The sequence below is a fragment of the Oncorhynchus gorbuscha genome, linkage group LG14 (assembly GCF_021184085.1).
Source record: "Oncorhynchus gorbuscha isolate QuinsamMale2020 ecotype Even-year linkage group LG14, OgorEven_v1.0, whole genome shotgun sequence".
NCBI classification, from domain to species: Eukaryota; Metazoa; Chordata; class Actinopteri; order Salmoniformes; family Salmonidae; genus Oncorhynchus; species Oncorhynchus gorbuscha.
In genome coordinates, this window is record NC_060186.1 from 32,422,558 (window position 1) to 32,549,932 (window position 127,375).

The 127,375-nt window shown below is 43.6% G+C and overlaps 4 protein-coding genes across 11 annotated transcripts; 2 read left to right on the forward strand and 2 right to left on the reverse strand.

Annotated features, from left to right (window-relative positions):
• Positions 1-4,028: 4,028 nt before the first annotated feature.
• LOC123994799 (ATP-binding cassette sub-family F member 3-like) lies at positions 4,029-19,461 on the reverse strand. Its single transcript, XM_046297796.1, has 21 exons — positions 19,350-19,461; positions 14,867-15,014; positions 14,637-14,713; positions 14,337-14,392; positions 14,111-14,208; positions 12,827-12,949; positions 12,021-12,287; positions 11,794-11,874; positions 10,208-10,267; positions 10,073-10,129; positions 9,804-9,826; positions 9,475-9,530; positions 8,640-8,840; positions 8,190-8,266; positions 7,887-7,931; positions 7,662-7,794; positions 7,172-7,260; positions 6,971-7,062; positions 6,247-6,379; positions 5,504-5,591; positions 4,029-5,334 (listed from the first exon to the last, which is right to left on the reverse strand). Exons 1-21 carry the CDS (start codon positions 19,435-19,437, stop codon positions 5,176-5,178), a joined length of 2,151 nt encoding a protein of 716 aa, XP_046153752.1. The 5' UTR covers positions 19,438-19,461; the 3' UTR covers positions 4,029-5,175.
• Positions 19,462-24,721: 5,260 nt separating this feature from the next.
• Positions 24,722-103,623, forward strand: LOC123994798 (DISP complex protein LRCH3-like). Of its 6 annotated transcripts, none has more exons than XM_046297790.1 (22): positions 24,722-25,098; positions 52,358-52,502; positions 56,098-56,224; positions 56,411-56,516; positions 58,465-58,601; positions 58,793-58,902; positions 60,158-60,251; positions 65,331-65,451; positions 66,448-66,605; positions 68,679-68,755; positions 75,780-75,819; positions 76,067-76,225; positions 76,527-76,574; positions 78,768-78,821; positions 80,335-80,415; positions 83,413-83,466; positions 85,524-85,560; positions 85,843-85,956; positions 88,892-88,992; positions 89,294-89,431; positions 89,765-89,842; positions 90,414-91,256. In XM_046297790.1, the coding sequence occupies exons 1-22, from the start codon at positions 24,855-24,857 to the stop codon at positions 90,759-90,761; spliced, it is 2,571 nt and encodes an 856-aa protein (XP_046153746.1). In that variant the 5' UTR covers positions 24,722-24,854; the 3' UTR covers positions 90,762-91,256. The 6 variants fall into 6 exon arrangements, with proteins under 6 accessions (XP_046153746.1, XP_046153749.1, XP_046153748.1 ...); XM_046297795.1 differs by lacking the exon at positions 90,414-91,256 and adding an exon at positions 103,429-103,623 and having other exon boundaries at positions 24,725-25,098; XM_046297794.1 differs by lacking the exon at positions 90,414-91,256 and adding an exon at positions 96,929-98,544 and having other exon boundaries at positions 24,726-25,098.
• On the reverse strand, positions 100,632-114,568 carry iqcg (IQ motif containing G). 3 transcript variants are annotated; one of them, XM_046297798.1, is made up of 10 exons: positions 114,302-114,566; positions 113,993-114,140; positions 113,627-113,829; positions 113,192-113,320; positions 108,153-108,234; positions 107,732-107,893; positions 106,893-106,967; positions 105,092-105,223; positions 103,635-103,736; positions 100,632-103,475 (listed from the first exon to the last, which is right to left on the reverse strand). In XM_046297798.1, exons 2-10 carry the CDS (start codon positions 114,119-114,121, stop codon positions 103,374-103,376), a joined length of 1,116 nt encoding a protein of 371 aa, XP_046153754.1. In that variant the 5' UTR covers positions 114,122-114,140; positions 114,302-114,566; the 3' UTR covers positions 100,632-103,373. The 3 variants fall into 3 exon arrangements, with proteins under 3 accessions (XP_046153754.1, XP_046153755.1, XP_046153753.1); XM_046297799.1 differs by having other exon boundaries at positions 106,893-106,961; positions 113,993-114,568; XM_046297797.1 differs by having other exon boundaries at positions 113,993-114,566.
• LOC123994802 (60S ribosomal protein L35a-like) lies at positions 114,547-119,077 on the forward strand. Its single transcript, XM_046297800.1, has 5 exons — positions 114,547-114,644; positions 115,164-115,203; positions 115,515-115,667; positions 117,903-118,047; positions 119,012-119,077. Exons 1-5 carry the CDS (start codon positions 114,551-114,553, stop codon positions 119,033-119,035), a joined length of 456 nt encoding a protein of 151 aa, XP_046153756.1. The 5' UTR covers positions 114,547-114,550; the 3' UTR covers positions 119,036-119,077.
• The last annotated feature ends 8,298 nt before the right edge of the window (positions 119,078-127,375 follow it).

Below are 127,375 nucleotides of genomic sequence, written 5' to 3' on the forward strand. Positions count from 1 at the left end.
GAAACTGTTACACTCAACTGAACGACTTGATTAGTTTAGTGTCAGCTAGCTACATAGCTGTCTTTGCTGTCTTCGTATCATCGTATCATCGTATCCAAGATAATTGTGTTGTTTAGGTTTAGAGTGTGTAGTCTTAGAGTGATTATCTTAATTTACCGAGGTTAGCTAGCCAGCTATTTGTCGTCCTTAACGTAGGTGACTCTGCTAGCTAGCCAACAGCTAGCCAACGCTAGCCAACGTCTTCTGTATAGAACTCAACTACCCGGTCGCATTCACAGGTTGTATCACATTTTCACTTCATTTTCATTACAGTACAACGGTTTGATTTGTTTGATCGTAGCTAGCTACTTAGCTAGCTACATAGCCGTCTTTGTATCAAAGATAATTGTGTAGTCTAGAGCGATTTTCTAGGTTCGCTAGCCATCTATTGTCGTTCTTTTAACGCAACGTAACGTAAACAACACTGCTAGCTAGCCTGCTAGCTAGCCTGCTAGCCCCCGAATAGCAACACTGCAGAAACTATTACACTCAACGGAACGACTTGATTAGTGTAGTGTCAACAACGCACCCACTGCCAGCTGGCCTACTTCAGCAGTACTGTATCATTTTAATCATTTTAGTCAATAAGATTCTTGCTACGTAGCTTAACTTTCTGAACATTCGAGACGTGTAGTCCACTTGTCATTCCAATCTCCTTTGCATTAGCGTAGCCTCTTCTGTAGCCTGTCAACTATGTGTCGGTTTATCCCTGTTCTCTCCTCTCTGCACAGACCATACAAACGCTCCTCACCGCGTGGCCGCGGCCACCCTACTCTGGTGGTCCCAGCGCGCACGACCCACGTGGAGTTCCAGGTCTCCGGTAGCCTCTGGAACTGCCAATCTGCGGTCAACAAGGCAGAGTTCATCTCAGCCCATGCCTCCCTCCAGTCCCTCGACTTCTTGGCCCTGACGGAAACATGGATCACCACAGACAACACTGCTACTCCTACTGCTCTCTCTTCGTCCGCCCACGTGTTCTCGCACACCCCGAGAGCGTCTGGTCAGCGGGGTGGTGGCACCGGGATCCTCATCTCTCCCAAGTGGTCATTCTCTCTTTCTCCCCTTACCCATCTGTCTATCGCCTCCTTTGAATTCCATGCTGTCACAGTCACTAGCCCTTTCAAGCTTAACATCCTTATCATTTATCGCCCTCCAGGTTCCCTCGGAGAGTTCATCAATGAGCTTGATGCCTTGATAAGCTCCTTTCCTGAGGACGGCTCACCTCTCACAGTTCTGGGCGACTTTAACCTCCCCACGTCTACCTTTGACTCTTTCCTCTCTGCCTCCTTCTTTCCACTCCTCTCCTCTTTTGACCTCACCCTCTCACCTTCCCCCCTACTCACAAGGCAGGCAATACGCTCGACCTCATCTTTACTAGATGCTGTTCTTCCACTAACCTCATTGCAACTCCCCTCCAAGTCTCCGACCACTGCCTTGTATCCTTTTCCCTCTCGCTCTCATCCAACACCTCCCACACTGCCCCTACTCGGATGGTATCGCGCCGTCCCAACCTTCGCTCTCTCTCCCCGCTACTCTCTCCTCTTCCATCCTATCATCTCTTCCCTCCGCTCAAACCTTCTCCCACCTATCTCCTGATTCTGCCTCCTCAACCCTCCTCTCCTCCCTCTCTGCATCCCTTGACTCTCTATGTCCCCTATCCTCCAGGCCGGCTCGGTCCTCCCCTCCCGCTCCGTGGCTCGATGACTCATTGCGAGCTCACAGAACAGGGCTCCGGGCAGCCGAGCGGAAATGGAGGAAAACTCGCCTCCCTGCGGACCTGGCATCCTTTCACTCCCTCCTCTCTACATTTTCCTCCTCTGTCTCTGCTGCTAAAGCCACTTTCTACCACGCTAAATTCCAAGCTTCTGCCTCTAACCCTAGGAAGCTCTTTGCCACCTTCTCCTCCCTCCTGAATCCTCCGCCCCCTCCCCCCCTCCTCCCTCTGCAGATGACTTCGTCAACCATTTTGAAAAGAAGGTCGACGACATCCGATCCTCGTTTGCTAAGTCAAACGACACCGCTGGTTCTGCTCACACTGCCCTACCCTATGCTCTGACCTCTTTCTCCCTCTCTCTCCAGATGAAATCTCGCGTCTTGTGACGGCCGGCCGCCCAACAACCTGCCCGCTTGACCCTATCCCCTCCTCTCTTCTCCAGACCATTTCCGGAGACCTTCTCCCTTACCTCACCTCGCTCATCAACTCATCCCTGACCGTTGGCTACGTCCCTTCCGTCTTCAAGAGAGCGAGAGTTGCACCCCTTCTGAAAAAACCTACACTCGATCCCTCCGATGTCAACAATTACAGACCAGTATCCCTTCTTTCTTTTCTCTCCAAAACTCTTGAACGTGCCGTCCTTGGCCAGCTCTCCCGCTATCTCTCTCTGAATGACCTTCTTGATCCAAATCAGTCAGGTTTCAAGACTAGTCATTCAACTGAGACTGCTCTCCTCTGTATCACGGAGGCGCTCCGCACTGCTAAAGCTAACTCTCTCTCCTCTGCTCTCATCCTTCTAGATCTATCGGCTGCCTTCGATACTGTGAACCATCAGATCCTCCTCTCCACCCTCTCCGAGTTGGGCATCTCCGGCGCGGCCCACGCTTGGATTGCGTCCTACCTGACAGGTCGCTCCTACCAGGTGGCGTGGCGAGAATCTGTCTCCTCACCACGCGCTCTCACCACTGGTGTCCCCAGGGCTCTGTTCTTGGCCCTCTCCTATTCTCGCTATACACCAAGTCACTTGGCTCTGTCATAACCTCACATGGTCTCTCTTATCATTGCTATGCAGACGACACACAATTAATCTTCTCCTTTCCCCCTTCTGATGACCAGGTGGCGAATCGCATCTCTGCATGTCTGGCAGACATATCAGTGTGGATGACGGATCACCACCTCAAGCTGAACCTCGGCAAGACGGAGCTGCTCTTCCTCCCGGGAAGGACTGCCCGTTCCATGATCTCGCCATCACGGTTGACAACTCCACTGTGTCCTCCTCCCAGAGCGCCAAGAACCTTGGTGTGATCCTGGACAACACCCTGTCGTTCTCAACTAACATCAAGGCGGTGGCCCGTTCCTGTAGGTTCATGCTCTACAACATCCGCAGAGTACGACCCTGCCTCACACAGGAAGCGGCGCAGGTCCTAATCCAGGCACTTGTCATCTCCCGTCTGGATTACTGCAACTCGCTGTTGGCTGGGCTCCCTGCCTGTGCCATTAAACCCCTTCAACTCATCCAGAACGCCGCAGCCCGTCTGGTGTTCAACCTTCCCAAGTTCTCTCACGTCACCCCGCTCCTCCGTTCTCTCCACTGGCTTCCAGTTGAAGCTCGCATCCGCTACAAGACCATGGTGCTTGCCTACGGAGCTGTGAGGGGAACGGCACCTCAGTACCTCCAGGCTCTGATCAGGCCCTACACCCAAACAAGGGCACTGCGTTCATCCACCTCTGGCCTGCTCGCCTCCCTACCACTGAGGAAGTACAGCTCCCGCTCAGCCCAGTCAAAACTGTTCGCTGCCCTGGCCCCCCAATGGTGGAACAAACTCCCTCACGACGCCAGGACAGCGGAGTCAATCACCACCTTCCGGAGACACCTGAAACCCCACCTCTTTAAGGAATACCTAGGATAGGTTAAGTAATCCCTCTCACCCCACCCCCCCTAAGTTTTAGATGCACTATTGTTAAGTGACTGTCCCACTGGATGTCATAAGGTGAATGCACCAATTTGTAAGTCGCTCTGGATAAGAGCGTCTGCTAAATGACTTAAATGTAATGTAATGTAAAAATCAAATCACCATATACACACGCACAGTCCACTCCTTTATGAACTCAACCTGTGAATGATTAAGCATCCATTTACAATTTTCACAAAACATTTCTATTATTTGAGTGTTTTCTGTCGCTTGTATATGGACTCTATCCATAGATCTTCTCTAGATTGTTATGAAACGGGGTCCACTTTGTCAAAATAATAGTCACGAACATCAGACCTGGCGAATGGATGATTAAAGCTTTTTATTTAGCATGGTGTTATGATTGAATCGTTCTTTAAACAGCTATTTATAAGTTAGTGATATAACGTTGAAGCAGAAGGAATTTTGTTTTTTATTCTGATAATTGTCTTTAAGATGTGTGTGTATATATATAATATAATACCCCTCTTTACTTGGAGATACTGCTGTTTCTTCCCAAGAGAGCTGGAGCCAGCTGCTGCTGTTGTACAAGTTGTTGTTGTGCTGGTGGGTTCCCATGCTAACACATATGGATGTTTCCAGGATCGTGTTCATTAGGGAACGCAACAGAAAACATTTGGAACAGAAAAGGAGCGTTTCTTATTGAACAAGTCCACGTAGTCCCTCCGTTTCAGACTGTTTTCTTCTGTTTGGTGCCCAGTGAACACGACCAGGGGTGTCTGAAATGACGCGATGGTGCACTTTTGGCTTGTTCCCAAAATACTGCACTATGTAGGGAACAGGGTGCCATTTCAGCTCAGCACCAGGTTCCACTGATTAAGAGATGATCCCTCTCCATCACGAGCACACATGTTCAGGAGAAACATCATCCCATATCACTTGAAATATATCCTCTCTCGCACTCAATCACACACATTTTCAACATGGATGAAGAAATGGAGACATTCATCCCTTCACTGATATTAATGAGAGCTAAAAGGATGTAGCGTTATTCCAAGATGGCTGCCCACATGGGGTTAACAGTTAGAGGGTACAGCACCCCCACCTTCACAGGATGGAATATCCTCCTTGATGTTAAGTGAACCAAACCAGCTCCAACTATTATGATCAGAAAGGTTTAGTGGTGAGGCCGGAGCAGTTTCAGAGTACACACACAATCGATATTCGACAGATTTTGTACCCTCCATGTACCCTAAAACGTGTCTGCTTCAGGACAATAGACAAGAGTACGCCACTTTGAACTGTCGGGCCGAACTAAATCACAAACAAAACAAAAACGGTAGTGTGGGGGAGCAGAGAGGATGCCGGGACAGTTAAACTCAGTTCTCTCCCCGGGGATGATGATTGGCAGTCAGGGAGTGAAGAGTGGGGGTGGGGGGCTTTAGGTTATTGAAGTCAATTGGCAACTTGGCATGCCTGTCATAGTTGGCGTAATGGGTGAGTTACCACTCACAGGTAGCCCTCTTTGCGGAACTGTTCTTGCAAGATATCCCGGTACTCGTCGAAGCCCCCCTCCACTCGCCGCACGTTCCCGTGCTCACAGACCCACAGCTCTCTGCACACGAGCCGGATCAGACGCTCGTCGTGAGAGACAAGGACCACTCCACCCTGAGGAGAGGATAGAGTTGTTAAGGGTATGAACGCACATTAAAACTGTTCAAGAGCTATCATTTCCATTGATTGATAGCTAGAGGCCAAAGTGAGCTTATAAAGAAAAGCCATCCATGATTTACTCAACTGATAAAGGACATTTTCTCTTCCAGATTAACAAGCTTACTTTGAATTTGTTGAGCGCTTTCGCTAGAGCCTCGATCGTTTCCATGTCCAGGTGATTGGTTGGCTCGTCAAGGATATAGAAGTTGGGGCTGAGAGAGAAAGAGAAAAAGTGAGTAAGAGATACAACTGTAGCTACAAGCAGCAATGAAACGGGGGGCTGTTGCTGGCTTATGAGCAGGCTGAAAGAGATTAACGCATTGAAGCATTATACATGTACTATATGCAAGTGTTCACAAAATATAATAGTACATTATTTATAGCGCCATGCAGTGGCTGTTTGACGTAGCAATTATTCCCTTGCAGATTTGTAGGGACGAACAAACACTGTAGTCGCCAAATCTCTAGACTTAGTGTGAAGATTTGTAAAATCGTTTTATCATTAGCATAAATGCTAGCTGTTTGAGGTTCACAACTGAATTGCATGCTGCTTCCATTTTTTAAATATATATCAACACCTGTTTTTAAATACACCTTCCGACTAGTGTCGGTCAAAACCCTTAATCAGTTATAAGGTGATAGAGCGAAGATAAGAACCGACCAGAGTCCGTTTAACATCTGAAGGATAGAGAAATGTAACCCAGCGGGCTAAGCTGGTCACAATGCCATTATTAAACGTCATGGTGTGGAGGCTATACACTGCTCGTACAAGGACGTTTTTCCAACTTAACTAAAACCAGTTTACTACTACAATATGACAATCCTGTGTACAATTTTGCGGCCATGGAGTGTAATAAAAGGCATTACCAAGGCATTGTCATCTGAGCGAAGGCAACCCGGCTCTTCTGCCCTCCTGACAAACTGGCCACAGGCCGAGTTGCCAGCTCCCCTGTTATTCCATAGCCACCCAGCTGGTGTCTGTACTCCTCCTCGTTACGACCTGGGAGGGACAAAAAGGGTTACAGATGACAAAGACTGCAGGCTATAGATGGGTTGGTTGTTAAGCAACATGGGCCAAAACAGACAGGGTTGGCTTAGACGGTTGCCAGAATGTAAATTATAATTAGTCCCCGACGTTTATTGAAAACCTAAATAGCACTTGTCTCAAATACATCTTTACAGTTCTTGGTTAGCTAGCTAGCGAATCTTAGCCACATCAGCATCAGTTAAAACACCTCAAAACAAGACATGGTATCAAGAACAAGATAAAACTAGCTGAAACGATTCACCAACGATTCCTCACATGGCAGCTTTCTTGTCATTGTTGCTAGCCACCTGGTCATCCAGAATCACAACACACTGCCTTTTCCCCCATTGAAGCGAGCTCATTGTTTTCGTGACGTTGTCATCTAACTCGCCATAGGGATTCGTAACAACCACTTGGGTCGTGTTCATTAGTGCACGCAACGGGTATTGGGCCAAGTCCAGGTAGTGCTGTTCCAATCAGTTTTCTTTGCATTTGGTGCCTAATGAACACAGCCCAGGGTTTGATAATGATCAGTATTGATATGTTTTGGTGGTGGGTGGTCACCTGGGAATTTGTTGAGTAGCAGCTCAATTGAACACACGTTGAGGTCCAGTTGATCCACGTGGTGCTGACTGAAATAACCGATCTTCAGGTTCCTGAGCGAGAAAGGGAAATAAAGCTGTCGTTTACTTCCCTGCACGCACACCCACCGAGACACACACTAGCAGCAGAGGAACATGGCTAACGTCAAGCATAGAACCTCACCGATGGGCGTGTCTGATGCCGTTGACAGGTGTTAACTCTCCCATCAGTAGTTTGAGCATGGTGGATTTACCCGCCCCGTTCTCACCCACCTGAGAGAGAAGAGAGAGGAGAGAGGAGAGAGAAAGAGAGAGAGAGAGAGACTGTAGGTACTACTTTAGCAGTTGGAAGGTTGCACAGAGCGTTTGTCTGTGGAAGTGTTTCACAGGTTTAAAGTACAATATTAATGGAGGCACAATATATCAGTGACAATGTGGGGGCGAAGATATGTTCTTACAAGCCTTATGAACATAGAACCGTTGTTGCACTTCCTATCTGTGCTAGGACATTTAAAAAGGGCCATAAAATGAAAAAAATATCTGAATCAGTTGAAATCGCAAAGAAAATATTGGCATCAGCCCAGAATGATCACATCGGTGCATCCCTAACTATTAGCAGTGCATGTGATTTAGAACTAGTCATCAGGATTGAGAGCAGTGTGATTAATACGTACGATGCAGATGCGAGACTCCAGGTCTGCAGACACAGACAGCTGTGTGAAGAGGCGCTGGTCAGTGTTATAGTAGAACTCCACCTCATCCAACTGGAGCACCGGGGGAGACAGCTTCTCAAAGTTATCAGGGAACCTGTGGACAGACGCACGTACGCACGTTAGCGCTCAGATTAATATGAGAATTGAAACCTGACTTCATTCGGGACAAGAGGAGCGGTCTCTTACTTTAAGGTGACTTCGGTTTCCTTCTCCAGAGGTTTGAGTTCAGGCCTGCAGGAGACAAGAGAAGAGCAGCGGGGGAATGGACGACGGATGACAATAGACATTCTTTACACTGACCATTCATTCCCCTGTGCACCTGTTCTGTTTGCACAGGCAAACAAACACACAGAGGTCATCATGCATGTGCAAGACGGAAGTTATCCTTTACAATGAATTGGACTTTCAGGCTGTAATTCCCAAGGGAGCCCTACATGAGAGAAAGCAGGGTGGGGTGCGTGTAACATTTTGAAATAGATGGTTACTCACAGTTTTTCTAAGAGCTTCAGTTTGCTCTGCACCTGTGCCGCTCTGTTGGCGTTGTATCTGAACCGGTCGATAAACACCTGGCACACAGAGGGAGGGGATCAATCCACGATTATAATGTATAGTAATAAGATACTATAATATATCATCTAGTATTTAGCAGGATGTTGATACGTTTGGCATTTCAAGATCATATAAAATAAACATACTAATCAGCAAAGACAAATGCTTAGAGAGTGCATTGTTATTACACTTGCCATAGGCTTTTTAGTTTATGTGCATACCTCAATGTGAGAGAAAATGTGTGTGTGCAGGACAGTGTGTGTGTGTGTGTGTGTGTGTGTGTGTGTGTGTGTGTGTGTGTGTGTGTGTGTGTGTGTGTGTGTGTGTGTGTGTGTGTGTGTGTGTGTGTGTGTGTGTGTGTGTGTGTGTGTGTGTGTGTGTGCTCCTCACCTGGATGTGCTCTCTGTACTGAAACTGGGCCTCGTACTCCCTCTGCTGGTTCTTCAGACGGTCCTCTTTGGTCTTGACAAAGTTCTCGTAGTCGCCGCGGTAACTCTCCAGCCGCTGCGAGTGCAGGTGGATGATGTCAGTCACCACGGCGTTGAGGAAGTTCCGGTCGTGGGACACCACCAGGATGGTGGTCTGCCAGGTCTGTGGGGGGCAGAGGAGTTAAACGGGCCATATGGAAGTTGAACATGTTGCTCTTGATTTAGTTATGTCACAATTATCTCTCCTTCTACCCAAAGTGTGCATTCATTCACTTCCATTCAGTGATTTGGATGGAAATAAGTGGTAGAAGAAATATGGTGGTAACTCCAGCTAGCCCATGCCTTCATTAATCCAATGTCTTTTGACTTGTAGAAGTACTAAATGAGTGCAGACTTCAGGAGAAGGGAAATATTATTGGGACACAACCTTAAAGTCACATTTTGGCGTGAGTGTTGTTCGCAATTTCCTAACTTGTGATACAACACAATCCATTTGAGGCTAACCATGTATGCTTGGCTCATGAGCGTGAGCAGGTGTGTCCCTTGCCAATGTAGAGGACCCCTTTTGTCTCAAGGACACCCAGAGGCAAAATTTGAATTACCCAGCACGTTCTGGAAATTAAAACAATTTAACGTATGCTCCTATTTTCTACCCTTCTCCCTGAAATGTACATTCATTCACGCCCCTTGACCTGGACTCTGGTAAGGAATATGGTAGAAAGTCCCTATTGTCCACACTTGCCTGTGCTTTCACCAATCGGGGATTGAATTTGATTCGGTAAGCAGGAGTAACCTACCTGCAGGTAATTCTCCAGCCAAAGAATGGCTCGGACATCCAACATGTTGGTGGGCTCTGAGAAACAAACAGACAGACCAACAGTCAGTCAGAGGGCTCTGAGAAACAAACAGACAGACCAACAGTCAGTCAGAGGGCTCTGAGAAACAAACACACAGACCAACAGTCAGTCAGAGGGCTCTGAGAAACAAACACACAGACCAACAGTCAGTCAGAGGGCTCTGAGAAACAAACACACAGACCAACAGTCAGTCAGAGGGCCTTTGCGCTGACTGCTGGACACCATTGAACTGATCAAACAAAAATACTTCATGTGGTTTAATCACTCACCATCAAGTAACAAAAGATCAGGCCTAAAAAGAGACAATACAAATATACACATTACTTAGAGACTTGAAGCTAGCTTTAGAATATTTAGCAGAGCCACATTTATGTCTTGATAATCTGTCTATGGAATTGATGGTCTATAATACATTGAGATTCAGGAAATAGCTCATTGGAGATTTATAAATGTACAGAAATATTCTAATATAATCTCTGTCCTTGTATTTTAATTGGGAAGACTGTCCTCAGGATAAAAGCGACAAGCAGAGACTCACTTGGCGAAGAGCGCTCTAGCCAGAGCTAATCTCATTCGCCACCCTCCAGAAAACTCCCTGTGAAGAGAACACAGAGAGAGATCAGTTAATCGTACATACAGACACACACACAGGCACACACACACAGCAACTTACTTGGTTGTCAGCGTTTGCATTTTGGGAGAAAAACCTAAACCACATAGGATGATTGAAGCACTGTATAAAAGAGAGGAAAAGAGAGGGGGGAGGAGAGAAACAGAAAACAATTATCAAACCAGAACATGCATCTGTTGTCATCTGTTGTACAGTATACACACAGATATGACATTATGTACATATCTAAATACACTGCTAATGTAAGGTACACACAGATATGACATTATGTACATATCTAAATACACTGCTAATGTAAGGTACACACAGATATGACATTATGTACATACCTAAATACACTGCTAATGTAAGGTACACACAGATATGACATTATGTACATATCTAAATACACTGCTAATGTATGACATTATGTACTGCTAATGTACACACAGATATGACATTATGTACATATCTAAATACACTGATAATGTAAGGTACACACAGATATGACATTATGTACATACCTAAATACACTGCTAATGTAAGGTACACACAGATATGACATGTACATAACTAAATACACTGCTAATGTAAGGTACACACAGATATGACATGTACATATCTAAATACACTGCTAATGTAAGGTACACACAGATATGACATTATGTACATACCTAAATACACTGCTAATGTAAGGTACACACAGATATGACATGTACATATCTAAATACACTGCTAATGTAAGGTACACACAGATATAACATGTACATATCTAAATACACTGCTAATGTAAGGTACACACAGATATGACATTATGTACATATCTAAATACACTGCTAATGTAAGGTACACACAGATATGACATGTACATATCTAAATACACTGCTAATGTAAGGTACACACAGATATGACATTATGTACATACCTAAATACACTGCTAATGTAAGGTACACACAGATATGACATGTACATATCTAAATACACTACTAATGTAAGGTACACACAGATATAACATTATGTACATATCTAAATACACTGCTAATGTAAGGTACACACAGATATAACATGTACATATCTAAATACACTGCTAATGTAAGGTACACACAGATATGACATTATGTACATATCTAAATACACTGCTAATGTAAGGTACACACAGATATGACATGTACATATCTAAATACACTGCTAATGTAAGGTACACACAGATATAACATGTACATATCTAAATACACTGCTAATGTAAGGTACACACAGATATGACATGAACATAACTAAATACACTGCTAATGTAAGGTACACACAGATATGACATTATGTACATATCTAAATACACTGCTAATGTAAGGTACACACAGATATGACATTATGTACATATCTAAATACACTGCTAATGTAAGGAACACACAGATATGACATTATGTACATATCTAAATACACTGCTAATGTAAGGAACACAGATATGACATGTACATACCTAAATACACTGCTAATGTAAGGAACACACAGATATGACATTATGTACATACCTAAATACACTGCTAATGTAAGGAACACAGATATGACATGTACATACCTAAATACACTGCTAATGTAAGGAACACACAGATATGACATTATGTACAGACATGTTTAGTGTGGCTCTTTACCGGGCAGGTGCCTTATCTGCTTCAATCTCCTCCAGTTTAGCATAGATCTCCGACAGTCGAACAGTCTCCATTCCTTCAGCACTAACATGGAATAGAATAAACTGCAGGTTTAGTGACTGTTGCAGTTTCAAACCCAAAAGTGTAAAAATCCTGCAAAAACATTTAAATCTGCCAAGGCTGCCAGTATTGACTCCTTCCAATGTAAGGAGTAAGTAAGACTGACGTACGTTCCGTTGGCTATGCGCGCATTCAGCAGGCGTTCCTCCGTCAGGAGCCCCTCCCGGACCGTGTCGCTCTCAAGCACGCTCTGCAGCGCCCCTGTGTCGTCACCAGCGACCTCCTGCTCCACGTGCAGGATCGTGATGTGGGCGGGGACGCGCAGGCTGCGGCTCGCCAGCATCTTCAGTAGCGTGGTCTTCCCAAGGCCGTTGCGGCCAATCAGGCCGTAGCGGCGACCTGTCGACAGCGACAGCTCCGCCCCCTGCAGCAAGGACCTGGAAAATCAGAGAGAGACAATTTGCTTGCATATTGCTTTACGGTTCACACTTAAATGTCTCTGTCTCTCTCCTACTCCCTTTGTCGCTCTCACGCTGTCTGGTATCAAATAAGAAATAACAATAAAAGGGTAATTACACAGGAATAACCTATGATTTACTCATTTAGTTGTTTGCCATTCATTTAAACAAGCACTCCTTCGCACCATTTGATATCAGGTAGTTGTGTTGAAATTCTTTAAAGTAATTTGCAGAAAGTAACTATCATAACCACATCAACTCATTTGAAATAGCAGGTAAATACTGGTGGAAACGGTGTCTAGCTAACACAGCATTGAATGATGCTGATTAGAATGAACCACCTGCTCCAGTGCTGGATATAGTAGGAGAATGAGTGGGTATGGCTTCATCCCAAATGGAACTGTATTCCCTATATAGCGCAGTACTTTGGACCAGATCCCTATTGGCCCTGGTCAAAAGTACTGCACTTAATAGAGACATGGTGCCATTTGGGACTCAGCTTAAGAGTGAACCCTCACCGCTCGCCAAACGACACGTCAAAGTTCTCGATGCGGATGTCGTAGGTGCGATTCTTCCCGGACAAGTCGACGCGACTGTCCTTTTTGCTACTAGCCTGGCTGGCTGATGCCTCCTCCAGTACCCTGAGACAAACAGCGGTAGGCAGAGCGGACGAGGACAGAGTGAGACAGACACAGAGGGAGAAATAGACAGAGGGAACCAGAAGGAGACAAATTAGATAGAAGTAGAGAGAATGAGTACAGGAAGGAAGACAGTAGGAGAGAGGAATGGAAGACAGGCAGAGGTGAAACATCAGTCCAAATCATATCACTCTGACACGGTAAACGAACTTCATCATACATCTGTGAATAGAAATCTGTATTTTTGCTGTCACAATACCAAACCAAGGATCAGTGGTGTAAAGTACTGAAGAAAACATACTTTTAAGTACTACTTAAGTTATTTTTGGGGGGGTATTTTGTACTACCAGTAAATGGTTTGGACACCTACTCATTGCAGGGTTTTTCTTTATTTGTACTATTTTCTAAATTCTAGAATAACATCAAAACTATGAAATAACACATAAGGAATCATGTAGTAACCCATTTTTCTTTTAAAGAAATCTAAATATATTTTATGTTTGAAATTCTTCAAAGTAACCACCCTTTGCCTTGATTACAGCTTTGCACACTCTTGGCATTCTCTCAACCAGCTTCATGAGGTAGTCACCTGGAATCTATTTCAATTAACAGGTGTGCCTTGTTAAAAGTGAATTTGTGGAATTTCTTTCCTTCTTAATGCATTTGAGCAAATTAGTTGTGTTGTGACAAGGTAGGGGTGGTATACAGAAGGTAGCCCTATTTGGTAAAAGACCACGTCCATATTATGGCAAGAACAGCTCAAATAAGCAAAGAGACACGACAGTCCATCAATAAGACACGAAGGTCAGTCAATACGGAACAATTCAAGAACTTTGAACATTTCTTCAAGTACTGTCGCAAAAACCATCAAGCGGTATGATGAAACTGTCTCTCATGAGGACCACCACAGGAAAGGAAGAGTTACCTCTGCTGTAGAGGATAAGTTAATTAGAGTTATCAGCCTCACAAATTGCAGCCCAAATAAATGCTTCACAGAGTTCAAGTAGCATTTTATGGGGTGGTTTTCAATTTTACTTGATTCATTTTCAATTAACGTATCTTTACTTTTACTCAAGTATGACAATTGGGTACTTTTTCCACCACTGCCAATGATAAACTGTTTGCATGGTCTTCAGGTGTAGATGAAAAGCATATGAAACTCACAGTGGACTAGTTGTTTTTTGCGAATCCCGTTCATTCCGCCTCCCTTGTTTTTGCTTCAGCTTGGCTTCGGCCTTCTCTAGCTTCCTCGCGTCCACCGTCTGAGGTGGTGTGTGGAAGAAAAAGTGGATGAAGTTGACAGGAGAAAAACATAGGTCCAAGTCAGGCCTGTAGCTTAGACAAAGAACATAATACACAAGAAGATACGATGCAACAAAAAATACTTTACTGTATTCTGGCCCCTCTTCATCATCCAGATCCCTTGGACATCGTTAGTGACAGATACTGAGACAAGAAAGACAGAAGGAGTGGAATGAGACGAAACAATAAGTCAGGGAGGATATTAAAAGACATGGGAGAGGTGGTAGGAAGGGTAGAGAAAATAGGAAGAAAGGCTAAAAACAGTAGATAGAAAATTACAGGCTACCAGAATGAATATCAAACGTATACATCTCTACATATACAAATCTGTATACTGGACCGTAAAGCTGACAACAAAGAGCAAGACCTAAGTCCCCTGCAGACTTACCACACTCTGCAGATATCTGAGACAACTGCACCGGAGTGTCGAGCAGCACTTGCTTTGAAGCGGCATGGCCGTTACTCCTGATGGAGAAGACAGGGGTATATTTTTGATGAATCAGCAAGCGAATTACATAAATTATTAGCCTTTGGTGTGTGGCAGTTAGTTAATGTTTGTGTTGGATGCTGGTTGTGAAAGAGGTGGGTGTTAAGGTTTTGTGTGTTTGTTGCACTTACAGTTTAAGAGTGTTGAACATCTGCTGACAGATGTCCCGGATGTCATCCTCGTTTTTACAGTCAGCCGATGACCCCTGCAGCAGCCCACCAATCGCATCATACACCTCCTCTCCATCCTCAAACTCCGCCCCTCCACAGTCCAACACACCTATCACACAGGATAGAAATATAGCTTAGAAATGTCCATTTCCAGTTGCAGGTGGTTCTACAGAAACCATAGAAAATTCAGGAAGATATTCAATTCATGTTTTTGCGGAGTGGGTATCCCTTGAAGTATCAAAAAATATATACAAACATTATTTGATGAAAAGTGTATTTTGGGACTGAGTGCAATAAGCCCACACAAACAGATTCACTACACGGAACAACAAAAATCTAAACAAAGCTTGTTCTGAAGTGTCTATCCTATATCTGAGAGATAGAAGATCAGGAAACACTATATTTTTTTATTTCAACAAGTATTTGTCACTAAACAGTCTCCTTGTATACAGTATTTCCATAAATTGTTTTCAGCTGGTTCCAGGTGACCTCCAGACGAGTCTTGTGAGGCCTGTTGGAGTCCTAGAGTAAAACACAGTTTCACTTTTGCACAGATGGGTCATATTAGTGTGTTGCCCAAACTGTGGACGTTTCAGACAGAAGTTCCCAGATTGGCTGTACCGACTTTAGACGCGTCCCAAGACGCTTGAGTTAGTGAGTGTCATATTTTGTGATTAAACCTAATTTTGGGACATCTCATGGACTGACAGACACCTCTCTAGCGCTGTCATCTTTCACTGCAGATGCAGAAGTGCGACATAGGCAGATGCAGTGGATTGAGACGCATCCATTGCAAAAACAGATGCACTACATGACCAAAAGTATGTGGACACTTGCTAATCGAACATCTCATTCCAAAATCATGGGCATTAATACAGAGTTAGTCCGCCCCCTTGCTGCTATAACAGCCTTTACTTTTCTGGGAAGGCTTTCCACTAGATGTTGGGAACATTGCTGTGAGGACTTGCTTCCATTCAGATACAAGAGCATCAGTGAGGTCGGGAACTGATGTTGGGCAATTAGGCGTTCCAATTCATCCCAAAGGTGTTCAATGAGGTGGAACTATGAACAGCTCCAGACCATTATTCCCCCTCCAACAAACTTTACAGTTGGCACTCTGCATTGGGGCAGGTAGCATTGTCCTGGAATTCGCCAAAAAACAAGATTCATCCGTTGGTCTGCCACATGTTGAAGCATGATTCATCACACCGATTTGGCCACCTTTCCCCCCCCCAACTACACAATGTCTTGCGGGAGGAACCTCGGGTCTTACCTTGCTTGAAAATAGAAACAGAGGCAATTATTTTATAGACTTCATAGGATGTGCATGAGTTTCCAGTTTGGGAATACATACAATTTATCCTACCATTTCTACCTATCTGCGTGCCAGTTATGATTTTCATTGCGTATTTTCGTGGAACAGTTATTCAAATGTCTTTGTTTCTCAAAATCATTATCACATGGTTAATCATAAAAATCTTAATTAAAATTATATAAAAATCAAAGTAAACATTCAACTAACTGCAGGAGCACCAGCCTCTGCCATATGGACACTGTTAAACCGTGATCATTGGATGCTAAATATCTTAAATGAGCGCATGGAACTCGGAGACGGACAATGCAACCATTGGCCTATAACGTCCATTGTCAACTAAGTTAAAATACATAAAGCCGACAAATAAATAAGGTTGAAAATAAAAGGATGAAAATTTAATTTCTTTCAATCATATTCAAGTGCAACATTGTATCAAATCAATCAACTGGATCAGGCCTGAAACAGTCTCTTTCAACTAGCCTAATTCCGCCCCCAGAGTTTTCTGTGCAAGGGAAAGGTGATTTAGAATGTTTTCACTGGATATATGGGATAATCAGCAATGTTCACGCTAAACTGCGCACCTCCTCCGGGACTGCTGTGCAACAGAAATGCCAGGCCACGCAGACTCAAGACTGAACTTCACTGAGTTCGCCCCATTAATTTGCACTATGTGTATAATTCTATTGGTGGGGTAGCCCGTGAGCAGCCTTTCCATCACCCGAGAGTGAATGCACTTTTCAGATCAGTTCAGAGCGCAGAGTCGCATGTGCACATTTGTTGACATTCTTTGCTAGTTACCGAGTTATTAGTCCAGTAAGTAATAAGTATAGGTCAGCAATCAAATCAAATTGTATTTGACCCATGCGTAAATAGCCCACCCAACTATCTCATCCCCATATTGTTATTTATTTTTTTGCTCCTTTGCACCGGTATTTCTACTTGCACATTCATCTTCTGCACATCTATCACTCCAGTATTTAATTGCTAAATTGTAATTATTTCACCACTATGGCCTATTTATTGCCTTACCTCCCTAATCTTACTACATTTGCACACACTGTATATAGATGTTGTATTGTGTTATTGACTGTAAGTTTGTTTATCCCAGGTGTAACTTTGTTCTTTGTGTCGCACTGCTTTGCTTTATCTTGGCCAGGTCGCAGTTGTAAATGAGAACTTGTTCTCAACTGGCCTACCTGTTTAAATAAATAAAATCTAAATAAAATTGTCCCGAGCACAAGGTGCACCTGTGTAATGATCATGTTGTTTAATCAGCTTCTTGATTTGCCACATGTGTCAAAAGGATAGATTATCTTGGCAAAGGAGAAATGCTCATTTACAGGGACGTAAACAAAAAAGAAACACTGACCAGACAAGTAGATGCGCAATGGATTATGGTCATTGTAGGAAATGATGCACTATGTAGAATATTGGCCTGTTGGAAAGTTCAACTCCCTACTACGGTGCACAGTTTGGCTGGATCTGATTTCTCAAGAGAAACCGTGCAATTTGCACATTGAAATCACAGAAAAAAAACATTAACGAAATGGAATTCAAATAATTGAACCAACATTGGTCAATTCGTTATTTAAAAAAAAAAACTAAAAATAACCGGAATTTAGGGTATTCACTCAGCACTAATTGTTGTGCAAATCTCTCTTCACTCACAATCCTCCTCCATGCCACTTACCTTCTGATTTTGTCTCTGTATTCTATCTAGCAAAGTGACATAACATAGAATTGAAAAACCAGACACTGCGATGATTGGCCGTCCTCCATCTTTTTTAGTTTTGCTTGCCCAGAACAAATAACAGGCGGGAAACGGTTTCATGAATTGAAGATTTTCAAGCAAGCATTCTCTCCTCACCTGATTGGTTAAAGGCAGCAGTGGCAGCGTGCAATTTGCATAAAGTAGAGCAGAGCTTAAGGCCTTCATCACACCGACATTGAGGTTGTTTATTTAACTTTTGTTTATGATCTACTTCACTTGCTTTGGTAATGTGAACATATGTTTCCTGTTGATAAAAGGATATGTAGAAGGATGAGCCGGTTAAGGATCGATTCAGACAAGGTGGTAGATTGTACGACAAGCGACAGGTTTATTCAGAGTAAAGATATCTGGTACACGTATATACGGCCCCCTCTGTTAGCTCATCAGAGACTAGCAAAAAGGGCACCTTGCTAACAGTGAGTACAAGCTTCATATACACAACAGAAAGTAGGTTGATGTTTTACTATGAAAATACGTTGTGTTGTCTCAGTTATAACAATGCAATAGCAGTAATGTCACCTACATAATAATTAGCAGTCCTCTACATTCCCATGCTAATAAAGCCCTTGAATTGATAGCGCAAAATGGTCACGCAGCATCATCTAGATGTGTGTACGACAAAAGTTGAACATTCACCTTCTGCGACCATTTATGTCAAGCAGTTAATTTGAACGCTCTGCAACGCTTCAAGGCAAACTCAGCGTGCCATTGGAAATGAATGCACTTCCGGTGTACCAAAATGCAATCCCTGTCGGTGTGATCGAGGCGTAACTTTTTTTATAGCGCTTGGCTAGTAAGGGTTCTCGCCGCACACCTTCCCACAATCCCCAGCACCCCCAAAATGAATACGGGAGGATCTTCGTCTGACATTCGGAAGTAGTGAAAACTCTATGTAAGCCGGATTCATACCCAAAACCCAAACATAGATAACATTACGCGTTCCCTTCCTTGAGCCCACCCCACTCTTTGTTCATGTTTAGGTTGATGTTGTGTGACTTTGGGTCCTTAAAGCGCTATATAACTAATTCCCATGTACTACTACATGCCGGTAAATCCACACAGAAGCAGCTAATTGGCTAGTAATTCAAAGCAATAAATGAGCTAGTCTAGCTCACCCGGTTATAGTTCGTTGTTCAACCGGGCCGATAAGATAACTAATGGCATGTTACTTGTTAGCTACAAGCTAACGTTAGCTAGTCTCCCCTAACTTGGCTTGACTGAGCGTCAACGCTGTGGGACGGCTATGCTAGCTAACGTTACTTCACGTGGAGAAGAAGCCATCCGCCACTCATCTAGCCTCTGGCATTTTAAAGTGTACGAGATCCACACACCCTCTCCATTCATTTACAGTCTCTTACCCGTGATATATTCGAACACTTCGGTGTCAATTTCGGGAAACTCGCTCTTCAGAATATCCACGTATGTCGCCATGATACACCGGCTCATCCACAAGAACAGCGCATGTGCCCACAATATGCGACAAGGTATGTCCTCAAACTATGCATTATGGGTATTGTAGTATTTTCTGTGTGATATTTTGCTTCCATTTTTATCTCTCTTGTGTATTCACATTACATTCCCCCAAATAATAGTTGTTGTTTTGGGCTGTTATTGCATCCCACGATTAAATCGGGGAAGGGACTGTGGGATCATTATTTGTTTTAAATGATGTAATATGCCAGGGAGATATGTATACTGTAGTTAAGAAGTATGTTGTGTAGTAAGCTGTTAGTATCCCATGTGCCTCACCTTAATCATTTGGTCCCTTTCCCCCTCATAACTTAGCCTACTATTTGCCTGTAGCCTGTTTTAGAGAAATGTCATCATCAAATATTGTAAGAGCTTTCATTGTCTGCTTATACCCCTTTATTTAATATATGGTTCTAACTTAGTGTACAGGGAGAACACTGTAAGAACGGCTCATGTTCTGAATTCTGTTGCTGTACATTTCAAAAGTGCTAAACAAATAGTTTTTTTGACTATGTCCATCTTAGCTTGCTCATTAATGTTTTAATCGAAATTACGGATTGCCTCTTATCTGCTCATCTTTCCCTTATGGCATAGTTTGTAGATCTCAATTGTCAGTAGAAATCACATTTATTTAAGCTAGTCAGCTATGTTTTTTTTACAGGCAGTAAATGAGGCACTAAATGAGGCTGAATTAACTGTTTCTCTGCCAGACAAGGCTCTGCTGATAGACCGGTGTAGTGGTGATAAGGAATCACTCCATGGTGCTGAAAAGAAAGCTCTGCTATTGGGACAGAGCCGCTCTGACAGCTGGTGCTTAAAGTTTATGAGGAAGATATGAGTCTCCAGCTTCAGTGATTTTTTGCAGTTCATTCCAGTCATTGGCAGCAGAGAACTGGAAGGAAAGGTGGCCAAAGGAGGAATTGGCTTTGGGGGTGACCAGGGAAATATACCTGCTGGAGCGCGTGCTACAGGTTGGGTGCTGTGGTGACCAGTGAGCTGACATAAGGTGGGGCTTTACCTAGCAAAGACTTATAGGTTACCTTGAGCCAGTGGGTTTGGTGATGAATATGAAACAAGGGCCAGCCAATGAGAGCATACAGGTCGCAGTGGTGGGTAGTATATGGGGCTTTGGTGACAAAACAGATGGCACTGTGATAGACTGCATCCAATTTGCTGTGTAGATTGTTGGAGGCTATTTTGTAAATGACATTGCCGAAGTCAAGGATCGGTAGAATAGTCAGTTTTACGAGGATATGTTTGGCAGCATGAGTGAAGGATGCTTTGTTGCGAAAGAGGAAGCCGATTCTAGATTTAATTTTGAATTGGAGATGCACAATTGGTGGCTGACTAAATACTTTTTTTGCCCCACTGTACGTAAGGTGCCTCAGTCGAGCAGTGAATTTCAAACACAGATTCCACCACCAAGACCAGGGAGGTTTTCCAATGCCTTGCAAAGAAGGGCACCTATTGGTAGATGGGTAAAAATAAAACAAGCAGACATTAATAACTTCACCATGTTCAAAAGGATATCAATTACACTGTGGATGGTGTAGCCTAGCCGTTAAAAGCATTGGGCCAGTAACAAAATTCCCTAGCCAAGGTGGAAAAATCTGGCGTTCTGCTCTTGAGAAAGGCAGTTAAGCCCCAAAAACAACTGTTTCCCGGGTGAAACAACTGCTTCCCTGCCAAAACATGAACGTTTTGGCAGAAGACACATTTCGGTTGAATGCATTCAGTTGTGCAACTGACTAGGTATTCCCTTCCCTTTCCCAATAAACCCAGTCCCTACAAACATACAGGCGTCCTTCCTAACTCAGTTGACGGTGAGGAAGGAAACCGCTCAGGGATTTCACCATGAGGTGACTTTAAAACAGGCTGTGATAGGAGAAAACTGAGGATGGATCAACAACACTGTTCGTTACTCCACAATACTAACCTAATTGGACAGTGAAAAGAAGGAAGCTCATACAGAATAAAAATATTCCAAAACATACATCACATTTGCAACAGGGCACTAAATTAATACTGCAAAAAATGTGGCAAAGCAATTCACCCCCCCCCCCCCCTGAATACAACGTGTTATGTTTGGGGAAAATTCAATACAACACATTACTTTGTACCACTCTCCATATTTTCAAGCATAGTGGTGGCTGCATCATGTTATGGGTATGCTTGTAATCATTAAGGACTCGGGAGTTTATCAGGAAAAAAATTAAACGGAATGGTGCTAAGCACAGGCAAAATCCTAGAGGAAAATCTTTTTGTCTGCGTTCCACCAGACACTGGGAGGAATTCACCTTTCAGCAGGACGATAACCTAAAACACAAGGCCTAATCTAATAAATAATCCACTGGAGTTGCTTACCAAAAAGAATGATCCTGAGTGACAGAGTTACAGTTTTGACAGATTTACTGGAAAATCTATGGCAACTCCTGAAAATGGTTGTCCAGCAATGATCAACTGCACATTTGACAGAACTTGAAGAATTTAAGAAGAAGAATTGGCAAATATTGCACAATCCAGGTGTGGAGAAACACAGCTGTAATCGCAACTAACGGTTCTTTTACAAAGTATTGACTTGGGTGTGAATAATTATGTAAAAGAGATATTTCTGTATTTCATTTTCAATACATTTCAAAAAATGTCTAAACATGTTTTCACTTTTTTTTATTATGGGTATTGTATGTTGATGGGTGAGGAAAAACATATATTGAATCAATTTTGAATTCAGGCTGTAACACACAAAAATGTGGAATAAGTCAAGACATATGAATTAATACTTTCTGAAGGCACTGTATGTGGCATCTATGGACAAAGGTCTCTGAACACAATCATTTCCAGACTTGTACCTAAAACAACATGGCCGCTACCGACCAATACAAATTCATATGGGCATGGTCTGCCACATACATTTACATTTACATTTAAGTCATTTAGCAGACGCTCTTATCCAGAGCGACTTACAAATTGGTGCATTCACCTTATGATATAGATACATAACATTTGGTACATGTTACAAACACTGTCAAGACTCAACATATCCAAGAATGGTAAGAGGGCGCCGGAGAAGAAGGCAGACGTTTTACTTGACCCCAACCGATTGTGTTTTGTTTGTGTTTATTTGCGTTGTTTGTGACTTATTTTGTAGATAATGTTGCGGCTACCGTTTCTTATGACCGAAAAATAACTTCAGGACATCAGAACTGTGATTACTCACCACGGACTGGCAGAATCCTTTTTTTTCCTTTAATGAGTCTGACGAGGCCAATGTGAACGATATACTGACTAAACACCTCCCTCTGCAACTGGATCCTGGACTTCCTGATGGGCTGTCCCCAAGTGGTAAGGGTAGGTAACAACACATCCGCCACGTTGATCGTCAACACAGGGGCCCCTCGGGTGCGTGCTCAGTCCCCTCCTGTACTTCCTGTTCACTCATGACAGGCACGACTCCAACACCATCATTAAGTTTGCAGATGACACAACAGTGGTAAGCCTGACCACTGGCAACATTGAGACAGCCTATAGGGAGGAGGTCAGGGACCTGGCCGTGTGGTGCCAGGACAACAACATCTCCCGAAAACGTGAAAAAGACAAAGGAGATGATTGTGGACTACAGGAAAAAGATGACCGAGCACGCCCCCATTCTCATTGACGGGGCTGCATTGGATCAGGTTGAGAGCTTCAAGTTCCTTGGTGTCCACATCACCAACAAACTAACATGGTCCAAGCACACCAAGACAGTCGTGAAGAGGGTACGACAAAACCTATTCCCCATCAGGAGACTGAAAAGATTTGGCATGGGTCCTCAGATTCTCAAAAGGTTCTACAGCTGCACCATCGAGAGCATGGTTGCATCACTGCCTGGTATGGCAACTGCTCGGCGTCTGACCGCAAGGCACTACAGAGGGTAGTGCGAACGGCCCAGTACATCACTGGGGCCAAGCTTCCTGCCATCCAGGACCTCTATAACAGGTGGTGTCAGAGGAAGGCCCTAAAATTGTCCAACTCCAGCCACCCTAGTCATAGACTGTTCTCTCTGCTACAGCACGGCAAGCAGTACCGGAGCGCCGAGTCTAGGTCCAGGAGGCTCCTAAAACAGCTTCTAGCCCCCAAGCCATAAGATTCCTGAACACCTAATGAAATGGCTACCCGGGCTATTTGCATTGAGCCACCCCCCTTCTCTCTTTTACACTGCCTGTTGTTATCATCTATGCATAGTCACTTTAATAACTCTACCGACATGTACATATTACCTCAACTAACCGGTGCCCCCGCACATTGACACTGTACTGGTGTCCCCCTGTATATAGTCTCACTATTGTTATTTTACTGCTGCTCTTTAATTACTTGTTACTTTCACTCTTATCTGTATTTTTTTTAAACTGCATTGTTGGTTAGGAGTGTGTAAGTAAGCAATTCACAGTAAGGTCTACACCTGTTGTATTCGGCACATGTGACTATTACGATTTGATTTGAACATTCATATCAAACCCCAAACGGTGGTGCTATAACGGGCACATATAAATATCTCTTGATCTGTTTGACTCAAGAGTGTTGAAATTTGGCTAACATGCTCACAATGAAATTGGGGAGGGGACTGTGGATCTATCCTGGTCCGTTAGTAGGTTAGTCACACGCAACATCTCAGACGGCACTGGCGAAAACTTTGGTGAAGTATGCGTTTTGCCATGGCGATCTGGCATCTACAAAATTACCCTGATTGGCAGGAGCTATACTAGTTAACTGATATGTAATACACCCAATATTTCAATTGGGACAATTTGTTTGTATTATTCTTCAATTTTATTTGATCTAGTTACCTTTGGGATTAAAAAAGTTTAAACCAATCAAGCTGTTTTCAATAGTGGTCAGGCAGACACACTTGCATTCTTGGGCAATAGTATCATTATAGGACACTACCTAAGTACTATTGTTGGGGTTCTCAAACGTTTCCTTTCTGAGACCCAGTTCGTTCGTTTTATATTATGGTTCTTCTGTTTCATCTCTGCTTTTTCAGGGACCCCTGTAATCGACTTCCTGGGGCTCCTATGCCCCCTATTGAGGACCACTATCTGTCGTTTTTAGGCTTTAAAATGCCTAATGATTGTGACAAGGTTCAAAGTAACAAAATGATTTTGAGAAGAAAATCAAAAACAGCCAGGAACGTCACACCAGCAGATGGATGACGTCATTCGTATCTCGTTGCTTTGAAAGTATGTACCGCTCCGGTGGGGAAATCTTTCTTCTTTATCATCACTGCGCATGACGAACTCCCAAACTAGCCTCTCCCTTCCTCAACGCTTTCAGTCTGCCCTCACATTATGCGCCTGCGTACTACTATCTAGGGGCTCCAGAATAGGGAGAATCGGTGGGAGTTAGCAAGCTGTGTAATGGCGGCCTCGGTGTTGCTGTCTGCGGAGAACACCGGACTTACTTTTGCGGTCGGCAATTCTGGAACTGTAGGGGCTCCCGGGAATGGAGTAGGGGTACCGGTTCCTGTACCTTGGAATCGGTCACTGGACAGGGCATTATACGAAGCCTCGGCAACTGGTTGCCTCAACCTCAGCGGCAGGAAACTGAAGGAGTTCCCGAGGAGCGCCGCAAACCACGACCTCACAGACACAACTCGGGCCGGTGAGTGGGGATCGAGACTCGCGCAGCAGAATAGATGGAACTTGTCTTTAAAATGTTGATAATACAATTACATGGAACAACTCCAAAAAGACACATCGACGGTGGGTGGGTATCTAGCCAGCCAGCCAGCCACCGGCTCGAAAAATAAACTTGTTTTGACTTGGAGTACCAAGTTAGCCTGCTAGCTAACGCCAGGACACTGCCTGGCCAACAACATTAGCAAGCGAGCTAAGGTTAGCCAGCTAGCCAGCGTCCAGACATTTCCAGAGACAGTAGACACGGGTGTGACTGAACGAGAATTACGGTTTGGCTACTAGCAAACTAACTAGCTAATTTAGTTACAGTTAACTATTTGCTTTGGGAAGTGAGCAAATTATCGCTCAACTAGCGCCATGTTAAATAAGTTAGCTATATGGCAATGTTCCTGTTTATTTGTAGCGTTAGCTAACGTATGAGGTTATAGTTAACTGACTTGCTTGAACGCAACGCTTATTTGACTGGTGGCTTGTTGACGCTATCTAGCTACGCCCAACTTTCGTCAGTTCATATTTTCATATGGATGTAGCTAGCTAGTTATAACATTTTACATGTGTCTGCTGCAAGTACATTCCCAGACACTCGAAACGTTATAATTACGTTGAGCGAGAACTGGCAGATCGGGACGCCTATTGGATGTGTAAGGATTTGAATCAACAACCAGTGTTGTCGCCATTACCTGTTTTTGCCCTCAATTTGTGGCTCTGAAAATGAGGGAGGGAATACTGTACGGGGATTTATTTTTGTTTGTGATGCGATGCTCATTTTTAGGCATGGTACGCTGCACCGTCGTGACTGCTTATGTGCGGTAGACAGTCAGTGCAGATGTTGAGGGATTGTGGTTGCCTGGGGGGTTGGGCTTTGACACCATGTGGCACTTTCATGAACCCTGCTCCAGACGGTCACAAACGGCCACTAAACACACGTATAGTTTGGGTGGCTCATGACATAACAGTACTTCTCTCTTCTATAGTTTTCCCCTTTCACCAATTTCATGTTTCTTCTCAGTCTCATATAGGCCTATTGAATGCAGGAATTAACCTCTTATGAGTTTTTTTTGCCCTGGACCCTGACCCCTAGGGCAGATTGATTCATAACCTGCAGTTATATCTGCAGGGCAGGTGGGTTTAGGGTCATTAAGCAACATGAAATCTTTTAAAATCTATTCATATACACCCCAGGAAGGATATGACGCCTTTGAAAAAAAAAACTGCAAATTCTGACAAGCGAACAATTATGGATATTTTACATTTTCATAAATTCTTAGTATATGTAATTCCCAAATATTCTAAAGAATTTGTGAAAATTCTATAGCAATATAGAGTGGGAATGCAGCTGTGCGTTTTAACAATTTATAGGCACTGCAGTAGATAAAAACATTTATCTCGTACAGGAGTGGAATCTGGCTATGGCGCACCAGTCTGCGTAATCAGAGCTACATACAATAGGCCTTTATGAAAACAAGCCAGTTGCCACATGGGCCTGTCATCATTCACTTTGAACTGGACTGTGTGTTTACAGCAGTAGGGCCTGTCATCATTGATTTTGAACTGGACTGTGTGTTTACAGGCAGTAAGGCCTGCTCCCATTCACTTTGAACTGGACTGTGTGTTTACAGTCAGTAGCAACAGCGCGACTTTAGATCATTAGAACGCATTCGCCAAAAGCCACAAAATACACCTGAATGGATTTCTACATATACCACCGGAGTCCTCTTCCATTTGGGAACTGTACAGTCCTATTGATGAAACAAACATGAAAAGGCTGGCTCTTTCTCCCTGAGTTATGTACATCAACAAGATCAAGATAATAATAATATATGCCATTTAGCAGACGCTTTTATCCAAAGCGACTTACAGTCATGTGTGCATACATTCTACGTATGGGTGGTCCCGGGGATTGAACCCACTACCCTGGCGTTACAAGCGCCATGCTCTACCAACTGAGCTACAGAAGGAACACTAGCCAGAGAAAGATGTGCTAAAATCTAATGAAGGACCATAGGTAAACCCCTTCAAACTTTTTCAGCTAGTTGACCATGAAAATTACACTGGTAAATGTTGGAATTGTATCCTACTCGTCCTTCTGCAGCTGGCCTGCCAATCCATGTTTGTCTCAACCAAGCACCCAAGCTAACTGGCTAAACTCGGCTAGCTTGCTAGCTTTTTCCTGGCACAAATGAGAGAGACCTCATTGACCATCTTACTTGCACTATGAGAGTTGGTTAGGCTGTTTACATGTTATCTAGAGCATTCGTGACTTACTTTTTTTGCCTACTTTATTGACACCGGTCATATTCAGTGGGTGTTATGTGTTTGTAGCAGCCAGCTATCTAGCGAGTATTAGGCTCCATGTTTTTAGCTTGCTACATGAATAGATAAACTAGCCTATGTACCAGGCCAGCTGTGATTTACAACCTGATAGCAATATTTTTGGGGACTACCAGAAATGTATTGGTGAATTATATTATTCATGCATTGAACTGCATCCATCTTTTCTGACAATAATGCCTTAGTGTAGGTCATGGAATGTTGAGTCAGTTATAATCCGTGAAGTTGGTTTTGGAGCATAAACTGGGAATTTTATATTTGTCTGATATTATTTTTGTCTGTTTCATATCTGCAAAGTAGTTAATGCTGTCAGTTCCACTTTAAATATTGTGTGGATGAAGGGCAGGTGTGTGGTGGCTGGGTTGAATAGCCTAAAGACAAAACAATCATGTGCGTTTTGTTGAGGTTAGGCTTCTGTCTGGGCACTCTACAATAAAGGCCTAATTGGTGGAGAGCTGCAGAGATGGTTGTCCTTTTGGGTGGTTCTCCCATCTCCACAGAAGAACTCTGGAGCTTGGTCAGAGTAACCATCGGGTTCTTGGTCACCTCCCTGACCAGGGCCTTTCTCCCCCTGTTGCTCAATTTGGCCAAATGGCCAGCTCTAGGACGAGTCTTGGTGGTTCCAAGCTTCTTCCATTTAAGAATGATGGAGGCCACTGTGTTCTTGGGGACCTTCAATGCGGCATACATTTTTTGGTACACTTCCCCAGATCTGTGCCTTGACACAATCCGGTCTCCATGCTTTACGGACAATTCCTTTGGGCCTCATGGCTGGGATTTTGCTCGGACATGCACCTTAAATAGACAAGTGTGTGTCTCCAAATCATGTCCAATCATTTGAAATTATCACAGGTGGACTCCAATCAAGTTGTAGAAATATCTCAAGGATGACCAATGGAAACAGGATGCACCTGTGCTCAATTGAATCTCATAGCGAAGGGTCTGAATACTTATGTAAAGGTATTTCTGTTTTTTATTTGTAATACATTTGCAAAACATTTCTAAAAACATTTTAACTTTAACTATGGGGTATTTGTTGTGTGTAGATGAGGATTATCCGTTTTAGAATAAGTCTGTAACAAAATGTAGAAAAGGACAACAACTAACCGAGCCACTGCCTGTTAACCCCGCTGCGTCCAGAAGGCGAAGTCAGTACAGGTGCATCAAAGCTGGGGCCGAGGGACTGAAAAACAGCTTCTATGTCAAGGCTATCAGACTGTTAAACAGCCATCACTAGCACATTAGAGACTGCTCCCTATAGTCATAGACTAGAAATCACTGGCCACTTTAATAATATTTACATATCTGGCATTACTCATCTCATATGTATATACTGTTTTCTATACTATTCTACTGTATCTTAGTCTATGTATTACTCATCTCATATGTATATACTGTATTCCATCCTATTCTACTGTATCTTAGCCTGTGCTGCTCTGACATTGCTTGCCCAAATATTTATATATTCATAATTAATTCCTTTACTTTAGATTTGTGTGTTGTGAAATATGTTTAATTTTACGACACTGTTAGAGATAGAAACTCAAGCGTTTCGCTACATCCGCAATAACATCTGCTAAACACATGTATGTGACAACTACAATTTGATTTTATGTGAAAAGGGTTTAGGGGTCTGAAAACTCTCAGAATGCACTCTAGGCCCACTCATTTGGGAGCCATACCAACAGATACTCCTGTGTACCCCCACCCTTCTCCCCACCCTTCTCCCCCAGATGTGGAGGTCCGGTCGGTTGGATGTACTGCCAAGTATGGTACAGAAATTACATTAAATTATATGGCAACAGCTCTGGTGGACATTCCTGCAGTCAGCATGCCAATTGTGCGCTCCCTCACCTTGAGACATGTAGCATTGTGTTGTGTGACAAACTGCACAGTGACCTTTTATTTCCCCCCAGCACAAGGTGCACCTGTGTAATGATTGTGCTGTTTAATCAGCATCTTGATATACCACACCTGTCAGGTGGATCGATTGCCTTGACAAAGGATAAATAAATGCTCACTAACAGATGTAAACACATTTGTGCACAACATTTTAAAGAAATAAAGTTTTTTGTGCCTATGGAACATTTCTGTGGTCTTTTATTTCAACTCATGAAAGATGGGACCAGCACTTTACATGTTGTTTCATATCTTTGTTCAGTATATATTACAGACCAGTGGACTAACAAAAATCCGGCACCCCTGTTACAATTTTTGCCATTGCTGACTGTAGCCTACAGCACATTCTCTGTGTTAGCTGGTTAGTCTTCTGTGCAGGCCTCAGATTTTTACTTATAGTCAGGTTGTTGCTAATAGGTTATTAGCAATTGCAGGCGGGTGTGGGTGACCCTTGCACAACTAACACAGTCTCACACTGAGTGTGTGTTGGGATGTATCTGGGTCAATATCGATTGTCTGGATGGGCGGAAGTGACCTCTAAGTTAAATTGTTTCTCTTCTGCTCTACTGGGTACCAATTAGTGGCATGGCCATGGAGGTGTGCTGTATGTTGTTCAGACAACCATGTTCATAATAAGTTACCTTTCATAAAACCTGAAGGCTCATGTGGCTTGCTCCTTTTTTCTAATGCCTAGGCCATAGTTCAGCAGGCAAACTAAAATAGTATTTTGGCAGACAACCTGGGTTTAATTACCAATCGGTAACAGTCTGGGGGTTGATTTTGGGAGATGGAATCAGGGGCAATGGTAGACAGACTGATGTGAGGTCTGAAAAGTGATGTTAAGTGATGAAGAGTAAAGAGATGTTTGGGAGACAAGGGCCATTCTTTTCTCCCGAGCAGGGACCTATAGAAGAATAACTGATGGCTCCCTTAGTGGAAGTGTGATGCTTGGGAGGAGGAGGATGATGGGGCAGGGAGAGGAAGACTGATAGGGCCAGTGTTGTTACGATACCTCTTCCTCCTGTTTGTCACATGAAGATATTGAGTAATCCCATCAATTCTGGGCCAAACAACAACAGAGCCAACTTGTTTGGCCGGCCTGGCAGCACACACACAGCTGCAAGCTGTTGAGCCCCATACAGCAAAAACCCACACGCACAGCAACAATTTATAGGTTAACAAAACACTGGGGGAATGGGGAATTTACCTAAGACTGATAGTCAATGTTTTGACATAGCCAAACTAGAACAGAAGCTCTATCCATTTCTGTATGAGTCATTCCACCTCAAAGTGCACAAGGAAGAGGATTTAGATGCACACCATCTCAGATTGTTTTAAAATAGTCTGGAGTTAGAAACCCTTGAGATTAGCATTCCTGAAACATTATTTTGTTTAAATATAATTTGATCTCTGAGAAATTAAGCTAATTGATTGCACCCAAATTGGCCATTTTGTAATTTATAGGATTCATGGTTTCAATAAATATAGTACCTAACATCTGATTTGTACTATAACATGATTTTGAGCATAATTCTTCCTAATAATGTATTAGACATGAGGAATCGAATAAAATGATCAATAGCCACCTACAGGCCCTCCACACACATCCCACCCCAACAACCAGTATGTCTGTCAGTTCTGTCTGACAACCTAATGTAATGTTCTCTCTGTGAATCTGGTGATGGTTATTTTCCCCTGTTCAGACAAATTAGACATCGAAGTTACTGGCATTCTTTACCATAAGTTGGTGTGAAAGTTTTGCTCATTAGATGCTGCTGTTCCTACTACCACCACACCCTTTTATGAATTGAATGTCTCTTGTTTCTTAAAATGGATCACATTTTCTTTAACTTTGGGTAGAAAACTCATTGCTTTCACTGAAATCCCAACCAATTAAATATTTGTTTTGTTATTTTGAATTGTTTTTTTAACCCCTTCGTCTCTCCTATTTTGTCATCCAATTACGATCTTGTCTCATCGCTGCAACTCCCCAACGGGCTCAGGAAAGGCAAAGTTTGAGTCATGCGTTCTCTGAAACATGAGAATGCAAATAGTACCCGCAAAACACCAGTCTCAATGTCAACAGTGAAGAGGCGTCTCTGGGAGACTGGTGTTTTGTGGGTACTGTTTAATGAAGCTGCCAGTTGAGGACTTGTGATGTGTCTGGTTCTCAAACTAGACACACTAAAATACTTGTTATCTTGCTCAGTTGTGCACCGGGGCCTCCCACTCCTCTTTCTATTCTGGTTAGAGACAGTTTGCTCTGTGCTGTGAAGGGAGTAGTACACAGTGTTGTACGACATCTTAAGTTTCTTGGCAATTCCTCACATGGAATAGCCTTCCTTTCTCAGAACAAGAATAGACTGATGAGTTTCAGAAGAAAGTGCTTTGTTTCTGGACATTTTGAGCCGGTAATCGAACCCACAAATGCTGATGCTCTAGATACTCAACTACTCTAAAGAAGGCCAGTTTTATTGCTTCTTTAATCAGAACAACAATTTTCAGCTGTGCTAACATAATTGCAAAAGGTTTTAATAATGATCAATTATCCTTTTAAAATGATTAGCTAACACAACATGCTATTGGAACACAGGAGTGATGGTTGCTGATAATGGGCCTCTGTACGCCTATGTAGATATTCCATTAAATATCAGCCGTTTCCAGGTACGACATAGTCATTTACAACATTAACAATGTCTACACTGTATTTCGGGTCAGTTTGATGTTATTTTAACCACGTGCTCCTACCTGGCACGCAGGCGTCCCATCTAGAGCTCTGAAAATACAAATGCGCTACGCTAAATGCTAATAGTATTAGTTAAAACTCAAACGTTCATTAAAATACACATGCAGGGTATTGAATTAAAGCTACACTGTGAATCCAGGCAACAAGTCAGATTTTTAAAATGCTTTTCGGCGAAAGCATGAGAAGCTATTATCTGATAGCATGTAACACCACAAAAGACCCGCAGGGGACGTAAACAAAATAATTAGCATATTCGGCGCTACACAAACCGCACAATAAAATATAAAACATTCATTACCTTTGACCATCTTCTTTGTTGGCACTCCTAGATGTCCCATAAACATCACTATTGGGTCTTTTTTTCGATTAAATCGGTCCATATATAGCCTAGATATCGTTCTATGTAGACTGTATGATAAACGGAAAAAAAGAGCGTTTCATAACGTAATGTCATTTTTTTAAATTCAAAAAGTTGACGATAAACTTTCACAAAACACTTCGAAATACTTTTGTAATGCAACTTTAGGTATTAGTACACGTTAATAAGCGATAAAATTCATCAGGAGGCGATGTAACTTCTATAGGTGTCGTCTGGAAAAAAACATGGCCGAGAGAGCTCGACCAAAACATCCGGTCGGAGAACGGAGGGAAGGAGTTCCCTTGATCCGGTTAGACCAAGAATCAATTGCGACTCAAATGACAAGACTCTAGACAACGTGTGGTAGCTGTAGGCGCTGAAACCTCGGTCTCATGTAATTCGGTTCACTTTGAACAATTCCTGGAAGTTAGCGCAAGGATATTTATTTCCATTTTCAGTGATCAGGTTTTCCTGCGCTATTCGATGAAACTCACGCTCTGTTAAAGTCACAGCCGTGATTTAAGCAGTTTTAGAAACGTCAGTGTTTGCTATCCACACATACTAATCATATGCATATACTATATTCCTGGCATGAGTAGCAGGGCGCTGAAATGTTGCGCGATTTTTAACAGAATGTTCGAAAATGTAGAGGGTCGACTTAACAGGTTAATGGACAAAAAATGGTCTTTCCTTTCACAATCAAGGACATATGTAAGTAACCCCAAACTTTGAACGGTATGTATAAAAGCAGCAAATGCCATTTAATAAGAAGGGGCTAGAGGCGTCTTATATGGTGAACAATGATGATGGGGGGGGGGGCAAAAAACTGTACAGACAATGCTTTCATCAAACAACACTGTTTCATGATGCATCAGTAACATGGCAGGCAATGTTTTGAAACAATTACTGCTTCGCATACAAGCCAGTGAATTCTATGCATTACAGCTGGATGAGTCAACAGACATGGGGGGCCTGGCACAGCTCCTGGTAAATGTCCGTTAGGTTTATGGGGGGGTCAATTGAGAAAGGCATCCTCTTCTGTGAACCACTGGAAACCAGGACAACATGAGAGGATATTTTTTAAGTACTGGGCAGCTTTGTGACATCAAATGGACTTCAGTGGTCAAGATGTGTTATCTGTACTGATGGCAAATGTAGGCCTATAAATGTTACCATTTGGGGATGTCTGATTAGTATTTCTGTCACCACCACTAATGTGCTGTGGCGCTTCTCAAAAACATATTTCACCTCAAACAGCAAGTAAAGAATGTCTTTTTACATCCATTTGAGAATGACAGTAGTTCCTCAATGTATTTGATTGTTTTTTTCCCAGCTCTCCCTTTCAATAACCACTTGGCATGAAAGGGAGAAATGTAATACTCTGATACAGTGGAAACTTCATAAAATACCTGATTTACTTGTTATCTCTTGCACAAATAGCCTACAGCTGTGACTGTCCCGAGCTCATGAAACTGAGGGCCCAGAATATTTTATAATAATAATATAATAATAATAATATATGCCATTTAGCAGACGCTTTTATCCAAAGCGACTTACAGTCATGTGTGCATACATTCTACGTATGGGTGGTCCCGGGGATCGAACCCACTACCCTGGCGTTACAAGCGCCATGCTCTACCAACTGAGCTACACAGGACGTCACATTTTATAAACTTTTGCAAGTTTGCTAGCACAAGCTTCAGCTGGACACAGTTGATACAATGTTTCAAGATTGTTGCAGACATGCCGTGAGTACACTGGGATATATATATATATATATATATATATATTTTTTTTAATCAAGAAATTTTCTTCCTGCAGGCTGCAATGTTTTTATTTGTTGGCTATATGTAGGCAATTTTTTTTCATACAGTTGAAGTCGAAGTTTACATACACTTAGGTTGGAGTCATTAAAACTCGTTTTTCAAACACTCCACAAATTTCTTGTTAACAAACTATAGTTTTGACAAGTCGGTTAGGATATCTACTTTATTCACGACACAAGTTATTTTTCCATCAATTGTTTTTGACAGATTATTTCACTTATAATTTACTGTATCACATTTCCAGTGTGTCAGAAGTTTACATACACTAAATTGACTGTGCCTTTAAACAGCTTGGAAAATTCTAAAAAATGATGTCATGGCTTTACATTTACATTTAAGTCGTTTAGCAGACGCTCTTATCCAGAGCGACGTACAAATTGGTGCATTCACCTTATGACATCCAGTAGAACAGTCACTTTACAATAGTGCATCTAAATCTTAAAAGGGGGGGGGTGAGAAGGATTACTTATCCTATCCTAAGTATTCCTTAAAGAGGTGGGGTTTCAGGTGTCTCCGGAAGGTGGTGATTGACTCCGCTGTCCTGGCGTCGTGAGGGAGTTTGTTCCACCATTGGGGGGCCAGAGCAGCGAACAGTTTTGACTGGGCTGAGCGGGAACTGTACTTCCTCAGTGGTAGGGAGGCGAGCAGGCCAGAGGTGGATGAACGCAGTGCCCTTGTTTGGATGTAGAGCCTGATCAGAGCGTGGAGGTACTGAGGTGCCGTTCCCCTCACAGCTCCGTAGGCAAGCACCATGGTCTTGTAGCGGATGCGAGCTTCAACTGGAAGCAAGTGGAGAGAGCGGAGGAGCGGGGTGACGTGAGAGAACTTGGGAAGGTTGAACACCAGACGGGCTGCGGCTTTCTGGATGAGTTGTAGCTTTAGAAGCCATTTGAGTCAATTGGAGGTGTACCTGTGGATGTATTTCAAGGCCTACCTTCAAACTCAATGCCTCTTTGCTTGACATCATGGGAAAATCAAAATAAATCAGCCAAGACCTCAGGGGAAAAAAATGTAAACCTCCAAGTCTGGTTCATCCTTGGGAGCAATTTCCAAATGCCTGAAGGTACCACGTTAATCTATACAAACAATAGTATGCAAGTATAAACACCATGGGACCACGCAGCCGTGATACCGCTCAGGAAGGAGACGCGTTCTGTCTCCTGGAGATGAATGTACTTTTGTGTGGAAAGTGCAAATCAATTCCAGAACAACAGCAAAGGACCTTGTGAAGATACTGGAGGAAACCGGTACAAAAGTATCTATATCCACAGTAAAACTGTGTCCTATATCGACAACCTGAAAAGCCGCTCAGCAAGGAAGAAGAAACATCTCAAGATATCAGTCAGGAAGTTAAACCTTGGTCAAAAAATGGGTCTTCCAAATGGACAATGACCCCAAGCATACTTCCAAAGTTGTGGCAAAATGGCTTAAGGACAACAAAGTCAAGGTATTGGAGTGGCCATCACAAAGCCCTGACCCCACTCCTGTAGAAAAAGTGTGGGCAGAACTGAAAAAGCATGTGTGAGCTTGGAGGTCTACAAACCTGACTCAGTTACACCAGCTCAGGAGGAATGGGCCAGAATTCACCCAATTTATTGTGGGAAGCTTATGGAAGGTTACCTGAAATGTTTGACCCAAGTTAAATCATTTTAAGGCAATGCAACCAAATACAACTTGAGTGTATGTAAACTTCTGACCCACTGGGAATGTGATGAAAAATGAAATCTGAAAAATCATTCTCACTACTATTATTCTGATATTTCACGTTCTTAAAATAGTGGTGATCCCAACTGACCTTAGACAGGGAGTTTCTGCTAGGATTAAATGTCAGGAATTGTGAAACAGAATCTAAATGTATTTGGCTAATGTGTATGTCAACTTCCGACTTCAACTGTAGTTGCAATGGCAACAGAAGTAACTTTTTAGATTTGTCATTTTTTTTAGATACAATTATATTAACCACATGACAATGATTTTGACATACAAAGACTATTAATGAAATGTAACTCTTCCACGAAATGTGCATATGAAAATCATAACCGATGTGAAAATCATAACTGGCATGCAGATCATTTGAAATAGTAAAATAAATTGGTGCTCCAAAATGGACAAGGTTGCAGACCCTTGGCGTAGCCTATTCCCGGCAACTTCTGGAGCGTAACGGCAGAATCTGTTTAGGCCAGCAGTAGCGGGAGGCTCTGGCACAGGTTTTTCTTCTTCTGGTTAGGCTAGATTGATCTCTGGCTCCCTCTTGAGACATTTGTGTTTTAATTAATCAAACAGTGTGCTTAACATTAGACAAGCTCTGTACATCTACACTGAACAAAAATATAAACACAACATGTAAAGTGCTCATCCCATGTTTCATGAGCTGAAATAAAAGATCACAGAAATGTTCCATATGCATCAAAAGCTTATTTCTTTACATTCTTTGCTAAAATTAGTTTACATCGCTGTTAATGAGCATTTCTCCTTTGCCAATATAATCCATCCATCTGGCAGGTGTGGTTTATCAATAACCTGTTTAAACAGCATGATCATTACGCCGGTGCTGGGGACAAAATTCACTCTAAAATGTGCAGTTTTGTCACAACCCAGTGCCACAGATGTCTCATGTTTTTGAGGGTGTGTGCAATTGGCATGCTGACTGCAGGAATGTCCTCCAGAGCTGTTGCCAGATAATTTAATGTTACTTTCTCTATCACAAGCCACCTCCAACTTTGTTTTAGTGAATTTGGCAGTACATCCAACCAGGCTCACAACCGCTGACCATGTGTAACCATACCAGCCCAGGACCCCCAAATCTGGTTTCCTCACCTGTGGAATCATCAGAGGGAGGAAAGTCGGTGTGCGGAGGTATATTTCTGTCTGTAATAAAGCCCTTTTGTGGATAAGAACTTATTCAGAGTGGCTGGGCCCTACTCCCTCACACTGTGCCACTGCCCAGTCATGTGAAATCCATAGATTTGGGCCTAATGAATTAATTTGAATTGACTCGTTTCTTTATATGAGCTGTAACTCAGCAAAATCTTTAATTGTTACGTTTTCTGTTTTCTGTTTTTCATTATAGAGAATTGTATTAAAAAGCATAGGGTGTGTCCTATAAATGGAAAAATACATGTTTTAAAATGTCGGCCAATTGATTGGTCAGAAGAAAAGACTCTGTAGACCAAGATTTTTTTTCAGCTTAATATGTACTGTTTTTTTATAAATGTATTTATTTATTTTTTAAACATGGCTAGTCAGTTAAGAACAAATTATTATTTACAATGACTGCCTACCCTGACCAAACCCTAAGCCAGACGACGCTGGGCCAATTGTGCGCTGCCCTATGGGACTCCCAATTGATACAGCCTGGAATCGAACCAGGGTCTGTAGCCTCTAGCACTGAGATGCAGTGCCTAACATGCTGACCAGATCGGACACATCGCGTCCACAAGCGTTGCAAAATAAATGTACACATGTTATTCAATCATTGCACCCACACTGCTCGCCCACGTCAGCGAGGGTCTGTGTGGCCAGGCTCTAAAATAGAAATTGATTATATTTGTGACACTCTACACGTTGCAAATCCGGCCTTTCCCATCATTGGTTTTTAGGAGCATATACCCACGTGGGTGGTGAATTTAGGTCCACACTCCAGTCGGAAACTAATTTGGTTTACTGTTTTATCGTTGGAGTAGAGGACCTAGTGCATTTCAGGAAAAATGACAACCCTATGTTTATAGCCCAGGACAAATGACCTAGCAACAGCTAGCTAGCTAATTTACCATTAATGTTTTAAAAACTTACCATAAATGTTTAATGCTTTTAGACTGCTGCGCCACTCGGGAGCCCAGAGCTGTATGCAGGGCGATATGGCCTATGTATCTCATTTTTTTTGTTTTTCTAACTTATTAGTGATTCACAATATATATATACCTCCCTTTTAAAATGTTCTCAAAATAATTTTTCAATAATCACTCACTGATCTGGCTTTCAAGTTTGTCTATGCCATTTTTGTTATTAAAAATTACCAGAACCATGCGCAATGCAATCCCCTAATAATGACCAACTTATTGTAGCAGTCCTTATAGAAAATGAACATGGGTCTCATAAACAATCTCTAAAGCACCAGCCCATGTCCAGGTAAGTAGCCACCTAATCTTTATATTTCAAGACTTGCCAACTTGTATGCACTGAGTGGACAAAACATTATGAACACCTCTTTCCATGACATAGACTGATGAGGTGAATCCAGGTGAAACCTATGATCCCTTATCGATGTCACTTGTTAAAACCACTTCAATCAGTGTAGATGAAGAGGAGTCAGGTTAAAGAAGGATTTTTTTAAAGCCTTGAGACATGGATTGTGTATGTGTGCCATTCAGAGGGTGAATGAGCAAGTGTGCCTATTTACAGGGTATGGTAGTGGGTGCCAGGTGCACCGGTTTGTGTCAAGAACTGCAACCCTGCCGGGGTTTTCACGCTTAACATTTCCCGTTTGTATCAAGAATGGTCCACCACCCAAAGGACATCCAGCCAACTTGATATAACTGTGGGAAGCAATGGAGTCAACATGGGCCAGCATTCCTTTCAGCACCTTGCAGAGTCCAGGCCCTGATGAATTGAGTCTATTCTGATTTGGGTGGGGGGGCAACTCACTTTTAGGGGGAACAGTTGAACTGTTATGGATACACCCTCCTGTCCGTCTTCAACTGTTTGAATAACAGCCTGTTCACTTGGTTTAGATGTTGAAATCAAGTGGCCTATCTGGATAAAAACAGCTTTTCTCAAAATGAGAATGAGTTGACAATGCCTTATAAATGCATCTTTTTATGCTCATTGCACATGTGTAAAACAGACTAGACAGCTTGCACATAAGTCTGTGGCTAAAATGCTGCCAGCAGTATCCCGTTGTTGCGCATGACAAACAGATCATTAAATTTCCACAGGCATGTTTATTGACTTTCCCAGTTTGGCTTGGCTCGGTGTGTGTGTGTGTGTGTGTGTGTGTGTGTGTGTGTGTGTGTGTGTGTGTATATATAGATAGGTCTGTCTGTCTAAAAACCCAGGTGTGGCATATCAATAAGCTGATTCAACAGCATGATCATTACACAGGTGCATCTTGTGCTGTGGACAATAAAAGGCCACTCTAAAATGTGCAGTTTTGTCACATAACACAGATGCCTCAAATTTTGAGGGAGCTTGCAATTGGCTTGCAACTGACTGCAGGAATGTTCACCAGAGTTGTTGCCAGATAATGTCATGTTAATTTCTCTACCATAAGCTGCCTCCCAATGTCGTTTTAGAGATTTTGCTTGTATGTCCAACCGGCCTCCACCGCAGGCCACGTGTATATGGCATTGTGTGGGCGAGTGGTTTGCTGATGTTAACGTTCTGAACAGAGTGCCCCATGGTGGCGGTGGGGTTATGGTATGGCCAGGCATAAGCTACGGACAACACAATTACATTTTATCTATGGCAATTGAATGCACAGAGATACCGTGAGGAGATCCTGAGGCCCTATGTCGTGCCATTCATCCGCCTTCATTACCTCATATTTCTGCATGGCCCCATGTTGCAAGCATTTGCGGAACATTTTTCAGTACTTTTTCGCCAGTGCGTTGAAGTCATGAATTTATTGAAATTGACAGATTTCCTTTTATATGAACTGTAAAATCGTTGTAATATTTGCCTGTTGCATTTATTTTTGCTCAGTATAGATACATACAATGCATTCGGAAAGTATTCAGCCCCTATTCCACATTTTGTTACTTTACAACCTTATTCTAAAATGGATTAACCCTTGTGTAGTCTTACATTTCTGTATAGTCGCCATTGTCCTAAGGGTAAAAAAAAATGACCTGTCTTCACAAAACCCCTAAAATAAAAAGCAGCTTAATTGAATTGTAAACCCCAAATCTATTTTGCATGGAGAAACAACCTGTAATTCATCACAAACTTTGAGTATCTGGGTTTTCCCTCTTCACAATGCAGAAAGACTGCATTTAATCAGTGGACACCACTTGTTTTTATTACAACACACCTGTCATTATAGTTTTTTTTTTTTTTTTACTAAAGTAGAGGATTATTATTGCAAAAGGTACTGCATAGGTGAATTTTGTGTGCAAGTGATAGCACTTCGTAGTTTTGAATGCATTTTATTGAAGTGAAACAATAATAATCTTGGACTTTTTTGGGGCAAATAGTGATTTCTTATACTGTACAATGAGGAATTCAACTACAAAATACTAGTCTACTCCCATGCAAATGTGTGTGCGTGGACTTTGCAGATTAATTTCTCACATGTGCAGCACATAGTATTTGTTTTACAGTCCTTCTTTGGGGTAGAATTGGCATCTCCTCCTCTTGCCTGCCCCAGCTGCAGCCTCAAGTGGATCAGGACAAGATTCAGCCCCCTGAACAGCTTTCACAAGCGCTGCAGAGGCTGCTGTGTGGGGGAGGCGCTCCCTTTTTTGAATGTGGGGGGGTGACAAGTGCCTTTCCCAGCAGCTCCAGGAACACCCTCATCTTGTTCCGCTTAACAATGAATCCAGGTAGGGTTGATCTTGTTCTATATCCCGAAGGCATTGTATGAGGACACATCAATGATGTTATGGAAAATGACCAGGGGCCAGCGGGCAGTCATCCTCCTGCAGCTGTATGTTCCAATCACATTGTCCAGGTTGTCCATGCCTCCTTTGTTGTTGTAGTCCAGGATGCTGGCTGGCTTCATGTCCATATGATTACTGATCTCAGCCGTTTTGTGCAGTGTGCTCAGGAGGACCACATTCTTGCTCCTCTTTGGGATGTAAGAAACTAGAGTGGTGGTGGGGGTGAAGGCAAACTTTGAGACCTCTCTCCCCCTTGTTGTGAGGAGTGCAGGGGGGAGCTCAGGCTTGTTCTTTCCAACTGTGCCAACCATGGTGATCTTCCTCTTCAGGAGCAGCTGGCTGATTCAATCAGTAGCACACACAATCTCAATTTATCATTGTTTGTGTGTGTGTGTCTCTTATCTTATAACTGCCGGGTCAAAAATGACCCTAAGACAATCTTTGTACCCTGGTGGTGTACAGCTGTAATGGAAATATTAACAAAGGCAATGTTTCACTTTTTCTAATGTTGGGGTCACTCTGGGAAAAGTAATCAAATTTCAAGTTGAAAAAAGCTTCTCTGCAGTTAAACATAGTTGCGTGTTATTTTTGACCCGTAAGACAACACAAGGGTTAAATAAATAAATAAATCCTCAATCTACACACAATACTCCATAATGAAATTGAGCTTCGGTGCATCCTGTTTAAATTGATCATCCTTGAGCTGTTACTACAACTTGATTGTAGTCCTCTTGTGGTAATTTCAAATGATTGGACATGATTTGGAAAGGCGCACACACCTGTCTATATAATGTCCCACAGTTGACAGTGCATGTCAGAGCAAAATCCAAGCCGTGAGGTCGAATTAATTGTCCGTATAGCTCAGATACAGGATTGTGTTGAGGCACAGATCTGGGGAAGGGTACGCATTGAAGGTCCCCAAGAACACAGTGGCCTCCATCATTCTTAAATGGAAGAAGCTTGGAACCGCCAAGACTCTTCCTAGAGCTGGCTGCCTGGCCAAACTGAGCAATCAGGGCAGAAGGGCCTTGGTCAGGGTGATTACCAAGAGCCCAATGGTCACTCTGATAGAGCTCTGAAGTTCCTCTATGGAAATGGGAGAACCTTCCAGAAGACAACCTTCTCTGCAGCACTCCACTATTCAAACCTTAATGGTAGAGTGGCCAGACGGAAGCCACTCCTCAGTAAAAGGCACATGACAGCCCGCTTAATTTTCCCAAAGTCTCATAAAGGACTCTCGGACCATGAGAAACAAGATTATCTGGTCTGAGGAAACCAAGATTGAACTCTTTGGCCTGAATGCCAAGCATCATGTCTGGAGGAAGCCTGGCACCATCCCTATGGTGAAGCATGGTGGTGGCAGCATCATGCTGTGGAATGTTTTTCAGCGGCGTGGACTGGGAGACCAGTCGGGATCGAGGGAAAGATGAACAGAACAAAGTACAGAGATCCTTAATGAAAACCTGCTCCAGAGCACTCAGGACTGGGGTGAACAGGACAATGACCCCAAGGACTGGTTTCTGGACAAATGGTTTCTGAATGTCCTTGAGGGGCCCAGCCAGAGCCAAGATGTGCCGCCAGACTTATTAGCCACTCATTTTCTAACAGCCAGTTTCTTAACAGGTGCACGTTTATCAATAATTAGAAGAAGCAATTTCATAAATTCATCAAGTGCAGGGTCTGGATGCTCCTCATTAACCTCTTAAGACTCTAGGGGCAGTATTTCATTTTTGGATAAAAAGACGTGCCCGTTTTAAGCGCAATATTTTGTCACGAAAAGATGCTCGACTATGCATGGAATTGATAGCTTTGGAAAGAAAACACTCTGTTTCCAGAACTGCAAAGATTTTCACTGTGAATGCCCTAGAACAAAAGCTTCAGGCAAAACCAAGATGTTTCTGCAACCAGGAAATGAACAGGATTTCTGAGGCTACGAATGTGGCTGTGAATGCGACAGGAATGAGCCTACCCTTTCTATCGTTTCCCCAAGGGGTCTGGAGCATTGTGACGTATTTGCAGGCATATCATTTGAATATTGACCATATGAGACTACATTTGCCAAGTATCCGCACGGTGCCCTGCGTGGAAATTGGTGCGCAAAACTCAGCTGCTGATATTTTTCCATGGGATTCTGAGAAAAACCATGCTTCCACGAATGGCATATCAATGAAGAGATATTTGACAAAACACCTTGAGGATTGATTCAAACAACGTTTGCCATGTTTCGGTCGATATTATGGAGTTAATTCGGAAAAAAGTTCGACGTTTAGGTGACTGAATTTTCGTTTCGGTAGCCAAATGTGTAGTAACAAAATGGAGCGATTTGTCCTACACAAAGAATCTTTCAGGAAAAACTGGACATCTGCTATGTAACTGAGAGTCTCCTCATTGAAACATCTGAAGTTCTTCAAAGGTAAATTATTTTATTTGATTCCTTTGCTGGTTTTTGTGAATATGTTGCGTGCTAAATGCTACGCTAAATGCTAAGCTAGCCATCAACACTCTTACACAAATGATTGATTTTCTATGGTTCAAAAGCATATTTTGAAAATCTGAGATGACAGTGTTGTTAAGAAAAGGTAAAGCTTGAGAGCAGGCATATTTATTTAATTTCATTTGCGATTTTTAGAAATCGTTAACGTTGCGTTATGGTAATGAGCTTGAGGCTGTAGTCACGATACCGGATCCGGGATGGCTCGGCGCAAGAGGTTAATCACATCAGACCAACAAATATTTTGAACAACATCCAGATAAGAGTCACAGCAAAATATTTGTATGATCTCTTATACACTTTTTTAGGGCCAGCTGTTGGAACTTTGGCTCTCCTGGATATACAGTGGGGCAAAAACTGCATTTAGTCAGCCACCGATTGTGCAGGTTCTCCCACTTAAAAAGATGAGAGGCCTGTAATTTTCATCATAGGTACACTTCAACTATGACAGACAAAAATGAGAAAAAAAATCCAGAAATGAATTTATTTGCAAATTAGGGTGGAAAATACGTATTTGGTCAATAACAAAAGTTGATCTCAATACTTTGTTATATACCCTTTGTTGGCAATGACTTGAGGTCAAACGTTTTCTGTAAGTCTTCACAAGGTTTTCACACACTGTTGCTAGTATTTTGGCCCATTCCTCCATGCAGATCTCCTCTAGAGCAGTGATGTTTTGGGGCTGTTGCTGGGCAACACAGACTTTCAACTCGCTCCAAAGATTTTCTTATGGGGTTGAGATCTGGAGACTGGCTAGGCCACTCCAGGACCTTGAAATGCTTCTTACGAAGCCACTCCTTCGTTGTCCGGGCGGTGTGTTTGGGATCATTGTCATGCTGAAAGACCCAACCACGTTTCATCTTCAATGCCCTTGCTGATGGAGGTTTTCACTCAAAATCTCACGATACATGGCCCCATTCGTTCTTTCCTTTACACGGATCAGTCATCCTGGTCCCCTTGCAGAAAAACAGCCCCAAAGCATGATGTTTCCTCCCCCATGCTTAACAGTAGGGATGGTGTTCTTTGGATGCAACTCCGCATTCTTTGTCCTCCAAACACGACAAGTTGAGTTTTTACCAAAAAAGTTATTTTGGTTTCATCTGACCATATGACATTCTCCAATCTTCTTCTGGATCATCCAAATGCTCTCTAGCAAACTTCAGGTGGGCCTGGACATGTACTGGCTTAAGCAGGAGGACACATCTGGCACTGCAGGATTTGAGTCCCTGGCAGCGTAGTGTGTTACTGATGGTAGGCTTTGTTACTTTGGTCCCAGCTCTCTGCAGGTCATTCACTAGGTCCCCCTGCGTCGTTCTGGTATTTTTGCTCACCGTTCTTGTGATCATTTTGACCCCACGGGGTGAGATCTTGCGTGGAGCCCCAGATCGAGGCAGATTATCAGTGGTCTTGTATGTCTTCCATTTCCTAATAATTGCTCCCACAGTTGATTTCTTCAAACCAAGCTGCTTACCTATTGCAGATTCAGTCTTCCCAGCCTGGTGCAGGTCTACAGTTTTGTTTCTGGTGTCCTTTGACAGCTCTTTGGTCTTGGCCATAGTGGAGTTTGGAGTGTGACTGTTTGAGGTTGTGGACAGGTGTCTTTGATACTGATAACAAGTTCAAACAGGTGCCATTAATACAGGTAACGAGTGGAGGACAGAGGAGCCTTTTAACCTGTTGCGACGAGCAATCCCGTATCCGGGAGCGTAATTAAAGCCTCAAGCTCATTACCATAACGCAACGTTAACTATTCATGAAAACCGCAAATGAAATGAAATAAATATATTGGCTCACAAGCTTAGCCTTTTGTTAACAACACTGATTATATGCAACGCAGGACAAGCTAGATAAACTAGTAATATCATCAACCATGTGTAGTTAACTAGTGTTTATGTTAAGATAAGTTTAATGCTGGCAAGCAACTTACCTTGGCTTCTTGCTGTCCTCGCGTAACATGTAGTCAGCCTGACACGCAGGCTCCTCGTGGAGTACAATGTAAGGCAGGTTTTTAGGGCATTGGACTAGTAACCGGAAGGTTGCAAAAACGAATCCCCGAGCTGACAAGATAAAAATCTCTTTCTGCCCCTGAACGAGGCAGTTAACCCACCGTTTTCTAGGCCGTCATTGAAAATGGTGTCCAAAAATACCAATTTACCGATTGTAATGATAACTTGAAATCTGCCCTAATTAATCGCCATTCCAATTAATTGGTCGACCTCTACTGTAGACCACACTACCTACCTAGAGAGTTTATCTGTATTTGTCATCGCTGTTTGCATAATACCATCACAGTCAGAGGCTGGCACTGAGACAGCATTGAAAGAGCTGTATTCCTCCATAAGCAAACAGATAAATGCTCACCCAGAGGCTGCACTCCTAGTAGCCGGGGACTTTAATGCAGGGAAACTTAACTCTGCTTGACCAAATTTCTTTCAGCATGTTAAATGTGCAACCAGAGGAAAAAACTACCACCTATACTCCACACACAGAGACCCATACAAAGCTCTCCCTCACCCTCCATTTGGCAAATCTGACCATAATTATATCCTCCTGATTCCTGCTTACAAGCAAAAATTAAAGCTGGAAGCACCAGTGACTAGATAAATAAAAAATGTGTCAGATGAAGCAAATGCTAAGCTACAGGACTGTTGCTAGCACAGACTGGAATATGTTCCTAGATTATTCAGCAGATGGCATTGAGGAGTACACATCAGTCATTGGCTTCATCAATAAGTGCATCGATGATGTAGTCCCCACATTGACCATACATACATACCCCAACCAGAAGCCATGGATTACAGGCAACATCGGCACTGAGTTAAAGGCTCGAGCTGCCGCTTTTAAGGAGCGGGACTCGGAAGCTTATAAGAAATCCCGCTATGCCCTCCGATGAACGATCAAACAGGCAAAGCTTCAATACAGGACTAAGATCGAGTCATACTACACTGTCTCTGATGCTCGTCGCATGTGGCAGGGCTTGCAAACCATTACAGACTATACAGGGAAGCACAGCCGAGAGCTGCCCAGTGACACGAGCCTACCAGGCGAGCTAAACTAGTTCAATGCTCACTGAGGCAAATAACACTGAAACATGCATGAGAGCTCCAGCTGTTCTGGAAGACTGTGTGATCATGCTCTCCGCAGCCGATGTAAGACCTTTTAGACAGAGCAACATTCACAAGGCCAGACAGATTACCAGGACATGTACTGCAAGAATGTGCTGACCAACTAGCAAGTGTCTTCACTGACATTTTCAACCGGTCTCTGACTGTCTGTTATACCCAAATGTTTTAAGCAGACCACCGTAGTGCCTGTGCCCAAGAACACTTAAGGTAACCTGCCAAAACGACTACCGACCCGTAGCACTCAACGTCTGTAGCCATGAACTGCTTTGAAAGGCTGGTCATGGCTCACATCAACACCATTTCCCAGAAACCCTAGACCCACTCCAATTTGCATACCGCCCCAACAGATCCAATCTGCAATCTATATTGCACTCCACACTGCCCTTTCCCACCTGGACAAAAGGAATAGCTGTGTGAGAATGTTATTCATTGACTACAGCTCAGCGTTCAACACCATAGTGCCCTCATAGCTCATCAATAATCTAAGGACCCTGGGACTAAACACCTCCCTCTGCAACTGGATCCTGGACTTCCTGACGGGCCGCCCCCCAGGTGGTAAGGGTAGGTAATCTTGCTGCTAACGTAGCTTATGACCAAAGAGAGCTTCTGGAAATCAGTACAGCGACTATTCACCTCGAACTGGACAGATTTGTTTTTTATGAGTCCGACGCGAAGGATATACTGCTTCCCCAAGCCCAGGCCCAAATCCCCGTCATTCTAGTAAAGAAAAATACCTTAATACAGGGGGCGGAGATCAGGGTGGTATTGCTCGCCTGAGGTAGAGTACCTCATGATAAGCTGAAGACCACACTATCTACCAATAGACTTTTTATTTATATTATTCGTAGCTGTCTATTTATCTCCACAAATCGATACTGGCAGTAAGACCGAAACTCAACAAGCTGAATAAGGCAAACAAGACCATGCTCATCCAGAAGCGTCACTCCTAGTTGCTGGGGACTTTTTAGTACGTTCAAACTTTAATCTGTTTCATCTCATTTCTTCCAGCATGTCACGTGCAACCAGAGGGAAAAAAAATCTAGACCACCCTTACTCCATACACAGAGAGAGACGCACTCGTACAAAGCTGTCCCTTGCCCTCCATTTGGCAAATCTGGCCATAATTCCGTTCTCCTGGTTCTTGCTTACAAGCAAAAACTGAAGCAGGAAGTACCAGTGACTTGCTCAATATGGAAGTGGTCTGATGATGCGGATGCCATGCTACATGACTGTTTTGCGAGCACAGAATGGAATATGTTCTGGGATTCATCCAATGGCATTGAGGAGTATTCCACCTCAGCCACCGGCTTCATCAATACAGTGCATTTGGAAAGTATTCAGACCCCTTGACTTTTTCCACATTTTGTTACGTTACAGCCTTAATCTAAAATTGATTGAATTACATTTTTTCCTCATCAATCTTGAGGCTTTAGTCGCTGCCAAAAGTGCTTCAACAAAGCACTGAGCAAAGGGACTTAACCTGGAAATATGACATTTACATACGTTTTTATTTTATTTTTTACATTTGCAAATATTTCTAGCCTGTTTTTGCTTTGTCATTATGGGGTATTGTGTGTAGATTGAGAATGATTTGTTATTTTTATCCACTTTTAGAATAAGGCTATAAGTTAACAAAATGTGGATAAACTCAAGGGACCTGAATACTTTCCGAATGTACTGTGTGTATGTGCATATCTATATACTACCGTTCAAAAGTTTGGGGTAGCTGGAAACTGCTGATTTTTAATGGAATATCTACATAGGCGTAGAGGCCCATTATCAGCAACCATCACTCCTGTGTTCCAATGGCCCGTTGTTTTAGCTAATCCAAGTTAATAATTTTAAAAGGCTAATTGATCATTAGAAAACCCTTTTGCAATTATGTTAGCGCAGCTGAAAACTGTTGTTCTGATTAAAGAAGCAATAAAACTGGCCTTCTTTAGACAAGTTGAGTATCTGGAGCATCAGCATTTGTGGGTTTGATTACAGGCTCAAAATGGCCAGAAACAAAGCACTTTCTTCTGAAACTCATCGGTCTATTCTTGTTCTGAGAAAGGCTATTCCAAGGGAGAAATTGCCAAGAAACTGAAGATCTCGTACAACACGGTGTACTACTCCCTTCAGAGAACAGCGCAAACTGGCACTAACCAGAAAAGAAAGAGGAGTGGGAGGCCCCGGTGCACAACTGAGCAAAAGGACAAGTACATTAGTGTCTAGTTTGAGAAACAGACTCCTCGCAAGTCCTCAACTGGCAGCTTCATTAAATAGTACCCACAAAACACCAGTCTCAACATCAACAGTGAAGAGGCGACTCCGGGATGCTGGCCTTCTAGGCAGAGTTGCAAAGAAAAAGCCATATCTCAGACTGGCCAATAAAAATAAAAGATTAAGATGGGCAAATGAACACCGACAATGGACGGAGGAACTCTACCTAGAAGGCCAGCATCCCAGGAGTTGACTGGAGTCAGATATATCCTACAGTTAAGAAGTCGACCACAAAGTTGTACAATAACAAAGCACAATGAGGCCCAAAACTACGTTTTTGAATGATGATTCATTGAATGCTCCATTGAGACACGAGAGATGTTATACAGAAAACCGATGACACGCATGACTGTAAGCACTTAGCAAAATCAGATGACCTACCCAAAACAACGTTTAGGCCTACAACCAGAAAACAAGAGGCACATGACTGATTTAGACCTCATGGTTTTTAGCGGCTAGCATGCTATATGCTTCAGCCTACAGCACCAATAGCTTAAAAGGAGTTCCTTATATTTGCAGGCTGGGTGACATCAGACTGTTTTTGTATTAGCGTTTGCATTTATTTTTAGTTATGTTATTATTGGGCAGGAATGTCTGACACACACAGTTAGGACCACCACATGAAATTTAGGAGCACCATACTTTTTGGGGATTTGTGACACAGCCTGTATTTGGCCTATCTGAATTCTAGATACTTCTGAAGCACATGTTGTGCCCTGGAAACTAATACGTAACCCTGTAAATACATTTGATTATTAAAAGCAGTCATATGTAGTAATGACGCTAACGAATCTGCACTCGCTTTTTCTCTAGTGCACTGGGACACAACAGAACAGTGAAGCCTTATCATTACAACAAGTATTATCTGGGAGATTTCTTTCCTAGGCGCAATATGCTCCTAAAATGAAAGTCCTGGTCACACAGCAAAGTATCTGTGTGACCAGGACACACCAAATAAAACACATTGTCAGAATGAGTGGTTTATTAAAAGAACTGTAATAACTACTGCTGTCGATGAGAACTAGAGGTGAATGCTGGAGATCTTATCACAGCATTACTTCACAATTAGCAGTGGAGAAAATAAAGGCATATGCTTGGGAATGGGATAGCAAAATCCCCATTCCCTATTTCCCACCCTCAATCGCCAAAACAATAGCTGCCCTACCCCCTACAGTTCCACTCTGTTGGCTAAGCTAGTGACTAGATTCAAGCCAATTCTTGGAACCGTTTATGTAAAAACTGCATGATAATATGGTGAAGTGGTCACAATAACCGTGTTTCCCCTATATGCATTTACCGGCGGTGACATCGAAGCTGCCACTGCAACAAACAAACAAAAACATGTATGTATGCCCCAGGAAGACTCCCCACCCCCTCCTTTTAATGCATTTGAGCCAATCAGTTGTGTTGTGACAAGGTAGGGGTGGTATACGGAAGATAGCCGTATAACTCAAATAAGCAAAGAGAAACGACAGTCCATCATTACTTTAAGGTCAATCAATGTGGAGCATTTCAAGAACTTTGAAAGTTTCAAATACACTTCTGTGTGTTGATTTTAAGAAAGGCATTGATTTTGATAGTTGGGTACATTCGTGCAACGATTGTGAATCCGCTTTTGTTATATCATCCCCCGTTTGGCGAGGTCGGCTGTGATTTGATGATAAATGAACAGGCACCGCATTAATTATATGCAACGCAGGACAAGCTAGTTAACCTAGTAATATCATCAACCATGTGTAGTTAACTAGTGATTATGTGAAGATTGATTGTTCTTTAAAAGATAAGTTTAATGCAAGCCAGCAACTTACCTTGGCTCCTTGCTACACTCGCATAACAGGTAGTCGGCCTGCCACACAGTCTCGTTGAATGCAATGTAATCGCCGATTTGTTATGAAAACTTGAAATTGGCCCTAATTATCGGCCATTCCAATTAATCGTCCGACTTATAGTCTATATAAGTCCCTCAGTTGACAGTACAGGTCAGAGCAAAAACCAAACCATGAGGTTGAGGGAATTGTCCATAGAGCTCCGAGACAGGATTGTATCGAGGCATAGATCTAGAGAAGGGTACCAAATAATGTCTGCCGCATATAAGGTCCCCAAGAACACATTGGCCTCCATTATTCTTAAATGGAAGTTTGGAACCACCAAGACTCTTCCTAGACCTCACTGCCTCGCCAAACTGAGCAATCGGTGAAGGGCCTTGGTCAGGGAGGTTACCAAGAGCCTGATGGTCACTCTGACAGAGCTCCTGAGTTCCTCTGTGGAGATGGGAGGACCTTCCAGAAGGACAACCATCTCTGCAGCACTCTATCAATCAGGCCTTTATGGTAGCGTGGCCAGACAGAAGACACTCCTCAGTAAAAGGCACATGACAGCTCGTTTTGAGTGACAGCCCTCAAAGGACTCTGACCATGAGAAACAAGATTCTCTGCTCTGATGAAACCAAGATTGAACTCTTTAGTCTGAATACCAAGCGTCACGTCTGGAGGAAACCTGGCACCATCTCTACGGTGAAGCATTGTGGTGGTGGCATCATGCTGTGGGGATGTTTTTCACTGGCAGGGACTGGGAGACTAGTCAGGGAAAGATGAACAGAACAAAGTACAAAGATCCTTGATGAAACCCTGCTCCAGAGTGCTCAGGACCTCAGACTGGGAGAAAGGTTCACCTTTCAACAGGACAACAACCCTAAGCACACAACCAAGACAGCGCAGGAGTGGTTTCAGGACACGTCTCTGAATGTCCTTGAGGGGCCCAGCCAGAGCCCTGATTTGAACCCAATCCAACATCTCTGGAGAGACCTGAAAATATCTGTGCAGCGATGCTGCCCGTCGAACCTGATAGAGCTTAAGAGGATCTGCAGAGAACAATGGGAGAAACTCCCCAAATACATGTGTGCCAGGCTTGTAGTGTCATATCCAAAAAGACTCTATGCTGTAATCGCTGCCATGGGTGCTTCAACAAAGTACTGAGTAAAGGGTCTGAATACTTACATAAATGTGATATTATTATAATTGTTTTTATCTAAATATATTTTTGTGTGTAGGTTGTTGAGGGAAAAACATTTCATTAGGGACCATTTAGGCCTACAGAACACATGGTAATAATGTAGGTGCCGTTTAGGGTTTCCTCAAGACAGTCACTGGGAATACTGCCCTGTAAATGGTGCCATCCTTCAGTTGAGAATACAACCAATGTTCTTACATATCCCGTGGCACATGTCGTAGGGGTTGGGCCCTGATGTCCTGGGTTTTATTCATTAGTTCAAGTAATCACTCCGTTTCAGTACGCTTTCTTCCATTTGGTACCTAGTGAATACAATCCTGGCCACATCCCCAACACAGCCTTTCTTGCCATCCTGGCCAGAAGCCATCCTTGCCAGCCCCCAAGATGGCAGTAAATTTAGAATGTCTCAACCAACTTGGTAAAATAAGGGTCGCAATAGAAAATGTCTGTCAAACTGCCCCAACGTGAGGACACCTAAAAGTTTGAACACAAAACAACTCACGTGATTAAATAAAGGGTGAAATAAATGAATGAAATAAACAGTGGCATGACATCTACGTCTCTCTCTCCTTGTTTAGACCTGTCCCGTAACCGTCTGCCAGAGCTGCCCGTGGAGGTGTGTATGTTTGTCTCTTTGGAACACCTGCATCTCTACCAGAACTGCCTGCGCTCGCTGCCTGAGAGTCTTCTCAATCTCCAGGCCCTCACCTACCTGAACATAAGGTAATGGGCGTGCACACACACACACACACACACACACACCAGTGGTGTAAACTACTTAGTTGCACGATGCAGAAATTGCTCCGCGATTTCCTGGTTGCTAAAACTTGGAACAGTTCGCCTAATTTCAGTTCATGACAAAATAAGATAGTATAGTGTGGAGCAGAGTATCCCTAAATAATGCAAAAGTTACGTTTACACTTCATTCATGAGAAGAGAGAATGTAGAAAGTCAAGTAATAAAGCAGGCAGCATACAATTTTGTGCTGAAACGTAAAGCTACAATCAATGGGTGAACAGCGCCTGGTGCTGAACATATAGCTAGCTTGTTGTGCAAGTGTTGCACAGCAACAGATGGAGACCAGTCAGGCAATTCATTTCAACAATAATCTTAATTCGACTTGACAAACAACAAGAGGGCTTAATTGGCGTCTCTTTTCTCAGATTCTTAGCCTATATAAAATAACTTAGCCTACTGCAGACCGTTATGAGGCTTAACAGAAACGTTCACAAGAAAATAAAATGGCCTAATAAAAGTGTTTAAAAATATATATATTAGGTGGCCTACTTATAATAGCAACTGGCCAAAAATGTAGCATCCTACAATAATTTAAAGAATAAAAGGCGTTGTCTGAATGTGGGGATAGCCTGCTCCTGTAAAGACAGAACAGAAAATACTTGAGACCTTAATAGCCCTGTATAAACAATGTTAGTAGTTACTACCTACCGTCATATAGGCCACTGAATTTACGACACCATCTTGTGGATGTCGGGTGAGATGGATGTCATTTTAATACGCAAGTAGGCCTTGATTGACCTATGTGAAAGCCGGTTCCTGTCGTGAGTCTTTATTGCGGTCATAGAGGGAAAGGAGGACTCGCAGGTGTATGTCGATCCAAACATTGTTAGCACATAAAATGCAAGTTACTTAATTTTTTAATTGTACCTTTATTTAACTAGGCAAGTCAGTTAAGAACAAATTCTTATTTTCAATGACGGCCTAGGAACAGTGGGTTAACTGCCTGTTCAGGGGCAGAACGACAGATTTGTACAGATTTGTACCTTGTCATATTATTGTGCTGTATTCATCTGAGCATGACACCCAAAATGCACACACGGACTTGGCACTCCGGAGCGCATCGCTGATTTGTTTCGATGTTCAATATGCGCAGTTTGAATTGCCAAACATGCAGAATACGGAGGTGGTCAACTGCTCCTCTCTGAGCTTTTTCTGAAGAAAACCACGACCTGGTCATGCAGCTCACAGAACCGCTCCAGCGCTTTTCCTTTGCTCAGCCAGTGCACATCATTGTGAATCAGGGGATTGTAGGTGTCCTATGATTCTGTCACAAGCTTACGGAAAATACTATGTTTGGGTGCCTGATGTCTCCCTGACAAAGTTGATTATGCGCATTACTTTATCCATCAAATCTTTTAGCTCCCGGTTTAGTCGCTCACAGCGCACACTCGTGAATGGCTTGCAATGTCTCAACTATCAATTCATTGACAGGCTATGCTGCGTTAACAGACACACACACACACACACACACACACACACACACACACACACACACACACACACACACACACACACACACACACACACACACACACACACACACACACACACACACACACACACACACACACACACAACTGTGCTAAATTGGTGTTGTCTGTACTCTCATCAATAGCCAGGGAAAAATGCTCAGCCTGACAGCCCCTCCAAAACAATCCTGTACACATCATCCGCCTGTGCATGGACGCGGAGGCCGGCAGTTGACACCGACGGCCATCTGTTTGACAGGCGCAATTATGCTGTCCATAGACGTGTGGTTAGCCATTTCCTCAAACTGTCGCTATGCACTGTTTAAATACCTCTGCGTCTGTGAAGGGCATGTTGTGTTTGGTTAGAACCCAGGACGCTTTTAGGAAGTCACTTGTGACCTCCTGTTGTTGGGTCAGGCCACGAAGGAGGATTCTGCTGCTGTGTTTGTAGTGTGGAGTTAACACTTCAATGCTTCCGCGTCGAGCGTCTTTCTAGCGCGGGAAGACCACTTTGAAAGGACCATGCTGAGATTCATTCTAACGTCTGAGATTGAATTCTTTGCATACAGCAACATTTTAATTGCAAATTAGACACGCTGGCTTGGCATTGGAGAAAGATGGTAAGATTAATGCTTTTTCTGTCCATTCTTCCCTGAAGCTTCCATTTTTATTATCCACCTTTTTTGATACTTTTTCAGTGACATATTCTCTTCAAAATCATATCGGATGTTATTGGTCACGTACACATGGTTAGCAGATGTTAATGCGAGTGTAGCGAAATGCTTGTGCTTCTAGTTCCGACAATGCAGTAATATCTAAGAAGAAATATCTACCAGTTTCACAACAAAAACCTAGTACACACACATCTAAGTAAAGGAATGTAATAATAATATATAAATATATGGATGAGCAATTTCAGAGAAGGATAGGCTAAGATGCAATAGATAGTATACAATACAGTATATACATATGAGGTGAGTAATTCAAGATATGTAAACATGATTAAAGTGGCCAGTGATTTCAAGTCTGCATGTAGGCAGCAGCCTCTCTGTGCTCGTGATGGCTGTTTAACAGTCTGATGGCCTTGCTAGCAAGCTAAGAATTCTGAAGGAATGTTGAAGAAAGTAGTGTAGCCTACAGTAGACCAGTTTTTCCCCAACAATCAACGCACAACGAAATAGACAAATTAGAATTGAGTAGAGACATGGGTGATTTTAAAATGTGAAATAAAATAATTGTGCTGTCTGGTTTGCTTAATATAAGGAATTTGATGTTGTATAGCTTTTACTTTTACTCAAGTATGTGAGAGTACTTTTGAGTACTTTTTTCTACCTCTGACACACACACACACACACACACACACACACACACACACACACACACACACACACACACACACACACACACACACACACACACACACACACACACACAGGCCGTCACATACTTGAGCATATGGCGATACACGCACACAGTAGAGTAAATACAGATGTACATATCTATTTACAAATTTGACATGCCACTTGAAGTCAAACCATAGAAAGACGGCCCATGCATGCATGCTACGTTCACCCATGTAAAAATGTGTGATGCCTAAAACAGATGCTCAACATCCCAAAGGCATCCTATTCCTTATATCATACACCATATTTGACCCCTATCGGCCCTGGTCAAAAGTAGTGCACTAAATAGGAAATAGGGTGCCATTTGGGAAGACACCCATGTTCATTCATCAAATGAAAGTGCTGATCTGGTTTGGGCATAGAGAAAAACCACAGCATATCAGATGAACAGGATTGAGACGAGAGGCTTCTTGGTCTGTAACAGTAACCTGTTTCCCAGACAGTGGCAACAGAACATTGTTGAACAGAGTGACTTCCTTTTGTTTTTATGATATTCAGTAACGTTCACCGTCTTGCCAGGACACATAAAAACATCCACCATCACAATTATTAGAATTTGAATAGAGACATGAATTTACCAAGGCTTTAGTAAAAAACACCACTTCAATTTTCTCTCCTGTCTTTCTTTGTCTTTAATCCGGATTCCAGTCGGAACCAGTTGTCGACCCTGCCCAGCCCGGTGTGCAGTCTGCCGTTGAAGGTCCTGATCGCTTGTAACAACAAGCTGATCTCCCTTCCCGAAGAGCTGGGCCAACTACGACAGCTCACAGAACTGGTCAGTACACACACACACGGCTTAATTGGCTGTGGGTATCTGGCCGTGTGATGTTTTCCAATGTATAACCACCATGTTGAATTGCCGTTTTTTTCCCTGATTGGTAGAATTTGTGTTGTGGTTTGATTACCATTTTAACCAGGCCATCCTTTTCCTCTCCTTTTCTCTCCTCATCCCTCTCTCCAGGACGTGAGTTGTAATGATATCCAGACACTCCCTCCTCAGGTTGGTCGACTGGACTCGCTGCGAGACCTCAACATCCGCCGCAACCACCTGGCCCGCTTGCCCCCAGGTCAACACACACACACACACACACACACACACACACACACACACACACACACACACACACACACACACACACACACACACGGGCGGCAGGTATCCTTGTGGTTAGAACGTTGGACTAGTAACCGAAAGTTTGCAAGATCAAATCCCCGAGCTGACAAGGTGAAAATCTGTCATTCTGCCCCTGAACAAGGCAGTTAACCCACTGTTCCTAGTCTGTCATTGAAAACAAGAATTTGTTCTTAACTGATTTGCCCAGTAAAATAAAGATTACAAAAAAAAAGAGAATACAATAAACACACATACTCGACCACCTGGCCTGACGTCGTGTCCGCTCTGGTCAACACACACTCAACCACCTGGCCTGACGTCGTGTCCGCTCTGGTCAACACACACTCGACCACCTGACCGGACGTCGTGTCCACTCTGGTCAACACACACTCAACCACCTGGCCTGACGTCGTGTCCACTCTGGTCAACACACACTCAACCACCTGGCCGGACGTCGTGTCCACTCTGGTCAACACACACTCGACCACCTGGCCGGACGTCGTGTCCACTCTGGTCAACACACACTCGACCACCTGGCCTGACGTCGTGTCCACTCTGGTCAACACACACTCGACCACCTGGCCGGACGTCGTGTCCACTCTGGTCAACACACACTCGACCACCTGGCCGGACGTCGTGTCCACTCTGGTCAACACACACTCGACCACCTGGCCGGACGTCGTGTCCACTCTGGTCAACACACACTCGACCACCTGGCCTGACGTCGTGTCCACTCTGGTCAACACACACTCGACCACCTGGCCTGACGTCGTGTCCACTCTGGTCAACACACACTCGACCACCTGGCCTGACGTCGTGTCCACTCTGGTCAACACACACTCGACCACCTGGCCTGACGTCGTGTCCACTCTGGTCAACACACACTCGACCACCTGGCCTGACGTCGTGTCCACTCTGGTCAACACACACTCGACCACCTGGCCTGACGTCGTGTCCACTCTGGTCAACACACACTCGACCACCTGGCCTGACGTCGTGTCCACTCTGGTCAACACACACTCGACCACCTGGCCTGACGTCGTGTCCACTCTGGTCAACACACACTCAACCACCTGGCCTGACGTCGTGTCCACTCTGGTCAACACACACTCGACCACCTGGCCTGACGTCGTGTCCACTCTGGTCAACACACACTTAACCACCTGGCCGGACGTCGTGTCCACTCTGGTCAACACACACTCGACCACCTGGCCTGACGTCGTGTCCACTCTGGTCAACACACACTCGACCACCTGGCCTGACGTCGTGTCCACTCTGGTCAACACACACTCGACCACCTGGCCTGACGTCGTGTCCACTCTGGTCAACACACACTCGACCACCTGGCCGGACGTCGTGTCCACTCTGGTCAACACACACTCAACCACCTGGCCTGACGTCGTGTCCACTCTGGTCAACACACACTCGACCACCTGGCCGGACGTCGTGTCCACTCTGGTCAACACACACTCAACCACCTGGCCTGACGTCGTGTCCACTCTGGTCAACACATACACTGTTTAATCCTTTAAGAATCCTTTTTTTGCCACTAAACTACATCATATTAGTGTGTAGCACAAACTGGTACCTGGCTCCCTTCAGACAAGTTGTGGGCATCCTAGAGGAAAACACCTTTCATTAGAGGGGTCATATTAGTGTGTAGCACAAACTGGTACCTGGCTCCCTTCAGACAAGTTGTGGGCATCCTAGAGGAAAACACCTTTCATTAGATGGGTCATATTAGTGTGTAGCACAAACTGTTCAGACATTATAGACAGAAGTTGGCTGTGCAAAAAAAAAATTCTCTTGCTTAAACAGACAGATGTTTTATTTTACTAATCATATTTTTGCTGGGCGATAACATCAGCTTTATCGTTAAGCTGTGTTTTATGTCCATACAGAGCTGGCTGCGTTGCCATTGGTGCGTCTGGACTTTTCTTGTAACAAGGTGACATCCATCCCTGTGTGTTACCGCAACCTGCGTCACCTACAGAGCATCGTGCTGGACAACAACCCCCTACAGAACCCACCCGCACAGGTAACACACACTAACTATCCATTCACCACGATACAAATACACCTTTTCCTCCTCGTCAGTGACTAGTAAACACTTAATTCTATAATCAGGCTTGAGAGTTTATGACCTGCACCACACGTGTTAATATATCTTAGTTAGTTCTATTGTTCCTTCTATTGTCTAAAATGTGTTTCTTTCCCTGTCATTCCCAGATTTGTATAAAGGGGATGATCCATATATTTAAGTATCTGAACAATGAGGCTAGCAAGACTACACCTGAGCTCCCAGACTACGACAGGAGACCCCTTGCCTTCGGATCCTGGTGAGACATACACACGCTGCCACTGCCATTAATAATGCCCTGGAAGCAGCTGTGTGCAGACGTGCAGCTGGAGGGAGGCAGAAAGAGGGGGCACTCTCTCCTCTGCATCTCCCTGCTCCTGTCTTTTTCTGTCAGCCTCGCTGCTTGCATCGATTTTATATATATATATATATATATATATATATATATATGGGTCTGTTCTGCTCTATATATATGGATCTGTTCTGCTCTACAATGTCTCTTGCTCTCTGAGCCCTCTGTAAATGTTCAAAGGTACTCTACTGGACACGGTCCAGAGTTTTGAGATACAGAGGAAGTGAGGGAGTGGTAAGAACTAGAGATAGAAAGAAGGAGTGGTTGGGTGGAGTTTACGGAAGGAGAGCAGCTGATAAAGGGAGTTAATCCATTGAGTTGAGAAGGGGATGTACCATAACCTTGCTCACACCCAGATGTACAAAACATCCTCATTGGATCCCAGTGGTGTATTTACTAGAAACCAAGCAGGGCAAAACAGAGATGGCCCAAATGACAAACTCTCAATTTCCTTGGATAAAATTTTATTTTGCAAAGCATTTCACTACGGTTTTCTACAGGTAGGCTTACCACACAACTCACAGGTTTCTATTCATCCAGACCTGCATTGCTGCTATCATACAGTTTTACATACCTTTCCTCCTCCACAGCCACATGATACTATTCCCATACTATTACAGAGAGACATATCCACTCCTAGACACACACCCTTCCTCACATATAGATGCAGGCCCCGTCCCCATACTGTTACCGAGAGACATGTCCACTCCTCCTAGACACACACCCTTCCTCACATATAGATGCAGGCCCCGCCCACATACTGTTAGAGAGATATCCACTCCTCCTAGACACACACCCTTCCTCACATATAGATGCAGGCCCCGTCCCCATACTATTACAGAGAGACATGTCCACTGCTCCTAGACACACTCCGTACCTGGGTCAAGTTCTTCCTTCATTTAGCTTGGCGTTTACACTTCCGTTGTTCTTCAACTCACTAAATTGCTTTGTTTTCATATGCTTGTGTTTTGATGTGTTTGCTTTTCGTATTGTGTAATTGATATGTGTGTACTGTAGATATGTATAGTCTAATTGTTTATTGATGCGTTTTATGCAGGGCGTAAATAATGAAATCAAGCACAACTCAACTGTTGAATGCATTTGACATTGTGTTTTGACCCAGGTCTTGTCTTAAAGTTGGTCTTATCTTCTGTACTCTTAGTGTGGAGGAGCTGTACCCTGGCCGGCCGTACGGAGCGTTGGACTCTGGCTTCAACAGCGTGGACAGTGGAGACAAGAGATGGTCAGGCAACGAGGTGAGACACACACACACACACACACACACACACACACACACACACACACACGGTCAGTCACTGAGGTAAGATGCTCAAAATGATTACAAGAATGGTGAGTAAGGGACCTAGTGAATGACCTGCAGAGAGCTGGGACCAAAGTAACAAAGCCTACCATCAGTAACACACTACGCCGCCAGGGACTCAAATCCTGCAGTGCCAGACATGTCCCCCTGCTTAAGCCAGTACATGTCCAGGCCTGTCTGAAGTTTTCTAGAGAGCATTTGGATGATCCAGAAGAAGATTGGGAGAATGTCATATGGTCAGATGAAACCAAAATAGAACTTTGTGGTAAAAAATCAACTCGTCGTGTTTGGAGGACAAAGAATGCTGAGTTGCATCCAAAGAACACCATACCTACTGTGAAGCATGGGGGTGGAAACATCATGCTTTGGGGCTGTTTTTCTGCAAAGGAACCAGGACGACTGATCCGTGTAAATGAAAGAATGAATGGGGCCATGTATCGTGAGATTTTGAGTGAAAACCTTCCATCAGCAAGGGCATTGAAGATGAAACGTGGCTGGGTCTTTCAGCATGACAATGATCCCAAACACACCGCCCGGGCAACGAAGGAGTGGCTTCGTAAGAAGCATTTCAAGGTCCTGGAGTGGCCTAGCCAGTCTCCAGATCTCAACCCCATAGAAAATCTTTGGAGGGAGTTGAAAGTCCGTGTTGCCCAGCAACAGCCCCAAAACATCACTGCTCTAGAGGAGATCTGCATGGAGGAATGGGCCAACATACCAGCAACGTTGTGTGAAAACCTTGTGAAGACTTACAGAAAACGTTTGACCTCTGTTATATACCCTTTGTTGGCATTGACAAAGTATTGAGAAACTTTTGTTATTGACCAAATAATTACTATTGTATGTAGTGCATCTAACGTTAGGCTCTGTTTTTAGCTTGTTATATAAATAGATATGCTAGCCTATTAGTCACATTATGACTGACTTGTGATCATTGCTATGCTGATTGTATTGACATTCCCATCCTTTGTCACATGTGCGTGTTTTTGTCAGAATATTGAGTCATTGAAACTGAAATAGTGCATCCAGAATGGAGGCAGCAAACAATGTACCAGGCCAGCTGTGAATTACAACCTGATAGAAATATTATTTGGACTACCATGAAATTTATTGTTGAATTATATTATTCATGCATTGAACTGCATCCATCTATTCTGACAATAATGCCTTAGTGTAGGTCATGGAACGTTGAGTCAAATATGTTATTTTTAAAACCTCAAGTTGGTTTTGTAGCATAAACTGGGGATTTTATATTTTTGACAGATATTGTGATTGTCTGTTTTTATTTCTGCAATGTTGTTAAAACGCTGTCAGTTCCGCTTTAATATAAGAGACAGATGTAAATTAATAACTAATCCCATTAAATCAATAATTATCTTAAGAAATGACTTTGTCAAAGCAAGAACATAACCTAGGGCCTTACAATGATGGCACTGAGTAAAGCCTGTGTCTATGTATGCTGATGACTCAACATTTTACACATCAGCTACCACTGCCACACTTAAAGAGCTGCATTCAGTTTTAGAATGGGTGGCAATTAATAAGCTAGTACTAAATATTTCAAAAAGTATTGTATTTGTGACAAACCATTCACTAAACCAGAAACCTCAACTAATTGGATAATGTGGCAATTGAGCAAGTTGAGGTGACTAAAACTGCTTGGAATAACCCTGGATTGTAAAACTGTCATGGTCAAAACATATTGATGCAACTGAAGCAAAGCTGGGGAAAGTATGTCCGTAATAAAGCACTGCGTTGTTTTCTTGACATTGCATCAACAAAACAAGTCCTATAGGCCCTAGCTTTGTCACACCTGGCCCAGACATATGGTCAAGTGCCACAAAGAGGGACATACTTTCGGCAAATTACAGTTGGTCTAGAAAAGAGCAACATGGCAGACCCTTAAATGTACACGGGGAGCTAACATCAATGACATGCATGTCAATCTCTCCTGGCTCAAAGTGGAAGAGATTGACTTCATCACTACTTGTTTTTTGTAAGCAGTGTTGAAGCTGAATGTATCGAGCTGTCTGTTTTTAAACAACTAGCACACAGCTCAGACACCCATGCATACCCCACAAGACATGCCACCAGAGGTCTCTTCACAGTCCCCAAGTCCAGGACAGACTATGGGAGGCACACAGTACTACATAGAGCCATGACTACATGGAACTCTATTCCACATCAAGTTACTGATGCAAGCAGTAGAATCAGATTTAAAAACAGTTAAAACTACACCTTATGGAACAGCGCGCTCTGTAAAAAGACGCACTCTAAAAACAGTTAAAACTACACCTTATGGAACAGCGCGCTCTGTAAAAAGACGCACTCTAAAAACAGTTAAAACTACACCTTATGGAACAGCACGCTCTGTAAAAAAGACGCACACACTAGCACGCTAAAAACAGTTAAAACTAGACCTTATGGGACAGCACACTCTCTAAAAAGACACACAAGCACACTAAAAACAGTTCAAACTACACCTTATGGAACAGCTCGCTCTGTAAAAAGACACACACACTAGCACACGTACTCTTCACATGTACGTTGTAAAATTGTTGTATGGTGGTATTGTAGATATTTAGTGGTCTAATAATGTTTATGATGTGCTATTTTATCTTTTATGTCTGATGTAAATGCCTCAATGTATTTGGACCTCAGGAAGAGGAGTCTTGGCAGCAGCTAATAGGGATCCCTAATAAAGGCAAATGCAAAACTTGGATGGGGAGCGTCGCTGCACAGCTTTTTTCAGATCGCTCTTAAACTTCTATCAGGTTTAAGTCCAGGCTCCGGCCAATCAAGGACATTCAGGTACTTGTCCAGAAGCCACTCCTGTGTTGTCTTGGCTGTGTGCTTAGGGTTGTTGTCCTGTTGGAAGGTGAACCTTCGCCCCAGTCTGAGGACCTGAGTTTTCTGGAGCAGGTTTTCATCTAGGATCTCCATGTACTTTGCTCCGTTCATCTTTCTCTCGATCGTGATTAGTCTCCCAGTCCCTGCCGCTGAAAAACATCCCAACAGCATGATGCTGTTACCACCTTGCTTCGCTGTAGGGAGGGTGCCAGGTCTCCTCCAGATGTGACTGGCCTGAATGCCAACAAAAAGTTCAATCTTGGGTTCATCAGACCAGATAATCTTGTTTCTCGTGGTCTGAGAGTCTTTAGGTGCCTTTTGGCAAACTCCAAGCGGGCTGTTATGTGCCTTTTACTGAAGAGTGGCTGCTGTCTGGCCACTCTACCATAACAGCCTGATTGGTGGAGTGCTGCAGAGATGGGAGAACCTTCCAGAAGGACAACCATCTCCACAGAGGAACCTTGGAGCTCTGTCAGAGTGACCATTGGCTTCTTGGTCACCACCCTGACCAAGGCCCTTTTCCCCAGATTGCTCGGTTTGGCAGGGCAGCCACCTCTAGAAAGAGTCTTGGTGGTTCCAAACGTATTCCATTTAAGAATGATGGAGTCCACTGTGTTCTTGGGAACCTTCAATGCTGCAGAAATGTTTTTGTACCCTTCCCCAGATCTATGCCTCGACACAATCCTGTCTCTGAGCTCAACTGACAATTACTTTGATCTCATGGCTTGTTTTTGCTCTGACATGCACTGTCAACTGTGGGACCTTATATAGACAGGTGTATGCCTTTCCAAACCATGTCCAATTTAATTTACCACAGGTGGACTCCAAGTTGTAGAAATATCTCAAGGATGATCAATGGAAACAGGATGCACCTGAGCTCAATTTCAAATCTCATAGCAAAGGGTCTGAATACTTATGTAAACTAGGCTACCTGGGGCGGCAGGTAGCCTAGTGGTTAGAGCGTTGGACTAGTAACCGAAAGATTACAAGATCTGTAATTTTTGCTCTACGACCCCCACAAGTGTCACGGGACTCGTCTGAAGGTAACTTATGTACCGGTTAAAATGACAGATTACAAGATCGAATCCCTCAGCCGACAAGGTAAAAAATCTGTCATTCTGCCCCTGAACAAGGCAGTTAACCCACTGTTCCTAGGCCGTCTTTGTAAAAATAAGCATTTGTTCTTAACTGACTTGCCTTGTTAAATAAAGGATCAATAAAAACAGGTCTCTTAGTCCGACAGCTCCATGTCATTTCATTAAAAATCTTGAAACCGCCTGGCCCTGAATTAACCCAAATATGTGTATTTTACACTCTAGCAGTAGGCCTACATTAAAAAGAAATATCATAAAAGACAAAAACGTAGTGAGCATTTCATCCTCAAAGCTCCATGAAGGTCTGCTGTGCGGTATGCAGTAGAATAGTTGGGACTCAACGAGTAGCCTGCCAATAGCCGCCAGTCTAATAAATCAGTTTAATATACACAATCACAAAGAAATCCGTTCATATTTTGTTTAGGAAGGTCATAAAAATGTACATGATACTAAGACAATTTTTTCAAAACTAACAGAATGGCATGTTTTAAGATGTAGTTCTCTGTGCGATAGTAGCTGAGGCTATGGTTGCTTCATGTCAACAAAATGAATTCACTTGTTATGCTCTTTCAGATAGGGTACAGCGATCAAAACGTCTGGCCTGCATGGACCTCTGTAGGATTATCTAGGAACGTAAGCAAGCTTCACAAAGACTCCCTCATAGATGCCCTCAGGTGGTTTCTATGAGCATTAACGGTATTAACGGCAACAATGGCTGACAGTATAATACTATGACATTGTGCACTGTAACGTGCTCTACCATACCGCAGCATCCTGCAAGCTGTGCTGCAGTGACGCAACTTTTCAAAGGAAGAGCCACTGTATAGTTTATTTTATGAAAACACATAGGGTGTGTCTATGTATGAAAACATACACACGTTTACAAATGTTGACCAATCGATTGGTCGAAAGAACAGATGATTTTTGTTAGTCGGGGACATTCCTAATGTCAATAAAGGGCAGTCGCACAGGTTCTATGATTGCAAGTTAGTGCCATATTTCACACGTATGTAGAAGCTCATCTCTCCATGTGTTTATTTCACTCCTAACTATTTTCTCTTTCATCCCGACAGCCCACGGATGAGTTGTCGGACCTGCCACTGCGTGTGGCAGAGATCACCAAAGAACAGAGACAGCGGAGGGAGAGGGAGGAGCACAGGACGTCTGGCTCCCATCCTGTTACCAACGGCACATGTGAGAATCAACGCATGTCTGTTTGTTTGTGTGAACTGTAGTGTCATGTACTGTATTTAGAGTTTTATTCACTTGTATTCTAGCCTGGGTACCAGTCTGTTTGTGTTAGCATTTCACTCCGAGACTCCTTCTCATGCCAGACTGTTTGGCATATGACATGGCGTAAAAGGCGGCAGGTAGCCTAGTGGTTAGAGCGATGGACAAGTAACCGAAAGGTTACAAGATCGAATCCATGAGCTGATTAGGTAACAATCTGTCATTCGGCCCCTGAACAGGCAGTTAGAATCCTGGGTTTCAACTGTACGAGTGGCATATGTGCATGGTGTCTTGTGGGCGAGCTGTTTGCTGATGTCAACGTTGTGAACAGAGTGCCCCCATGGTGGCGGTGGGGTTATGGTATGGGTAGTCATAAGCTACGGACAACGAACACAATTACATTTTATCGATGGCAATTTGAATGCACAGAGTTACCTTGACGAAATCCTGAGGCCCATTCATCTCATGTTTCAGCATGATATTGCACGGCCACATGTTGCAAGGATCTGTACAAAATTCCTGGAAACTGAAAATGTCCCAGTTCTTCCATGGAATGCATACTCACCAGACAGGTTATGCTCTGGATCAACGTGTACGACAGCGTGTTCCAGCTCCCGCCAACATCCAGCAACTTCACACAGCAACTGAATAGGAGTGGGACAACATTCCACAGGCCACAATCAACAGACTGATCCACTCTATGTGAAGGAGATGTGTTACGCTGCATGAGGAAAATGGTGGTCACACCAGATACTGACTGGTTTTCTGATCCACGACGTCGTGAAATCCACAAATCAGGGCCTAAATAATTTATTTCAATTGACTGATGAACTGTAACTCAAATCTTTATTGTTTAATTTATATTTTTGTTTAGTGTATATTCTACATCTTGCTTCTTTTTACTCTGAACTTGTGTGTAATCTGCCTTTCTGTCTTGTCTGTCTATCCATCTGTCTGTAGTAGAGGCAGAGCTGGAGCAGATAGACTTTATAGACAGTTGTACAGGAGAGGAGGAGGAGGCCCAGTTGTATAGGAGAGGAGGAGGAGGAGAAGTAGCAGAAACAATCAGCCTCAGTTCCCAGTTCATGGCTTACATTGAGCGCCGTGTCACCAGAGAGGTAAGTGTGTGTGTGTGTGTGTGTGTGTGTGTGTGTGTGTGTGTGTGTGTGTGTGTGTGTGTGTGTGTGTGTGTGTGTGTGTGTGTGTGTGTGTGTGTGTGATATAAATGCCATTCAGCAGACACTTGTCCAAAGGGAGTTAGTCATGCGTACATACACTGCTCAAAAAAATAAAGGGAACATTAAAATAACACATCCTAGGTCTGAATGAATGAAATATTCTTATTAAATACTTTTTTCTTTACATAGTTGAATGTGCTGACAACAAAATCACACAATTATCAATGGAAATCAAATATATCAACCCATGGAGGTCTGGATTTGGAGTCACACTCAAAATTGAAGTGGAAAACCACACTACAGGCTGATCCAACTTTGATGTAATGTCCTTAAAACAAGTCAAAATGAGGCTCAGTAGTGTGTGTGGCCTCCACGTGCCTCTATTGACCTCCCTACAACACCTGGGCATGCTCCTGATGAGGTGGTGGATGGTCTCCTGAGGGATCTCCTCCCAGACCTGGACTAAAGCATCCGCCAACTCCTGGACAGTCTGTGGTGCAACATGGCGTTGGTGGATGGAGCGAGACATGATGTCCCAGATGTGCTCAATTGGATTCAGGTCTGGGGAACGGGCGGGCCAGTCCATAGCATCAATGCCTTCCTCTTGCAGGAACTGCTGACACACTCCAGCCACATGAGGTCTAGCATTGTCTTGCATTAGGAGGAACCCAGAGCCAACCGCACCAGCATATGGTCTCACAAGGGGTCTGAGGATCTCATCTCGGTACCTAATGGCAGTCAGGCTACCTCTGGCGATCACATGGAGGACTGTGCGGCCACCCAAAGAAATGCCACCCCACACCAAGACTGACCCACTGCCAAACCGGTCATGCTGGAGGATGTTGAAGGCAGTAGAACGTTCTCCACAGCGTCTCCAGACTCTGTCACGTCTGTCACATGTTCTCAGTGTGAACCTGCTTTCATCTGTGGAGAGCACAGGACGCCAGTGGTTAATTTTCTCTGGCAAATGCCAAACGTCCTGCACGGTGTTGGGCTGTAAGCACAACCCCCACCTGTGGACGTCGGGCCCTCATACCACCCTCATGGAGTCTGTTTCTGACCGTTTGAGCAGACACATGCACATTTGTGGCCTGCTGGAGGTCATTTTGCAGGGCTCTGGCAGTGCTCCTCCTTGCACAAAGGCAGAGGTAGAAGTCCTGCTACTGGGTTGTCTCCTACGGCCTCCTCCACATCTCCTGATGTACTGGCCTGTCTCCTGGTAGCGCCTCCATGCTCTGGACACTACGCTGACAGACACAGCAAACCTTCTTGCCACAGCTCGCATTGATGTGCCACCCTGGATGAGCTGCACTACCTGAGCCACTTGTGTGGGTTGTAGACTCAGTCTCATGCTACCACTAGAGTGAAAGCACCGCCAGCATTCAAAAGTGACCAAAACATCAGCCAGGAAGCATAGGAACTGAGAAGTGGTCCGTAGTCACCACCTGCAGAACCACTTCTTTATTGGGGGTGTCTTGCTAATTGCTTATAATTTCCACCTGTTGTCTATTCCATTTGCACAACAGCATGTGAAATGTATTGTCAATCAGTTTTGCTTCCTAAGTGGACTCACGCCCTTACACAGTTGGCAGAACATGGAGATTGTGTGTTCATGAGTGCGCTTGTGTGTACGACTGGCCAGTGTGCACAGGACTGTATGTAGAAGGCTGGGGGTGCGTTCATCACAACAGAAGGGTATGCAACATTTAATTCAACAGAGACTACTGTTCTGAATGACCAGTTGAAGAACCTGATTATGGTGACCCAGTAAGCGATTGTGTATGGTGTCCTTGAGTTTTGCAATTTGAATTGGTCACATCCATATTGATTAGGCCACACTCACCAAACGGGAGCAAACGTACCTCAAAGGCTGTTGAACCAATGGTTTGCACCATTTTGGGGAATTGTGTCAGTCAGTGCAAATCTTCACGCAACATAGCAAACATTGAACCGAACTGAACCCACCCCCGGTGTGTTTGTGGTGTAAGTGTGTTGATGACTGTTTCTTTATAGGGCTCTCCAGTCAAGTCCAACTCCTCCAGAGACTCTAGGACAGATGACCCGAGGCGACACAATTCTCTGCAGAACCGGTAGGGAGACCTACACCACACACACACACAAACACCCTATATATCTATCTAGTAACTTGACCTATAACCAATGTTCCCTCTAAGCTGCGCACACAAACAATACTCCCAAGACTGCTGCACAGAAATATCAGCCCACAGAGAGAAGCACGAGATTTGAACTTCAGATCAACATTTTTGTCAAATGCGCAGAATACAACAGTGAAAATCTTACTTACAAGCCCTTAACCAACAATGCAGTTTTAAGAAAAGTAAGTGTTAATAAATAGTTTTAAAAATTAAATAACAATTAAAGAGCAGCAGTAAAATTACAGTAGTGAGGCTATACATAGGTACCGTTACAGAGTCAATGTGCGGGAGCACCGGTTAGTCGAGGTAATTGAGGTAATATGTATATATAGGTAGAGTTAAAGTGACTATGCATAGATGATAACAGACAGTATCAGCGGCGTAAAAGAGGGGGGAACAATGCAAATAGTCTGGGTAGCCATTTGATTAGCTGTTCAGGAGTCTTTTGGTCCTAGTCTTGGCGCTCCGGTACCGCTTGCCGTGCTGTACCAGAGAGAACAGTCTATGATTAGGTTGGCTGGAGTATTTTGACAATTTTTAGGGCCTTCCTCTGACACCACCTGGTATAGATGTCCTGGATGACAGGAAGCTTGGCCCCAGTGATGTACTGGGCCGTTCACACTACCCTCTGTAGTGCCTTGTCGTCGGAGGCCGAGCAGTTGCCATACCAGGCAGTGATGCAACCAGCTCTCGATGGTGCAGCTGTCGAACGTTTTGAGGATCTGAGGACCCATGCCAAATCTTTTCAGTCTCCCGATGGGGAATAGGTTTTGTCGTACCCTCTTCACGACTGTCTTGGTGTGTTTGGATGGTGATACTTTGTTGGTGATGTGATCTCAACCTTCTCCACAAAAAACAAACATTTAGCCTAACGGCCAACATGAATAATAGAAATATACATTTGTGGAGAGTCAGGTGGCATTGGCGGAGAGTCGTTGAAGAGGGCGAGATGGAGTCACAATCCGTGCCAGGCACACCTGTGAGCTCTGGACCTCCGCCTCCGACAGGCAGAGTCAACATATCTGGCGGGTTCGTCAGGTCGTCGGTTCACCCTGACATTTCTATTCCTCTTCTGACAACAGAACTTGACTAACTGCTCACCGGGCACCGCAAGGGTATCCGGGTGTTTATCATTAATACGGTCTACCAGATGTTTCTGTCCATGACCCATGCAACATAAAAAAGCATTAAAGACAGTTAATGAGTACTTGAGGTCACCTAGAAAGTTTGGACATGGACTCTCCCTTATGTAAGGAATTAGGCACTTGCCCATGTTTACTGCAGTATGTATTGTAGGCTATGTTTACTTGTCAGACTGCACAGTAGCCTAATAAACAAATGCAGAGGTGGCTTCTATCTTCAAAATGCCTCGAATGCTTTATTATCCAAATGTAAAAGCATATACTGTACAGTACTGTATTTCTTCATCAGCATCTTTATGCTTTCGTTAATAAAATAATAAAAATACTCTTTCAAAATGCAGATGTTGATTTAGTTATGGATCCATAATGAATTACTATGGGACTAAATATAACTGATTTACAGAAATATTGTAACAAAGTTGTCTAATGAAGGCAAAACATTTTAGAATCCTCCAATCCTACTCCCAGCCGTCACGTTGTACAGTGTCATATTTTCCATTCCATCCTGAGGGTTTCGTTTTTCTCGGAATATCAAATCAAATATATTTATATAGCCCTTCGTACATCAGCTGCTATCTCAAAGTGCTGTACAGAAACCCAGCCTAAAACCCCAAACAGCAAGCAATGCAGGTGTAGAAGCACGGTGGCTAGGAAAAACTCCCTAGAAAGGCCAAAACCTAGGAAGAAACCTAGAGAGGAACCAGGCTATGTGGGGTGGCCAGTCCTCTTCTGGCTGTGCCGGGTGGAGATTATAACAGAACATGGCCAAGACGTTCAAATGTTCATAAATGACCAGCATGGTCGAATAATAATAAGGCAGAACAGTTGAAACTGGAGCAGCAGCACGGCCAGGTGGACTGGGGACAGCAAGGAGTCATCATGTCAGGTAGTCCTGGGGCATGGTCCTAGGGCTCAAGTCCTCCGAGAGAGAGAAAGAAAGAGAGAAGGAGATAATTAGAGAACGCACACTTAGATTCACACAGGACACCGAATAGGACAGGAGAAGTACTCCAGATATAACAAACTGACCCTAGCCCCCCGACACAAACTACTGCAGCATAAATACTGGAGGCTGAGACAGGAGGGGTCAGGAGACATTGTGGCCCCATCCGAGGAATAGAAACACCATGGTATTAATCACATTTTTTAAAGCCAAATTTCTTAAAATCAATCCCATATACTATGTTATTACAAGAAAGGTTTTAAATTCTCTGGTAATACCAATATGGAAGACGATCAAATGCTTCTCAAAGATGCCCTCTGGTGGTCAAACTAGCAATAACTTGCATTAACAGAAGAAATGGCTGAGAATTAAATAACGTGCTACAAGATGTGCTTGTAAGCTCATCTGGTAGGCTTGTGTCACTGGGCAGATCAGACTTTGTAGTCTGTAATAGTTTGCAAGCCCTGCCACAACCGACGAGCGTCGGAGCCGGTGTTGTACAATTCAATCTTAGTCCTGTATTGACGCTTTGCCTGTTTGATCGTTCGTCGGAGGGCATAGCGGAATTTCTTATAAGCTTCTTGGTTAGAGCCCCGCTCCTTGAAAGCAGCAACTCTACCCTATAGCTCAGTGAGGATGCTGCCTGTAATCCATGGCTTTTTGTTGGGGTATATGCGTACAGTCACTGTGGGGACGACGTCATTAATGCACTTATTGATGAAGCCAGTGACTGATGTGGTGCACTACTCAATGCCATCGGACGATTATTGTTGTTTTATTCGTCAGTTTGCCTATTTATTTTTTGTCATGGGCTGTTGGCGGTAGGTGCACCCGATTCAGCTGCCCTACGCGCGTGTAGGCAAACTGTTGCCATTTTGAACCATTTCATGTGTCTGACATTACAATATCTGCCTTCCGCTGGTAGACCTACCGCTGGCCAATCGGATGGCTCAGATGACCGTGTCTGCAGTAAAGCATAAACGAAAGCTACAGTAAAGTTGATACTGTGAGATTTCAAAACGTTTAAAACCATGACTAGCAAAGAGCTGCTGTTTTATGAGTGTGTTAATGTTTAAGTTCTTTTTCAGCACTGTCAACACTTTGTATTTAACACTTTTATAAGCCAGAAAATGCACATTCTTCTTATTTCCACTCAGATCTACAACCAGCACAGCAGCAGTAATGAAGGAGTAGGAAAGTGTAACTATAGGCTTGCGTTGGGTCTTTTATATTATCGAGGAATATTTCACTTTCTCTGTTCATAGGAGGAATAACATGAATTTGTGCACGAGGCAGAAATAATGCGGTGCGAGTCGAGTTTCGCCATCAGCTGGAAGACTGTGTCCCTTTTTGGTCTATGTCAGTGGAGGAAAGGGAGAGTGGAGGGATGTTGAGAGACTGACCCCTCAGTCTGCTGCGCTCTCCTTCCACTGAGACTGACCATCAGATGCAGGCACCATCAGCACAGTAAAATAAAAAGCGAATTATTATTTAAACGTATGCTCACTCAGTTGGGCTTCACAAGTAAAACAACAACGGATCTATCACTGGTTTGATCATTTCGCCTACCTTAAATTTTGAAATGTGTGTGTGTGTATATATATATATATATATATATATATATATATATATATATATATATATATATATTATATATATATATATATATATATATATATATATATATATATATTATATATATATAATTTTTTTTACCCCGAACAGGAATGCATTCATTGCCAGGGCAATTCAAGCAAAGATAATATGCAGTGATAATGTATTGGGCCATTAGTTTACTGTACAAACCTCATTGCTACAGAACTGTTTTTAATTGGTTAATGTTGCGTAGGCTTACGCTTTTTAAGTCACGCAAAAAAACAAATCTGAGCGGTGGATTTCTGCTTGCAGTTTGACTCGGTGATCTTGACTCAGAAAAGGTTGGTGACCACTGTTCTAGAGTTTTCCCTGTTAACACTATCAACGTTTCCCTTTACTGTGGTAGTTGTGATCGAATCAACGCAATATTACACTTTCAACGCAACGTACCGAAACAGAATAAACCATGCAGGACATTTTGTTAGCTTATAACCTGTCATTAAAATTGTTTTTTTGGGGGGTTGTATCATTTGATTTACACAACATGCCTACCACTTTGAAGATGCAAAATATTTTTAAATTGTGAAACAAACAAGAAATAACACATGCGTACCTATTTACACCCCCAAAGTCAATACTTTGTAGAGCCACCTTTTGCAGCAATTTCAGCTGCAAGTCTCTTGGGATATGTCTCTATAAACTTGGCACATCTAGCCACTGGGATCTTTGCCCATTTTTCAAGGCAAAACTGCTCCAGGTCCTTCAAGTTGGATGGGTTCCGCTTGTATACAGCAATCGTTCAAGTCATACCACAGATACTCAATTGGATTGAGGTCTGGGCTTTGACTAGACCATTCCAAGACATTTAAATGTTTCCCCTTAAACCACTCGAGTGTTGCTTTATCAGCATGCTTAGGGTCATTATCCTGCTGGAAGCTGAACCTCCATCCCAGTCTCTCATCTGTGGAAGACTGAAACCGGTTTCCCTCAAGAATTTCCCTGTATTTAGCTCCATCCATCATCGCTTAAATTCTGACCAGTTTCCCAGTCCCTGCTGATGTAAAAACATACCCACAGCATGATGCTGTCACAACCATGCTTCACTGTGGGGATGCAAAGAGTCAATATTTGCAGTGTTATGACTGATGGCAGGCCGTTCTTGCATAATCAATGCATGGAGTTTGTCAGAATTTGTGGGTTTTTGTTTGTCCACCCGCCTCTTGAGGATTGACCACAAGGTCTCAATGGGATTAAGGTATGGGGAGTTTCCTGACCATGGGCCCAAAATAACATTGTTTTGTTCCCCGAGCCACTTGGTTGTCACTTTTGCCTTTTGGCAAGATGCTCCATCATGCTGGAAAAGGCATTGTTCATCACCAAACTGTTCCTGGATGGTTGGGAGAAGTTGCTCTCGGAGGATGTGTTGGTACCATTCTTTATTCATGGCTGTGTTCTTAGGCAAAGTTGTGAGTGAGCCCACTCCTTGGCTGAGAAGCAACCCCACACATGAATGGTCTCAGGATGCTTCACTGTTTGCATGACACAGGACTGATGGTAGCGCTCAACTTGTCTTCTCCGGACAAGCTTTTTTCCCGGATGCCCTAAACAATCGGAAAGGGGATTCATCAGAGAAAATGGCTTTACCCCAGTCCTCAGCAGTCCTATCCCTCTACCTTGTGCGGAATATCAGTCGGTCCCTGATGTTTTTCCTGCAGAGAAGTGGCTTCTTTGCTTTCCTTCTTGACTCCAGGCCATCTTCCAAAAGTCTTTGCCTCACTGTGTGTGCAGATGCACTCACACCTGCCTGCTGCCATTCCTGAGCAAGCTCTGTACTGGTGGTGCCCCGATCCTGCAGCTGAATCAACTTTAGGAGACGGTCCTGGAGCTTGCTGGAGTTTCTTGGGCGCCGTGAATCCTTCTTCACAACAATTTAACTGCTCTCCTTGAAGTTCTTGATGATAAATGTTTGATTTAGGTGCAATCTTACTGGCAGCAATATCCTTGTCTGTAAAGCCCTTTTTGTGCAATGCAATGATGACCGCACGTGTTTCCTTGCAGGTAATCATGATTGACAGAGGAAGAACAATGATTCCAAGCACCACCCTCCTTTTGAAGCCAGTCTGTTATTCAAACTCAATCAGCATGACAGAGTGATCTCCAGCCTTGTCCTCGTCAACACTCACACCTGTGTTAACGAGAGAATCACTGACATGTCAGCTGGTCCTTTTCTTGCAGGGCTGAAATGGAAATGTTTTTGAGGATTCAGTTCATTTGCATGGCAGTGACTTTGCAATTAATTGCAATTCATCTGATCACTCTTCATAACATTCTGGAGTATATGCAAATTGCCATCATACAAACTGAGGCAGCAGACCTTGTGAAAATGAATATTTGTGTCATTCTCAACTTTTGACCACGGCTGTATATATACTGAGATCACGTGACAGATGCATGTGACACTTAGATTGCTCACAGGTGGACTTTATTTAACTAATTATGTGACTTCTGAAGGTAATTAGTTGCACCAGATCTTATTTAGGGGTTTCATAGGAAAGGGGGTGAATACAAATGTACACACCACTTTTCTGTTTTTGATTTTTTAATAATTTCTTGAAACAAATGATTTTTTTTCATTCCACTTCACCATTTTGGACTATTTTGTGTATGTCAATTTACATGAAATCCAAGTAAAATTCCATTTAAATTACAGGTTGTAATGCAACAAAATAGGAAAACAGAGCTGTGCATGGCCAGTGTTAAAACTGTAACTTAAAAGTGGGTATACCTTCATTGTTCACAGTAAATGCGCACTGGAAGTTCAAGTTTGAGCTCAGCAGACCTGAAATTTGCTCGGTCAGTGCCGGAAATGTTTCGAGGGAACATTGCCCATTAATGAGATGAGGGTCTCAGATTTCTGTAGGTGTAATTTGTATTATTGCGCTCGAAGCACACTGTTTTACAATCACGATATCTGATATGGCTTTGAAATACAGAGCACATGAAATTGCACATTGGCTATTACAAGTGCACTACTCCTCATTGGGGGAGTTTTATGGGGGACATTTACTGATGTATAACTCACACAAACATGAGTCCAACTCTTTGGCAGATTCTCAGTCTGTGTTGTCGTGTCTCTGTTCAGTTTTTCACAAATGTTTTTCGACTCAAGAAATTACTGTCACCAACAGACCATAAAATCTCCAGTCTAAATAAAAATGTATAATCTGTGTTGTTAGATCACGCATCTAACCCCCTTCCCCGATCTGTTCCCCCCCAGGACGGCCCATGATCCAGACTCTTCTGCCTCTCATAATCAGGTAACCAAGTGTGTCTAAATGCTGTGTACAGCTTCCAGTACTCATTATTACTACGTCAATTACTACTTTCATGTTTTAAAACATGATTTATTGAGTCTAAATGTCGACACCGCCTCTTTTCAACTCCTCTCCTCTCTTCCTCATGCCGCCTCCTCTCCGCCTTTCTTATTTCCCTCTCCTATCTTCCTTCCTTTCACTCCTCTCTTTGTTTTGTTTCCTCCCTCTTCCTCTCTCTCCCTGTGTTCAGAGAGGGTCAGGGGCTGGGGTTGGTGCGGGTCCGAGCGGGGCACCAGGTGGGGGCGTGGAGCGCGTGCGGAGGATGGCCCAGTTGGCCGCCCTGCGGTACGAGGAGGAGAGGCAGAAGTCACGCTCAGTGCAGCGGGACGCCGTCATGACCTACGTCAAGGTTCCTCTGACTACTATTCAGTTTTCTTATTGATTTATGTCTTGCTCTTCTATCTCTGTGTGCAGTGAGTTAGTGGGGACTTGATCATAGAAAGTGCTGACACATGCTGTGTATGTATCTATAGCAGTCTTCATGTTTTAAAATGAAAAAGATAAATATGAATGGCCTCAAATGAAAGTGACATTCTCTAGCGCTTCATTTTCCGATCTCAAATCCAAATAGCTTGAGTTGTGAGCTTAAAAAAAAACATTTAGACTTTTGGAGAGTTCTGTGTTACTGAGACTCTTCTCGGTTTCTACAGCACAAAGCATCTCAAAGCCCTACCAAGCTGAGTCCCACAGAGAACGAGGTGAGTCCACACGCTGTTCTCCTCTCTCCCTCCCTCCCTTTCCTCTTCGGCTTTGTTTTCCATCTCTGAAGGGTTCTCCATGGTGAGTTAATGTGTGTTGGCATGAAAGGTTCAAGGTATAACTAGGACTTAATACAATTTCACAGGGGCTCTCCGTAAACATGACCACGCATAGTCTTCAGGAGTCATGTCCAGTGTCCATTCCTCCCAGTGTCCATTCCTCCCTGTGTCCATTCCTCCCTGTGTCCATTCCTCCCTGTGTCCATTCCTCCCTGTGTCCATTCCTCCCATGCATTCTATCTCATCTCCCTTTCAATTGTCCTCCATTAACCCTCCACCTCACCCCACACACGCATCATCCCTCTCTTTTGCTCCTATTGTGGTCACGTGCCTTCCTTCACCCTCCCTCCCCTCTCCAGTTATACCATCAATGATTCTTCAGGGTGAAGACAAAACATCTACGACCCCAGCAATGTGTTGTCTTTTTGTCCCTACTCTAAAACATCTGTGCTAAATGCTTGGCTTCAGACTACCACCATTCAGTCACATTTTGCGACCCTTTAACTTCGCTGTGCCAGTTTCATTTTTTTTATTGGTCGCACTGGTTCGAGCTGCACATTCTAGCTGGTCACCTCAATCAAAACGTCCTATATTTGGGGTGGATAAAAGCATGAACTTGTTAAATAGCAAAGTGCGTTATCCTCATGATTCATAATAAAAATGTCTGCCCTGCTGCTGTGCCTGCCTGTTTTGTTGTTGCCGGTTGCTGTAATGAGCGAGCTTCACACTCGCTCTACCCCCTCGTGTGGGCCTCTTGTGATTATTAGACATTTCGAAATGCAATTGTGCAGACAAACAACTTTGGAAACATCTAGTTGTCCGTATTAATGAGAGGAGGGTTTCAGATTTCTGTATGTGTATTTTTTTATTATTGCGCTCAAAGCACACTGTTTTACAATCACAATATCTGATATGGCTTTGAAATACCGAGCACATGAAGTTGCACATCGGCCATCACAAGTGCACTACTCATTGGGGGAGTTTTCTGGGGGACATTTACTGTTATATTAATACATGGCTATAAGCAGTAGGTGTTATATGTAGCGTTGGCGACCAAGCTTATGTGTTTCCACTTCCTCATGTGGTGAATAATCCCCAGTTGAATTAGGCCTATAATATAATTAAAAATGAAGTTGTAAGTGAGATGTAGGCATTGGTCTTAAGCGGAAAATGAAAGTAAATTCACATGCGCTACACCCATGCACACAGCAGCTATGTTGGTCTATTATACTTCAAACAATGTGTATGCAGGTTGCTTAGGATTCAAACCTTCTCAAACAGCCTAATTCACACTCTAAGAGGAGGTGCTCCCACAATAATGTGATTTGCACCGCATCTAGGGCGGTGGCGGTCATAAAATCCTATCAGCTGGTTGTCATGCAAACATTTTTTGAAAACTCATCTTTAATTATTTTTTTTGTCATTTTTAGGCTAAAAAAAGTTTTAAACGGGTCCGATCCCTTAAGCAATAAGGCACAAGGAGGTGTGGTATATGGCCAATATACCACGGCTAAGGGCTGTTCTTAGGTATGACGTGGCTATGGCCATATATCACAAACCCCCAAGGTGCCTTATTGCTAGTATAAACTGGTTACCAACGTAATTCGAACAGTGCAAATAAATGTTTTGTCATACCTGTGGTATACGGTCTGATATACCACGCTGTCAGCCAATCAGCATTCCGGACTCGAACCACCCAGTTTATAATTGTGCTTATTACATGCAAGTGTCAAGACCAACAGTTTCCACAGATGACTTCAGCCATTTGGAAAAACCTTCCATAGCTAAATATATTTAGCTTCCTTTCTCTCATCCGACTGGTGTTAGCCAGCTACTACTGGCACTGTTTCTGCGTAACCCAAGTGCTTTGGTCCGGTTTTAGAACTCTGAGATTCGGCTGAAAAGTTGTTAGCACTGTCACTTCTTTAATGAAGCATTGTGAATGACTTTATAAGGTGCTGACTCAAATATATTCCATTATGTGACGCGGCGCACATTTTTGGGCTGGTGCCACCAACTGCAAATTGTTAGTCTGGAGCCTTGGCTATATATCCTAGCTATCTCCCCCTCTTCTCCATCCTCACCTCCTGTCTTCCCTGTATGTTCATTCCCTCTCTTCCACTCCTCTGCCAGAACACGTACCCCTCCAGGCGTTCTACCCACACGGACGACTCGGCCCTCTTCATGGTAAGGCCCCGGGGCTGTGCACCCATTCTCTTCTTCCCTTCACTCCTGCTCCACTGATTTTAAAACAGTGGTCAATTTAGATTTTACATTAATAACCTTTGATTCATGGCATGTACATCTCTTATTAAAGTGAAAGGAAACCAATGAATACATTTACTCAATACAATGTTATTTTTCAAGTAATCGTTCTCAAACATTTGTATAGCATTCCATACAATAATCTGTACTCTAAATAAAATATAATTGGCGACCCCCCCCCCCCTTCAATTCCCGGTCGCTCGCACATGGGGTGTTACCTGCTCTCTTTCTGTCCTCTACCCACCCGTCAACACCCAATAACCTTTCACAGTCCTCTCCCTCCTTCTCCAACTAGTCTTCCAGGGTTGGATTGACACTCTCGTCTGATTTATAGGTTGAATGGTTCTATAGCTACACACAATCTATAGACTTACAGGTAACTGACAAAATAAAGGTAGCACTTGAGTAAATTAGGGATTCAAAGTATATTGAAAGCAGGTGCTTCCACACAGTTCTGGTTCCTGAGTTAATTAAGCAATTAACATCCCATCATGCTTAGGGTCATGTATAAAAATGTAATAAATAAAATAAATAATGCCCAGTTGACCATTATTTTGGCTACCATGTCTAGAAGAGGAGATCTCAGTGACTTTGAAAGAGGGGTCTCAAATGAGCATATGGGGTTTAAAGTGTGTGTGTGTGTGTCAGTAACCAGATCTCAACCCAATTGAACACATGGTAGATTCTGGAGCGGTGCCTGAGACAGCGTTTTCCACCAACATCAACAAAACATCAAATGATGGAATTTCTCATGGAAGAATGGTGTTTCATCCCTGCCAATAGAGTTCAAGACATGTGTAGAATATCTAACTGTGACGTTTTCATTACGCACAACTGCCAAGTGGGACTAAGATGAAACGCCCATTTTCGATATCTGTCAAGTGCCTAATGAACACAACTCTGGCTATTATACATTTTTCACACAAATGTTCCTCTGACCCAAACTGTACTCCTCTGGCTCACTTTTCTCTGAGCACAGTATGGTCTAACCCAAGGATCAGCCTGCTTTGTTACACACAGCTTATTTAATGCCTGGTTTGGGCGGGACATGGCGAGCTAACCATGTCCCACGGCTCACTTAAAGAAATGTAAATATCCACACGGTATGGTTTGGGTCGGCACGAAAGTGTGAAATTGCTGTTAGTATAGTTATTAGATGACCTGCTGCTATTGGATTCCTTGCCCTGTCCCCTTCTTGCATTCACCTGTTCAAGAGACAATGGTCATATCCCAAATGGCACCCTGTTCCCTATATAGTTCACAAATGTTGTATGGAGAGCCCATGGGGCGCAGCAAATAGTTCCCTTCGTCTTCCTGGCACATTGTAACCAGCCTACACATGTCCTGGCTTAACCCCTCCACTTCTTTCCCTTCTGATTCCCCTCTTTCTGTGTGTTTCTTTTCTGTCTCTCTTCTCCGGCTGGGTCACTGTTAGAGCGAGTCCCAGCCTCGCATGGTGTTTGAGGTAGACACTGACACCAACACTATAAAGAGGAGGCCTGGCACTCACAAGCAGGTGAAACACTTTTGGTTACAGTCCTACACACGCACAAACATTTGACTTGTTTCACACGTACATTTAGGGAGCAACTATGTGTACACAGCATACATACACACACAGTCACACATTGTTGGATTAATGATACACTGCAATACATACAAACAAACCAAGTCATAGGCATATAATCCTAATTGCTTCTGTAAATTGCTCTGGATAAGAGCATCTGCTAAATGACTAAAATGTCAAATGGTGTACATGCGCTGTCTGCAAACACACTACAGTGCATTCGGAAAGTATTCGGACCCCTACACTTTTTCCACATTTTATGTTACAGCCTTATTCTAAAATGTTAATTTCATCCAACAACACACAGTACCCCATAATGACATAGGCACATATTTATTCAAAATATTTACAAAAGTATTCAGACCATTTGCTATGAAACTCTAAATTGAGCTCATATGCATCCTGTTTCCACTGATCATCTGTGATGTTTCCACTGTGCACATCATAGCAAAAATCAAGCCATGAGGTCGAAGGAATTGTCTGTAGAGCTCAGAGACAGGATTGTGTTGAGGCACAGATCAATGGAAGGGTACCAAAAAATGTCTGCCGCATTGAAGGTCCCCAAGAACACAGCGGCCTCCATCATTCAAGACTCTTCCTAGAGCTGACCGCCCGGCCATACTGAGCAATCGTGGGAGAAGGGCCTTGGTCAGGGAGATGATCGATTACCCAATGGTCACTCTGACAGAGCTCCAGAGTTCCTCTGTGGAGATGGGAGAACCTTCCAGAAGGACAACCATCTCTGCAGCACTCCACCAATCAAGGCCTTTATGTTAGAGTGGCTAGACGGCAGCCATTCAGTAAAAGGCACATGACAGCCCACTTGGAGTTTGCCAAAAAGCACCTAAAGGACTCTGACTATGAGAAACAATATTGTATGGTCTGATGAAACCAAGATTGAACACTCTGGCCTGAATACCAAGCGTCACGTCTGGAGGACACCTGGCACCATCCCTACGGTGAAGCATGGCAGCATCATGCTGTTGATGTTTTTCAGCAGCAGGGACTGGGAGTCAGGATCAAGGGAAACCTGAGAGATCCTTGATGAAAACCTGCTCCAGACCGTTCAGGACCTCAGACTGGGGGGCAAAGGTTCACCTTCCAACGACCCTAAGCACACAGCCAAGACAATGAAGGACTGGCTTCGGGACAAACCTCTGAATGTCCTGAGGGGCCCAGCCAGAGCACAGACTTAAATCCCATCGAACATCTCTGGAGAGACCTGAAAATAGCTGTGCAGCGACACTCCCCGTCCAACCTGACAGAGCTTCAGAGGATCTGTAGAGAAGAATGGGATAAACTCCCCAAATACAGGTGTGCCAAGCTTGTAGCGTCATGCCAAAGAAGACTTGAGGCTGTAATCGCTGCCAATTGCCAACAAAGTACTGAGTAAAGGGTATGAATACTTATGTAAATGTGATATTTCAGTTTATTTTTAATACCTTTGCAAATAATTCTAAAAACCTATTTTTGCTCTGCCATTGTGGGTTATTGTGTGTGAATTGATGATAAAAAACTTTTTTAAATCAATTTTAGAACAAGGCTGAAGCGTACCAATGTGGAAAAAGTCTAGGGGTCTGGATACTTCCAAATGCACTCTGTATATATATATATATATAAAAGTATGTGTACACCCCTTCAAATTAGTGGATCCGGCTATTTCAGCCACACCTGCTGCTGACAGGTGAATAGAACCAAGCAAACAGCCATGTAATCTCCATAGACAAACGTTGGCAGTGGAATAGCTCACTGAAGAGCTCAGTGACTTTCAACATGGCACCGTCATAGGATGCCACCTTTCCAATAAGTCCATTCGACAAATTTCTACCCTGCTAGAGCTGCCCCAGTCAACTGTAAATGCTGTTAGCAGCGAAGTGTTAGGCCACACGAGCTCACAGAATGGGGCAGCCTAGTGCTGAAGTGCATAGCCCTTAAAAATGGTCTGTTCTCAGTTGCAACACTCACTACCAAGTTCTAAACTGCCTCTGGAAGCAACGTCAGCACAATAACTGTTAGTTGGGATCTTCATGAAATGGGTTTCCATAGCCGAGCAGCCCGACACAAGCCTTAAAAGATCAGCATGTGCAATGTCAAGCGTCGGCTAGAGTGGTGTAAAGCTCGCTGCCATTGGACTCTGGAGCAGTGGAAACGGATTCTCCGGAGTGATGTATCTGGGTTTGGCGGATGCCAGGAGGAATGCCCCAATGCGTAGTGCCAACTGTAAAGTTTGGTGGATGAGGAATAATGGTCTGGGGCTGTTTTTCATGGTTCAGACTAGGCCCCTTAGTTCCAGTGAAGGGAAATCTTAACGCTACAGCTTACAATGACATTCTAGACTATTTGGTGCTTCCAACTTTGTGGCAACAGTTTGGGAAGGCCCTTTCCTTTTTCAGCATGACAGTGCCCCTATGCACAAAGTGAGGTCCATACCGAAATGGTTTGTCGATCGGTGTGGAAGAACTTGACTGGCCTGCATAGAGCCCTGACCTCAACACGATCGAACACCTTTAAGATGAAGTGGAACGCCGACTGCGAGCCCGACCTAAACACCTAACGTCAGTGCCCAACCTCACTCATGCTCTTGTGGCTGAAGTCCCGGTAGCAATGTTCCAACATCTAGTGGAAAGCCTAACCAGAAGAGTGGAGGCTGTTGTATCAGGTGTCCACATCATTTTTGTCATGTAGTGTACCACCACACAAATGCAAACACCCACACACACGGTTGTTGTTTTGTTGCCCTTATCTGTGCAGCATGCTGTTTCCACTGTGCTTACTCAATTAGCAGAATAGTACTCAATGTTCTCTTGACCTTTCTCAGCATTTAATAGTCTCTTTATCTTATTTTTCTTGAGTTACATTTTATGTTATTTTTAAAAATCCTTCAATACACCTTTTGGCTTTACTTTCTTGTCTCTCTCCTTTATATTTTTGTGACCCCCACCCCAGTCTCTTTCCGGGTCTGGGATGTCCATAGATATCGTCCCCACGTGTCTACTGCAGGTACTGCGAACTTGCACGTCTTCTTTTCAACCTCCCTTCTCCGTCTCTTTCTCTTTATTTCCTTATACTTTGGGTGTTAGAGCATGTTGCAAAACACTGGCCCAGGGCCAGTTAGGTGATTGTTAGGGTTTGGCTCGCGCATGTGTGGTGCGCTCTCCCTTGAAAAATGGCTGCCGTGGCATCACCCAGGTGTGAGCGGAGGTGTTTCCCCTGTACAATGTAAAGCACTTTGAGCACCTAGTAGCAAAACACTAGGTGTATATAAATCCAATCCATTAGAGATAGACCGATTTATTATTTTTCAACGTCGATACCGAATATTGGAGGACCAAAAAAATCTGATGACGATTTTTATATATATATATTTGTAATGATGACAATTACAACAATACTGAATTAACAATTTTATTTACATTTAATATAATACAAAAATACAATTAATTTGGTCTCAAATAAATAATGAAACATGTTCAATTTGGTTTAGATAATGCAAAAACAAAGTGTTGGAGAAGAAAGTAAAAGTGCAATATGTGCCATGTGAGAAAGCTAACGTTTTAGTTCCTTGCTCAGAACATGAGAACATATGAAAGCTGGTGTTTCCTCTGAAACATGAGTCTTCAATATTCCCAGGTAAGAAGTTTTAGGTTGTAGTTATTATAGGAATTATAGGACTATTTCTCTCTCTACCATTTTTATTTCATATACCTTTGACTATTGGATGTTCTTATAGGTACTTTAGTATTGCCAGCCTAATCTCGGGAGTTGATAGGCTTGAAGTCATAAACAGCGCAATGCTGCCGGCAAACGCAGGAAGGTGCTGTTTGAATGAATACTTACGAACCTTCTGCTGCCTACCACCACTCAGACTTCGCTATCAAATATTAAATCATACACTAAATATAATAAACACAGAAATACGAGCCTTTGGTCATTAATATGGTCAAATCCGGAAACTATAATTTAAAAAACAAAACGTTTATTCTTTCAGTGAAATACGGAACCATTCCGTATTTTATTGAAAGAGTGGCATCCCTAAGTCTAAATATTGCTGTTACATTGCATAATTATGTAAAATTCTGGCAAATTAATTATGGTCTTTGTTAGGAATAAATGGTCTTCACACAGTTTGCAACGAGCCAGGCGACCCAAACTGCTGCACATACCCTGACTCTGCTTGCACAGAACGCAAGAGAAGTGACACAATTTCCCTAGTTAAAATAAATTAATGTTAGCAGGCAATATTAACTAAATATGTAGATTTAAAACTATATACTTGTCTGTTGATTTTAAGAAAGGCATTGATGTTTATGGTTAGGTTCATTGGTGCGACGGCAGTGCTTTTTTCGCGAATGCTCTTAAATCATCACCCATTTGGTGAAGTAGGCTGTGATTCAATGATAAATTAAAAGGTACCACATTGATTATATGCAATGCAGGACAAGCTAGTAATATCAACCATGTTGTAGTCAGTACTGTGTGTAAGTCGCTCTGGATAAGAGCGTCTGCTAAATGACTTAAATGTAAAATGTATAGATAACTAGTGATTATTTTAAGATTGTTTGCTGTTTTTTATAAGGTAAGTTTATTGCTAGCTAGCAACTTATCTAGGCTCCTTGCTGCACTCACATAACAGGTAGTAAGCCTGCCACCCAGTCTCCTCATGTAATCGGCCATAATCGGCGTCCAAAAATGCCGTATAACCGATTGTTATGAAAACTTGAAATTGGCCCTAATTAATCGGTCGACCTCTACAATCCATGAATATGATAGTCAGCTTATAATAACTAAGGGCCACTCTACCTACCTGCAGCCAGAGAGCTTCATGGCTCTATGCCCACAGTTCACCCTCTCTTATGTAACAGTTGCCCATCTTTGTTGTCGCTCTAAACAGTCGAGTGATGTTTACAGGCCTTTTCCCTCCCCCATTACATCTCTGGTGTCAGAGGTGTGAGACTGGAGTATTGTTGAGGGAACTGTTTTTTGTCTTGACTCAAATGAAATGAACTCTCTCTCTCTCCCTCTGTTTGCCCTCCGCTGGGACTCGACTGGCCACTCAGCAGGGCGAGGATCGCTGCTCCTCCCTGTCTCCCACGGGTAAGACACCAGTCACACTATTCCTCCATTTCCCTCTATGGTTACATCACGGCTGCCATACACTGCTCGGTGCAGCTTGTCCCACTGGCTTCAAGGGAAACCAGATTATAAATGGCTGTGAACTTGAGCGGCTTCCAACACACTCCTCCCTCTCCTTACTAATTTCTGTATTCCAAATTGACCACTACCCCCTAGACGTTCCTGTGGATCTGAAATGATTTTACTCAACGGTCTATTCACTCTGCCACTCTCCCACCTGCTCACATCCTGTTCTGCTTGCAGCCCTCCAATCACCTTCTTACCCCGGCCCTATTGCCCCGCCCTCCTGCCAGGGGCCCGCCCAGCGGCCAGACAGCTTCTTGTTTCGCCTCAGCCAGAAGGAAGAGCAGAGGAGAGGTATGTCACCGGATCACAACCTCTGGATCTTGGCTGCATGGCCTTGCGAGCTTTCAGAAGAGAGTGTTGGTTCCTCTTGAGCGTGCAATGCACATGTCACAATTGAGTGTCGTATGTGACATTGTTCTGGTAACTGTGTCTGGGCTGATAGACATGTCTGGATGGGATCCTGCAAAGTCACTGAGAGACACTGTAGATAGTTGAACAAAATAGAAGGGGGGCCGTGGGTAATCATTTTCAATATGGACAGATTTCTATGTTTTAAATGGGGGAGGGGAAATTGTCTGCTTTTTGACTGTTATGTATGATGTTCAGCTCTGTTGGTTTTCTGATCCCATCTGAGTGCTGTCAGACTTCCATCTGTTGCTGTAGAGTTCCCCCCCGTCGGTTGCTGTAGAGTTCCCCCGTCGGTTGCTGTAGAGTTCCCCCCGTCGGTTGCTGTAGAGTTCCCCCCCCCGTCGGTTGCTGTAGAGTTCCCCCCCCGTCGGTTGCTGTAGAGTTCCCCCCGTCGGTTGCTGTAGTTCCCCCGTCGGTTGCTGAGTTCCCCCCGTCGGTTGCTGTAGAGTTCGGTTGCCCCCGTCGGTTGCTGTAGAGTCCCCCCCCCCCGTCGGTTGCTGTAGAGTTCCCCCGTCGGTCGGTTGCTGTAGAGTTCCCCCCCCCGTCGGTTGCTGTAGAGTTCCCCCCCCCGTCGGTTTGCTGTTGCTGTAGAGTTCCCCCCCCCCGTCGGTTGCTGTAGAGTTCCCCCCCGTCGGTTGCTGTAGAGTTCCCCCGTCGGTTGCTGTAGAGTTCCCCCCCCCCGTCGGTTGCGGTTGCTGTAGAGTTTCCCCCCGTCGGTTGCTGTAGAGTTCCCCCCCGTCGGTTGCTGTAGAGTTCCCCCCCGTCGGTTGCTGTAGAGTTCCCCCCCGTCGGTTGCTGTAGAGAGTTCCCCCCCCGTCGGTTGCTGTAGAGTTCCCCCCCGGTTGCCGTTCGGTTGCTGTAGAGTTCCCCCCGTCGGTTGCCCCCGTCGGTTGCTGTAGAGTTCCCCCCCCGTCGGTTGCTGTAGAGTTCCCCCCCCCCGTCGGTTGCTGTAGAGTTCCCCCCGTCGGTTGCCCCCGTCGGTTGCTGTAGAGTTCCCCCCCGTCGGTTGCTGTAGAGTTCCCCCCGTCGGTTGCTGTAGAGTTCCCCCCGTCGGTTGCTGTAGAGTTCCCCCCGTCGGTTGCTGTAGAGTTCCCCCGTCGGTTGCTGTAGAGTTCCCCCCGTCGGTTGCTGTAGAGTTCCCCCCGGTTGCTGTAGAGTTCCCCCCGTCGGTTGCTGTAGAGTTCCCCCCGTCGGTTGCTGTAGAGTTCCCCCCGTCGGTTGCTGTAGAGTTCCCCCCGTCGGTTGCTGTAGAGTTCCCCCCCGTCGGTTGCTGTAGAGTTGCCCCCCGTCGGTTGCTGTAGAGTCCCCCGTCCCCCCGTCGGTTGCTGTAGAGTTCCCCCCGTCGGTTGCTGTAGAGTTCCCCCCGGTTGCGAGTTCCCCGTCGGTTGCTGTAGAGTTCCCCCGCGGTTGCTGTAGAGTTCCCCCCGTCGGTTGCTGTAGAGTCCCCCCCCGTCGGTTGCTGTAGAGTTCCCCCCGGTTGCTGTAGAGTTCCCCCGTCGGTTGCTGTAGAGTTCCCCCCGTCGGTTGCTGTAGAGTTCCCCCCGTCGGTTGCGGTTGCTGTAGAGTTCCCCCCGTCGGTTGCTGTAGAGTTCCCCCCCGGTTGCTGTAGAGTTCCCCCGTCGGTTGCTGTAGAGTTCCCCCGTCGGTTGCTGTAGAGTTCCCCCCCGTCGGTTGCTGTAGAGTTCCCCCCCGTCGGTTGCTGTAGAGTTCCCCCCGTCGGTTGCTGTAGAGTTCCCCCCGTCGGTTGCTGTAGAGTTTCCCCCCGTCGGTTGCTGTAGAGTTCCCCCCCCGTCGGTTGCTGTAGAGTTCCCCCCGTCGGTTGCTGTAGAGTTCCCCCCCCCCGTCGGTTCCCCCCCCGTCGGTTGCTGTAGAGTTCCCCCCGTCGGTTGCTGTAGAGTTCCCCCGTCGGTTTCCCCCGTCGGTTGCTGTAGAGTTCCCCCCGTCGGTTGCCCCCGTCGGTTGCTGTAGAGTTCCCCCCGTCGGTTGCCCCCGTCGGTTCCCCCGTCGGTTGCTGTAGAGTTCCCCCCCGTCGGTTGCTGTAGAGTTCCCCCCCGTCGGTTGCTGTAGAGTTCCCCCCCCCTGTAGAGTCGGTTGCTGTAGAGAGTTCCCCCCCGTCGGTTGCTGTAGAGTTCCCCCCGGTTGCGGTTGTCGGTTGCTGTAGAGTTCCCCCGTCGGTTGCTGTAGAGTTCCCCCCCGTCGGTTGCTGTAGAGTTCCCCCCGTCGGTTGCTGTAGAGCCCCCCCCGGTTGCTGTAGAGTTCCCCCGTCGGTGCTGTAGAGTTCCCCCCCGTCGTCGGTGCTGTAGAGTTCCCCCCCCCCGTTCGGGTGCTGTAGAGTTCCCCCCGTCGGTTGCTGTAGAGTTCCCCCGTCGGTTGCCCCCCCCCGTCGGGTGCTGTAGAGCCCCCCCCGTCCTGTAGAGTTCCCCCCCCCGTCGGGTGCTGTAGAGCCCCCCGTCGGGTGCTGTAGAGCCCCCCCCCGGTTGCTGTAGAGTCCCCCGGGTGCTGTAGACCCCTGTAGAGTTCCCCCCGTCGGTTGCTGTAGAGTCCCCCCGGGTGCTGTAGAGTTCCCCCTCCCCCCCTCCCTCCGTCGGTTGCTGTAGAGCCCCCCGTCTGTCTGCGGTAGAGCTCCGCCTAGAGTTCTGTCTATCTACCGTAGTTTGTCTTCTGAATTGTTTGCCATGTGTCTGATCATGCCATTGTATCTGTAGAGAACTGGACTTCACCCTCTTCAGGATAAATGATTAGCACCCATTCTACTTTCACCAGCTTTTGATCTTGTATGTGAAAATTTGAGCCTGTCTGGTTCTGCCTTCCCCACCAGGTGATGGTGCCGCCCCCAGGCCAGAGCCTGAAGAGGTGACCCCTACCCAGCCTCAAGGCCCCATGGGAGAGGAGGCTGCTCTGGTGGAGCAACTGCGGAAGGTGAACAACACCCGACAAACAGATTCTCCCCCCTTTTGACCAAGCCATTAGAGCCTGGAGTTTCTACTGTGTTCCTTGGTCCGTATTCATAAAGCATTTCAGAGTAGAAGTGCTGAACTAGAATCAGTCTTTCCTTTCAGATCATAATGAGTACAATTAGATGGACCCCAGGACCTGATCCTAGATCAGTACTCCTACTCCGAGATGCTTTATGAGCCCTGGTCGGATCACAAGGTCAGGAAAAGCTCCTGTCCCTACATGTGCTGATCCCCCTGTAATTGTGTCCTGCTCTATTTTGTAGAACATAGAGTCGCGTCTGAAAGTGTCCTTGCCCAGCGACCTGGGAGCAGCACTGACCGACGGGGTCGTCCTCTGCCATCTGGCTAATCATGTGCGGCCGCGATCCGTACCCAGCATCCATGTGCCCTCCCCTGCTGTGGTGAGTTTGTGTGTGCACTATGCGTGTGCTGTGCGTGCATACCATACGTGCGTTAGTGATGTCAGTTTCAGAATTAATTTAGTCAGTTAGGAACACTACACTTCAAGCATGTCAATACAACAATGCTCCTTTTTACTTTGCCATACATTTGCATTGGGGTTATGATCAGACACTGCTTTTGTCCCGAATGGCACCCTATTCCCTACATAGTGCACTACTGTGACCGTAGGCCCTGGTCAAAAGTAGTGCACTATACATGTAATAGGGCACCATTTGAGACAAACCGCTGTCGTTGTGCGTACCATTGTCCTCGTTCTGTGTCTGTCCATTAAGCCCAAACTGACGATGGCCAAGTGTCGGCGGAATGTGGAGAACTTTCTGGAGGCGTGTCGCAGGATCGGGGTTCCACAGGTAAGACCTTCACACTAGTTGAATAAAGGAATGGCATACAACTCACTAGTCTTCATGCTAAAACGTCTGTGTGTTTATGGGTAAAGCATATGATACAAGAGAACCTGTACTGACTGACTGTTCTTCAGATTTGAATTTGCTAGCAGCAGATGGTGACCTCACCAATTTAGTTAAATACCTAAAGGCTACTTTCAGCGCAGGTTTTTCTCTTCGGTCATAAGATTTCTTGTACGGAGTAGATAAGACAGACTCCCTCTACTACTCTGCTTTTTGTATCAACACTAAAGTTTAGCCTAGTTCTGTCCTTGCTCTTTTTATCAGTTGACTCCAGCTAACTCAACCGACATACTGGCAACCTGCAGAGCTTTTGTAAACTTGACTTGGAGAGCCGCTTGCCTGTTCCTAACAGTAACTTTCTCTTTCTGCTCCTCCGCTCTTCTTTTTTTTAACCGTAACACTTCCCCCTCAAACTCATCTTCCATCTGTCCGTACAAACACACATCTCCCCTATCTATTTAATTGTATCCTTTGCCTGCTGATTCTCTCCCCTACTTCATGTCCCATGGGACAGGAGAGGCTGTGCACAGTGGAGGTGGTTCTGGATGGCCGGGGAGGCTGTGTTTACGGGACGCTGGGGGTCCTGCTCTCCATGCCCCCCCCTCCTCCTAATGCCTTCTCCCCCGGCCCAGCTGGCAGGCTTTGCCCTCTTCTATCTGTCCATCATGTCTGTACTGTGTGCCCTGTACTGCCACCTGGTGCCCCACCTCTGAACTGTCTTTCTGGACGCACAACCCCTTTCTCACTTTACCAACTCGCTCTCCACCACTCGCACACACACATGCTCGCTCTCCACCACTCGCACACACACATGCTGGCTCTCCACCACTCATACACACACATGCTGGCTCTCCACCACTAGTACACACACATGCTGGCTCTCCACCACTCGTACACACACATGCTGGTTCTCCACCACTCGTACACACACATGCTGGCTCTCCACCACTCGTACACACACATGCTGGCTCTCCACCACTCGTACACACACATGCTGGCTCTCCACCACTCGTACACACACATGCTGGCTCTCCACCACTCGTACACACACATGCTGGCTCTCCACCACTCGTACACACACATGCTGGCTCTCCACCACTCGTACACACACATGCTGGCTCTCCACCACTCGTACACACACATGCTGGCTCTCCACCACTCGTACACGCACATGCTGGCTCTCCACCACTCGTACACGCACATGCTGGCTCTCCACCACTCGTACACGCACATGCTGGCTCACACACCACTCGTACACGCACATGCTGGCTCTCCACCACTCGTACACGCACATGCTGGCTCTCCACCACTCGTACACGCACATGCTGGCTCTCCACCACTCGTACACGCACATGCTGGCTCTCCACCACTCCACACACATGCTGGCTCTCCACCACTCGTACACACACATGCTGGCTCTCCACCACTCGTACACACACATGCTGGCTCTCCACCACTCGTACACACACATGCTGGCTCTCCACCACTCGTACACACACATGCTGGCTCTCCACCACTCGTACACACACATGCTGGCTCAAACACCACTCGTACACATACATCCTGGCTCAAACACCACTCGCACTCCTACACGCTTCTCATTTCATATTGCGCCGCCTCCCATCACCACAGCGGTATCCATTCAGACGCAGCAGAACTCGACAAGGGAAAAACACAAGAATGAGAGTGGACCTCTCTGTCCCACTTTACCATAACAAAGAGGAGCGCTCGCCACTGCCTGGTTTGCCATCCACTGAAAAGGGAACAACTCCATATGCCAAAAACCTACTATATGGTATTATCTTTTGTTGTTCCAGTTGTTTGTTGGGGAAGGTTACTTGCTTCCAATCAAGGAGTGGCAAGGTGGACCTTCAATGCTCCCTTGTTACCAATCTGTCATATACTGGCACAGCGAGACCCTGGAGGTTGCTGGGTTGTCAATATGCTGTCTGCTACTGGACCTACCTACTGAACCTCCTTCTGTGCCTTAAGTTTGTCTGCCTGCCGACATGTGTGCGTGTTTTTTAGATGGAACCTTCCCACCCGAAAGTCACTTCCATTGCACAGATAACATCAAAGTCGGGGGGCTTGTCATATGTAACCTCCGTGCTTCCTCCTCCCCGACTGCCCCTGAGAAGAACCAACCACGAGTAATCTGACCAATCAACACCAAGCGCTTCCCTTCTCTCCTGACTCGAACATGGCTTAGCCTTAGCTGCAAAGTCAGTCGGACGTTTTTGCCTAATCAAGAAGAGAGCAGGTAGCCGAGGGTCATTTGTAAGCCTTTGAGTCCTTGCTGACGCACAATCAAGTATCCTACAGGTACCTTTTGCTCCTTGACTGTCTGTGATCGAGCCCCCCTCTGTCCTAACGCTCATTTTGTGGCTTCGGGGTGATGTTACCCCTAGTTACAGATATAGGATCAGCTTCCCCTTCCCCAATGTTAACCTTAGTGGAACTGAAATGCTCAAATCAACCTACATTTTACATGTCGACATTAGGTAACGTTGTTGAACGTGATGTTATGAAAATGCTTTTAAAGCATATGATCGGGTTTAGAGCACCTAGCACAAGCTTGGAAAGATGTGGCCACAGCCATGTTGAAAAAACGTCATGGGAATGGTAGAGCGTCCGCTGCCGAACTGTACGCATGGCTTTTTGATCAAGGCTGATTATGAAGTGAATAAACGAAAAGCTACAACTACCAATTTGAGATGGAACAACAATAAAATATTAACAATCATGTTGACAAGCCTGTTATAGTCCTGTCAAAAAATCCACTTGCATAAGTTTTTGAGCTCAGTCAGTTGTAGGCTACATAAGTGATTTTCACATGGGCAGGGGCATTGGAGCTAAATACATGATGCCCACAATAGCAGAGCAGTTAGCTAGTATTGCATAAACTTGCATAGTCCAGGCAATAAACCAATTGCACGTTTTTATGTTCATTCAGCGAGCAAGGTCTAGCTGTGTTAAACATTACAGTCGTTTAGACGGGCATCGATCGTACTGTTAGCCATCAAGCTAGTTAAGAGCTAAAAGCTTAGCTAACCGCATGGTAGTGCCACAACAATAGTCACTTTTGTAGGCACATGGTGTACACCATGCATAAAACAGTATTCAATATGGTTTGCAGTGAGGGACTTACGATGTGCCAAACCTGAGCGAGGCTAGCTGGCCTAGAAACAGCTGACTAGTAAAACAAGTATTAAGTTCATGGAAGTTAACGTTAGCTACAGACATGTAGGTTAAATGTCCAGCATCTAGTAGTCAGACTTACCATATGATGCTGCCAGTATCCATCATAAAATCACTGCACTGTCGCAAGCTGTTCTTATAACATCACTAGCTAGCTAACTAACAAAATATTAATCAATGATAGCTGAGCTTGGCGTGGTTTTGGTCTCGCTACCTAGCTATGATAGCCCAACTTGCACATTGTGTATAAGTAGATTTTTAACTACGCAAGTCCGTTAAGAACAAGTTCTTATTTACAATGACTGCCTACCAAGAGGCAAAAGACATCATGTGAGAACGGGGGATTCAAAATAATAATGTAGGACAAAACACACATCACGACGAAAGAGACAACCACACAACATGGCAGAAACACATGACAGCACAACATAGTAGCAACACATGACAACATCACCCCATGGTACCTGCACAAACACGGTAGACACCAATGCATCATGTTAAGCAAACACAAGTGTCAGTAAGTGTCCATGATTGAGTCTTTGAATGAAGAGATGGAGATTAAACTGTCCAGTTTGAGTGTTTGTTGCAGCTCGTTCCAGTCGCTAGCTGCAGCGAACTGAAAAGATGAGCGACCCAGGGATGTAATATGTGCTTTGGGGACCTTTAACAGAATGGGTGTTGTACGTGGAGGATGAGGGCTGCAGTAGGTATCTCAGATAGGAGGGAGTGAGGCCCGAGAAGGTTTAATAAATAAGAATCAACCAGTGGGTTTTGCGACAGGTATACAGAGATGACCAGTTTACAGAGGAGTATAGAGTGCAGGGATGTGTCCAACTCTAGATTTTACTTTAGCCTGCAGCTTGGATATGTGCTGAGAGATTGACAGTGTACTGTCTAGCCATACTCCCAAGTACAATTGTTCAAACCATGTTATCTGGCTAATTTCTAACCGGATAGCCTTCTAAGAGGCACTTATTTTCTTCTAATTTTTCTTGTCAAAATGAAAACATTTTTATGCATTGTAATCTGGCATGCCTGTCAGACGAAACATTCAAGTGATGTCATTGATGACACGTTATGAAGATGGCGGCACGCAGTAGTCAATGAGGCAAATGTATATATTTTTTGTTTGTTACTGGTTTAAGGGTTTGAACTTGTTTCGTTATCAAAATCCCTTTTAACTTACTACAATGTTTCACTTTGTCTTTAACCTTTATTAGGTCAAATGCTAAACTAACCCAAGATCAGTGTCTAGGGGCAACGTCACTCTACCCCCATTTTGTGTGTCTGCGGTGAATGGGGTTTAACACTAGCCTGGTTCCAGATCTGCTTGTGCGGTAAAATGGCACAAACACACCTGGGACCAGTCTATGTAGGCACAAGCTGTGGTAACAATCAGCCCCAGGATATGGCAGGACTACAGTGCCTTCCCAAAGTTTTCACACCCCTTGACTTTTTCCACATTTTGTCACAAAGTGGGATTAAAATGGCTTTAATTGTAATTTTTTGTCTACGATCTACACAAAATACACTGTCAAAGTGGGAGAACAAAAATCTGAAAAATAAAACCCTAATACAGTGCATTCGGAAAGTATTCAGACCCCTTGGCTGTTTCCAGGTGTTACGTACAGCCTTATTCTAAAAATTATGGCATTTATTTTTTTCTCATCAATCTACACACAATACCCTATAATGACAAAGCGAAAACCGGTTTTTAGAAATGTTTGTAAAAATTTTTTTTACATAAACCTTATTTACGTAAGTATTCATTACCTGAGTTTAGGTGCATCCTGTTTCCATGGATCATCTTTTAGATGTTTCTACAACTTGATTGGAGTCCACCTCTGGTACATTCAATTGATTGGACATTATTTGGAAAGGCACACGCCTGTCTATATTAAGGTCCCACAGTTGACAGTTGATCAGAGCAAAAACAAAGTCATGAGGTCGAAGGAATTGTCCATAGAGCTCCGAGACAGGATTGTGTCGAGGCACAGATCTGGGGAAGGGACAAGTCTCTGAATGTCCTTGAGTGGTCCAGCCAGAGCATAGGCTTGAACCTGATCGAACATCTCTGGAGAGACCTGAAAATAGCTGTGCAGCAAGCTCACCAGAGGATATGCAGAGAGGAATGGGGAGAAACTCCCCAAATACAGATGTGCCAAGCTTTTAGCATCATATCAAAGAAGACTCGAGGCTGTAATCGCTGCCAAAGGTGTTTCAACAAAGTACTGAGTAAAGGGTCTGAATACTTATGTAAATGTGATGTTTCAGTTTTTATGAAGAAAGCCTGTATCTTTGTAGTGACTGGGTTTATTGAATACACAGTCCTAAGTTTACCTTTACCATACTCAAAGGGATATCCAATGTCTGTGGGGGTTTTTGTGTTTTTTTTTACCCATCTACCAAAAGGTGTCCTTTGTGAGGCATTGGAAAATCTCCCTGGTTTTTGTGGTCGAATCGGTTTGAAATCACTGCTCTACATAGAGACTGATGATTGTATGTGTGGGGTACAGAGATGAGGTAGTGATTCAAAAATCATGTTAAACACTATTATTGCACATAGATTGAGTGTCTGTGACTTGTTCAGTACATTTTTCCCCCTGAACTTATTTAGGTGCAATAACAACGGGGTTGAATACTTGCTTATTGATTTCAGCGTTTAATTTTTAATTAAAAACATAATTCCACTGTAACATTATGGGGTATTGTATGTGTTCCAGTGGGGGAGTCAATCACCACCTTCCGGAGACACCTGAAACCCCACCTCTTTAAGGAATACCTAGGATAGGATAAGTAATCCCTCTCACCCCCCCCCCTTTAAGATTTAGATGCACTATTGTAAAGTGACTGTTCCACTGGATGTCATAAGGTGAATGCACCAATTTGTAAGTCGCTCTGGATAAGAGCGTCTGCTAAATGACTTAAATGTAAATGTTAAATGGGGAAAAATGTTATCCATTTTACATTCTGGCGGTAACACAACAAAATGTGGAAAAAGTCTAGGGGTGTGAATACTTTCTGAAGGCACTGTATTTAGCAATGAGTGCTCTTATACCGTTCTATACAAAGACGAAGCACATATTTTGTGAGACAGAGCGAGTGAATCTAGTTTGTTGCAAATGGGACCCTATTCTTTATATAGTGCACTACTTTTAATCAGATTCCTATGTGTCCCCTGGTTAGAAGTAGGGCACTCAATAGGGAATAGGGTGACATTCGGGGGACACAGGCTGTGTGTGTAGTTTGTTGTTGGTCTATGCTGAATGACAAGGAGTAATGTCTCCTCTGGCTCTGAAGAGTGGTGTGAATGTTCTCTGTCAGTGGTCTGTTTGCTTCCAGTGTGTGTAACAACGTGCCTATCTCTCCTGTGTCTTCTGTTGTTGACCTTTCAACTCTTTCCCAGAGCTCCTCCTTTCACAATAAAATGAACCAAATATTTGGTGTGACTTCCTTCCTCTTTGCCGCCTGTCTTCTCTCCTCGCTACTTCTACTTCTGCTTCTGCTTGTCTTCAGATTGTTCTCTCTCTCCTGTGGGATATGTTGTTCAGTGGGTGTCTCAGTGCACAAGTCCCTACTTATTGTAACCCTGTGCCTGTGTTTGCACACCTGCTCCCTGCTCCGCTTCCCTGCTCTCCTCAAGGTCATGCCGTTTGGATCCCGTTCACCTCCTTTTCCATCTTATGTTGAGTTTCTTTCCATTTGTGTTGATTTCTGTTATCTTTTGGTAGTTTTTATTATTTGCCCATCCATTGACATACCCTTTTTTGTTCTCCCGTTTTCCCTCCTCCCTTTGTCGTCTGTGTGCGTGTGCTCTTCATCTGGCCTTAGACCCAGCTGTGCCTGCCCCTCCACATCCTGGAGGAGAGAGGGCTCCCCCTGGTGGCCGGGACGGTGCGTGCACTCCTGGAGCTGGCCCTGCCCAAATACACAACCTCCCCTGCCACCACCACTAACCCTCTGGCCATGTAGGGCAGCAGAGTTCCACACTCACTCATGGATGGACAGACACAGGACCCACCCTCTCGCTCTCCGAATGTACATTATATGCCCCCCCCGGCCCCTCAACCATACAGGGTCACCCAGCCTTCCCAGACAGGTCTTCCCCAATGAAGAGAGATGAGGGAGCACAAGTATGTCAAAGAAAGGGATGACTGTCTCTTCCACTGTGTCCTCACACAGACTGCTTACGACTTGCAGCCTCTAAAGACTGACGGACGAACAGATGAACAACTGAGATTGTCCCAGACAAACGGTCAGTTGGACGGCGAGTAAGAGGGTTTTTTATTTTCTATTACTAGTCATTCTCTCTCCATCCTCCTCTTATCTATGTTCAGTAGGGGTTGTTTTATTTTCTATTATTATTATTATTATTTTATCTTATTTTTCATATTCCTTTTACTTTCACATGTTAGATCCTTGCATGTCAGAGGGGTTGGGTGGGTGTATGGGGAAGGGTTAGGAGACTAGCAAGTTGTCGGTTGCCTAAGTAACCTTTAAGGTCATGTGCTACAAAGAGCAACAATAACGGTGGTGGTCTGTCGTCATGGGAACATTGATGCTGCCAACACTTAAAATGGCTGTTATTAAATGAACGTGTCTTTTTTTTGTTTTGTTATGTGGTCAAATCACGAGCTGGCTGAATCAAAACCAATGCTGGATTAGAGAGGGAAAGGGCGCTCCGGGAATCTCTACGCTTTATACTTTCTCAAAATGTGTACAAAACATTACGAACACCTTCCTAATATTCAGTTGCACCCCTTTTTGCCCTTAGAACAGTCTCAATTCGCCAGGGCCTGGACTGACAAGGTGTCGAAAGCATTCTACAGGGATGCTGGCCCATGTTGACTCCAATGCTTCCCACAGTTGTCAAGTTGGCCGGATGTCCTTTGGGTGGTAAACCATTATTGATACACACTGGAAACTGTAGTGTAAAAAACCCAGCATAGTTGCAGTTCTTGACATAAACCGGTGAGCCTGGCACCTACTACCATACCCCGTTCAAAGGCACTTAAATATCTTCTTGCCCATTCACCCTCTGAATGGCACACATACACAATCCATGTCTCAATTGTCTTAAATCTCCTTCTTTAACCTGTCTCCTCGCCTTCATCTACACTGATTGAAGTGGATTTAATAAAGGATCAGCTTTCACCTGGTCAGTTTGTCATGGAAAAAGCAGGTTTTCTTAATGTTTTGTACCCTCAGGGTCATTATACAGAAGTGGTGTAAACTGGGACAAGAAAATAAATCACATTTGTATCCTATTTTCCCCCAACTTTCAGCACACGTCTTCCAACATATTTCAGGTAGACATATATATACTACTCACACACTTTGTTTGTATTGCATATTTTAAATATTTATCTGAATTTACCTTACACCCCCCCAAAAAAAAGTGTTATTCCGAAACATAGTGAAAAAGTTGCAATAAAGGAAGAACCATGCACAATAGTGATCATTTTGATTAACCTTCTATTATAGATTCATTGGAGAAATAATTTTCAAACAAAATTGACAAAATAACAGGCGTTTCGGTGGCACGGGTGTCAATCATAGACATAAATGGAGGACTCCGAAAGATATAACTCGTTTCAGTATAGACATTGCCATAGAGGGCTTCCACTATTTAAAAGTAGTCAACTGTGTGGGGATTCCTATGGGTTTGGAAGTGATCAGCCAATGATCAGAGGGCTTCCTCAAATTGGGTTGCTTATTGTTTGTAAACCCACGAGTAAGGTAATATCCAGAAGCCAAGACCAAGATTTATACCAGGACTTTGGTCCCAAGATCCAGACCCAGTGAGTTGAGACCATGACAAGTTAAAGACCGAATGTGGTCTTGAGGGGGACTCAGTCAGGCTTTCAATTTACTCCTAAATGTTGTATAATGCACAATTTTGAGTGGGCACATGGTGGTCCTCTGTAGCTCAGTTGGTAGATCATGGCGCATGCAACTTTAAATGAAGATGGCCTCAATGGCACTGCCGGTGCTGTCACAGACGCCATAATGGCATAGAGTCAAAGATGAAACCTCTATCTCTCCATGGTGTCAATTGTTTCGGTTGTGACTTTTTCAGTTTGACTTATTTTGAACATCCAATGAGGTTGGTGGCGCCTTAATTTGGGAGGACAGGCTTGTTGTCATGGCTGGAGCGGAATACATGGAATGGTATGAAACACATGATTTGTTGCCATTCCATTTGCTCCGCTCCAGCCATTCTTATGAGCCGTCCTCCCCTCAGCAGCCTCCACCGGCTAACATATTGCTAGCTATCTTCAATTTCCACAGCCTTATTCTAAAACGTACAATATTTTATTCACCTCATCAATCTACACATAATACCCCATATTAACCAAGAGGAAGCAGTTTAAAATTAAATATCTTATTTACATAACTTTTCAGATCTTTTGCTATGAGACTCGAAATTGAGCTCAGGTGCATCCTGTTTCCATTGATCATCCTTGAGATGTTTCTACAACTTGATTGGACATGATTTGGAAAGGCACACACCTGTCTATATAAGGTCCCACAGTTGACAGTGCATGTTAAAGCAAAAACCAAACCATGAGGTCGAAGAAATTGTCCGTAGAGCTCCGAGACAGGATTGTGTTGACTCACAGATCTGGGGAAGAGTACCAAAAAAAGTCTGCAGCATTGAAGGTCCCCAAAAACATAGTGGCCTCCATTATTCTTAAGGGAGATGACCAAGAACCCGATGGTCATTCTGACAAGGCTCCTGAGTTCCTCTGTGGAGATGGGAGAACTTTCCAGAAGGACAACCATCTCTGCAGCTCTCCACTGATCAGGCCTTTATGGTAGAGTGGCCAGACGTAAGCCATTCCTCAGTAAAAGGCACATGACAGCCCACTTTGAGTTTCCCGAAATGCACCCAAAGGATTCTCAGACCATGAGAAACAAGATTCTCTGCTCTGATGAAACCAAGATTGAACTCTTTAGTCTGAATACCAAGTGTCACGTCTGGAGGAAACCTGGCACCATCCCTACGGTGAAGCATGGTGGTGGCAGCATCATGCTGTGGGTCTGTTTTTCAGTGGCAGGGATTGGGAGACTAGTCAGGATCGAGGGAAAGATGAACAGAGTATAATACAGAGAGATCCTTGATGAAAACCTGCTCCAGAGTGCTCAGGACCTCAGACTGGGGCCAAGGTTCACCTTCCAACAAGACAATGACCCTAAGCACACAGCCAAGATAACGCAGGACTGGCTTCAGGACACGTCTCTGATTGTCCTCGAGGGGCCCAGCCAGAGCCCGGAATCTCTGGAGAGACTTGAAAATAGCTGTGCAGCGGCGCTCCCCATCCAACCTGACAGAGCTTGAGAGGATCTGCAGAGAAGAATGGGAGAAACTCCCCAAATACATGTGTGCCAAGCTTGTAGAGTCAAGGTTGTAATCGTGCTTCAACAAAGTACGAAATAGAGGGCCTGAATACTTATGTAAATGTGATATTTCCGTTTTTTTATTTTTTTATACATGTGCAAAAAACTTAACAATATAAATATATTTGCTTCGTCATTATAGGGTATTGGGATGAGGGAAAAAAAAACAATTGAATCCATTTTAGAATAAGCTGTAACGTAACATAATGTGGAAAAAGTCAAGGGGTCTGAATACTTTCCGAATGCACTGTATGTACATCCCAAAAGAGAACTTTACACATTTCTTGATATAGGAGATGTTCGGTACTGACACTATTTAAAAATAGATGAAGATTTACCAACTCAAAAATTTGATCTGAAATGTTTCCAGATAGACTACTCACCATGTGGTCATGCTGGAGAGAGGTGCAATCCCATCACCTGGTGATATTTGTAGGAGTTTCTTAAGGCACAGTCTTTTATTGTGTATGTATAGTTAGTGACGTCAATGTGGGAAGGATTTATTTTTATTTTTTAGAAAGATGTTTAAAAATCAACTGCTAATTAGATTCGTATCTTTCAATATAATAATAAAACACCTCTCAGTAGAAATAAGTGTATAAACAATTACTTTTTACTATATTAAGTTAACAATATATTTGGTATTGCCTTGGATTGAATTAGAACATATCGTGATGTATATAGATGTCCTAAGTTTGGAGATGTAACTTTTTAAAATATATATATAGTTTTTTCGGGGTGGGATTGCAATTTGCACCACTTGTGTAGAATCACCCATGTATAAAGCTGTAATTCATGTGTTTTTCCACAAGGAGTTGTGTTCTCGTGTAGCTACATGGATTGGACGATGTCCTTAAGTGCTGGGCCAGGGAAGTAAAATATTAAGTGCTATAAGATAGAAAACAGGCCTCTTAAAGGGTTAGTGTTACGAGTGGGATTGGTTCAAGCTGATCCTCGACCAGTGTTTCCAGGCAACTTCTTCCTTGAGCACAGCTCAGTCAAGTCTCTAATCAAAGGCGTGTGTATGGGCAGGTTGACTGACAGCATGACATCAAGGCCTGCAACTTTGCATTAGTATCTGTGCTTTTATCTTGCAGTAACGGTTATTTCTTATTGTAGTCCACTACTGACGAGCTGTTGGGGCTGGCCAGGTTCTGGGGATAAACTTACACTACCTTTTTTATTCTCTACGAACCACCTCATCACTTTCACAGTTGAGTTCAACATGGAGAGTTGAGACCGTAGACAAGTAGTAGTGAATATGACAGTGTCTCCCTCATGCACAGAACTCATCTTTTATCACTACATGTTGCTAAGCTTGTATGACATTCAAATGGATCTACAGATTGAACTATTGATAGTGTTCAAGACACCTTTCCAATTGTCATGATCAAGTTGTTTTTGGTGAATTGTTCAACCACACCTTATAGACACAATGTGGCTCTTGCTACACACAGGTGTGCATATTGCTAATTTGATCTGGCAGCAGTTACAAGTAATCTGCCAGACCGGAACAGTATTTATTTATTTGTCACTAGCGCTGTCCTTAGTGAAACCCCATTGAGAAGGCCGTGTTCATTAGGCACGAAACAGAAGAAAACAACAACAATTGTCCAATAAGAAACATTGCAGTTCAGTTGCATGCCCTAATGAACATGGCCCAGCTCTACTTAGAGCAGTGTTACCCACAGAAAGTCAGGTTAACGGACTGACTCTTAGTTCTGAGGCAGACACAACCTCTCGTTCCCAGGGAGGGGGATGAGGGAGTGCTAGCCACAGAGCTGGCAATAATACTCTGGTGAAGACTGACCTGAGGACCACTCATTGATGGGATCTTGTAGGCAGATTCCCAGCCTACCTTTTCAGAACTCTATCTAAAAGAAAGTTAGTGGTAAAAACATAACTCTGATATATATTTTTCCCTTCAAAAGCTATGTAGGCTGCCTACAGAGATGCACATCCCTACAGTAAAAGCTACGTAGGCTGTCTACTTAGCTGCACATCCCTATAGTAAAGGCTACGTAGGCTGCCTACTTAGATGCACATCCCTACAGTAAAAGCTATGTAGGCAGCATACTTAGATGCACATCCCTATAGTAAAGGCTACGTAGGCTGCCTACTTAGATGCACATCCCTACAGTAAAATCTACATAGGCTGCCTATGTAATGTACATCCCTACAGTAAAAGAGATGTAAACTGGGAATCTGCCTACGTAGATTCTGAAGTCAAAAAATATATCAGAGGTATGTTTTTACCATTTTAACTTTGTTTTAGATAGACTCGGAGTTCTCAAAAGGGAAGTTAAAGGTGATTTTAAATATATTATAAATGTTTTGATATTTTCACCCTTACTGACTTGGGCTTTCTCTAGCAGGAATCATGTGCCCCTACTGCTGGGTCTGGACCCTGTGACATATGTACAGTAAAATAGATACATTCCATGTGTTTACAAGTAGGTACCACATAAAGAGAGGACCTTCTTTCATGACCGCAACATGGGTCTTTAACTTTACATTTTTACACCGTTTGCTGAGAAATTGTCCCTGAAAACATGTACAAAATTGAATTATTATTTTCTGGAATTAATATTTGGCATGAATAAAAGTGACCCATATCAGTCTCATGAGTACGCTTGTTTATTACCATTCTTGCCCTTGTGTTAGACTGCATATAAGTAAGAACCTTGCAATGGTGGTAGTAGTATTCAAAATGACCATGCCAACTTTACTCTGTTAAAGGGGGGAAAAAAGCCTTTCTCATTGAATATATATTTGCCTACAGGCCAAGTGTCGAATTGTCTGGAATCAGGAATTGAACATTGATGAAAAGTAACATGTCTGTATTGAGACTTTTTGGAGCTCTTGAAGGGACACCTCACTTTTTCTTCTTTCCCTTCTTGCCCTCCTTGGGCTTCTTGCCTTTCTTATAGGGGCCCAGGCCGCGTCGCACTAACGTTCCCCTCCACCACGACTGGATCTGCAAGTGACACAGGGAACAATAAAATGATTTAGTGTAATGAACAGAGTACAGTTGTGATCAAGATGCATGGCATTAAACACTGCACTGCCACTGGATGTGATTGGTTTCCTTGCTGGGCAGGTGGAGGTGATTTATTAAAGAGTGTTTAATGATTACCTTGGTGGCTGCGTCTCGCTCCATGTGTTCCTTCTCCAGCTTCCTGCGTAGGGCCTCTTTCTCCATCCTGTCCTCGATGACCACCTGCTCACTGTCTCTGTACTGGAACAGAAGAAAGTATAAAGACTGAGTCAATATGCAGAGTAAAATTTCTGTTCCATACAGGTATACTTTCTAAAAGCGACAATTTGCAGTCTATTTTAGTAATACATTTTTAAAAGCTATGTATGGAAACTCATTACATGGAGCTCCTGACGAACAGTTCTTGTGCTGACGTTGCTTCCATAGGCAGTTTGGAACTCGGTAGTGAGTGTTGCAACCGAGGACAGACATTTTTTATGCGCTCCAGCACTTGGCGGTCCCATTTTGTGAGCTTGTGTGGCCTACCACTTCCCGGCTGAGCCGTTGTTGCTCCTAAATGTTTCCACTTCACAATAACAACACCTACATTTGACCGGGGCAGCTCTAGCAGGGCAGAAATTTGACAAACTAGCTTGTTGGAAAGGTGGCATCCTATGACGGTTCCACGTTGAAAGTTACTTAACTCTTCAGTAAGGGCCATTCTACTGCCAATGTTTGTCTATGAAGATTGCATGGCTGTGTCACAGAACAATAACACAAATGTGAAGCATCTGCTTGGCTTTTCCACTCACTACCAAATATGGTAGTGAGAGGAAGCCCACTGGCCTGCAGTGGGAGAAGGTAGATTTTGGCCGACATTCTGCAAATTTTCTCATCAATGAAACATTTGATCTCAATAGAGTTTTCTGTTCCCAAAACTACAATCTGTTATGAACAGAGTGGACTATGTTTTGTAGACTTTGCAAAAGGGTAAAAGTTTTTTTTAAATTGCGTTGTTTAGGAATGCAAGGGTGAATTGAGTTATTGCACAGGCGCAATATGCAGATGCATGCTAGAATGCGCCAATATAGGATCTCACTAGCTCGTGTTTGGCTCTGTCCCCTCCTTGCTTGCTCTGCCCACTATGACTCATTTGTTCCCATAGACCACAGCCTGTTGTTTTCAATCTTTGTTTACTTATAAAATCCACTACTTTGAAGGGGTGTCCACATACTTTTGGCTATGTAGTGTACAAGTAATTTAAAAGTAAAAAAAACGTATGTAGCAACTGCAGATTGCCTCTTTAATGATCTGAGGACTTGTAATAACAGTTTATTTGCAAGTGGGATGTGCAACTCAATAATAGGACGGTGTTCCTAATATTTGGTATACTCAGTGTATATCAGTTCTACTATCCTATTCATTACCTAGCGCTAACCTGTATACTACAGACAAAAATGGGTTGTATTCATTAGGGCACACCGAAGCAAAACAATATGCAACGGAAAATGAAAACTACTGTTTCTTTTTAGAAAAGTCCAGGTGGTCCCTCCCTGTTTCAGTCCGTTTTTTCCCTGTCTGGTGCCGAATGAAATCCACCCAGGCTATGTCCTCACCTTCTTGGCCAGCTCCTGGAGCTGGGAGAGATTGTTAGCTTTGTTGTTCCTCAGGCTGTTAAGCTCCTGCTGCTTATCCTCCATGTCTCTCTCATAGCGCTCCATCCATACCTCCAGCTTCTCCCCCAGACTCTGAGAGGTGCACACAAACACATATTGTTGCAGCGTCACCTGACAGACAACCTGTTTTGTGGTTCTGAAAGTCAGATTTTGCAGTGATTTGATCTGCTGCTATCCGTGGTGCTAAATCCCAGCTATGGCCACTATTGCTCAAGAGACAAGGGCTCATCAATTTCGTGTACAGCTCCCCTAACTAATGTTTTGTGATTTTAAAAAATTGCTATTGCTGTCGTAAAGTTTGCCGAACCATGAATGGGGACTAGGGATTGATTTGGGATTCTACTATTGCAATAAAATAACAGCATTAGATGTTTTAGATGGCAGCTCAAAGAACGTACCAACTCATCCTACAACACCCAATACACACTACCGGTCAAAAGTTTTACAACACCTACTCATCCAAGGGTTTTTCTTTATTTTTACTAGTATCTACATTGTAGAATAATAGTGAAGACATCAAAACTATGAAATAACACATATGGAATCATGTAGTGTTAAAAAAAATCTATATTTTATACTTTAAATAGCCACCCTTTGCCTTTGACTGCTTTGCACTCTCTTGGCATTCTCTCAACTAGCTTCATGAGGTAGTCACCTGGAATGCATTTCAACTAACATGTGTGCCTTAAGTTCATTTGTGGAATTTCTTTCATTCTTAATGCGTTTGAGCCAATCAGTTGTGTTGTGAGAACAGCTCAAGTAAGCAAAGAGAAACGACAGTCCATTACTTTAAGACTGAATTTACATACAGTACCAGTCAAAAGTTTGGACACCTACTCATTTGAGTTTTTTTATTTTTACTATTTTCTACATTGTACAAAAGTGTTAAACAAATCAATGTATTTTAGATTTGAGGCCTTCATGGTCAAATTGCTGAAACCACACCAATAAGAAGAAGAGACTTGCTTGGACCAAGAAACACGATCAATGGATATTAGACCGGTGGAAATGTGTCCTTTGGTCTGGAGTCCAAATTGGCGATTTTGTTTCCATCCGCTCTGTCTTTGTGAGACGCGGTGTGGGTGAACAGATGATCTCTGCATGTGTATTTCCCACCGTAAAGCATGGGGGAGGACATGCTATGGTGTGGGGGTGCTTTTCAAGACACACTTAACCAGCATGGTTACCACAGCACTTGGGCTAAGTGGGACTATCAGTTTTTCAACAGGACAATGACCCAACACACCTCCAGGCCAAGAAGAGTGATGGAGTGCTGCATCAAATGACCTGGCCTCCACAATCACCCATCCTCAACCCAATTGAGATGGGGTGATATGAGTCGGACCGCAGAGTGAAGGAAAAGCAGCCAACAAGTGCTCAGCATATGTGGGAACTTCCTCAAGACTGTTGGAAAAGCATTGCAGGTGAAGCTAGTTGAGAGAATGCCAAGAGTGTGCAAAGCTGTCATCAAGGTAAAGAGTGGCTACTTTGAAGAATCTCAAATATACAAAAAATGTTTAACACTTTTTTATGGTTACGACATGATTCCATATGTGTTATTTCATTGTTTTGATGTGTTCACTATTATTCTACAATGTAGATCATTAGTAAAAATAATGAGAAACCCTGGAATGAGTAGGTGTTTTAAAACGTTTGACCGGTACTGTATATATCACACAAAAGTTCAATTATGCTCCTATACACGAGTCATGTCATTTTCCAACCACCACTGCACACGTACTGTCTGATGTTCCTTGAGGAAAGTCTCCATCTCCATATGAACTCTCCTCTCCTCCTCCAACCTCTCCTGCTGTAGCTGAGGACAGAGGAACAATGATTACACAGATGCACCTGTAGTGGTGACCATCTCTGTACAGCCAAACCTCACAGTTGCTACAAAGTCTGTAGCCAAGTCACACCAAAGGCTCTGTCCAGAAACACCCCCCCAGGCCCCTAGCCACTTGTGTAGATCTGAAAGGATGGGATAGCCAGAAGAAATGTGTAGGTATTAGCAAAAAGCAATACAGACCCAATTCTATGAGATCTACATGGGTGGACTGGAACAAGAATTCAGCCCTGGCATTTCATCCACACGAGCCCACATCACTCTGTGCGCCGCCAACTCACCCCCCACACACACATACACCGTGACCCTACACACCCTAATTAGACACTGGGAGCAGTGCTGACATTTCAAAACATATGTGCACTAAGTAATATCATAGGCTAATTAACTTTATGGCCGTTGCCCACTGATCAGCCAGGCTCATTGTAGATTAGTAGAACATAGAAACTGCGCAAAACTCTGTACAACACATCTTAGCAGGCCCATGGGCCGCCCGCTATGTCTTTATATAAAAATATATATTTGTGTGTGTGTGTGAATTTCAATCAGCCTACCCAACAACAAAAATGGTCCAGTTTACACAGGCAGCCCAATTCTGATCTTTTTACCACTAATTGGTCTTTTGACCAATCGGATCAGATGTTTTCCACTAATTGGGCGAGAGATCAGATTTGGGCTGCCTGTGTAAACAACTTTTTGGGGATGATTCTAGACAGGGCCACAAAGACACACACCCTGATCTCATCCTCCAGCTGCTTCTCAGAGTGTGTGTTGATCTTCTGTCCCTGGTACACCAGCAGCTCCGCGCTGCTCTTCACATACTTCCTCTCCAGGCCAGTCTTAGCCTTCATCTCCTGAAGTTGGTCTTTCAGGTGGGCAGTCATCTCCTCGCGTCGCTAAAGGGACAACATTAAGACAGTTTGCGCAAAGTATTACATAAGTTGCCAGTACTTTAATGTATTTACCTGAGAATGAAAAACAGGGAGGCACCCCGATTTTCAAAGACATTGACGTCTGACACCCTCAAAGAACTTGGAGCAACACCAAGAGTCAGTGAATGTGTAGCCTAATTCTAACCTTGCCCATTTACTAGATTGAAAATCATATTGGGCACGTGAAGGAGTGTGTCTCCGTTGTTTTCCTCAGTTATGGTACCTGCAGCTCCAGAGTTTTTTCCTTGCGGATGTCAAGCAGCTGTCTCTGAAGAGCTTTGGTCCTCCGCCGGCCGCCCTCCTCCCTGCAATACACATTGGGCCTGATTGCTGTCTGTGTGTAAGTGTGAGTCGACTCTTGGCATTCTCTCAACCAGCTTCATGCGGTAGTCACCTGGAATGTATTTCAACTAACAGGCGTGCCTTGTTAATTTGTTGAATTTCTTTCCTTATTGCATTTGAGCCAATCAGTTGTTGTTTCAAGGCAGGGGTGGTATACAGATAGCCCTATTTGGTAAAAGACCAAGTCCATATTTTAGCAAGAACAGCTCAAATAAGCAAAGAGAAACGACAGTCCAACATTACTTTAAGACATGGTCAGTCAATGTGGACATTTTTAAGAACTTTGAAAGTTTCTTCGAGCAGTCGCAAAAACCATCACGCGCTATGAAACTGTCTCTCATGAGGACCGCCACAGGAAAGGAAGACCCAGAGTTAACTCTGCTTCAGAGGATAAGTTCATTAGAGTTTCCAGCCTCAGAAATTGCAGCCCAAATAAATGCTTCAGTGTTCAAGTAACAGACACATCTCAACATCAACTGTTCAGAGGAGACTGAATGGTCGAATTGCTGAAAAGAAACCACTACTAATGAACACCAATAAGAAGAAGAGACTTGCTTGGGCCAAGAAACACGAGCAATGGACATTAGACCGGTGGAAATCTGTCCTTTGGTCTGGAGTCCAAATTTGAGATTTTTGGTTACAACTGCCGTGAGATGCAGAGTAGGTGAACGGATGACCTCCACATGTGTGGTTCCCACCGTGAAGCATGGAGGAGGAGGTGTGATGGTGTTGGGGTGCTTTGCTGGTGACACTCAGTGATTTATTTATAACCAGCATGGCTATCACAGCATTCTGCAGCGAAACACCATCCCATCTGGTGTGCGTTTAGTCCCACTATCATTTGATTTTCAACAGGACAATGACCCGACACACTTCCAGGCTGGATATGGGCTATTTGACCAAGAAAGAGAGTAATGAAATGCTGCATCAGATGACCTGGCCTCCACAATCACCCAATCTCAACCCCGTGGTTACTACATGATTCCATATGCGTTATTTCATAGTTTTGATATATTCACTATTCTACAATGTAGAAAATAACAAACGCTTGAATGAGTAGGTGTGTCCAAACTTTTGACTCAGTACTTTGTTGACGTGCCTTTGGCTGCGATTATAGCATCGAGTATTCTTGGGTATGACGCTACAAGCTTGGCACATCTGTATTTGGGGAGTTTCTCCCATTATCTGCAGATCTGCTCTGTCAGGTTGGATGGGGAGTGTCGCTGCTCAGCTATTTTTCAGGTCTTTCCAGAGATGTTCGATCGGGTTCAAGTCCAGGCTCCGGCTGGGCCACTCAAGGACATTCAGAGACTTGTCCCAAAGCCAATCCTGCATTGTCGTGGCTGTCTGCTTAGGGTCGTTGTCCTGTTGGAAGGTGAACCTTGGCCCCAGTCTAGGGTCCTGAGCCCTCTGGAGCTGGTTTTCATCAAGGGCATCTCTACTTTGCACCGCTCATCATTCCCTCAATCCTGACTAGTCTTCCCGTCCCTGCCTCTGAAATACATCCCCACAGCATGACGCTGCCACCACCATGCTTCACTATAGGGATGGTGCCAGGTTTCTTCCAGACGTGACACTTGGCATTCAGGCCAAAGAATTCAATTTGGTTTCATCAGAGCAGAGAATCTTGTTTCTCATGCTCAGTCCTTTAGGTGCCTTTTGGCAAACGGGCTGTCATGTGCCTTTTACGGAGGAGTGGCTTCCATCTGGCCACTACCATAAAGGCCTGATTGGTGGAGTGCTGCAGAGATGGTAGTCCTTCTGGAAGGTTCTCCCATCTCCACAGAGGAACTCTGGAGCTCTGTCAGAGTGACCATCGGGTTCTTGGTCACCTCCCTGACCAAGGCCCTTCTCCCCAGATTGCTCAGTTTGGCCGGGCAGCCAGCTCTAGGAAGATTATTGGTGGATCTAAACATCTTCCATTTAAGAATGATGGAGGCCACTGTGTTCTTGGAGACCTTCAATGCTGCATAATTTTCTTTGGTACCCTTCCCCAGATCTGTGCCTCAACACAATCCTTTCTTGGTGCTCAACTGACAATTCCTTCGATCTCATGGCTTGTTTTTGCTCTGACATGCACTATCAACTGTGGGACCTTATATCAACAGGTGTGTGACTTTCGAAATCATGTCCAATAAAATGAATTTACCACAGGTGGACTCCAATGAAGTTGTAGAAACATCAAGGATGATCAATGATAACAGGATATACAATGGGGTAAAAAAGTATTTAGTCAGCCACCAATTGTGCAAGTTCTCCCACTTAAAAAGATGAGGCCTGTAATTTTCATCATAGGTACACTTCAACTATGACAGACAAAATGAAAAAAAAAATCACATTGTAGGATTTTTTTTATTAATTTATTTGCAAATTATGGTGGAAAATAAGCATTTGGTCACCTACAAACAAGCAAGATTTCTGGCTCTCACAGACCTGTAATTTCTTCTTTAAGAGACTCCTCTGTCCTCCAGTCGTTACCTGTATTAATGGCACCTGTTTGAACTTATCAGTATAAAAGACACATGTCCAAAACCTCAGTCACACTCCAAACTCCACTATGGCCAAGACCAAAGAGCTGTCAAAGGACACCAGAAACAAAATTGTAGACCTGCACCAGGCTGGGAAGACTGAATCTGCAATAGGTAAGCAGCTTGGTTTGAAGATATCAACTGTGGGAGCAATTATTAGGAAATGGAAGACATACAAGACCACTGATAATCTCCCTCGATCTGGGGCTCCATGCAAGATCTCACCCCGTGGGGTCAAAATGATCACAAGAACGGTGAGCAAAACTCCCAGAACCACACGGGGGGACCTAGTGAATGACCTGCAGAGAGCTGGGACCAAACTAACAAAGCCTACCATCAGTAACACACTACGCCGCCAGGGACTCAAATCCTGCGATGCCAGACGTGTCCCCCTGCTTAAGCCAGTATATGTCCAGGCCTGTCTGAAGTTTGCAAGAGAGGATTTGGATGATCCAGAAGAAGATTGGGAGAATGTCATATGGTCAGATGAAACCAAAATATAACTTTTTAGTAAAAACTCAACTTGTCGTGTTTGGAGGACAAAGAATGCTGAGTTGCATCCAAAGAACACCATACCTACTGTGAAGCATGGGGGTGGAAATATCATGGTTTGGGGCTGTTTTTCTGCAAAGGGACCAGGACGACTGATCCGTGTAAAGGAAAGAATGAATGGGGCCATGTATTGTGAGATTTTGAGTGAAAACCTCCCATCGGCAAGGGCATTGAAGATGAAACGTGGCTGGGTCTTTCAGCATGGCAATGATCCCAAAAACACCGCCCGGGCAACGAAGAAGTGGCTTCGTAAGAAGCATTAAGCTCATGGAGGTGGCCTAGCCAGTCTCCAGATCTCAACCCCATAGAAAATCTTTGGAGGGAGTTGAAAGTCCGTGTTGCCCAGCAACAGCCCCAAAACATCACTGCTCTAGAGGAGATCTGCATGGAGGAATGGGCCAAAATACCAGCAACAGTGTACCATCACTACTCTGGACAGTTCTGACCTAGAATATGTGGACTACAAATACCTAGGTGTCTGGTTAGACTGTAAACTCTCCTTCCAGACTCAAATTAAGCATCTCCAATCGTCTTCCTATTTCACAACAAAGCCTCCTTCACTTATGCTGCCAAACATACCCGCGTAAAACTAACTATCCTACCAATCCTCGACTTCGGCAATGTCATTTACAAACACTACTCAGCAAACTGGATGTAGCCTATCACAGTGCCACCCATTTTGTCACCAAAGCCCCATATACTACCAACCACTGCGACCTGTTTGCTATGCCCTCGTTGGCTGGCCCTCACTACATATTCGTCGCCAAACCCACTGGTTCCAGGTCATCTGTAAGTATTTGCTAGGTAAAGTCCTGCCTAATCTCAGCTCACTGGTCACCATAGCAACATCCATACGTAGCACACGCTCCAGCAGGAATATTTCACTGGTCATCCCCAAAGCCAACACCTCATTTGGCTGCCTTTCCTTCCAGTTCTCTGCTGCCAGTGACTGGAACAAATTGCAAAAATCACTGAAGCTGGATGTCAGAGCAGCTCACTGTACCTCTACACAGCCAATCTGTAAATAGCACACCCAACTACCTGATCCCCATATTATGACTTACCCTCTTGCTCTTTTGCACCCCAGTATCTCTACTTGCACATCATCATCCGCACATCTATCACTCCAGTGTTAATGCTAAATTGTAATTATTTTGCTTCTATACCCTATTTATTGCCTTACCTCCCTACTCTTCTACATTTTCATACACTGTACATAGATTGTTGTATTGTGTTATTGACTGCGTTTGTTTGTAGCTCTGTGTTGTATGTGTCAAACTGCTTTGCTTTATCTTGGACAGGTTGCAGTTGTAAATGAGAACTTGTCAACTGGCTTACCTGGTTAAATAAAGGTCTAATAAAAAATTAACTAGGGAGGTAGACTTATCCAAGTATGATATTTCATTTTGTTTGTTTTGTTCTATAACATTTACATTTACATTTAAGTCATTTAGCAGACGCTCTTATCCAGAGCGACTTACATAACTTTCCTTCACTTTGAAAATGTGGAGTAGGTTGTGTCGATCTATCAGAAGAAACATCAAATGTAATCCCTCTTTAGATAGAATTAAGGCAGGCACTGTATGCACGTCCTATAATAAACAAAGACAAATTATAGTAGCTCTGTTTTCAATCAAAATAAAACAGGCTCATAGAAATGGCTGGAACGTTATCATACACATCCATGTGTTTGATACTGTTCCATTTACAACATTCCAGATATTATTACAAGCCATCCTCCCCTCACCAGCCTCTTTGTGTGGGTTTTGAAAGAATTTCACTATTGCCTGCACAGACAATGAATTATTAGCCTACATATTCATATTGACCTTAACCTGACCTGATTATTATGTCCAGGAGGTTGGCCTTCCTTCTTTTCTCTTCTCCCACAGCGAAAAGCAAGCTGTGAAAGGTCCCTCTCTCTTGCAGCTCTGCCAACACATCCGCAATCACGTGAGCCACAAACTGACTGTATATATATGAGAGAGAGAGAGAATATGATCATTATGTATGAGGTAGATGCCATACAGGGTATTCACAGTTAATACAGTCTGCTCTGCACCTTCTAAATGTTTGACAAATGTAAACAATGTGTATAATTCAGTGGTTGACCTGAAAAAGATCCCAATGAAAAGTTGTCTCGTGTGCATAATTAATCTCTGTTTGAAGCACAGTTGAGTTGTGGGCTTCTATTTTATTAAATTGTCTGGAACCCAGCTCTGGTCCAAGTCGGAATGTGCACTCAAGCCCCGAACAAGAGCTATCTGGAACCCACCGGTCTCTCTGCACCTTGGCCAAGTTGTCAGGGGACAGTGGGTTCTCCTCTAGTGTGCGGTTCAGTTCCTTCTGGGATCTGTGCAGCTCACGGGTGGCATCTGACAGTCTCCCAGACTCTCTCTCAAACTGACGGGCTGCTTTCAGGTTCTGCTCTGCCCCTTTCTGCTGTTCAAGGACCTGTCCAATGTCAGCTGACACAAACTTCCAGAAAAACAGATGAATACGGGCTGAATAAGAGAAAATTACAGCTTAGATAGCAAGCATAGCATTAGTACCATACCATTAATTTGCTAAAGACTCATCATCGCTTGAAAAAGCCAACTGACATTAGCTCCGCGTATAACTGAGGATAATCAGATAATACCTTATCAGCTTCTGGACGACCCCTGTAGGTGTCGGGCATGATGTGACCCAGCACTGACAGCTGTGCAGCACAGTCCTGGAGCACTGTACACAGTCTGAGCAGCTCTACCCCAGACAAAGGAACCGGCATCCTGGTGGTCTGTGAACAACTATATTCGAGCGAAATTAGCAAAGCAATTTCCAATATCGCCTATCTAGCTAGCTACTAACGCTACCGTTTTCTAACTGTGACATTTTTGTGTTAGAAAATATCCTGGGCAAAATGCTCAATAACACAATCAACAGATTCGTAGCTAGGTATATTTCTTACGCGTCTTCACGGAACGTGTTGAAGTTTATTAGCTGTATTTATGGACAATAAAAGGCCAGTAGTTTAACTCGAGCACAGTTTAGCTAGCCTAGCAGCACACTTGGTAGTTTACCCCGGTCACCCTGGTAACGCACAACATTTGATTATTGTTTTTAAAAAATGACAAATTCTTATCTACTTCGATTATTATGTTGTGTGAAACGTACGAGAATGCAATAAAATGACAACTGAATAATTAAATAAAAATAAATGTTTTGGTTATGCGTTTCTGTCGTAACCGACTACGTAAATTTCCCAGCATTCCATTCCAACTTCCTTTTCCGCCATTTTTCAGACAGCGAAGGTGAGAAGTACAAAAGGCTACTTTTATAAAATCTAAATGTCTATGTTAATAAGTCTACATTTGGCATAAATACACATGGTTTCAAATATAAATATAGTTAAGGTTGCCATACACTCTATATTTTGAGTCCGAGAGGCTGTGATGAGACAAATATCACTTGGATAGTTTTACAAAGTTGACAAGCGCCGGACTGCAGGGTTGAGGCCGTTCAGATGTATACACCAAAATGCATCTATATTTAGCCTAAACGCTAACTAGGATACAACAGTATTCCCTTATTTTGTGTGTTAGTGGCTAAACGGACAAACCCTACCACAGTGGCTAGTTTAGCGTCTTCATTGGATCTACATGGCTATCTCGTCAATGTCCTGAATTCATGAACGTATGTGTATCTAGCTAACGTTAGCCAGAAACGTTAGTGTTGTACGTTGTCATCTAACTCATACACCAGACCACATGGCAAGTCAAACCTACAGGCACGTTCATATCGAGACCATAATGTATGAAATTGTTTCTCAGGTTTTTCCGTGCCTGGAAGAAGACTCGAGATGCCAGGAAGGTGAGTAGCCAATGATAGTCAGCTAACTTAGTTGGCGTTGTTGTGCTCTGCCACGGTTAACAACTTTTGTTTTAGCTCCTAGACCTATTTGCAAGGCTTTACTTAACCTTCTTTAGTATGGTCATTTTTTGGAGGTAGTTAATACTGAATTTGATATGTGTTTGTACAAAGTATGAAGTACTATTGTGCATTGGTTGATTCTGGTGAGTATTTAGGGTATGCAGTTGATTGACTGCTGACTGGATTACTCTGGCACCAGCATGATGCACAGGTTGAGTGCTCTGGTTTATGCAGTCTTTTCAATTTCGCAGACTGTGGAGCAAGGCTATCTTTGCCGGGTACAAGCGTGGCCTGAGGAACCAGCGTGAGCACACCGCCCTGCTCAAGGTGGAGGGAGTTTACACAAGGGAGGAAGTTGACTTCTACCTGGGCAAGCGTTGTGCTTATGTCTACAAGGCCAAGAAGTAAGTTTCCCCATCTTCTGTCTCATGGCTAATTTACAATAAGTATTTACCACAGGATTTTATATTAACCCATTAGACCAAAATACAATTCTAGAGTTCTGCTGTAGAATACTTAAAATGTAAGAGCTCGTTTTCTTACACATTTCAAACATACTTGGCTCAAGAACAATTAAGGAATTACAAGGGAACTTAGTTTTGAAGAGCATTACCTCTTTAATGACAGTTGTAAATTTGACTTAATTACTCACTCAAAATGTACCAAGTATAATATATTATACTTAAGATTATTATTTAAGAAGTAAAGCCAAAGGAGGTGTTGGTTATGGCCAATAGGCACAACTCTTCGCCACATACCATAAAGCCCCGTGTCGCCTTAATTCTATTGTAAACTGGTTACCAATGTCATTAGAGCAATACACATAAATGTTTCGTCATACCCAAGGTGTACGGTCTGATATACTATAGCTGTTAGCCAATCCGCATTCAGGGCTTGAAACCACCCCATTTATAATTACATATCAATGTGACCAGAAGATTATTTCCATGAGAGAGATCAATCATTCGATCTCCACCACTGATGTGCTTGCCTGTACCAACCAAGTTATCATGACAGGACCTGCTAATATCAGCTGTTTCACAGCATCAGACATCGACAACACTAAACATGTCCGAATCATCCTCTCCAACCAATATAGAGGTACTGCCTCTGTCACAGTGAAAAGTCCTGTCCGCTTCGGCGCCGTCATTTTGAGTAATTAAGTGAGTTTTTTTCCCTCCTAATGACAGCATACCCTGTTGGGCTCAGAACTGGTGCATCGGTCTAAGGCACTGCATCTCTGTGCTAGAGGCATCACTACAGACCCTGGTTCGATTCCAGGCTGTATTAGAATTCACCCCACCCGCATGTACAAATTACCTTGACTAACCAGTACCCCTGCACATTGGCTCGGTACCGGTACTCCCCGGTACACACCTACTCATTCAAGGGTTTATCTTTATTTTCTACATTGTCGAATAATGGTGAATACATGAAAACTATGAAATAACACATGGAATCATGTAGTAACCACTGGGTTCCTCCTTGGTCAAATAGCCCTCACACAGCCTGGAGGTGTGTTGGGTCATTGTTCTGTTGAAAAACAAATGATAGTCCCACTAAGCGCTCATGCAGAGATCATTCGTTCACCTACGCTGCCTCTCACAAAGACACGGCGGTTGGAACCTAAAAATCTCAAATTGGACTCATCAAACCAAAGGACATATTTCCACCTGTCTAGTGTATATTGCTCGTGTTTCTTGGCCCAAGAAAGTCTCTTCTTATTGGAGCCCTTAAGTAGTGGCATCTTTCCAGAAATTTGACCATTAAGGCCTAATTTGCGCCGTCTCCTCTGAACAGTTGATGTTGATGTCTGTTACTTGAACTCTGAAGCATTTATTTGCGGTGCAATTTCTGAGGCTGTCAACTAATGAACTTATCCTCTGCAGCAGAGGTAACTCTTCCTTTCCTGTGGCGGTCCTCATGAGACAGTTTCATCATAGTGCTTGATGGCTTTTGTGACTGCACTTGAAGAAACTTTCAAAGTTCTTCATTTTCCACATTGACTGATAGGTTGCTGTTTCTCTGCTTATTTGAGCTGTTCTTGCTGTAATATGAACTTAGCAAAAAGACCATCTTCTGACCATCTTAGGGGAAGACCATTTTCTGTATACCTCGTGAAGCTGGATGAGAGAATGCCAAGAGTGTGCAAAGCTGTCAAGGCAAAGGGTGGCTTTAAAGAATCTCAAATATAAAATATATTTTGATTTAACACTGCTAGGGTAGTAATATATAGTCTCATCTGACCTGTTTGATAGTGGATGTTAAAAGTGTGGGTTATATTCTTTTAACCTAGACTAGTGTTGCCAGTTCACCGTATAGGGAAGTGAGGTGTTTACCAATACACATTTTTGTTGTTGACATCACCCGTCTGTAAACACAAAGCTACTGTTTTCTCTATAGTCTTGTGCTGTGGCAGGCTTTTAGGGATTTGTAGGTCAGCGTATTCTTTCCATTACTGTATTATAAAATGGTTTTTATGCCTTACTCTAAGATGCTTCTCCCTTGTCTGGCCCAATTTCAAATGGATGTTATGCTGTTTTTATAGAAGAGCCACTTTTTCGGTGGAACTTTGTCCTTGTTTTAATTTAGTTCTGTGACAGGCGTCTAATTCTGCTCACTGTCTTCAATCTTATCAGGAACACAGTGACGCCTGGTGGCAAGCCCAACAAGACGCGGGTTATCTGGGGCAAAGTCATGCGCGCTCATGGCAACAGTGGAATGGTGCGGGCCAAGTTCAGCAGTAACCTCCCCGCAAAGGCCATGGGACACAGAATCAGAGTGGTGAGTAGTACCTTCAGCTGCTCTTCTCTGATTAGCAATAAGTTTCTTCCTGGACATACAGACAGTCCAGTCTGTTCTAGCCCTTCACTGTCTAGTGGTGGTCCCCCATGGGTGGTTTGTGAAGCACTGCTTTTTTGCTCTGTGTAGGGTTTGAGCCAAAGCAAATACAGCTCAAAGGAATTTGCTGCAACCCAACTGTATAGAACATGGTTTTATCCCTGCACAATTGCACCTGATTAACTTACACAGCAGCTCCAAAGACTTTTGATTAGTTGATTCAAGTGTGATTTTGTAGGGCTTGTACAGAAATGTCTAATATCAGAGGTACTTTAGGAAGGAGGTTGCCTGAATTTGGAGTAACTTGAACTTTTGTTAGTTCAGGGAACATCCATGTAATTCTGTGTGATCACCTCTTGAAACTGATTTTGTGAGAGGGAGAAGGCATTCTTGTTCGGTGGTTTGATCTTTGGATGGAAAATTCAAGAAATTGTGCTGTATACAACATCCTTAACGGATAACTTGAACAGCAAAATGCTTAATTTCAACACTTTTACCACCTTTTTGACGTGGTTTTCAGCCATTTCCAGTGACTGGTTGTGTATGAGGCAAGCTGTGAGAAATAAACCAACAATTTTCAGATGTTGGGGGCAGTGCTTCGCCTTCAGGCATGTCGGTTTCCTTAAATATTTATCTGGCAGTGTTACACCACTTATTGTTTCTGTTCATCTGGGTTGTGGGGTGAAGCTACAAAGGATTTGTTTTTCTTTATAAGTTGATGCTAAAAAATCAAACCTTTTCAATGGATTGTAGGCTCTATTTTAGTACTAAACGTCCCCCTCATGACCACTACATATTGGGCAAGTGCGCATATGGACAAACATCTGGAAGTGCCAATTCCCCACTCAATGTATGTTTGTATTGATTTGGTGCCTATGAACTTACCTCGCTGCTTTTTGTCTTTCAGATGCTGTACCCGTCTCGTGTGTAATTTACTGTTTGTGTACATACATTAAACAACTCAGTTCCACAATTAGTGTTTTGTGTTTTCTTGGCAGTCGCAGGGTGGGAATCAAAGTATGTTATTTTCAGGAATTGACCATATGTCTTAACTTTTCTTGACCAGTGAAGTGTTATAATACTATTCTGCTTTCTGGATTGTGATGGTGTAACTCCTTGTTTTTAAAAACAAAACAGGTAGGGTGCAATTGTTTAACATATAGGAATAATTAATTTGCAATATAAAATTATTTCCCTATGTACAGTTAGGTAAAAGGATCTAATTTCTTAACCTTTGGGATTGCTGCTTCACAGTTAATTTAAACCCTCAAATGTTAAGCCTGACGAACTCTTTATTACAAAACATGGATGTCCACATGGGGGTGCCTAAACTCAAACCTCTAGTTTGCAATTGGTCCCTGTGCTTAATTGTTTCAATATGACTTTTCACTGCCTACATTGCAATGTATAACTTATCTTCACTCCTACAATTGACTTGGCATGTACTACTGCAATCCAGATGCGCTGACCAGCTTTATGATGGCGTTCTTAGCAAAAAAAGTCCAGCGACATGTTCAAAGGTTGAGGAGGAGAAAACCAGTGCGTAAAGTCCAAATCAAACTACAAGTGTATTTCCATGTGTGTGAACACTGGAATTAGAATGCATGGAAGTGACCCAAGAGATGACTGGCAGCGAGTATCAATGGCTTAATGTGTCAAACTAGGTAAGTATACGGAGCAATGCCTGTAAAATAAGCTTATAAATGGTGTGAGTCGTTTCAGATTACTTAGTCTGATTTTATGCTATCTAAATATGTGGTTTAAAATGTATTGGTCTGAAACTAAGGTTTCAGTCAAATAGGCTATATGTTAAACAATTGCACCCTACCTGTTTTTGATTGTGTATTCAGACCCCTTTTTCCACGTTCTTTTACATTCTAGCCTTATTTTTTTATTTAACCAGGTAGGCTAATTGAGAACAAGTTCTCATTTGCAACTGCAACCTGACCAAGATAAAGCATAGCAGTGTGAACAGACAACACAGAGTTACACATGGAGTAAACAATTAACAAGTCAATAACACAGTAGAAAAAAAGGGGAGTCTATATACAATGTGTGCAAAAGGCATGAGGAGGTAGGTGAATAATTACACTGGAGTGATAAATGATCAGATGGTCATGTACAGGTAGAGATTGGTGTACAAAAGAGCAGAAAGGTAAATAAATGAACAGTATGGGGATGAGGTAGGTAAAAATGGGTGGGCTATTTACCAATAGATTATGTACAGCTGCAGCGATCGGTTAGCTGCTCAGATAGCTGATGTTTGAAGTTGGTGAGGGAGATAAACACAGTGTGCCATCACAGCAGCAAGATTTGTGACCTGTTGCCACGAGGAAAGGGCAACCAGTGAAGAACAAACACCATTGTAAATACAACCCATATTTATGGTTATTCATTTTATCTTGTCATTTAACTATTTGTATATTGTATATATATATATAATATGACATTTGTAATGTCTTTACTGTTTTTTAAACTTCTGTATGTGTAATGTTTACTGTTAATTTTTGTTGTTTTTCACTTTATATATTCACTTTGTATGTTGTCTACCTCACTTGCTTTGGCAATGTTAACACATGTTTCCCATGCCAATAAAGCCCTTGAATTGATACGTCCAACTTCAGCGATTTTTTTTTTTTTTTTTTGCGCAATTCGTTCCAGTCACAGGCAGCAGAGTACTGGAACGAAAGGCGGCCAAATGAGGTGTTGGCTTTAGGGATGATCAGTGAGATACACCTGCTGGAGCGCGTGCTACGGATGGGTGTTGCCATCGTGACCAGTGAACTGAGATAAGGCGGAGCTTTACCTAGCATAGACTTGTAGATGACCTGGAGCCAGTGGGTCTGGCGACGAATATGTAGCGAGGGCCAGCCGACTAGAGCATACAAGTCGCAGTGGTGGGTGGTATAAGATGCTTTAGTGACAAAACGGATGGCACTGTGATAAACTGCATCCAGTTTGCTGAGTAGAGTGTTGGAAGCAATTTTGTAGATGACATCGCTGAAGTCGAGGATCGGTAGGATAGTCCGTTTTACTTGGGTAAGTTTGGCGGCGTGAGTGAAGGAGGCTTTGTTGCGGAATAGAAAGCCGACACTTGATTTGATTTTCGATTGGAGATGATTGATATGAATCTGGAAGGAGAGTTTACAGTCTAGCCAGACACCTAGGTACTTATAGATGTCCACATATTCAAGGTTGGAACCATCCAGGGTGGTGATGCTAGTCGGGCATGCGGGTGCAGGCAGCGATCGGTTGAAAAGCATGCATTTGGTTTTACTAGCGTTTAAGAGCCGTTTGAGGCCACGGAAGGAGTGTTATATAGCATTGAAGCTCGTTTGGAGGTTCGATAGCACAGTGTCCAATGACTACCCGAAAGTATATAGAATGGTGTCGTCTGCGTAGAGGTGGATCAGGGAATCTCCCGCAGCAAGAGCAACATCATTGATATATACAGAGAAAAGAGTCGGCCTGAGAATTGATCCCTGTGGCACCCCCATAGACTGCCAGAGGACCGGACAGCATGCCCTCCGATTTGACACAGTGAACTCTGTCTGCAAAGTAATTGGTGAACCAGGCAAGGCAGTCATCCGAAAAACTGAGGCTACTGAGTCTGCCGATAAGAATATGGTGATTGAGTCGAAATCCTTGGCAAGGTCGATGAAGACGGCTGCACAGTACTGTCTTTTATCGATGGCGGTTATGATATTGTTTAGTACCTTGAGTGTGGCTGAGGTGCACCCGTGACCGGCTCGGAAACCAGATTGCACAGCGGAGAAGGTACGGTGGGATTCGAGATGGTCAGTGACCTGTTTGTTGACTTGGCTTTCGAAGACCTTAGATAGGCAGGGCAGGATGGATATAGGTCTGTAACAGTTTGGGTCCAGGGTGTCTCCCCCTTTGAAGAGGGGGATGACTGCGGCAGCTTTCCAATCCTTGGGGATCTCGGACGATATGAAAGAGAGGTTGAACAGGCTGGTAATAGGGGTTGCGACAATGGCGGTGGATAGTTTCAGAAATAGAGGGTCCAGATTGTCAAGCCCAGCTGATTTATACAGGTCCAGGTTTTGCAGCTCTTTCAGAACATCTGCTATCTGGATTTGGGTAAAGGAGACCCTGCAAAGGCTTGGGCGAGGAGCTGCGGGGGGGGGTGGAGCTGTTGGCCGAGGTTGGAGTAGCCAGGCGGAAGGCTTGGCCAGCCGTTGAGAAATGCTTGTTGAAGTTTTCGATAATCATGGATTTATCGGTGGTGACCGTGTTACCTAGCCTCAGTGCATTGGGCAGCTGGGAGGAGGTGCTCTTGTTCTCCATGGACTTCAGTGTCCCAGAACTTTTTGGAGTTGGAGCTACAGGATGCAAACTTCTGCCTGAAGAAGCTGGCCTTAGCTTTCCTGACTGACAGCGTGTATTGGTTCCTGACTTCCCTGAGCAGTTGCATATCGCGGGGACTATTCGATGCTATTGCAGTCCATATTCTAAAATGGATTAAAACATTTTCCTCTTCTAAACACAACCAATAATGAGAAAGCGAAAACATGTCAATGTTTGCAAAATTATTAAAAACCAATCTTAATTATTCAGACCCATTGCTACTGTTTGAGGCTCAGGTGAATCCTGTTTCCATTGCTCATCCTTGATGTTTCTACAACTTGATTGGAGTACACCTGTAGTAAATTCAATGATTGGACATGATTTAGGAAAGTCACTTTTGAATGCTGGTGGTGCTTTCACTCTAGTGGTAGCATGAGACGGAGTCTACATCAGTCTGTGGTGTGGTTTTCCACTTTAATTTTGAGTGTGACTCCAAATCAGACCTCCATGGGTTGATAAATTTGATTTCCATTGATCATTTTTGTGTGATTTTGTTGTCGGTACATTCAACTATGTAAAGAAAAAAGTACTTAATAAGAATATTTCATTCATTCAGATCTAGGATGTTTTATTTTAGTGTTCCCTTTATTTTTTTGAGCAGTGTATATACAAACATTTGTGTTACATGTTACTTTGTGTTGGCTTCTAAATATGATTAAATTATATGTTTATATTAAAAACCAAAGTCTTACAGAATTCCTGTCATTCCAATAAATGTTATACCCCTTTATCGTCAAGAATATGACTTGGAAATATGGATAGGTGAACTGTTTTAGCTGAGCATAACCCCAAATCTAAGGACTTATTAGCTAGCCCTACTCTGTTTTGTTTGATTTCATTGTCATGGAGGACTGATTGGAATCATTGATTCAAGTTGAAAAATAAATGCAATTTACATATGAAAAATGAGGACCCAATGCTTCGTTTGCTACAGGCCTATTGTTTACCTTTTTGTTGTTGACACTGACATCTGGATCATTTGCAGCTGTTTAAAGGGCAAATCCACAGATTGAAATAATAACAATTGTCACCTGCATCTGTTGGTAAAAAGCTGAGGGATGGGCCTGGAGAAATGTCACCACTCTCAGACGAATAGACAGAGCTACGGATGCAAGGACTGACCATGATAAACATTGTTTTAACCATGTTATGAGGCTATACAGTGTTTGTTTACATTTACAAACATTGGAGAAAAACAAACTTATATTTTGGGTTCTCATGGAGTGTGACAGTTGAACTAAGCTCACGAGGCATTTATAAGTTATATTATTCAATATTCTTCAAGAATCAATGGATATATATATATACAGTGCCTTGCGAAATTATTCGGCCCCCTTGAACTTTGCGACCTTTTGCCATATTTCAGGCTTCAAACAAAGATAAAACTGTATTTTTTTGTGAAGAATCAACAAGTGGGACACAATCATGAAGTGGAACGACATTTATTGGATATTTCAAACTTTTTTAACAAATCAAAAACTGAAATTGGGCGCGCAAAATTATTCAGCCCCCTTAATACTTTGTAGCGCCACCTTTTGCTGCGATTACAGCTGTAAGTCGCTTGGGGTATGTATGTCTATCAGTTTTGCACATCGAGAGACTGAATTTTTTCCCCATTCCTCCTTGCAAAACAGCTCGAGCTCAGTGAGGTTGGATGGAGAGCATTTGTGAACAGCAGTTTGCAGTTCTTTCCACAGATTCTCGATTGGATTCAGGTCTGGACTTTGACTTGGCCATTCTAACACCTGGATATGTTTATTTTTGAACCATTCCATTGTAGATTTTGCTTTATGTTTTGGATCATTGTCTTGTTGGAAGACGAATCTCCGTCCCAGTCTCAGGTCTTTTGCAGACTACATCAGGTTCTTCCAGAATGGTCCTGTATTTAGCTCCATCCATCTTCCCATCAATTTTAACCATCTTCCCTGTCCCTGCTGAAGAAAAGCAGGCCCAAACCATGATGCTGCCACCACCATATTTGACAGTGGGGATGGTGTGTTCAGGGTGATGAGCTGTGTTGCTTTTACGCCAAACATAACTTTTTGCATTGTTGCCAAAAAGTTTAATTTTGGTTTCATCTGACCAAAGCACCTTCTTCCACATGTTTTGTGTGTCTCCCAGGTGGCTTGTGGCAAACTTTAAACGACACTTTTTATGGATATCTTTAAGAAATGGCTTTCTTCTTGCCACTCTTCCATGAAGGCCAGATTTGTGCAATATATGACTGATTGTTGTCCTATGGACAGAGTCTCCCACCTCAGCTGTAGATCTCTGCAGTTCATCCAGAGTGATCATGGGCCTCTTGGCTGCATCTCTGATCAGTCTTCTCCTTGTATGAGCTGAAAGTTTAGAGGGACGGCCAGGTCTTGGTAGATTTGCAGTGGTCTGATACTCCTTCCATTTCAATATTATCGCTTGCACAGTGCTCCTTGGGATGTTTAAAGCTTGGGAAATCTTTTTGTATCCAAATCCGGCTTTAAACTTCTTCACAGCAGTATCTCGGACAAGCCTGGTGTGTTCCTTGTTCTTCATGATCCTCTTTGCGCTTTTAACGGACCTCTGAGACTATCACAGTGCAGGTGCATTTATATGGAGACTTGATTACACACAGGTGGATTGTATTTATCATCATTAGTCATTTAGGTCAACATTGGATCATTGAGATCCTCACTGAACTTCTGGAGAGAGTTTGCTGCACTGAAAGTAAAGGGGCTGAATAATTTTGCACGCCCAATTTTTCAGTTTTTGATTTGTTAAAAAATGTTTGAAATATCCAATAAATGTCGTTCCACTTCATGATTGTGTCCCACTTGTTGTTGATTCTTCACAAAAATATACAGTTTTATATCTTTATGTTTGAAGCCTGAAATGTGGCAAAAGGTCGCAAAGTTCAAGGGGGCCGAATACTTTCGCAAGGCACTGTATATATATTGATATAAATATTGCAGTGGCGGTGCATCACTGCTAAATGCATAAAGGGGAACACTGCAATGTATTAATGTAATTTACTAATTAAAGGAATTCAGACTACAGCGTTTATAAAGGGAAACTCGGGGCAAATCTTGCAAACAATCCATATCGGTACATGACATGTATTTTAGTGATTATTATGTACTGTCCTCGTATGGCTGACTCCAGCACGTGTGACTCACGCTCGGCCGAGCTCTTTGTTGTCCTCTTGCTCTACACAATACCATTTTATATAAAATGGGTTTGCATTCTACGCAATACCATTTTATATAAAATGCAAACCCACACATGTATACATGTATGCAAACCCATACATCAACACAGCCAGCATGCTTCCTCCAATCAGTCTACATTAGAGGGAGCATCAAGGAGCTTGCTGGCTACAGCACCACTGCACCAAGCCCTGTCCCTTCTGCTGCTACCACAAGTGTTCATCTGCCCAAATATATTTGTGCAGGCATGGATGTGCCTAAGGGCCAAAAGGGCACAGCATTGGAGGCGTTGCTGTGTTGTTTGCAAGGTGAAGGCTCCCATCACATGCACCACATGCTCAGTGACCCTCTGCTTTACATCAGAAAGAGACTGCTATGGCATCTGGCATCAGCAGCAGAATATTGTCTAGAGTTTTGGCAATGTTGGTGGGGTTATATGGCAAAGTGGGTGGGGGCTAGTATGTTATATCTGGAGTACTTTTCCTGTCTTATCCAGTGTCTTGTGTGAATTTAAGTCTGCTCTCTTTCTCTCGGAGGACCTGAGCCCTTGGACCATGCTTCAGGACTACCTGCCATGATGACTCCTCGCTGTCCCCAGTCCACCTGACCTTGCTGCTGTTCCAGTTTCAACTGTTCTGCCTGCGGCTATGGGACCCTAAACTGTTAATTTTTACTCGAGGTGCTGTCCTGTTGCACCCTCTACAACCACTGTGATCTCCACCCGGCACACCCAGAAGAGGACTGGCCACCCCTCATAGCCTGGTTCCTCTCCAGGTTTCTTCCTAGCTTTTTTCCTTTCTAGGGAGTTTTTCCTAGCCACCATGCTTCTACACCTGCATTACTTGCTGTTTGGGGTTTTAGGCTGGGGCTATATACATTGATTTGATAGAGGACTGAGGGTCTTCCAAATATTGAAAGTGTGTAAATAGTTACCCATGTTATTTTGTAAGTGTATATATATTTTTTATCAATAGTTATTTTTTCCCCTTTTTTTTTTTTTGGGGAGGGGGTGTGTTAGAATACAATTTTGGTATTTTGTATATAGTTATGTTTCAATGTATACCGTCACCAATTTGGACTTTATAATAAACGTCATGTAGCACACTCATTTTGGAAGTTATCATTCTCAAACTTTGCACAAGTACTGTTGCCCTCTTATATTTTTCACTGAAATTGTCCCCATCATCCCATCTGAATGTTTGTTTTATCTTGTTCATTTTATAGATGATGTAAAAAAAACACATTGTTTATTTGATTGTTTTATCTAAACCAGATCTATTGTGTTATTCTATATGCATATCCTTGGTTCTGTGCCTGAGCTACAGGCTGTTAGATTTGGGTATGTCTTCAGGCAGAAATTGCACAAAGTAGGGGGAGCTCTAAGAGGTTATTAACCAGGTAGGCAAGTTGAGAACAAGTTCTCATTTACAATTGCGACCTGGCCAAGATAAAGCAAAGCAGTTCGACACATACAACGACCGAGTTACACATGGAGTAAAACAAACATTACAGTCAATAATACAGTAGAAACAAGTCTATATACACGATGTGAGCAAATGAGGTGAGAAGGGAGGTGAAGGCAAAAAAAGGCCATGGTCGCAAAGTAAATACAATATAGCAAGTAAAACACTGGGATGGTAGTTTTGCAGTGGAAGAATGTGCAAAGTAGAAATAAAAATAATGGGGTGCAAACGAGCAAAATAAATACAGTAGGGAAAGAG

What these genes read in the sequence shown, in the direction of transcription:
- LOC123994799 (XM_046297796.1), bottom strand. Translation starts at nt 19,437, where the DNA reads ATGAGCCGGTGTATCATGGCGACATACGTGGATATTCTGAAGAGCGAG. An exon ending in TGATCTTTTGTTACTTGATG is followed by an intron (nt 9,531 to 9,803) that starts GTGAGTGATTAA and finishes TTTGTTTCTCAG; the next exon opens with AGCCCACCAACATGTTGGAT. An exon ending in AAGCGCTCAACAAATTCAAA is followed by an intron (nt 5,335 to 5,503) that starts GTAAGCTTGTTA and finishes TCCTCTCCTCAG; the next exon opens with GGTGGAGTGGTCCTTGTCTC.
- LOC123994798 (XM_046297790.1), top strand. Translation starts at nt 24,855, where the DNA reads ATGGCGGCCTCGGTGTTGCTGTCTGCGGAGAACACCGGACTTACTTTT. An exon ending in AGAGATGGTCAGGCAACGAG is followed by an intron (nt 60,252 to 65,330) that starts GTGAGACACACA and finishes TCATCCCGACAG; the next exon opens with CCCACGGATGAGTTGTCGGA. An exon ending in GAAGGAAGAGCAGAGGAGAG is followed by an intron (nt 85,957 to 88,891) that starts GTATGTCACCGG and finishes CTTCCCCACCAG; the next exon opens with GTGATGGTGCCGCCCCCAGG.
- iqcg (XM_046297798.1), bottom strand. Translation starts at nt 114,121, where the DNA reads ATGCCGGTTCCTTTGTCTGGGGTAGAGCTGCTCAGACTGTGTACAGTG. An exon ending in GCCAAGGTGCAGAGAGACCG is followed by an intron (nt 113,321 to 113,626) that starts GTGGGTTCCAGA and finishes ATATATATACAG; the next exon opens with TCAGTTTGTGGCTCACGTGA. An exon ending in AAAAAACTCTGGAGCTGCAG is followed by an intron (nt 107,894 to 108,152) that starts GTACCATAACTG and finishes TTGTCCCTTTAG; the next exon opens with CGACGCGAGGAGATGACTGC.
- LOC123994802 (XM_046297800.1), top strand. Translation starts at nt 114,551, where the DNA reads ATGTTTTGGTTATGCGTTTCTGTCGTAACCGACTACGTAAATTTCCCA. An exon ending in CCATTTTTCAGACAGCGAAG is followed by an intron (nt 114,645 to 115,163) that starts GTGAGAAGTACA and finishes ATTGTTTCTCAG; the next exon opens with GTTTTTCCGTGCCTGGAAGA. An exon ending in AGACTCGAGATGCCAGGAAG is followed by an intron (nt 115,204 to 115,514) that starts GTGAGTAGCCAA and finishes TCAATTTCGCAG; the next exon opens with ACTGTGGAGCAAGGCTATCT.